We start from the raw sequence: 144,179 nt of genomic DNA on the forward strand, positions 1-144,179 counted from the left end.
TATTTTTTTGTTCATCATTAAGATTGAATTTGTCTGTGTTTGATTAAAAAATGTCCACATTATAAAAGGCGTCCATCTTATCGCTGTAATTTGGAATGTCTTTTACAATTTTCATTAACTGATTGTGTATTTTCAGATTAATGCGTGCTGCTCTGTCATGTAATTTTTTCCGTTGTATGTCATCTGCCCATAAATCCTCTACTGTGACATCTGGATCTTGTGTGTCTGGTACAAATGATGAGGGAGCAGCACTGTCCTCCTGTTTACCTGTTGATCTTCTATTAGCAGAAACCCTTTTTATGTCTTGTCGTAATTTGGACAATAACTCTGTCCGAGTATCAATCTGATCTTCCAATTGTTCAATATGTTCTGACAATATCAAACAATTTGGACAATCAAAGTAATCCCCGTCAGACTCTTGTGTGTCATTGTGTGTGTCGGTGTGATCAGTTTCTTGTGTGACAATGCATGTTTTATAAGTGTTGGGTTCCGTTTTCTCAAAGACTAAGCTATTATACACATGGACAAGCTGCATAACATTCTGAAGTTTCCTTTGTAATTTTCTTACTGAGAAAAACCTTTTGTCAATTTTAACATTTTCTGCCTCACATTGATTATACAAACTAGACCATAATTGGGCATCCGTATGATTATGAACAAACTTGAAATCTATGTTACTTTTCTTAGAATAATCATGTATAAAATCCATTTTTCTCACCTATGGAGAGTCTTTCCCATCAATGGATGGTCCTCTGTGATCCTCAGATCTCCGTCTGGATAGGACGCATGCAGCTCTGTACGATCCTCACCCGTCGTCTTTAGGTTCAGTCTGATCCTTGTGCCGTGAAATAGTGGAATTCCTGAGGAGGCTTGTACAACAAGTGTTTTTAGCAGAGTTCTAGTGCTCCCCCCTTGTACAATCGAGGAAGGAATGCCAGCCAAAATTAGCACAAAAGAGCAGTCTGGCTAAGGCTTGCCAAAATGAAGAAAAATATATCCCTTACTTACTTTCAAGTAAGTGCACGGTGAGGATAAAAAGTAAAAGCAATGTTGAATTGAGGATAAAATAAGTCTTGTTTAATAGTTCATTCAAAAAATGATTACAAAAATGAAGAAAAGTAAGTTCATAGCACACAAAATACAAATGTTAGTTTAAAAGAAGAAAAAGAAGCATTTTGGTTCTTACATATGGTCTTGAGCAGCTGTTCCGTGTGTGTGTTCGAGAATCTCAAGGGATATGAGATCTGACTGAACAGAGTTAGGTCAGCTTTATATACTATTTTGACCTATAAACTACAACCACATATGGTGGCTTGCCTCTATGTTCATAACTTCTTCCATATTAAGTGAACCCTAGTTATTTTAACAATATGCATACAGTTATTTATGCATTACCTTAGTCTGAGAAACTTAAACCTATGGAGAATCATCCATCATCTCAGAATAGTCACATATTGACAGTTCTGACAAGTGACCTATACATCTGACACGCAGGAACAAAAGTATGAACCAAGGAACTCAGAATAACTCAGTCATACTCTAAACTAAGCAGAGCCTGTTGGCTGGACTAGACTTTGTATGTCAGAATTTAATCTACCGTATTTTCCGCTTTGTAAGACGCACTTTTTTCCCCCCAAAATTTTGGGGGAAAACAGGGGTGCGTCTTACAAAGCGGACATGCCTTACCTAGGCTGTGATCGGGGGCGTCCGGCGGTTGCTGGCCGCTGCTGCGGGTGTGTCCGGTGCCGCGTTGTGTGCCCGTCGATGCCCGGGGCTCTGCCAACATTGTGCGACAGGCCAGAGCCCCGGCATTTCCTCAGTTCCCTGTGTGCCGGTAAAAAGATGGCCGCCGGCGCGTGCGCAGATGGGATCTCGGGACCCAGTTCTCGAGAGATGAGATTTGAAATCTCATCTCTCGAGAGGTGGGTCCCGAGATTCCACCTGCGCACGCGCCGGCAGCCATTTTCCCTGGGTTCCCTGTGTGCGCGCGGTGGTGCCTGCAAAAAAATGGCCGCCGCGCGTGCGCAGATGGGATCTCGGGATCCAGCTCTCGAGAGATGAGATTTCATATCTCATCTCTCGAGAACTGGTCCCGAGATCCCATCTGCGCACGCGCCGGCGGCCATTTTTTTTTTACCGGCACTTCAGCGCACATATACAGGGAACCGAGGAAATGCTGGGGCTCTGGTCTGTCGAACAATGTCGGCAGAGCCCCGGGCATCGATGGGCACACAATGCCGCACCGGAGCACCCGCAGCACCGGCTTCCAACCGCCGGACAAGTGGAGAAACCTGACACCAGCACAAGACTCTGCAGCAGCAACAGCACACATCGGAGCCCCCCCCTCATCCCTGAATGCGGCCTGCAGCATCACTCCACGCCTGCCTCCTCCAGCAGCGAGCCTGGGACCCCTCTACACCGCAGCCACCAACCCCGGTAAGCAATAAGATGCAAGGATTATAAGAGGCACCACCATTTTATTAAAAAATATTTTTTTCTTATTTTTCTCCTCAAAAATTGTGGTGCGTCTTATAATCCAGAGCGTCTTATAAAGCGAAAAATACGGTATATATTTTTTTTATCATAGAAATACTGATATTTTACAGTCCCTTTTAACTAATGCTGTTACTCACATAACTCTTCACATATTGCTACTGCATTGTCCTCATCACAGACACTACTTACTATCATATGACACCATTATTTACTCTCACAATGCCCTGCAGCTACCCCTATTAACCCTTGTGTATGCCAACCATACCTGCTAATGGCTCTGATATCATTTTATGTCTCCATTCTGGCTAGAGCTCCCATAAGGTCATCTCATTAGCTGCAAAGTTAGTTAGCAAAAGTTTTTCCAAGATGGCAGCTCAGTCCGACATGGCTGTTCAATATATTTAGTACTGATCATTCTCGTACAATGAGTGCTTTTATTGTAACATGGCCAAACATGAGGACTGACAAGGGGTTTTCCTAGTAGTGGTCAACACCTTTAAGAATATACAATTCTGAGTTAAAATATTTCCAAAATTTTGAACATGAAAAAAGTTTCTCCCCGCATGACTTCCCTGATGTTTATTAAGAGTTGATTTCGGTAGAAAAATTTCCCACATTAAGAACATGATTCAGGTTTCTCCCCTGTGTGAGTTTTTTGGTGACTTAGAAGAGATGATTTCTTCACAAAACATTTCCCACATTCTGAACAGGAAAAAGGCTTCTCCCCTGTGTGAGTTCTTTGGTGCTTAATCAAATCTGATTTCTTTGTAAAACATTTCCCACATTCTGAACAGGAAAAAGGCTTCTCCCCTGTGTGAGTTCTTTGGTGCTTAAACAAATCTGATTTCCAGTTAAAACATTTCCCACATTCTGAACAGGAAAAAGGCTTCTCCCTGTGTGAGTTCGCTGATGTGTAACAAGAGTTGATTTCTCAGTAAAACTTTTCACACATTCTGAACAGGAAAAAGGTTTCTCCCCTGTGTGAGTTCTGTTGGTGCTTAACCAAATCTGATTTCTGGATAAAACATTTCCAACATTCTGAACAGGAAAAACGCTTCTCTCCTGTGTGAGTTCTTTTGTGCCTAACCAAATCTGATTTCTGGATAAAACATTTCCAACATTCTGAACAGGAAAAACGCTTCTCTCCTGTGTGAGTTCTATGGTGATTAACCAAATCTGATTTCTGGATAAAACATTACCAACATTCTGAACAGGAAAAAGGCTTCTCCCCTGTGTGAGTTCTTTGGTGATTAATAAGCAGTGATTTACGGGTAAAACATTTCCCACATTCTGAACAGGAAAAACGCTTCTCTCCTGTGTGAGTTCTTTTGTGCCTAACCAAATCTGATTTCTGGATAAAACATTTCCAACATTCTGAACAGGAAAAACGCTTCTCTCCTGTGTGAGTTCTATGGTGATTAACCAAATCTGATTTCTGGATAAAACATTTCCAACATTCTGAACAGGAAAAAGGCTTCTCCCCTGTGTGAGTTCTTTGGTGATTAATAAGCAGTGATTTACGGGTAAAACATTTCCCACATTCTGAACAGGAAAAACGCTTCTCTCCTGTGTGAGTTCTTTTGTGCCTAACCAAATCTGATTTCTGGATAAAACATTTCCAACATTCTGAACAGGAAAAACGCTTCTCTCCTGTGTGAGTTCTATGGTGATTAACCAAATCTGATTTCTGGATAAAACATTTCCAACATTCTGAACAGGAAAAAGGCTTCTCCCCTGTGTGAGTTCTTTGGTGATTAATAAGCAGTGATTTACGGGTAAAACATTTCCCACATTCTGAACAGGAAAAACGCTTCTCTCCTGTGTGAGTTCTTTTGTGCCTAACCAAATCTGATTTCTGGATAAAACATTTCCAACATTCTGAACAGGAAAAACGCTTCTCTCCTGTGTGAGTTCTATGGTGATTAACCAAATCTGATTTCTGGATAAAACATTTCCAACATTCTGAACAGGAAAAAGGCTTCTCCCCTGTGTGAGTTCTTTGGTGATTAATAAGCAGTGATTTACGGGTAAAACATTTCCCACATTCTGAACATGAAAAAGGCTTCTCTCCTGTGTGAGTTCTTTGGTGCCTAACCAAATTTGATTTCTCGTTAAAACATTTCCCACATTCTGAACATGAATATCGTTTCTCTGTTGTGTGAACTCTCTCATGTGTAACAAGATGTGAATTCTGAGTAAAACATTTCCCACATTCTGAACAGGAAAATCTATTCTCTGTTATGTGAATTTTTTCTTGTTTAAGAAAAGTCTTTTTATAAAAACGATTTGCATATTCTGAATATGATAATGGCTCCTTTCTTTTAATAATTAATAATTTTTTATTTATATATATAGCGCCAACATATTCCGCAGCACTTTACAATTAAGCGGGGACATGTACAGACAATAAATTCAATACAAGTTAAGACAATTCAAACAGTGACATTAGGAGTGAGGTCCCTGCTCGCAAGCTTACAATCTACAAGGAAATGGGGGGACACAGTAGGTGAAAAATGCTTGTTAATTCAGGTCTGGCAATTATAATAGGGATTTTCATATAAAGCTGCATGATCCGGTCATCAGCCCGTGTGTTTAAGTGCAATAGACAAGTATCAAGTGCAGTTATCATGTGCATGAAGGGTGTGGAGACAGATGAATAGTAGGGTGCAGATTCAGAATAATATTTGGAAGAAGGGAACAGGGCAAAGTTAGCTTGCTGGGTAGTTGATGTGGTAGGCTTGTTTGAAGAGATGGGTTTTCAAAGCGCGCTTGAATAGGTCAGGGCTAGGTATCAGTCTGATTGCCTGGGGAAGTGCATTCCAGAGAGCTGGAGCAGCACGAGAGAAGTCTTGGAGGCGGAGGTGCGAGGTTCGGATTACGGGGGATGTTAGTCTTAGGTCATTTGTAGAACGGAGGGCACGTGTAGGGCGATAGACAGAGATGAGAGAGGAGATATAAGGCGGTGCAGAACAGTGGAGAGCTTTGTGGGTGAGAGAGATGAGTTTATACTGGACCCTGTAGCGAATAGGTAGCCAGTGTAATAACTGGCACAAGATGGAGGCATCGGTGAAGCGGCTGGACAGAAATATGACCCTGGCTGCCGCATTCAAGATGGATTGGAGAGGAGAAAGTTTGGTAAGAGAGAGACCGATCAGAAGAGAGTTGCAGTAGTCCAGGCGAGAATGAATAAGAGCGACAGTAAGAGTCTTAGCAGTTTCAAAGGTGAGAAAAGGTCGGATTCTGGAGATGTTTTTAAGATGCAGGTGACAAGAGCGACTGAGTGATCGGATGTACGGAGTAAAGGAAAGTTCAGTGTCGAATATGACCCCAAGACAGCGGGCATGCTGCTTGGGAGTTATGGTTGAACCCTCCAGGGTTATTTCGATGTTAGGTAGAGTGAGGTTAGTAGAGGGGAGAAACACAAGAAGTTCAGTTTTAGAGAGATTTAGTTTCAGATAGAGGGAGGACATGATGCTAGAGACAGCAGACAGACAATCCTTGGTATTTTGAATTAGGGTAGGGGTGATGTCAGGGGAAGAAGTGTATAATTGTGATTGCTATAAGTGTGTGCTAGAAGTGTGAAGATTAATTTAAGAATTAAAACCAGAAGGATGTATACAGACTGTGCCCTGCTACCTGCCACCATCGCACTCTAACAAGCATCTCTATTCTTCCGACAGGTATGTCCATCCACCCAGCTCTCCTGCTCTCCTGCTGTCTGTCTATGAAGGACACACAGTGCGTCACCCAGCTTTGCACATAGACTTGCCTCTGCACCTAGCATTCACATGGTATGTCCATCCACCCAGCTCTCCTGCTCTCCTGCTGTCTGTCTATGAAGGACACACAGTGCGTCACCCAGCTTTGCACATAGACTTGCCTCTGCACCTAGCATTCACATGGTATGTCCATCCACCCAGCTCTCCTGCTCTCCTGCTGTCTGTCTATGAAGGACACACAGTGCATCACCCAGCTTTGCACATAGACTTGCCTCTGCACCTAGCATTCACATGGTATGTCCATCCACCCAGCTCTCCTGCTCTCCTGCTGTCTGTCTATGAAGGACACACAGTGCGTCACCCAGCTTTGCACATAGACTTGCCTCTGCACCTAGCATTCACATGGTATGTCCATCCACCCAGCTCTCCTGCTCTCCTGCTGTCTGTCTATGAAGGACACACAGTGCGTCACCCAGCTTTGCACATAGACTTGCCTCTGCACCTAGCATTCACATGGTATGCCTTTCAGCTAACCCCAGTGTTATTTATGACCTTGTTTACTCTGGCTTGATCATATACATCTGGTCCACTCTTAATTGTCTGGCCAAGATGAGCAGAGACCACTCCTCTCTGCTTCACACCTGACTGCACTTAGTTGTACATATATTGCAGAGTACAAGTCTGCATAGACTTCAGTCTGCATTGTGATTGCTATAAGTGTGTGCTAGAAGTGTGAAGATTAATTTAAGAATTAAAACCAGAATTGGAACTGAAGGGAACTGGACACAGTCACTGTAAACAATGTTTCTGTTTGTTTTCACTTTCACCCCAATAATCCTTCACTTTCTGCTAATTCCCCTAATCCCTACTCCTAGTAAGGAACTGTTCATCTCTTCTTCAATCCTCCCCATCCACCTCACCTCCGCCTCAAAACTGTTCCTTAACATACAATCCTCTGTCTCCAAACACAGACAGCCCCCTCATGCCCTCTCCTGCTCCCACCTGCTAACACTTTCTCTGCTCCTTCTCACTGCTGGTGATATCTCTCCAAATCCTGGTCCTCCTCACCACATTCCCACAGTCATTTCTACCTCCCATCCACGCTCTATCACAACCTTCCGTAACCTCTCCAACCTTATACCCATTCACCCAGCACCCGCTTCCCCAGTCCCACTAACAGGAGCTCTGTGGAACGCTCGCTCTGTCTGCAACAAGCTTTCCTACATCCATGATCTTTTTGTTACTACCAAACTCTCCTTCCTCGCCATCACCGAAACCTGGCTCACCCCTTCTGACACAGCCTCTCCTGCTGCACTTTCGTATGGCGGCTTCCACCTTTCTCACACCCCCCGCCCCAGCAGCAAACATGGTGGAGGAGTTGGTTTTCTCCTGTCAGATACCTGCTCCTTCACCCCAATCCCACTGCCACCCTCTGTTACCCTCCCTTCCTTTGAGGTGCACTCTGTGCGCATCTACTCCCCCTCCAACCTCCAACTGGCTGTCATCTACCGCCCCCCAGGGCCAGCCACCACCTTCTTTGACCACTTCACCACCTGGTTACTTCATTTCCTTTCCGCGGACATCCCTACTATCATCATGGGCGACTTCAACATCCCCATTGACACTTCCCTCTCAGCTGCCACTAAACTTCTATCTCTCACTTCCTCCTTCGGCCTCACTCAATGGTCTTCTACAGCCACCCACAAAGATGGCCACACACTGGACCTCATCTTCACCCGCCTCTGCTCCCTATCTAACCTCTCTAACTCACCTCTTCCTCTCTCTGACCACAACCTGCTCACATTCTCTTCCCTCTTCACTCCATGTCTACAATCCCCACCCCACAAACTTTCACACCCTCGCAGGAATCTTAAACACCTTGACCTACACTCATTCTCCGAATCCCTCCTCCCTCTTACAGATATAAGTTCCTTACACAACGCGGATGACGCTGCCGCTCTATATAACACCACAATAGCTGTAGCTTTGGAATCCGCTGCCCCACTTACACATACCAAAACTCGCAAAATCAACAGACAGCCCTGGCACACCAGCCTGACCAAAGAGCTGAGGCGAGCTTCCAGGGCTGCTGAGCGCAGATGGAAAAGATCCCACTCCAACGAGCATTTCATCGCATTCAAACAGTCCCTCACTACTTTCAAGACCACACTCGCCACAGCTAAACAAACCTACTTCTCATCTCTCATATCCTCCCTGTCTCACAACCCTAAACAGTTATTCAACACCTTCAATTCTCTCCTCCGCCCCCCAGCACCTCCTCCCTCCCCACTCATCTCAGCTGAAGACTTTGCCTCATTTTTCAAGCAGAAAATTGATAACATCAGGGACAGTTTTGGTCAACAACCCCCAGAGCCCTTCCTCCCGACTTCCCAGCCCTCCACCTTCAAAACCAACTTCTCCACCATTACAGAAGATCGACTCTCCACTCTACTCTCAAGATCACATCTCACCACCTGTGCACTCGACCCGATCCCATCCCACTTCATCCCAAACCTCACCACAGTCTTCATCCCAACCCTAACCCATCTCTTCAACCTATCACTAACAACTGGTGTTTTCCCCTCAAGCTTTAAACATGCCTCCATCACACCTATCCTCAAAAAGCCCTCTCTTGACCCATCCTCTGTATCTAGCTATCGCCCTATATCACTTCTCCCATACGCCTCCAAGCTACTGGAACAACACGTCTACCTTGAACTGTCCTCCCATCTCTCTTCTTGCTCCCTCTTCGACCGCTTACAATCTGGCTTCCGGTCACACCACTCCACTGAAACTGCCCTTACTAAGGTCACCAATGACCTCTTAACTGCCAAGAGCAAGCGACACTACTCTGTCCTCCTCCTCCTGGACCTGTCGGCTGCCTTTGACACAGTGGACCATTCCCTATTATTACAGACCCTCTCATCCCTTGGCATCACAGACTTGGCCCTCTCCTGGATCTCATCATACCTAACAGACCGGACATTCAGCGTCTCCCACTCACACACCACCTCCTCACCTCGCCCCCTATCTGTCGGAGTCCCACAAGGTTCAGTCCTAGGGCCCCTGCTGTTCTCTATTTACACCTTTGGCCTGGGACAGCTCATAGAATCTCATGGCTTTCAGTATCATCTTTATGCTGATGACACACAGATCTACATCTCTGGACCAGATATCACCTCCCTACTAACCAGAATCCCTCAATGTCTGTCCACTATTTCATCCTTCTTCTCCACTAGATATCTGAAACTCAACATGGACAAAACAGAATTCATCATCTTTCCCCCATCTCACGTGACCCCCCCTACGAACCTATCAATTACAGTAAATGACTGCCCACTCTCCCCAGTCCCACAAGCTCGCTGCCTCGGAGTAATCCTTGATGCTGATCTCTCCTTCAAACCACATATCCAAACCCTTTCCACTTCCTGCCGACTTCAACTCAAAAATATTTCACGCATCCGTTCATTCCTCACCCAAGAATCTGCAAAAACCCTAGTCCATGCCCTCATCATCTCTCGCCTTGACTACTGCAACCTCATGCTCTGCGGCCTCCCCTCAAACACTCTCGCACCCCTCCAATCTATTCTAAACTCTGCTGCCCGACTAATCCACCTGTCCCCCCGCTATTCCCCAGCTTCTCCCCTCTGTCAATCCCTTCACTGGCTCCCAATTGCCCAGAGACTCCATTACAAAACCCTAACCATGACATACAAAGCCATCCACAACTTGTCTCCTCCATACATCTGTGACCTCGTCTCCCGGTACTTTCCTGCACGCAACCTCCGATCCTCACAAGATCTCCTTCTCTACTCCCCTCTTATCTCCTCTTCCCACAATCGCATACAAGATTTCTCTCGCGCATCACCCCTACTCTGGAACTCTCTACCACAACATATCAGACTCTCACCTACCATCGAAACCTTCAAAAAGAGCCTGAAGACCCACCTCTTCCGACAAGCCTATAACCTGCAGTAACCACCGATCGACCAAACCGCTGCACGACCAGCTCTACCCTCGCCTACTGTATTATCACCCATCCCTTGAAGATTGTGAGCCCTCGCGGGCAGGGTCCTCTCTCCTCCTGTACCAGTTATGACTTGTATTGTTTAAGATTATTGTACTTGTTTTTATGTATACCCCCCTCACATGTAAAGCGCCATGGAATAAATGGCGCTATAACAATAAATAATAATAATAATAATAATAATAATAATTGGGTGTCATCAGCATAGAGATGATACTGGAACCCAAATTTGCTGATTGTTTGTCCAATAGGGGCAGTGTATAAAGAGAAGAGGAGGGGGCCTAGGACTGAGCCCTGCGGGACCCCGATAGTAAGGGGACGAGAAGAGGAAGAGGAGCCGGAAAAAGATACAGTGAAGGAGCGGTCAGAGAGGTAGGAGGAGAACCAGGAGAGGGCTGTGTCCTTGAGGCCTATAGAGCGGAGCATAGTGAGGAGGAGCTGGTGATCCACAGTGTCAAATGCGGCAGAGAGATCCAGGAGAATCAGCAGGGAGCAATGACCTTTCGATTTAGCTGTTATTAAATCATTAGAGACTTTAGTGAGGGCAGTTTCAGTAGAGTGTAAAGAGCGGAAACCAGATTGTAAGGGGTCGAGAAGAGAGTTATCCGAGAGATAGCGGATTAGACGGGAGTGGACCAGGCGTTCCAGGAGTTTAGAGATGAAGGAAAGGTTAGAGACAGGTCTATAGTTAGCAGTGCAGTTCTGGTCCAGGGATGGCTTTTTAAGTAAAGGGGTTATGATGGCATGTTTAAATGAGGAGGGAAATATACCTGAAGAAAGAGAGAGGTTAAATATTTTAGTCAGGTGAGTGGTGACCACTGGTGAGAGAGACTGCAGGAGCTGTGAAGGAATAGGGTCACTGTTGCAGGTTGTAGGCCGAGCAGAAGCGAGGAGCTTGGAAACTTCTTCTTCTGAAACAGGCTCAAAGATGTCTAGTGAGCTTGAGGTGCGGCAGGGAAGGGGATCCAGGCACTGAGGAGATAGGGCTGAGATATCCTGATGGATGTGGTTGATTTTTTCTAGGAAATAAGTGGCCAGATCCTCACCGCTGAGGTTGGTGATGGGGGCCTGTACTTTAGGTTTCAGGAGGGAGTTTAAGGTTTCAAAAAGACGTCTTGGGTTGTTGGATAGTGAGGTGATGAGGGTGGTGAAGTAGGATTGTTTGGCCAGATGAAGGGCAGAGTTATAGGTTTTGAGCATGAACTTATAGTGGATGAAGTCTTCTGCTAAGAGAGATTTTCTCCACTGCCGCTCTGCACACCTTGAGCAGCGCTGAAGAAAGCGTGTTTGCGTTGTGTGCCAGGGCTGCCGTTGTCTGTGTCGGGTCTTTCTGCGTATAGAAGGTGCTGCTTCATCTAGGGCATTCTTCAGTGTATTATTGAAGTGTGACAATGCTATGTCTGGACAGGAGAGGGTGGAGATGGGGGCTAAAGATGTGTGGAGATTGTCCCTAAGCTGTTGGGTATTAATGGTACGTGTATTCCGATAAGTGTGGTAAGTGGGGGTGTTCCGGGTGAGGAGACAATTCTTGACAGAGAAGGAAAGAAGGTTGTGGTCCGAGAGCGGGAGGGGTGAATTAGTAAAGTCGTGCAGCGAGCTGGGACGGGAGAAAACCAGGTCCAGAGTATTCCCGTCCTCATGTGTAGGAGAATTAGTAAACTGTGAGAGGCCGAATGAAGAAGTTAGAGAAAGAAGATGAGAGGCAGACTGGGAGAGCGGATCATTGATGGGGATGTTAAAGTCTCCCATGATGAGGGTGGGGATGTCACAGGATAGAAAGTGAGTAAGCCAGGTGGTGAAGTGGTCTAGAAACTGGCGGGAGGAGCCTGGAGGGCGATAAACGACCGCCACTCGTAAGGAGAAGGGCTTAAAGAGTCTGATGGCGTGGACTTCAAAGGAAGGAAATGTAAGTGAGGGAACCGGGGGGATGACCTGGAAAGCACATTGTGATGAAAGGAGCAAACCAACACCTCCACCCTGTCTGTTCTCAGGTCTGGGGGTATGTGAAAATTTTAGCCCACCAAACGAGAGAGCGGCAGCAGCGGTGGTGTCTGAATGCTGGATCCAGGTTTCTGTAATAGCCAGAAGGTTAAGGGAATTAGAGAGAAAAAGATTGTGAATGTAAGTCAGTTTGTTACACACAGACCGTGCATTCCAGAGAGCACATTGGAAAGTGAGAGGAGAAGGCATGCACTGAATGTTAATAAGATTAGCAGGGTTTCTATATAAAGATGGAGGAGAGTAACGTATGCTGGTGGAGGGAGGCCCAGGGTTGGGGGAGATGTCACCTGCAACTATTAAAAGGAGAAAAAACAGAAAAAGCAGGTGGTGGGATGATTTGTATGAACGTTTTGAGTGCTGCATGGAGGTTTTGGATGGTTTGGTGTGGGTAAGAAATGTCAATAGAGCCTCAGAGTTATACATGGGAGAGGGGAAAAGAGAGGGGTGGATATGCAGAGAGTGCACAGAATGTGTAAAAGGGCAGGCGAGTTGTTAGAAAGCAGAGGTGAAGACAAAAAAGCAGCAGGTTGATATGATCAATGCAAATGTAGTACGACTGACCAAGAAGCATGGGTGCATGAAAAACTTATGCACCTTACCTGTCTCCTGCCCTGTCCAACTGCATTGTCTAACTGCAAAACACTTGATCCCGTTGCACTTAATATCTGTTGCACGCGTGAGCCCGCACGCGTGCTATCCCAACCAGAGCTAAATATATATGAAATGAAATGTCTGCTAGCTTCAGCCACCAAAAGGCCACAATCAGTAATTAACCAATTAGCACAAGGCCAGAGCAGGCATTACTATGCAGGGTAAATAACTAACGCTGGACAAGGCCATCAAACAGAGAAAGGGAAAAAACCTTTCTACACTTCAAAGCAGAAACCAAATAGTTAAAAAAAAAAAAATAAAGACCCACCACAGGAGTGATGGAATGAAATACCATAAAAATATCTGGCAATATATGATGCAGTTCACACTTGTCAGACAGCATACATGGATGATGGAATGAAATACCTGTGTGAAGAAGAGAAGAGAGGAACATCAGCTTCAATGCATTGTCTAACTGCAAAACACTTGATCCCGTTGCACTTAATATCTGTTGCACACGTGCTATCCCAACCAGAGCTAAATATATATTCTTTTAGAATCAATTAATTTTTTAATGCTTATATTGTGACTTTGATTTTCCTTAGTAGTTGGTAATGAACCAAAAGATGGGACCTGGTTCAATGTATCAGATGACAGATCTTGGCTATGAAGGGATGATGGTATATCTGGAGTAATGGCATTAACTTCAGTTGTATCCTGTGATATCTCAAGATCATCAGATTTAAAAATTGAAGATGTCAGCTGTCCCTCTGATCTCCTGGTACAGTCATCTGCTAAAAATAAAACCAATTAATAATTTTGAATAAAATATCCTCAAATTTTATACTTTTGAAGATTTCTACTTAAGCTGTCCATAAAAAATACAGGAAAGATGTATATCTTTGTACCGTGTTAGCCAGTAGATAGAAAAATATTCAGAATTCAATAAAACATCCAGACTCCTTATCTATGAACTGGTCCAATATTTATGTTTCTCCCTCTCCCATAATCATTTGTGCTTCACGTCACTTGTCTCATCTATTGCATTTTTTATGTGCCGTATTGTTCATAAATATGTGACTCTTCAGATTTTGTATTAGTCTATGCCTGATGAAGAGACCTGAGTAGTCTCGAAAGCTTGCAATGTGTTACCATCTTTTCAGTTAGCCATTAAAAGGTATCAACCACTGAGGACTCTCAATTCAGAATATTCATAAAAAATACAAGCTTTTTAAAAATATTGAATTATTCACCAAGACAATGAGAGTTCACAGTCTAAATGAAAGCCTCATAGCATGAACCAGCGCATCATGGTGTTCAATGGTTTGTTCATTTTGCTTCCCAAACATGGAATAAAAAGCCAACAAACAATGTTATATAGGTGAAAACTATACCAATAAAGCTTCTATTTATCTCACGGAAACACAAGACACCACTAAGGTCCATCATCTGTCAGAGGAAAACCAAAAGGTTTCCACAATGTTTGTGGCTCAACAGCTCTTGAAAAGCAACATGGCTTCCATAAACCAATCCAGCAACATCCGCTCTCCCAAAGTCAAATATCCACTCACTTCTGAGCCTTGTAGTGCACCCAAACCATATTTAGCATCCATATATTGGGCATTACTATAGTGAGAAGAACCCACTTAATTTACGGTGTGTGTTTCCTGGAGCACAATCTGGGCATTATGTGTTGGATAATAAAATGGCAAATGTGCAATTTTCATGTTGCAACATCCAGTGCGAGCTAATTTCCGTAAAGTGTCACTACTCCCATAGAATAATTCACTGAGGGTTATAATTTCCATAATGGAGCCACTTTATGGGGATTTCTACTGCTTTAGTTTCCTGTAATTTTGTTATATTAGGGCATCTGCAGATGGTGTGTCCCCTCTCCACTGGAATCTGCTCCTGCGATGTTTGGTTCCATCACCAAGCAGCGCCTTATTTATGGTGCAGGCGTTGCTGGTAATAGAAGAGACGTCGAAACCAGAAGCTCTGGGTGGCGCTGGCTCTGTCCAGCCGCTAAGATTAGGGTGCCTGAGACCAGTAGTTTCATCCAGCCTGGCAGTATGGGTTTGTGTGCTGTCCAGCAATCTGGTAGCAATCTGCTACCTGCTTAAGCCAATTAGAAAGCACCAAACCCTCCTAAAGCTTGAAGCCTATTCCCGGAATCTGCCAGATACAGCCTTGTTCTCCTCTGGTTCAGTCCTCTGTGCTCAGCTGGTGTATTTGTTTCCTGGTGTAATCCCAGCCCACTTACTGACTACACTTGTGTCTTCTGATTTTGTACTTTCTCTGCCCTCCTGGTTATGACCCAGCTACCTGACTATTCTTCTTGCCATCTCACTCCACAGAATAGCGGGTAACACCATGGCCCAAGCCTAGGGGTCTCTGTGTAAGTCCAGATCCATGTAGAGGGGTTAAAGGATGATGAGCAAGGCAATCATGGGATCTGGAAAATAGAGTAGATAGAGCCAAGCCTTCTCACGGTGGCCATCTTTGGATCTGCCAGGTGATCACTAACAGTGCTCCCAATACATCGTGTCTGCAAACTATTCCATCAAGATCTGTGTACGAATAGCTAAATGGCGCTCATTCCTTTCTTAACCCTACCATGTACCCAGAAAGTAGTGTACAACCATATATAGGGGATTGTTGGATTCAGGAGACATTGGAGAATAATTTGTAAGGTCCATTTGTTTCCTATTATCGTGGTGAAAACTCTCTGGGTAATTAGAGTATGGGGCTCGGTGGCTCTTGGCAATCTAAACTATTGTAAGGGCCAATATTTTCTGTCAGATGAGTTTTAAGAGGAAATAAACATGTTACCGTATTTTTTGGATTATAAGACGCTCCGGGTTATAAGACGCACCCCAAATTTTGAGGAGAAAAATAGGAAAAAAAAATTTTTTTAATAAAATGGTGGTGCTTTTTATAATCCATGCATCTTATTGCTGTGGTGAAGCAGGGTCCCAGGGTTGCTGCTGGAGGAGGCAGGAGTGGGGTGATGCTGCTGGCCTCTGGGTGGGATGAGGGGGTGCTGCGATGTGCAGTGCGCCGCTGCGTGTGTTTGGTGCTGCTAGGGTGCCTGGCGCTGCTGCCCGGAGTGGACGCTGCTGCTGCCCGGGGTGACCACCGCTGCTGCCGCCCAGGATGTCAACCGCTGCAGGGGGGATCTGCCGACATTTCGTGAAAGACCAGAACCCGCCGCATGTCCGTGAACATGGCCGCCGGGGGGTGGCGCATGCACAGATGGAGATCTCTGTATCAAGATCTCGGGAGATGAGATTTCAGCCCTGAAATTATATCTCAGGGTTCTAGGAAGCCAACAGCATCGTTACCCTCCGCTTTCTCTTACAGGCCCAGCATAAGATTTTTCTTCAAGTGATTTTCTATCTTGTCAGCACATTCTACGTACGCTGTCATTTGGCTTTATAGTTACAGATCTGGGCAGGCAACGGTCAGCATTTTGAGGTAGATGGATCCTTCAGGTTGTAAGTTCTATAGAAAAAGGGCTTTCAATGCCCAAACTCATTTGAACAGTTTTGGATAGAGGAGAATAGCACTGCAGCCTTGCAGCGCTGGAATCCTAGGTTCGAATCCCACCAAGGACAACATCTGCAAGGAGTTTGTATGTTCTCCCCATGTTTGAGTGGGTTTCCTCCCACATTCCAAAGACATACTAATAAGGAATTTAGAGTGTGAGCCCCATCGGGGACAGTGATGATAATGTGTGCAAAATTGTAAAGCGCTGCGGAATATGTTAGCGCTATATAAAAATAAAATTATTATTATTAATGTTGTGGTCTAGAGGCAAAATGGTGACCATGGTAATACGGCTGGACTACACCACCGATAAAGCAGCCACAGCCGGTGACTGAGAGGAATCTGTGACTTCTCTGCATTCAGTGGTTACTACTCACCTGGGTAGTCATATGTGGGAATCTCCTCTTTACACCACTCATCATCTCTCACATATGTCTCTGTAGTATTAATATGGGTCAGATCTTCACCCTGAAACAAATATTGTAAAAGTCACAGACAGATGGAGAAGTCCCATCTATGATCAACTCTAATCCTGCCATCTCCATCACTCTCATTACACAAGTTGTTGGAATATGTTTAGTGCAACAACTCTGTTACAGTCTATGAGTGTTTAGTTGCTAGATTTGTATGCTGTTTATAAAGTTTAAAAAAAAAACCTCCCAGAGACAGGAAGAGCATGTGACTGTACTTCCTGTTTTCCTGCTGTGTCTGTGTAAGAGAAAAGCAGCCTGTTGTAGATGCTGCAGATAGAGACACGCAAATGATTTATTCCTGATCTATTAAGCTTATCATATATTGTTCCTGAAAAAACAAGTTCTGTTGTCACAAGCTTAACTGTAACACAGCAGCTATAGCCCAAAGAAAAAGCAGCACGGAGCAATAGAGAAGATGTCCACTAGCAGCAATCCTGTCAAGTTCTCAGTGCCAAGCCTCACTAACAAGAACTACCAGTCCTGGAAATTCAAGGTGAAGATGCTCATAAGAGAAGGTACATGGAAATACACTCAGGATCAAGTGCCTCATCCATTACCAGATGATTGGCTAGAGAAGGATGAGAAAGATCAGAAAGCACAAAGCACGATCTCCCTCAGTGTAGATGATAATCAGATTGTGCAAGTGTGCAACTGCAGAAGAGATGTGGGATGAGTTACAGAAAGTGCATGAAAGATCAAATCTCAGCAATAAGCTTTATCTCATGAGAAAGCTGTATCAGTCTAAGCTAAATGATGGAAAGAATATGCAGGACTATATAAGAAACACCCTAGAGATTGTGGACCGTTGTGGTGCTAATATGAAATATGGATATCTTATAGCCTACATATTGTAATATATTGTTTATATGCTTTGATATAGTGTGGTCATTAGACCAAGGGTAGAAAGTATTGCAAATATGAAATATGGTTGCTTGAATCCAAACACTATATTGCAATACTAGGGTGTAATCTGGACTTTTGATACTGAGACACAAAGCGTTTGCTCTGTGTCAATACCGTAAGACAAGGAATTGCACTGTGGTCTTTGAAGCTCTGTGTTTCAAAGATTCCTTATCCTGATTTGCACACAAGTGATATTTGCTTTGAGTGAATACCTTCACTTGGGGGTGGTTGATGGAAAGAAGCTTTCCAACTAATTCTGTGTGGTATTCTAATATAAGAGTTGTGTGGTATATTCTTACATATAAGCTAGGACAATAGGAATAACAACTGTATAGATAATGAATATTTATGCTGCTTGAACAAGGAAGTCTTGTGCTCAATAATAGTCAATATTGGGTGGTGCATGACATCCATAATCGAGGAACGATTGTGATACATATCTTGACATGACTGAGTGTGTGTCTGAATTACATAGGTATCCAGTTTTCAGAATAGGTGATTATGGAAGTCATGCCACCATCTTAGAGCATTATGCTATGAGCATGAAGAGTTAACTTTGCAACAAGCAACATATGTTGAACTTTGCAACTTTGACAAGTTGACCAGAGGCAAACAGAGTCTAGGTTGACATACTATTGGCAAACAAATCTCTGGTTGGTGCAAACACACTAAGAGGCTATAGCAAACAGACCTTGAAGTCTTGTGCAGTTTCCAGATTCTGATGACTCAGCATACTGCACAGAGGGAATGTGGGAATATTGTGTATAAAAAGGTGGACCTGTGTCAGTGAGGTAGGGACATTTTCCAGAAGCTATCGTGGGTGCACGGTTTCTGTGATGACAAGATTTTCCTTCTCACTGACACTGTGGGGTCCCTCCAGTGGAGAAGTGATGTTGCAATGCTACCTGGTAATGTATTGATGCTTATTTCTCTATGTAAACAAGACAGGGTAATATTATATCTGCCATTCCATTAATTTGGTGTTTTATAATCATTGTATAATAAAATCGTGTTATATCCAAGTAGTAGCCTTCTTTAAAGCCGTATCCGAACCTTATTGCTAAACAGTTGGCAATACAACCGTCTCAGGGGTATTGGAGAAGAAATTAAAGATTTTCATGCTGCTGCACTTCTAATAAGTGGTCTTCCAGAGAGTTATGACACACTCGTGACTGCACTAGATGCACGGCCAGATGATGAGCTGACACTAGAGTATGTTAAAGGCAAACTTGTGCATGAATTCAAGAGAAAAACACAGCATGTAAGCAGCAGTAATGAATCCAGAGCAGAAACAGCATTAAAGACACAGGATTTCCCTACATATAAGAGCAATCTAAGAGAAACTTGTGAATGTTTTGTCTGTAAAAAGCCCGGCCACCTTAAAGCAGACTGCAGAATTTGGAAAGAAAGAATGAGTCAGCTTAAAAAGCAGAACAGTCATCAAAGGGTTAAAACAGCTGTAAAAGAAGATTCTGCATGTCCTGAAGTTGTATTTAATGCCAGAAAAAGCTCATCTGCAAAGTGTATATGGTGTATAGATTCTGGTTCAAGCAGCAATATGACAAATAATAAGGATTTCTTCACTGACCTTAATGAAAGCAAGTCAGAAAAGGTCATCTTAGCTAATGGTCACTACATAACTTCAGAAGGAGTATATGGCTACCTCCACTGTCCAGTTTCCTCAGCACAAAGCAGAAAGATCCCAATAAAACCAGGGGAAGAGTCTTGAGGAGATCATTTGCATATTCCCAGTGCCTTCTGGGATAAGTGAAGAGTCTCCGCGAGCTCAACGATCACTGGGTTTTGGCCGTTGCAGCTGAAAAGAGGAAATCGGAAAACCAGGGGAAGAGTCTTGAGGAGATCATTTGCATATTCCCAGTGCCTTCTGGGATAAGTGAAGAGTCTCCGCGAGCTCAACGATCACTGGGTTTTGGCCGTTGCAGCTGAAAAGAGGAAATCGGAAAACTAGGGGAAGAGTCTTGAGGAGATCATTTGCATATTCCCAGTGCCTTCTGGGATAAGTGAAGAGTCTCCGCGAGCTCAACGATCACTGGGTTTTGGCCGTTGCAGCTGAAAAGAGGAAATCGGAAAACCAGGAGAAGAGTCTTGAGGAGATCATTTGCATATTCCCAGTGCCTTCTGGGATAAGTGAAGAGTCTCCGCGAGCTCAACGATCACTGGGTTTTGGCCGTTGCAGCTGAAAAGAGGAAATCGGAAAACCAGGGGAAGAGTCTTGAGGAGATCATTTGCATATTCCCAGTGCCTTCTGGGATAAGTGAAGAGTCTCCGCGAGCTCAACGATCACTGGGTTTTGGCCGTTGCAGCTGAAAAGAGGAAATCGGAAAACCAGGGGAAGAGTCTTGAGGAGATCATTTGCATATTCCCAGTGCCTTCTGGGATAAGTGAAGAGTCTCCGCGAGCTCAGCGATCACTGGGTTTTGGCCGTTGCAGCTGAAAAGAGGAAATCGGAAAACCAGGGGAAGAGTCTTGAGGAGATCATTTGCATATTCCCAGTGCCTTCTGGGATAAGTGAAGAGTCTCCGCGAGCTCAGCGATCACTGGGTTTTGGCCGTTGCAGCTGAAAAGAGGAAATCGGAAAAACCGCGCGCCGAAATTTGGCTCATCTTTCATCGTTTTTAAGAAATCTCAAGATGGAAGAGGCCAGGAGCCATTTGGTGAGCTGCATTTCGTGCTACATGTTCACAGATTTACCAGTGGAAAAGCCAAACTTCACATGCCACAAATGCAAGCTTGTGTCCCTGTTGGAGGAAAAGTTGCAAAATCTCGAAGAGAGGTTAGCTACGTTGAAGATCATTAAGGAAGGTGAAGAGTTCTTGGACAGAGCAGAATTATCTCTTCATGTTACAGAAAGAGAAGAAATTCGAAGTGCACCTGAAGAAACAGAGGAATGGAGACATGTGACCCGGAGAAGCAGGAGGATCAGGAGGCAGTCAGCACCCATACTGCTCAGGAACCAGTACCAGGCTCTCACGCAGGAAAACGATGAAGAAATACATCAGGATAAGACTTTGCCAACAAACAGCAACCTTGTACGCCCTCAGAGTCCTCCTGGATGGAGAAAGAAAAATGTTGTGAAGAAGAAACGGAGAGTGGTGGTCATGGGGGATTCCCTGCTGAGAGGAACAGAGGCCGCTATCTGCAGACCGGATATAACTACAAGAGAAATGTGCTGTCTTCCAGGTGCAAAAATTAAAGATGTGTCTGACAGGATATCAGGACTCTTCAGACCTACAGATGACTACCCATTCCTGCTACTACATGTGGGGACAAATGACACCGCAAGAAACGACCTGGAAATCATCTGCAGAGACTTTGAAGACTTAGGCAAGAAAGTGAAAGAACTGGGAGCGCAGGTGGTCTTCTCTTCCATCCTCCCAGTGGATGGCCATGGAACAAGGAGGTGGAATAAGATTCTGCAGGTGAACAACTGGCTACGTCGATGGTGCCGTCAGCAACGATTTGGATTTCTGGATCACGGAGTGAACTACTTATACGATGGACTACTTGCTAGAGATGGGGTGCACCTTACGAAGACTGGAAAGCATGTATTTGGAAGTCGCCTTGCTACACTTGTAAGGAGAGCTTTAAACTAGAACAACATGGGAAGGGAAGCAAAAGACCAGAAAAAGCCATACACCTGACAAATGCTATTGAGAACTCTGCTATTAGAAGTGGAAAGGAAGAACAAAGACGAAAGAATCTAATTAATAAAAATATTGGAGAAAGAGAAACCAATCACAAACTAAAATGTTTCTATACTAATGCACAAAGCATGGGCAACAAACAAGGAGAATTGGAACTACTAACACAGGAAAAGAAATATGATGTCATTGGAATCACTGAAACTTGGTGGGACAATACACATGATTGGAATACAAGACTAGAAGGATACAACTTATTTGCAAGAAACAGACTTGATAAACGAGGAGGGGGTGTCGCATTGTATGTTCGAAACGCGTATATCTGCACAGAGATTGAAGCTTCAGAGACTGGGAGTTCTGTGGAAACTGTTTGGGTAAGAATACAAGGACAGAACAATGGAAAGGACACCATTGTAGGCATTTACTACAGGCCGCCTGTGCAAGCCGAAGATATAGATGAACTCTTTATGCATCAGATGGCCAAGTTCTCCAAAAAATATGACATAGTTGTCATGGGAGATTTCAACTATCCAGACATTTGTTGGGAATCTCTCTCAGGCAAAACTAACAGGTCAAGGAAATTCTTATCCTCTCTTGCTGACAACTTTATCTTCCAAAAGGTAAGGGAGAAAACAAGGGGAACTGCTACCTTGGATCTAATCCTTATAAACAGGGAGGAAATGGTTGAGGAGGTAAAAGTGGCTGGGACCCTAGGAGGTAGCGACCATGCTATTTTAGAATTTTGGATTACTAGAGGTGGAAGACCTGTGAAGACTCAGACATCAAGGTTAGATTTCAGAAAGGCAGATTTTAAGGGATTCAGAAAGAGAATTGGATGGATCCAATGGCTGGATATCCTTAAAGACAAAAATGTCCAGGAAGGATGGGAAATCTTGAAAAATGAAATTCTCAAAGCACAGTTGTTAACAATTCCGAAAAGAGGGAAGAATAGGAAGCATTTAAGGAAACCAGGATGGATGAACACAGAACTTAAGCACATGCTAAAAAGGAAGAAAAAAATGTTTATAAAATGGAAAGAGGGAGGCATATCTAAAGAAGAATATAATGCTGTCTGCAGAACCTGCAGGGCACAAATCAGATTATCTAAAGCTGAAAATGAACTGAGGCTTGCAAGAGATGTCAAAAGCAATAATAAAGGATTTTGGGGATATGTCAAAAGTAAAAGAAAAGTCAAAGATGCTATAGGATTTTTACAGGATGAAAATGATGAAATGGTAAGACAGGATGTTGAGAAGGCTGAACTTTTAAATTCCTATTTTGCATCTGTTTTCTCTCAGAAAGGAAATGCAACATCAACTGTTATTCACTGTCCTATTAAGGGAATAGAAGAATCCAGGATATCTATAAACAGAAAGATAGTGAGGAAACACTTAGCTAACCTAAATGAATTCAAGTCTCCAGGTCCAGATGAATTACACCCCAGAGTACTGAAGGAGATAGCAGAAGAAATTTTTGAACCCCTCTCCATAATCTTTGAAAATTCTTGGAGAACAGGAGAAGTGCCAGAAGACTGGAGAAGAGCAAATGTTGTTCCTATCTTCAAAAAGGGGAAGAAGGTGGACCCAGGCAACTATAGGCCGGTGAGTCTGACTTCTATACCAGGAAAGATCTTTGAACAAATTATTAAACAACATGTATGTCAATACCTGGATAAGAATGAAGTGATTAAACAGAGTCAGCATGGGTTTCTAACTAATAAGTCATGTCAGACTAACTTAATTTCCTTCTATGACGGTATCACTGATTGGGTGGATCAAGGAAATGCTGTAGATATAGTATATCTTGACTTCAGCAAAGCATTTGACAAAGTCTCTCATACAATCCTTATTGAAAAAATGACTAAGTATGGAATGGTCAAGGCAACTGTTAGGTGGATTCATAACTGGCTTAGTGATCGGACCCAAAGAGTGGTCGTAAATGGCTGCACATCCAGTTGGAAGAATGTCTCAAGTGGGGTACCACAGGGCTCTGTCCTGGGCCCTGTATTGTTCAACATCTTTATCAACGATTTAGATGAAGGAATTGAGGGTAAACTGATTAAATTTGCTGATGACACAAAGCTAGGAGGGATAGCTAATACTAGAGAAGAGAGAGAGAGGATTCAAAAAGATTTAAATAAACTGGAGAAGTGGGCAGCAACTAACAGAATGGTTTTTAACAGGGAGAAATGCAAAGTACTACATCTGGGCAATAAAAATGAAAAAAGCATATATAGAATGGGAGGAATAGGGCTAAGTGGCAGCACATGTGAAAAAGACTTTGGTATACTAATAGATCACAGACTGAATATGAGTCAACAGTGTGATGCAGCAGCAAAAAAGGCAAATGCAATTCTAGGATGTATTAACAGAAGCATACAGTCTAGATCACGTGAAGTCATTATTTCCCTCTACTCCTCTTTGGTCAGACCTCATCTGGAATATTGTGTCCAGTTTTGGGCACCACATTTTAAAAAAGACATCAACAAACTGGAGCAAGTTCAGAAAAGAGCGACCAGAATGGTGACCGGTCTGCAAACCCTAACTTATGAGGAAAGGTTGCAGGATTTGGGAATGTTTAGTTTGCAAAAGAGAAGACTGAGAGGAGACTTAATAGCTGTCTACAAATATCTAAAGGGCTGTCACATTGTAGAAGGATCAACTTTATTCTCATTTGCACAAGGAAAGACTAGAAGCAATGGGATGAAACTGAATGGGAAGAGACACAGATTAGATATTAGAAAAAACTTTTTGACAGTTAGAGTGATCAATGAGTGGAACAGGCTGCCACGAGAAGTGGTGAGTTCTCCTTCAATGGAAGTCTTCAAACAGAGGCTGGACAGACATCTGACTGGGATGATTTAGCGAATCCTGCTTTGAGCAGGGGGTTGGACCAGATGGCCCAGGAGGTCCCTTCCAACTCTACGATTCTATGATTCTATGATTCTATGATTCAATAAAGCTGCTGCAGCGCAGTAGCATGCAACCTCCACTAGGGGGTGCTGGCGATGAAAAAAAGGTTGAACTCACAGCGTACCACCACAGTGCAGCAATGCAGGTGCCACTAGGTGGTGAAAGAGTGGTCATAGAAGCCAGGTCAGTAATGGACAGGGAACGCAGTACCAGAGGAAAAAGCAATACACATGGTCTTATACAAGCCAGAGAAGTTGGAGGTGGTCGGGAGCAGAGATGCCAGAGACATGAGACAGTCAAACAGGTCAGAGAACAAGCCGGGTCAAATACCAAGGGGTCACAGCACAGGGAGCAAACACTAAGACGAGCGGTGTAACAGGAGTGGGCAGACACGGGAACTCAGTAAACAGGCAGAGAACAAATCAGGGTGTAACGGGGTCAGCCACTCAAGCCAGGGGCAAGAACTATAACTGACGCTGCCTGCAGGCAGCAGTGGACTGAAATAGCCCAACAGATCCCAAAACGAGGCAGAGAAAGTTAACCCCCTCATGAACAGGCCGGGGAGAGAATAACAAGAAACAAACCAAAACCTGGATCATGACAAAAGGATGTTTTCTATGTTCCCAGCCTTGAAAGCAATCTTCTGTCAGTAAAGAAGCTCACGCAAAAGGGGAATCTTGTTACTTTTAGAGATAACAATCAGCACAAAAAGAGAAAGTCCAGTATAGCGTGCCAGTATAAAAATATATAACCTTTATTAAACTCAATCCGAGTAATTCATACACATGTAATAGAAAGTTATTCCCAGTAAAAAATTCAAAGTCACTACTTTACCATAATAGGGGAGTTAACCCCATAAGCCCGATCTACCACCTATGTAACCAGTGCATATGTATAATCCTTAATTTGTAGCCACTTAGATCTCTAATACCCGGTACCGGCCGTGTCCCACTCAGGCAGTAAATGAGAAAAAATAAACAGAATAGCACTTACACTGATGATGGTCTGCTGTGTGTGGTCTACTCAAGCACCCCAACGCACGTTTTGTCCCTTCGTCAGGAGGCGAGCGCTAGGGGGAAGGGGTGGGTGCAATAAATAGGACAAGTGGCCAATGGCAAGTGTGTTCTTTTCTGTGAGGGATTTGTCTCTTTTACTATGGGTGGGTGGGGGTGATCTTTTTGGGTTTATGATTGTTTCGTATATTTTAACCAATTGGTCTTGGGATTTGCCTATGATTTATTCCTTTTGTACCATATTCTAGGTTCCATTTATTAACTGTGGTTGGGTAGCCTTTTGGCTCTCTCGGCATGTGATCCACTTCTGGATATGGTCTGACCTATATGGGACAAGATTTATTCTAATAAGCAAAAGAGGATCAAAATCAGTAAGGACTACGCAGTCATCATAAACATTCTGTGGCCTAGTCAGCTGTTCTTTTCCTTATGGAACGCAGTCTGACATGTGGGGTCACAGGATGGGATTTTCTTATCAATTGTGGGGTTATTCATAGTTTATCATGTGTTATGTGTGCTATTGGTGATATGCACTAGTTTATACACTAATTGTGAGATATTAGTATGGTATGCACTGGACACCTTATGTCACTATATGCACTTTATTTCTACATATATAACTTTACTATAAATGTATGTTTACTCAATATAATCTTGTTTTATGTAAAATTATGCTGTTAAATGGGATAATTACTGCATTGTTAGCACATTATTTTTACTTTATCATTTATTTAGGGTATACTATTATGTTTCATACCGGGCACTTTACACTTACATCTTATTTACTTTACTTGAGCAGTAAAAATATTGCATTAATGATGCATCACTACTAGTATATGTCATTATGCACTTTTTTTGGTTATTCTTTACATTAATATATATGATCTCACATTATTTACTGATGAAACTCCTCACTTCCTGCTATGCCGTGTGCAAAGCCGTCACATTCACTGACGCTATGGAAAGCGGGCATTGGGGGCAAGGCGCATGCGCAATCTCCATGACGGCCCATGTTGTGCTTATGTTCCACGGCCGCAATCCATGACGTCTGATGGATGAGTGATGTTGGGAGCGCACGCGCAGTGAAGTACTGGAAGTGACCCCGACATGACACGGAACCCCTCATAGATCTGAGAGCACGCATGCCATTAGCCGCTTGTCCTATTTAAGGCACCCACTCCTTCCCCCTAGCGTTCACCTCCTGATGAAGAGATGAAATGCACGTTGGGGAGCTTGGGGAGACCACGCACAGCAGACCACCACCAATGTAAGTGCTAATCCATTTACTTTTTCTCATTTACTGCCTGAGTGGGACACGGCCGGTACCGGGTATTGGAGATCTAAGTGGCTACAAATTAAGGATTATACATATGCACTGGTTACATAGGTGGTAGATTGGGCTTATGGGGTTAACTCCCCTATTATGGTTAAGAAGTGACCTTGAATATTTTACTGGGAATACAGTATATACAGTATGCTCACATACATATACAGCTTATATATATACACAATATCGTGCACACATGCAGTATACAAATATAATATACATACACATACTATATACTGTATTTACATGTATATATATATTATATATAAACTCACATGCACCACAGATATACACAATCATACTATATTATATATATATGCACACACATACTATATACACATATACAGGCACACACACTATATATTGCACATGTACACACACAGATACACATATACATGTATACTTACCACATTCTGTGGTTTCACTTGTACAGATCCATTCCCAGGACAGTGCTTTACGAGCAGCCATGATGAGGACTCAGGAGGAGATGACAAAGACACACAGGGCTGCAGGCATCTTCCTGGCCCTGCTCTGATCTCTGCTGTGCTGTAATCGTCCCATCCCCCCTCACTCTCAACTTCTAACCTGACTGTAGGGAGAAAGAGAGAGGGGGGCTGGAGGGGGGTTTGGGAGAGACGCTCCAGGACTACAGAGGATGCACAGCGTTATTGACTGCTGTAAATCCTCTACTATAGAGCAAAATTGGGATTTATATCATTGTAACAGGTTGTTGTATTGTTTACTGTTTTTTCTTTTTTTATTGTTTTTCTCACAGTGTTTGTATATGAAAAACAAAATGTTGGTAATTCTTTGTTTTGTTCAATAAAATTTATCCGATTGAAAAAAAAGAAAGGCGGTAAAGTGGTTAATAGATGAAACAATAGAAAATACCAAGATCACATGAGAAGGTGTTCGTATGAATTCACAGATAAATGTGGTCGCTCATTGACAAGGAGGTTATATCCATGTATGCAAGGGACATATGTATCCAAAATAAAAGGGGCACCCGGGCCAGAAATTCATAACCCCTCTGACATAGCTGAGGCATGTTGTTGCTATTATAGCTCGCTCTATAATATCCATGGATAATACCACGACATGCCACCTAATATTCTGGAAAGAAAAACTGACAAATATATTATGGACGCTGCTCTTCCTTCCTTACAGACCCCTGAGCAGGAGAAACTAGACAAAGCTGTCACTGAGAAAGAGATCGGAGAGGCCATTACATCATTCCCTATCGGGAAGAGCCCTGGGCCGGATGGAGGCAATAATAGATTTTATAAGATGTTTGCACCCCAGTTATTACCATTTTAGGAAAAGTGTTCAGTAATATCTCAGAAGACTCCCTCTCTGCCCGTTAATTACTTGAGGCTGACATAACATTGTTTCTGAAAGCCTGGAGTAGAACCAAATGTCGGCCCTAATTTTCATCCAATATCACTAATTACTGTAGAGGTGAAAATATTCTCTACAGTGATTACAGCCCGGCTCTCCCACTACCTGCCCCCAATTGTTACCAACCATCAGGTTGGCTTTATTAAGGACAGAGAAGCTTGTGAGAAAACATTGTTATTAATGTCACATGCGGAAACCCCGGGGATCCCAATGTGCCTTGTTTCTGCCGACACTGAAGAAGCGTTGGACACAGAGCCCGGACTTTCTTGAAGGTCACCCTACGACATATTGATATCATCTATCATTCTCTCCTTATACACTGACCCTAAACTGATAATTAGGGGAGACGGCCTTCTATCTGACACATCATCTATTAATAATGGGACGGGGCGAGGGCGCCCCTCATCACTTCTCCTATACACACCGGTGATGGAGCATTTAGTGGTGGCATTACGTATAAATCCCGATATTAGTGGGTTACTATAGGCTCACGGCTCTATACACTCGCTCTATACACAGGTGACTTGTGGCTCTATGTTTCACCCCAATGATCTCATTTCCCTCTGTAATAAAGGAATTCGGAGAATTCGGCCATGGAAGGAATTTTATAGTCAACTCCTCTAAATCAGAAGCCATGAACATAACGCTGACCTGACAAAACTAATTTCTAACTTTCCCTGTAAGTGGCAGAAAGGCGCAATTAACCCCTTCATGCTGCGGGACATTTTCGTTCTTTTGTTTCTGTTTTTTCCTTCCCTTCTTCCCAGAGCCATAACTCTTTATCTCTCTGGCCACATAGACATATGAGGCTTGATGTTTGCGGGGCGAGTTGTACTTTTCAATGACTCCCTTAATTTTACCACATAGTGCACTCGAAAATAAGGAAAAAATTCCAAGTGCGGTGAAATTGTGAAAAAAACAATTCTGACATTGTTTTTTGTGAATTGTTTTTGTACATTTTGTGGTATAATTGACCATGTAATATGATTCTCCTCATCACTATGATTACGGCAACACCAAACATCTCCAGTTTTTATTATTCTTTTAGTGGAGAAAAAAATATCTGAGGTTTGGAAAGAAACATTTTTGGAGCAGTTCCTCCATTTCCCGAGACCCGTAACATTGTTATTTTCCTCCGGTGGAGCTGTATGATGGATTATTTTCTGCAGGACGAGATAACGTTTTTATTAGTACAATTGTGATCGCTCGTTACAGCATTTTTTGTGGAATTGTGCCATCCATAAATACGTAATTTTGGCAATTCTCACATTTTTTCTATTTCCGGTGTTTACTGATCGGGTTAATTGTTTTTATGTTTTTTACAGAGGGGTAAAAGACACACAGGCAGTGCTGTACAAAAACAACAGATAATGTAACAAAAAAGAACAGCGAGCACTGAAGGAGATAAAAACTGCCAAGATCCTGTTATTAGAGAAGCCGATAAAGGCAATAATGTAGTGTTAGTAGCAATGGAGAATATAGTAAGGAGCAGAAAGACAGCGATCAGAGAGCAGCACAGAGAAGAACAAGCGCTGATCCCACAAATAACGAGAAGGAACAACGAAGATCTTCTCTGAGATTTCACATAGAGAAGGGACGATTGTCTAAGGAATATCAGAGAAACTCTTCCCTGAATTTCCACACAAGCCGCATTGGTATTATATTCCTAAAGTCCACAAAGACGCAGCGCCCCCACCAGGCCGCCCGATAGTGTGCGGGGTCGGATCAGTAACAGAATCTTTATCTACATTTATAGACCGGTGTGTGAGACCATTACTGAGAATAGCACCTGCTCACATCAAGGACACCGGAGATTTATAGAGAACTGTGTACGGTATAGATAGGCAGGAGGGTTATAAATTGGCTTTGATCGACGTCGGGAGCTTGTACGCACGAATTCCACAAATCACAGGACTGGAAGCAATAAAATATCTATGGAAAACACTGCTGAAACAGATGACTATATCATCCTGGAAAGCCTGAATGTTATATTGTCCCATAAGGCCTTCTCTTTTGGGGGCAGCTGGTCCACCCAGATGATGGGGACAGCGATGGGGGCGCCGGATGCTGCAGTTTCACTAATTTGTTCTTGCCAGACTTTGAAAATACATATATTTATAGTGTAAAAGCCCCCCCTGACACCGCCGTGCGGACCACCGGTACATGGATGATGTGTTTCTGGTGTGGGCTGGGACAGAAAGGGGTTAATGATTTCATTACATATTTAACGAGGAGAATAAGGTTAATATGAGATTTATTCACAATTTGCACAGAATAACTTAGATTTCTCAGATGTGAATATTATCTGCCATGGTCTCTATGAATTCACCCTTATTTCTACTGGTGAAATTTTCCCGATCAAAACTCCCATGTCATGTTCCACCAGTTATGTTACACACGTGATTATATGCTCATACCAGAAATTATATGTGGGAAGGACGACCCAACCTCTCCACAAAAGGCTGAACTCACACCGTTCCAATACTCCATAGGGTTTTCTCCAACATGGGCTTTCACGTCACTGCACCATCAAACACCAGAAAGATTCCACACAACTGAGAATATTCCCCACAGAGGAGATTCCCCCACAGGGTCAGAATCGCATTGGACAACTACATCGGGAAGAAATGTTCTGGATTTATAAACTAAACTCCCTTACTCCAAATGGCCTCAGTGAGATTACAGATGTTACAGAGGCTCCTGCTGCACCAGCCTGGGATAAGTCAGATCATCGCCGGATCACCGAACACCTCCTGTGACCCGGCTCCACCAGCGCTGCCGATCCCCGCCCCGGGTTTACTGAATTCAGACTGTGGGACAGACCCCCATTTGACACATTAACTTTTGCCCCATTATCCTTCTGAAAATTTGTGGTGCGTCTTATAGTCCAGTGCGGCTTATAGTCCAAACCAATGAAGGGACTGCTGGGACCGTAACGTGGTCCATCTGAGACCCCAATGCAGAAGCCTAATGTCCTGACAACTGGACCTGCTGGACCACAAATTGTCATTTCTCCAGGTTACCAAATAAAAAGTTATCACGTAGAACCTGGAGAACCTGTCTGACATGCTCAGCATGCTCCTCCAGAGGACGCAAGTAACTCACTATATCATCCAGGAAAATTACCACAAATCTACCAATCAGTGAGAAAAAATATAATTACTGACATTGTCACAGACTGCCGGAGCATTGATTACCCGAATGGCGGCATCAGGTTGGGTTTTCTTACAACGAATATTGGATTTATGCTGGGGCCCCCTGTCCCTGACAGCCGGTGTCGTTTCCCCTACAGAGGCTAATCCACAAGGGCACTGAGGTGCGAGACTCGGGCGAGTTTCTCCCAAGTGTGACCCCGGCCTCAGCCGGACTCTGGAAGGGGGGAAATAACCGGGATTTGGGCATTTTAGCTCCTGGTGTGGAGTCGATAGCACAATCATATGCCGCCATATAGTAGACGGCCGGTAACTGGTGAGAATTCCCTCCTGTGTGGGGTCTATTTCCCTCCAGAGAAATCACACGTTACATTCCACACATAACACTGTGTAGAGAAGGCGGCGCGGGGTAATTGTGCTAGTAGTGAGGGGCGAATAATGGCGGGAATGTCACTGACTGAGGAGAAGCCTCCATGGAGCGTCTTCACTCCGGAGATCATGTGACCCCTGACTCCTCCCCTCCAGTGACCTCATCACAGGTCCTGTGCACAGAGCAGCCATATATGTGGAGTGCGGCTCTGCAGGTTAGTGATGGGCAGTCCGGCTCTTCTGGCTCCTTTCCCCACTTTTCTCCCTCCTGTCCCTTCACTATAAAGCCTGAGCCTCATTATACAGCTGTACAGGGGTCTAGTGAAGGCTTTTTAGCCCTTTCCTCAGACTGTAGCTCCTGGGAACAGGCCCTCACTCCTGTCCCTTCACTATAAAGCCTGGGCCTCATTATACAGCTGTACAGGGGTCTAGTGAAGGCTTTTTAGCCCTTTCCTCAGACTGTAGCTCCTGGGAACAGGCCCTCACTCCTGTCCCTTTGTAGGGTTCGAGCAGGCTCACAGGATGCAGTGACGAGACACGAGACTGAATGTGGGGTGAAATATACTTTTATAAGTTTAAAGCCGCAAGGGCTAAACTGCTTCGATGAAACAAAAGGGGAAACACCTATTTGTCCTCGCAGGGACTCGTAAAACAAACATTCAAAACAAAAAGGGTCCTTATACTCTATAATACACTTAGCCTCCCGGGCGTCGCTCGAGTCCACGAACACTCAGGGATTGCAGATGTGGCTGCCTTGTAATCCAAGATTTCACGGAAGGACTTGGGCTCGTCCGGCCCTGAAGAAACCAAAACGGTGGGGCGCAGCAGGCCCTGAAGGAACCGGAACGATGGGGCGCAGCAGGCCCTGAAGAAACTGGTCGGTGGGGCGCAACGGGCCCTAAAGAAACCAGTACGATGGGGCGCAGCAGGCCCTGAAGAAACTGGTCGGTGGGGCGCAACGGGCCCTAAAGAAACCAGTACGATGGGGCGCAACAGGCCCTGAAGAAACTGAACGGTGGGGCGCAATGGGCCCTGAAGAAGCTGGAATGGTGGGGCGCAATAGGCCCTGAAGAAACTGTTCGGGGGGATAAATCTCCCAGGCGTCCGTTTAAAGGCGCTCGTCCCCCAGCCAGGTCATGACGCAGTCCAAAAAACATAAAATCTTAACAAACTCTGCTCAGTGTCCCCTCAGTAAGCGGGACAGGGGCTCTGCGGCCGCCTATAGCGAGGTGGCGTCCCCTGATGTCGGTAATGACGGGGTCGCAGCTGTGGGAGAAGACAGGGGGGCAGTGTCCTGGCCACTATACCGGATTGCTGTCTCGTCGCAGCGGTTGCCTGAGATCCCGGTCCTGTCACAGCACGGAGGGAATCAGCGGGCATCAATTTATCTGTATGTATCCGGGGAGGGACTCCCGGGAAGAGTCTCTTATGCGCCGCTCTTCGGACAGTCTCAAATTTTCCTTTGACAGTCTCCTGCCTGTCTCTCTTCCCCACACCGTCAGTTGCCACAGTCCTCCCCCTGCCACACGGCTCTCTCTCTCCTGTCAGGCTCTCTTCCAACTGCCACCTCAGCGCGTCCCCTGCTCCTTTTACCCTCGCCCCGCCCCCTGTTGCCCTGACAACTTCAGTCGCATGTCTCCCTTTGTAATCCCCCTGATGTGGTTTCTTCAACAACCCTGATGGCGGTCCCCCTGGTTCCAGCCCAATCACTGTATGGGGGTCCTCCTCCCCACATTCCCCCACCCTGTAAGCTCGCCAGTCCTCGGGCGAGGGTGTTAGTCTATTGAGATTGGTCTGTAAAGGTGTCAATATTTGTTGCCATACGAACTGGTCTTGTTCATACCGTTCGGGGGGTTTGCCGGCTGTTGACCGCTCGGAGCGTCTAAGTTTGACTGGGGTGGAATCTTCTGGGGTGGTGGACGTCGGTGAGCTGCAAGATGCCGGTGGGTTAATTGTGTCAACTGGCTCATTATTGGGTGGAGGGCTCTTGGGAACTGGAGGGAAATCCTCGTCGTCTGAGTCCCAGCATATGGACTCCGGTTCGGATGTCTTCGGGACGGGTTCCAGTTGCTTCGGGTCGGAAGAAATACACAGGCGTAACATATTACGATGCACAATGCGTGTGGGCAGTGTTTCATCCTGCTCGGGCTGTATTTCGTACACAGGTCCTTCTGAATGGATACGGCGTAGTACCCGATAAGGACTCTCTTCCCAACGTGACTCCAGTTTATTCTGGGGGCGTTGATCTAGTACAAGCACACGGTCCCCGCTTTGGAGATGGGGAGGGGAGGTTGTATTCTTCCCGGGGTGTTCCCAGTCTTGAAGTTTGGTATGTACAATTCGGTGAAGAGTTTGCAACCTGTGGCGATGATTTCGGACCCAAGACGACACTCCGGTCCAGGGCCGAGGCTCTTCGGGGTCCAACTCTACCTCCGTGATCCCTTTACCCTCTCGTCCGAACAGCAGGAAATAAGGAGTATAGCCCGTTACTCGATGTACCTGATTATTATAAACCCACACTAATTCAGAAACATATTCAGGCCAACGAGCTTTCTTGTCACTCTCCAGAGTGCGTAGCATTTGAATCAATGTCCGATTAAATCGCTCACAAGCCCCATTCCCTTGCGGGTGATATGGTGTGGTCCGGGATTTATCAATCCCATAAAGATGATGTAGTTCCTCCATAACTTTCCCCAAAAAACATGCTCCCTGGTCGGAATGTATGCGTTGAGGACAGCCGTACACTTGTATAAAGTTTCTGCAAATTGCGGAGGCGGCTGACTCCGCGGTCTGGTCTCGAGTAGGGGTGACCACAGCGAATTTAGTGAAATGATCCACCATGACGAGGCAGTGTTCGTATCCCTGGAATGCGGGACCAATGTGCAGATAATCCACCGTCAAGAGCTCCAAGGGTTCTGAAGTCACAATCGTCTGTGTTGCGGCCCTCTGAGCAGGCGGTTTGGCCAATTCACATAAGCGGCAAGTACGACAAACTTCGTCCACAACAGCCGACAAGCGTGGGTGATAAACTTTCTGTTGTAACCATTGCAACGTCTTTTTGACTCCAAAGTGGGCCCCTTTTTCGTGAGCCTCTCGAGCCAGTTCGTGTAGTTGAGCTCCGGGCGTAACCACCTGCCAAACAGTCGTTGAGGTTGTTTGCGAAGTGATCTTACGGTACAGTAATCCCCTTCGGATAATCAGTCTCTCCCATTGTCGCAGCATCAGCGACAGGTCTTGGGTCAAAGCTTGTCGTTGAGTGTCAGTGGGTAATTGACCAGCAGCGACCCATTTCCGGAGAAGTCCAACTTCTTCATCTTCTTGTTGCTGTTGTATCCACTTATTACGAGATTGTTCCAGGATGCCCCTGTGGGCCTCTGAGGAAGATACTTTTGCATCAACATTGGTGAGCACGGCAGCGGTAAGAGCGAACGGTATTTCCTCTCCTTCTAATTCTTCGTCTCGATTCTGTCCAGGAGTTGTATGTCGAATCCTAGAGAGAGCATCTGCATGAACATTCTCGGCCCCTCTTTTGTAAATAATCTTGTAATTGTACTTCGCCATTCGGGCCACCCATCGCTGCTCCAAAGCCCCCAACTTGGCGTTTTCCAAATGAGCCAGTGGGTTATTGTCAGTTCGCACTACCACCTCGGAGCCCGCTAGGTACTCTGCGAATCTCTCCGTCATAGCCCACACCACTGCGAGGAGCTCGAGCTTAAAAGAGCTGTAATTGTCAGGGTTACGCTCGGAGTCATGGAGTGAACGGCTTCCATATGCGATCACCCTTTCCCGGCCATCCTGAACTTGTGACAACACAGCTCCTAGCCCGTGAAGACTCCCGTCAGTGTGCAGGATGAACGGCTGAGAAAAATCCGCATAAGCCAACACTGGGGCATCCGAGAGTGCAGCCTTGAGATCTCGGAAGGCCTCTTCCTGAGGGTGTTGCCACTGGATTTTCCGCCCATTGGCCCCAGCGGGAGCCCCCTTCAGCAGGTCATGTAGGGCTCGAGCTCGACATGCAAAATTCTTTACGAAACGACGGTAATATCCAGCTAACCCCAGAAAAGCCCGCACGTCTTTCACCGTCTCGGGGGTAGGCCATTCCTGGATAGCAGCAATCTTCTCCCGGGATGGCCTCACACCTTCTGCCGAAACGACATGACCCAGATACTCAATCTGAGAGCGAAATAGGTGACATTTCTGAGGCTTCACCTTCAACCCGTACTTTTGCAGCCGGCTGAGTACCTGTCCCAACCGCTTCAGGTGATCCTCGAAGGAGGCGGCATAGACGATGATGTCGTCCAGGTAGATCAACGTGGCCTCAAAATTGAGATCCCCTAGACATCGCTCCATCAATCGCTGAAATGTCCCGGGGGCGTTGGCCAGCCCGAATGGCATTCGATTAAACTCAAACAGTCCCATGGGCACTATGAACGCCGTCTTAGCTCTGTCCTCTTCTGACATAGGCACCTGCCAGTACCCACTGGCCAAGTCCAGGGTCGAAAAATATGTTGCTTTACCCAATGCAGACAGAGATTCTTCTATGCGGGGCAGTGGGTATGAGTCTTTAATAGTGCAAGCATTCAATTTACGATAATCCACACAGAATCGTAGTGTACCATCTTTCTTCCGAACCAACACGATGGGGGCCGCCCAAGGGCTTTGACTTTCCCGTATCACCCCTTTTTGTAGCATCTGAGCCAGCAAAGTTTTCACCTCCTGATAGAGTTGTGGCGGGATCTGTCGATATCGTTCTCGGATAGGGGCCGCTCCTGCTGTGGGGATCTCATGAGTGATGGCGGTGGTACACCCAAAGTCGTCCTCATGACTAGCAAATACTTCATGGTACTGTCCCAGCAATGCTTTTACTTGTGAAAGTTGGGCCGCAGTTAGTCCAGAAAGCTCGGCCCGCATCTGCTCCAAAATATTTCGGCCCTTCTCTTGTGTCGAGACTTCGTGGGCCTGTAGGGTTCGTATTGTTACCTCCCCGGGATCCTCGGGGTGTACTCGTAATTGAACCGCAGCAGCGGGCAGCACTTCTTCTAGAGGCTTTACTAGTTTGGCAAGTACAGTCCGTGCTTTCAGAATGATATCTCGGTCTTCAAGGTTAACGCAGCGGACCAGGGCGGTTCCTTTTCGCACCGTAGCGAGGGAACGGGCCACCAGTATGCCAGGAGGTAAGTGCTCTGAGTGACACGGCTCCACCTGCACCTCTACGCCTTCCAAAGGTATCGGGGCCCGAATTGGCAGGGCCACCACTGTCTGTCCAGGAGGCAGCACAAGCAGGGGTGCCGCTGTCGCGATGACCTTGCCCAGAGCCTCACCCTCCTGGCAGTCCCGATGCACCCGCGCACCTCGCACCAGCTGCTGGAATACCTGTCCCTGAGCTGTGCGAGAACCCCACTGCTTCAGTGTCCTTTGTGTGGGATCATTAAGCAACAGGTTACCAAACTCTTTTAAAATATTCATGCCTAGGGTGACGGGGTGTCGTTGATCAGCTTCTCCTTGAGTCAGCACCACCCCTCTGCGGCCGAGGGGTTTACCGCACAACGTCACCTGCACCCACACTACCCCGGCAACCGGAACCGGCAGTTGGTTGGCGGCTACTAGTCTAATCATGGGCCCCCACTGAGGCCTTGCTGCCTCCGGAAAGTTTTGTTGAAAGTACGCTGCGGGCATAGTGGTTACTTGTGACCCCGTGTCTACCAGACACCGGACGGCCCGGCCCTCTACTTCTGCCCAAACTTCAGGACACTTTGCTACCAAATCTTTGGGACTTCCACCACCCCTAGTTGTGGTTTTCGGCTCCGAGCGGCGTCCCCCCAGCCCGGAGCCCTTTAGTTTTAATGGCCGCCGGGGTGGGTATCTCCCACGCCGCGGACACTCTCGGGCGAAGTGGCCTGGTTCTCCACACTCATAACACCGGGCCGGTAGAGATTGACCACCTCGCGGAGAGCGTGACCCCCAGGGGCCGGGATTAGCACTGGGTCGTCCAGTCTCCGGTTCGGTTCTTCTCTTTACTTCAGCCAACTCGCTCTTTATATTTTTCAATTCACGCTTCATCTCCTCCACCCATTGAGGTTCCTCAACTGTGTTCGAGGAGGCCTCCACACCTCGGACCTTCCCCACGGGGACCGCCATCCCCTGCTCTTGCTCCTGAACCCGTGCCTGACTTCCCACTTCTGAAAAGTCGATTTGGGGATTCATTCTGATCCGTTCCCTTAAAGCCTGCTTTATCAGTGGATCTCGCAGTCCAGTCACCAGTAGGTCACGTAGGGTTATGTCAACAGGTCCTACCCCTACCCCATCTTTTCTTTCAATAGCCGTATGCAACTCTTGGAGTACATTCATATACTGAGTAATCGTCTCCCCCTCTGCCTGCATCCGGCTAAACAGTCGGGTCCTTAACTCTCCCACATTAGTGGGATCCCCGTGGGTCTGTTCCACTATCTGCAACACCTTTTCAAAAGTGTTGCGGTGCCCCGGGGGTTTCAACATCACTGACCTCCGCACCTCCCCGTCTAGGGCCATGAGTGCCACTTCAGCTTCCAGGTCAGGGGTCATTGGGTGCATCCGAAAAAGCCCCCTCATCCGCTCTGTCCAGCTCCATAGCATAGTATTTGAGCCAGAGAATCTAGGCAGGTTGTTCAACATGGCCCCCAATGAGATGCTGGTACGGGGACCCTCATTATTTACAGAGCTTACAGCTCCCCCATGTTCGGGGCCACCACTGTCCGCGCTCGGAGACTGCATCCTGCCGACTACGCCAAATGTAGGGTTCGAGCAGGCTCACAGGATGCAGTGACGAGACACGAGACTGAATGTGGGGTGAAATATACTTTTATAAGTTTAAAGCCGCAAGGGCTAAACTGCTTCGATGAAACAAAAGGGGAAACACCTATTTGTCCTCGCAGGGACTCGTAAAACAAACATTCAAAACAAAAAGGGTCCTTATACTCTATAATACACTTAGCCTCCCGGGCGTCGCTCGAGTCCACGAACACTCAGGGATTGCAGATGTGGCTGCCTTGTAATCCAAGATTTCACGGAAGGACTTGGGCTCGTCCGGCCCTGAAGAAACCAAAACGGTGGGGCGCAGCAGGCCCTGAAGGAACCGGAACGATGGGGCGCAGCAGGCCCTGAAGAAACTGGTCGGTGGGGCGCAACGGGCCCTAAAGAAACCAGTACGATGGGGCGCAGCAGGCCCTGAAGAAACTGGTCGGTGGGGCGCAACGGGCCCTAAAGAAACCAGTACGATGGGGCGCAACAGGCCCTGAAGAAACTGAACGGTGGGGCGCAATGGGCCCTGAAGAAGCTGGAATGGTGGGGCGCAATAGGCCCTGAAGAAACTGTTCGGGGGGATAAATCTCCCAGGCGTCCGTTTAAAGGCGCTCGTCCCCCAGCCAGGTCATGACGCAGTCCAAAAAACATAAAATCTTAACAAACTCTGCTCAGTGTCCCCTCAGTAAGCGGGACAGGGGCTCTGCGGCCGCCTATAGCGAGGTGGCGTCCCCTGATGTCGGTAATGACGGGGTCGCAGCTGTGGGAGAAGACAGGGGGGCAGTGTCCTGGCCACTATACCGGATTGCTGTCTCGTCGCAGCGGTTGCCTGAGATCCCGGTCCTGTCACAGCACGGAGGGAATCAGCGGGCATCAATTTATCTGTATGTATCCGGGGAGGGACTCCCGGGAAGAGTCTCTTATGCGCCGCTCTTCGGACAGTCTCAAATTTTCCTTTGACAGTCTCCTGCCTGTCTCTCTTCCCCACACCGTCAGTTGCCACAGTCCTCCCCCTGCCACACGGCTCTCTCTCTCCTGTCAGGCTCTCTTCCAACTGCCACCTCAGCGCGTCCCCTGCTCCTTTTACCCTCGCCCCGCCCCCTGTTGCCCTGACAACTTCAGTCGCATGTCTCCCTTTGTAATCCCCCTGATGTGGTTTCTTCAACAACCCTGATGGCGGTCCCCCTGGTTCCAGCCCAATCACTGTATGGGGGTCCTCCTCCCCACACCTTCACTATAAAGCCTGGGCCTCATTATACAGCTGTACAGGGGTCTAGTGAAGGCTTTTTAGCCCTTTCCTCAGTCTGTAGCTCCTGGGAACAGGCCCTTACTCCTGTCCCTTCACTATAAAGCCTGGGCCTCATTATACAGCTGTACAGGGGTCTAGTGAAGGCTTTTTAGCCCTTTCCTCAGACTGTAGCTCCTGGGCACAGGTCCTCACTCCTGTCCCTTCACTATAAAGCCTGGGCCTCATTATACAGCTGTACAGGGGTCTAGTGAAGGCTTTTTAGCCCTTTCCTCAGACTGTAGCTCCTGGGAACAGGCCCTCACTCCTGTCCCTTCACTATAAAGCCCGGGCCTCATTATACAGCTGTACAGGGGTCTAGTGAAGGCTTTTTAGCCCTTTCCTCAGACTGTAGCTCCTGGGCACAGGCCCTCACTCCTGTCCCTTCACTATAAAGCCTGGACCTCATTATACAGCTGTACAGGGGTCTAGTGAAGGCTTTTTAGCCCTTTCCTCAGACTGTAGCTCCTGGGAACAGGCCCTCACTCCAGTCCCTTCACTATAAAGCCTGGGCCTCATTATACAGCTGTACAGGGGTCTAGTGAAGGCTTTTTAGCCCTTTCCTCAGACTGTAGCTCCTGGGAACAGGCCCTCACTCCTGTCCCCTCACTATAAAGCCTGGACCTCATTATACAGCTGTACAGGGATCTAGTGAAGGCTTTTTAGCCCTTTCCTCAGACTGTAGCTCCTGGGAACAGGCCCTCACTCCTGTCCCTTCACTATAAAGCCAGGGCCTCATTATACAGCTGTACAGGGGTCTAGTGAAGGCTTTTTAGCCCTTTCCTCAGACTGTAGCTCCTGGGCACAGGCCCTCACTCCTGTCCCTTCACTATAAAGCCTGGGCCTCATTATACAGCTGTACAGGGGTCTAGTGAAGGCTTTTTAACCCTTTCCTCAGACTGTAGCTCCTGGGCACAGACCCTCACTCCTGTCCCTTCACTATAAAGCCTGGCCTCATTATACAGCTGTACAGGGGTCTAGTGAAGGCTTTTTAGCCCTTTCCTCAGACTGTAACTCCTGGGAACAGACCCTCACTCCTGTCCCTTCACTATAAAGCCTGGCCTCATTATACAGCTGTACAGGGGTCTAGTGAAGGCTTTTTAGCCCTTTCCTCAGACTGTAGCTCCTGGGCACAGGCCCTCACTCCTGTCCCTTCACTATAAAGCCTGGGCCTCATTATACAGCTGTACAGGGGTCTAGTGAAGGCTTTTTAACCCTTTCCTCAGACTGTAGCTCCTGGGAACAGACCCTCACTCCTGTCCCTTCACTATAAAGCCTGGCCTCATTATACAGCTGTACAGGGGTCTAGTGAAGGCTTTTTAGCCCTTTCCTCAGACTGTAGCTCCTGGTCACCATGTGATCTCACCATAACCCTAACAAGCTAATTAAGGTGTGAAATCTTGGTCAAAATTATCTCAGTACACAAATCTCCCAGGGTGCCCAAAGTTTTGCATCGCCCCTTTTTCCTTTTTGCATTTATGAAATTGTAAAAAAGTCTATATATATATATATATATATATATATATTTTTTATTATTGTTGCCTAAAATACAAAGGCCATGTGTGATCTTAGAGGTTCGGCCTTTTAGAGATCATTTCATCTTCATCTTACTACTGATCACAATAACGGTCATTTTGACCAGGGGCGCCCACACTTTTACATGCCGCTGTCAGTGCTTCATCCCGCTGGTGCTCAATATTTAATAGGGTCTTACTATTAAACTTAATGAAAAGTTCGGTGAATGTTTTTGAGCTGTTATTACTAGAGATGAGCGAATATCGTCGGAGAAGTTGTTATTGGCTAATATCACTTACCGAATAGCTGCATCGGGACCCCGGATCCCTGGAGCGCTCCCGATAATCAGCTGCATGTGTCGCCCTCCATGCAGGTGCTGTGACTATCACACAGCGCGACACACGCAGCTGATTATCGGGAGCGCTCCAGCACACTGAGTCCTGCACACACTGAGGCCCCTGATCATGTGACCCCTGACTCCTCCCCTCCTGTGACCTCATCACAGGTCCTGTGTGCACAGAGCAGTCATATAAGTGGCGGACACTCCTGGATCTTTTGCTTTCTGGGCCGATTCCTCCTGTGAGTCCTATTAACCCTTTCGCTCCCTGTATTCTCCTTTCTGACAGGACAATATCTGAATCCGGATAGTGTGACAGGAATTTAAGCAATGTGGAAGGAAAAAATGACAATTTTATTTTTTTTTCCTCACCAAAATGTGACTTTACCCCAAAATTAGCAGCGTAACAAATCCTTATTTCCCCACTGTAGTTTGTAGACTCCATATACAGATCCGTTAAGTGTGAAAAGAGCTGAATTCCCCACTTAAGTTATTGCATTTTGGAAATTGCCCCCACTGGGAATTTATCTCCAGGTAAAGGCACAATTGTGTCTCCATGGGGGTTGTGATCACAGCCCAACATCGTGTGGCCTCCAAAGAAATGCCACCCCGCACCATTACTGACCACTGCCAAACCGGTCATGCTGAAGGATGTGGCAGGCAGCAGATCGCTCTCCACGGCGTCTCCAGACTCTGTCACGGCTGTCACATGTGCTCAGTGTGAACCTGCTTCCATCTGTGAAGAGCACAGGGCGCCAGTGGTGAATTTGCCAATCCTGGTGTTTTGTGGCAAATGCCAAGTGTCCTGTACGGTGTTGGGCTGTGAGCACAACCCCCATCTGTGGACGTCGGGCCCTCAGACCATCCTCATGGAGTCAGTTTCTAACCGTTTGTGCAGACACATGAACATTTGTGGCCTGCTGAAGATCATTTTGCAGGGCTCTGGCAGTGCTCCTCCTGTTCCTCCTTGCACAAAGGGGGAGGTAGTGGCCCTGCTGCTGGGTTGTTGCCCTTATACGGCCCCCTCCACATGTCCTGATGTACTGGCCTGTCTCCTGGTAGCACCACCAGCCTCTGGACACTACACTGTCAGACACAGTAAACCTTCTTGCTACAGCTCGCATTGATGTGCCATCCTGGATGAGCTGCACTACCTGAGCCACTTGTGTGGGTTGTAGAAGTCCGTCTCATGCTACCACAAGTGTGAAAGCACAACCAACATTCAAAAGTAACCAAAACATCAGCCAAAAGCATTGGTACTGAGATGTGGTCTGTGGTCCCCACCTGCAGAACCACTCCTTTATTGAGGGTGTCTTGATAATTGCCAATAATTTCCGTCTGTTGTCTATTCCATTTGCACAACAGCATGTGAAATTGATGGTCAATCAGTGTTGCTTCCTAAGTGGACAGTTTGATTTCACAGAAGTTTGATTTACTTGGAGTTATATTCTGTTGTTTAAGTGTTCCCTTTATTTTTTTGAACAGTGTATATAGATAGATAGATTTTTTTTTCTTTGCGTTGGAGGGTCCAATTCCAGCTATTGCTGTGGGATCTGTGATTTCTATCTACTCCACTGTGTACAGGACAATAGAGTATAATAAAGTAGTTATGGATGTGACGTAACTAACATTGTGCAGTGACTCTGCTTTCCATATAGTGACAGATATTTCTTGTTGCTGAAACTGTGATTTTTTTTCCACTTTAAACCTTTTTTAAACCCCTCTGATCAGTGCGATCATACAACATACAAGCCTCTGATGGCTCCGGTGATGCCCTGTACTACTGTAGTGCCGTGTATCATCACTGCCTGTCAGTGTAATACTAACGGCCCCACACACATGAGATCAGAGTTGGCTGAACGGTCATTTGGCAGACGGCGATCTCTCCCGACTCCCCCATACACACAAATATTCCAGCTTTCCTGTGGTCTGTATGAGAGAGTCGCCTCCAGACTCCTCTAGAGGAGGATTATCTACAGGAAGAACACACGGATTATCCTCTGAAATTCAGGATGCCAGATCCTTCTCTGCCCTGACATCATCTGTCGGGAGGCCCCCAAATACATTATATGGTCGGCCAAACCCCCCAAAATCAGTACTTTCATGGAACTTTAGTCTACTGTGTATGGGGGAGTTATAAGGTAACTTATTGGACGTTGCCTCTGGCCTGGCCTAATAGACCTTCATACATTGCAGCCCAGACCCCATTATTAGGCATGTAAGTATCGTAGTAACTAGGCCGCCCCATACTATCGAGTACTTGGAGGCGGGGGGCATTCAGCCAAACTCTGTCACACCTTCTTAGATGCCATGTTTGCTTTTCACAGCAGCAAGTGGTTAAACTGTCAGGGTTTTTGTTGCAGCCTCATCTGTGCCGTCCCTGCGGTGTACATCTATGTTCTGGGGACCAAAAAGATTCATTTATTTTTAATAAATGTTTAACATGTTAAAAATTATAAAATGTGTCTTCTGCTTTTTGTATATTTTTTTCTTCTTACAAGAATTGTTGGAGCCAATTTTCTTTAGAAACATTTTAATATCGGCTTTTTCTGGAGTTTTTCTCGTAATATAGGAAAGCCTAAGGCCAGAAATAATCCCCATAAATCACTGTACATGGAGACTTTGGCATCAGATCATTTCTGTCCATTGTGTTTGTGGAAACAAAAAATCTTTTCTAAAAGCCTCAAACTTCTGTGTGTGACTCAGAGCTGAGATCTAACGTGAGAGAAGATTCCAGTGCGGGGAAGACGGGAAACCTTCATATAGACGGCCGGTGGGGATGGAGGCAGTGACCGACTCTGGCCAAATCTGTCTCTAGAGCCGCAGTAGAAGATGAAGATGTCGTCCTCATCATGAAGGAGTTATTTCTCATGTCGCGTGTAATGAATATCTCCTGCAGTATTGCTAATGCCGATTCCAGTGTCGGTAATGAGACGAGAATTAGCGTTATGGAAGATGAGTCTATGAGGAACGTGTTCAGCTGCCGACTCCGAGGAGGAAACTGCTTGTTGTCTGTGGCCTAAATATATAGGTTTTATTAGTAGATGTCAGGGGAGAAAACTAAACCCTGTAAGATAATAAATCTCCTCCTATGTTTCCCTTATTCTCTCCAGTAATTGTATTATTACACAGGATTCTTATGATGTTACATCGGCTCATCTTCTTCTCATTCAGGTCTCTACAATATCGGATCCTCTCAGTGAAGATCTTCTACATAAGAACATTTTCCTGATTTACCCATCAAGGATGGATATGGACAGAGACAAGATGGCGGAGAGGATATTACACCTCACCCTAGAGATCCTCTTCCATCTCACTGGAGAGGTGAGAGATTCTGATGACGTCACATTACATCATTCTTATCTATGGGAATAACAGATGGACAGAACTGGAGAGGTGAGGACTCTGGAAATGTCTGTAGTGAGATTTATTAATGTGTCTCTCTATAACCAGGATTACACAGTGGTGAAGAAGACCTCTAGTGATCGCTGTCAGGACCCTGTGTCTGAGGGATGGGGAAGACCCCTGAGCCCAATCACGGGGCCTCCACCTCACCCCCTGATCCATGAGGACATCAATGACCAGAAGATCCTAGGACTCATCTACAAGATGATTGAGCTGCTGACTGGAGAGGTGACACTGCTGGGAATGCTGGGACATTATGCAGTAACATTATGAAGGGATCGGGGGATGACGGTATCATTGTATGTGTCAGGTTCCTATAAGGTGTCAGGATGTCGCTGTCTATTTCTCCATGGAGGAGTGGGAGTATTTAGAAGGACACAGAGATCTGTACAAGGACGTCATAATGGAGGTTCCCCAGCCCCTCACATCTCCAGGTAATAGACAGGACTAAATACACACGGCCTATAATTATCTGTATGTAGAGAATGAATTCAGTCCCTGTATGTGTTTCCTCCAGATCTATCCAGTAAGAGGACAACACCAGAGAGATGTCCCCGTCCTCTTCTTCCACAGGACTGTAACCAAGAAGATCCCAGTGCTCCTCAGGATCATCAGGTAGATGGAGAGAAGGTGTCAGGAGATCTCCCCTATGATGTGTAGACGGCTGTGAAGGTCTTGTGCTCAGTCTTGTGTTATCCACCAGTATTATATTTTTTATACTTGTGTAATGAGAACGGTGGAGATGGCAGGATTAGAGCTGATCATAGATGGGACTTCTCCATCTGTCTGTGACTTTTACAATATTTGTTTCAGGGTGAAGATCTGACCCATATTAATACTACAGAGACATATGTGAGAGATGATGAGTGGTGTAAAGAGGAGATTCCCACATATGACTACCCAGGTGAGTAGTAACCACTGAATGCAGAGAAGTCACAGATTCCTCTCAGTCACCGGCTGTGGCTGCTTTATCGGTGGTGTAGTCCGGCCGTATTACCATGATCACCATTTTGCCTCTAGACCACAACATTCTCCTCCACCCAAAACTGTTCAAATGACTTTGGGCATTGAAAGCCCTTTTCTATAGAACTTACAACCTGGAGGATCCACCTACCCCCTGGGATTAATAACAAGAATCCCATGTGAAATTCTAAAATGCCTATGGATGATACCAAAACAATTTGTTCACCCTAGGCACAAGCCACATCAGCTCCTATAAACATGGAAACACCGGAGAAAAAAGGGAGCAAAACGACGACTGCAAAAATATTAATAATTTTTATTAACTATCGTACAAAGAAGTGCCCAAAATCATGATGAGGTGCCAATATAAAGCAGATGAACACATACCTGACCATCCCCTCATCCATCCAAGATGGAAATAATGTCCTGATATATGTATTTTAGACATCATGCCCAAGTGGAAGCCCAAAATATAATACCGCCCTACAAAAATCAATGGCCATATGGCCCAGATTACTTCAAGTAAATCCCCTGAGCAAAGCTCAAAAAGTAAGGAGGAGAGACATATAATGTCCTTAGGGTGCAATGAATCTGGACATAAACAAGGGCGACCACCAGTGAAAGACAGAAATAAATGTCAGATCAAAATCTTACCAGAGGATGCAGGAGGAAGAGGGGAAGTGTCTGGCAGTGACCCCTGACGCACGTTTCGTGGCGCAGAAAGGCCGCTTTATCAAGGAGATAGTAACCATATCTCCACAGGACCTTCATATACTCTGTGACCGCAGTCACGAGACCGAGATCAACCAATCATCGTGGCCTCATTGGCGCATGCGCTCTGAGGTCGGAAAGCACCGCTGCACAGAACAGGCGTCATGCTGAACACAGGACACAGGTCAAAAGACCAAGGCGCCCGTGTACAACATAAAGACGCCCATCTGTCAGCAGCACAATTACCACCGCAGAGAGATGCGCACAGCCGCCCATAATTGTATCCCATATATAGGGTAAATGGAAATTCCAAAAATCCATACCGGGAAGATGAATGATTTTTAAAGGGGTTATGACCATACAAAAGAATCATCACATACATACATGGATATACATCACATATAGCCCAGGCGATAAAGAGTCTCATATATTAAATACATCAAATGCATAAAACGGATATATGGTCATGACACATACAACTATAAAGGCCACTAGATCCGATTCACATGTTTGATATAATATGCTCATAATTATATCCCATACATGGGAAGAACCGTAAGGTCCATGCACACAATAATCCTAATCGGGTCATGACCGTAAAAAAAGTCATCACATATATATAAATGTACATCGTATATGACATAAACAGTGAAAAAATCTCACATACTAAGTACATAAAATACATAGAATACAATATATGGTCATGATTCCCACAACTGTAGAGACTGCTGGATGCGGTTCACATAGATATGGTACAGGGTGAGGGTCCAAGGAGATATATGGTGTCCTCAAGGTCACTAAATATAAATTATTGACATACAAGAAAAGATTAGTGAAAATAAAGAGTAAAAATTAAAAACAATATAAAAACAACACACTGCCAGAAAAAAGGAGGGAGTGTGATATAGACCTGTGGAGGAAAAAGGACAGGAGGAATTCTCATTACCTATATATTATATGCCTATAAATATACCCAGATTTCCATATGCAATATACTATAAAGAGAATAATGCAAATCATCCCATTGGGAATCCATTAACAAAAAAGAAAATAATATCCGGGACCAATTGATGCATAATTGTTAAATCCCCAAAGACTTTAGGAATGGGGCGAAGCTCAAAACTTCATTGAGTCCATTAGGGGTCATGGTGTCCAGTTGAATGAACCACCTGAGTTCCGTCTGTGATAAAAAATGTTTGTTGTCACCACCCCTAATCCCCATATAAAACGCATCCATCCCTCTAGTTCTCTTCTCATCAGATGGGACAAGGGAATTCCAGATTAGACAGAGAATTTCCTGTGGAACTTCAAACGTGATTTACTATGCCACGTGCCCTTGTCCCAAAATATATGTGGGTCTGACAACAAGAGAACTCAGGATTCGAGTGCGGGAGCATGTGCGGGACATTGGCGCGGCCAAGAGAGTGTCCGATATTGGGGATCTGAAAACCATTCCCCAACATTATAGATCATGTCATAATAGCGATGCGACCTTATTGAAGATTAGAGGGATTGATGCGCTTCATATGGTTTATATGGCTTCATACTCTAATTACACCAGAGAGGTTTCACCACTAGTTACTCATTTATTACTGATGGAGACTGTGGAGTTTGATCATTTCAGTAGTTCCTAATCAGGCCCCATTATTAATATCTGACGTGTGTCACTTTATGTGGTGGTAAGTTTGGAATTCTTCACAAAGGATAATAGAAAACAAATGGATCTTAGAAATTATTTTCCAGCTTCGCACTATACCCTACATACGATTTTACACTACTGTCTGGGCACACGGCAGTGTTCAGAAGGGAAGGAGCGCCATTTAGCTATTTGAATGCAGATCTAGCTGGAATAGTTTGCAGACACAATGTATTGGGAGCACTGTTCATGGTCACCTGGCAGCTCAAAAGATGTCCACCATGAACATGCTTGGCTCTATCTTCTCTGCTTTCCATATCCCAAGGATTGCCTTGCTCATCGCCCTTTAACACCCTTACATGGAATCTGGACTTACACTGGGACCCCTAGGCTTGGACCATGGTGTTACCTGCTATTCTGTGGTGTTAGATGGCAAGAGGAATAGTCAGTTATCTGGGTCAGAACCAGAAGGACAGAACACAGAATCAGAAGACACAAGAGTAGTCAGTAAACGGGCCACGGTCACAGCAGGAAACAAATACACAAGCCGCAAGCTGAGCACAGAGGACTGAACCAGAGGAGAACAGCGCTGTATCTGGCAGATTCCGGCCATGTGCTTTGCGCTTTAGTAGGGTGTGGTACTTTCCAATTGGCTGAAGTAGGGAGCAGATTACTCCAGCTGGACAGCAGGAACAGATCCCAAATGAGATTGGACACACCATATGCAGAAGCCCTAATATAACTAAATGACAGAAACCAGAATAGTCGAAATCCCCATACAGTGATTCCATGTTATTAATTAATTCACTGAGGGTTATAATCCTTAGGAGGAGTGAATATTTTGACTCCACAGCCACTTTCTGGAAATTAACACGCAGTGGATGTTGGAGAGTGAAAATTACACATTTGCCATTTTATTACCCAGCACATAGTGCCCAGATTGTGCTCCAGGAGACACACACCACAAATTAAGTGGGTTCTTCTCACTATAATATTGCTAAATACAGGGATCCTAAATGTTGTTTGCGCACACTGCAAGACTCCGAAGTGAGAGCGGATTTTGCTGGATTGGTTTATGGAACCTTGTTGCTTTTCAACAGCCTTTGAGCCACTAATAGTGCGGGAACCTCTGTTATTCCATTGACAGATGATGGACCTGAGTGAGGTCTTGTTTTTTGTGAGATGAGAATTGGTATTATTTTCGTCTACATAACATTGATTGCATTCTTTATATTTGATATTTGGGAGGCAAAATGTACAAACAGTTGAACACCACACACTACTGGTTCATCCAACAAGGTTTTCTATTAGACTGTGAACTGTCATTGTCTTGGTAAATAATTAAAGTTTTTTACATAGCTTGCCATTTTTATGGAAACGTTCAAAAATATAAAAAACTCAAGGATATTTTATTTAAAAAAGTTTTTTTATCTTAGCAGATGACTGTACCAGGAGATCAGAGGGACAGCTGACATCTTCAGTTTTTAAATCTGATGATCTTGAGATCTTACAAGACACAACTGAAGTGATTGCTGTTTCTCCAGATATATCATTTATTCACAGCAAAGATCTGTCATCTGATCCTATGAAACAGGTCCCATCTTCTGATTCATTACTGACTACTAAGGAAAATCAAAGTCACAAAAGAGGCATTAAAAAACAAACTGCTCCTAAAGCAAAGAAGTCATTTTCATGTTCAGAATGTGGGAAATATTTTGCATGGAAATCACATTTTGTTACTCACCAGAGAATTCACACAGGGGAGAAGCCTTTTTCCTGTTCAGAATGTGGGAGATATTTTGCACAGAAATCACATTTTGTTATCCACCAGAGAACTCACACAGGGGAGAAGCCTTTTTCCTGTTCAGAATGTGGGAAATATTTTGCACAGAAATCACATTTTGTTATCCACCAGAGAACTCACACAGGGGAGAAGCCTTTTTCCTGTTTAGAATGTGGGAAATGTTTTAATAATAAATCTGATTGTGTTAAGCACCAGAGAATCCACACAGGAGAGAAGCCTTTTTCCTGTTCAGAATGTGGGAAATGTTTTAATCTGAAATCGGTTCTTGATAGACACCAGAGAGCACACACAGGGGAGATGCCCTTTTCCTTTTCCTGTTCAGAATGTGGGAAATGTTTTGAACATAAATCAAATTTTGTTACCCACCAGAGAACTCACACAGGGGAGAAGCCTTTTTCCTGTTTAGAATGTGGAAAATGTTTTAGCACTAAATCCGATTGTGTTAATCATCAGAGAATCCACACAGGGGAGAAGCCTTTTTCCTGTTCAGAATGTGGGAAATGTTTTAACACTAAATCAGATTTTGTTAAGCACCAGAGAATCCACACAGGGGAGAAGCCTTTTTCATGTCTAGACTGTGGGAAATGTTTTGGACAGAAATCACATTTTCTTACCCACAAGAGAACTCACACAGGGGAGAAGCCTTTCTCATGTTCAGAATGTGGGAAATGTTTTATGAATAAATCAGATTGTGTTAAGCACCAGAGAACTCACACAGGGGAGAAGCCTTTTTCCTGTTCAGAATGTGGGAAATGTTTTAATCTGAAATCGGTTCTTGATAGACACCAGAGAGCACACACAGGGGAGATGCCCTTTTCCTTTTCCTGTTCAGAATGTGGGAAATGTTTTGAACATAAATCAAATTTTGTTACCCACCAGAGAACTCACACAGGGGAAAAGCCTTTTTCCTGTTTAGAATGTGGAAAATGTTTTAGCACTAAATCCGATTGTGTTAATCATCAGAGAATCCACACAGGGGAGAAGCCTTTTTCCTGTTCAGAATGTGGGAAATGTTTTAACACTAAATCAGATTTTGTTAAGCACCAGAGAATCCACACAGGGGAGAAGCCTTTTTCATGTCTAGACTGTGGGAAATGTTTTGGACAGAAATCACATTTTCTTACCCACAAGAGAACTCACACAGGGGAGAAGCCTTTCTCATGTTCAGAATGTGGGAAATGTTTTATGAATAAATCAGATTGTGTTAAGCACCAGAGAACTCACACAGGGGAGAAGCCTTTTTCCTGTTCAGAATGTGGGAAATGTTTTAACATTAAATCCAATTGTGTTAAGCACCAGAGAACTCACACAGGAGAGAAGCCTTTTTTATGTTCAGAATGTGGGAAATGTTTTAACACTAAATCAGAATGTGTTAAGCACCAGAGAATCCACACAGGGGAGAAGCCTTTTTTATGTTCATAATGTTATAATGTTGGAATAGTTTTAACCAAAATTGAATCTTCTTAAATGGGTTATCTCTTGTCATTCCGCATGTTTGCTGACGAAAGGATAAAACTAAACCTTATTGCAAATGTAAAACTATAACCATAATTCACCCCCTGAAGATTAGTCAGAAAGTGACTAATAGAAAAAACATATACCCCACATCTCAGTATATAGGGTGAGGTGACATATACACACTCACTCTCATTTCTAGGGGTTTCATCGTCCTCACCAAAGGCAACTCATTAAGAGACTATTTAATATTGACCTATATTCAAGAGAGACTAAATGAGAAAAAAAAACCTAAAATCATGTATCATGTTATCCGAAACAGAAAACTAGCCACATATTCGCAGATCCCAAACACCAAATTGTATACTTCGGAAGTTTATAAGCCCGTCCCGTGTCAAGAATAGATAGTATGAATTTGAATTTACCAAACGGTTGCAATGAAATAAAGAGTGAAAAATTTAAAGGGGTCTGAATACTTTCTGTACCTACTGTATCAGTAAAAATAACTCCTCTTTATTAGGTTAAGTATAAAAGAATTGCACCATTTTCCGATACCCGTCACGTCTCCATTTTTCATGATCTCGGGATGGGTGAAGGCTTATTTTTTGTTTGCCGAGATGACGTTATTAATGGAGACCATTTTGGTGCAGATACGATCTTTTGGTCGTCCTTTATTGCATTGTACTGTAATGTTGCAGTGACCAAAAAAAGTGATTCTGGTGTTTTGACCATTTTCTCGTTACGCCATTTAGCGATCGGGTTAATTCTTTTTTATATTGATAGATTGGGCGATTCTGAACGCGGCTATAACAAATATATGTATGTTTGATTTTTTTATTGTTTTATTTTGAAAAGGAGCGAAAGGGGGGTGATTTGAACTTTTATATTGTTTTTTATATTTTTAAAAACATTTCTTTTTTTACTTTTGGCATTGTGAAGACATACAGCATTGTATCTTAAATAACCAGACAGCTATTTTTTCGCAAATGAAGAATAATAGAATGTTATCTGTATGTTGGCTTTAAATTTAAGTGTTGATTTCTAGTTGGTCAAGAAAACAGACTTGTTTGTGTAAGCAGGTAATATTGACTTTTATTGTGCGCTTATCCTTGATCCCTAGTGATGATTGATTGCTGATATGCTAATTATACATTGTGTTATGGAGCCAGTTTGTTGACTTCTAAAGCAGAGAGGGAAAAACTATGCAAATAGTTTAAATAATCAAGTAATGCTATAATAATCTCATCTCCATTCTTATCCTTTATGTAAATACTGAATGATGGACACTTGTTAAGTGTAAAAATGGGTTACATGCCTCTGTATAAAGAGACTGAGAGAGAGAAACAGCCAGAGAGATTCTGCCAAGACATCTTTACATCCAAAGGACAAGAGACAGGACAGCAGCCACAACATCATCACAAGGGACACAGATCTATCATTCTATAGAAAACAACCTAGGGGGTTTCAGCCTCGGTTGGAAGAATACAGATCTGCTCCACTGACCATCACTGAACCATGGATATGTTTGGAGAAGCCAGATTGTGATCTTTGGAGCAACTGGCCTTGTATGGACTGTCATCTTCCTATGTTTGTCGCTACCTCCTCTCTGTGAGTGTGCCACAGCTGGGTAGTGACCCTGGAAGATCTGAAGTCACAGCAGCTATTATCCCAGTGGGTCAGTGGAAGGGTGAGACTCTGTAATGTGCCCCATCTTGTGTACTGTGCTGGGACTGTTCTATGTGTTATCTGCCTGTTCTGTGGTACAATAAAGCATTGCCACACTGTCTTACCCTCACCCTGTGTTGTCTGAGTAGCGTTTTGCCCATGTTAAACGGAGAGCGGGAGTTCGACAGGATGATCCCTAGTTCATGTGGTTTTGTCTAGCGGGCGGTGCTCATAGCATTCCAGCAGTGACAAGCATAGAGGTCTGCTGGAGACCTCTGGTTATCATGCCAACCCATCGGTGACCCATGATCATGTGGTGGGGTCACCGATGGGCAGGATTTTTGATGCGCTTCTGTAAGTGCGCATTAAATGTCGCTGTCAGAGGCTGTTAGGGGCAAATGGCAGCTGTTCAAAACAGCTGACATGTGCCAGAAAAGATGTGAGCTCACCGCCGGAGCCCACATCAAAGGGAGGAAGTACATTTACACCTGATGTTGGAAAGGAGTTAAAGGGGATTGTTTTTACAGAGACAGAAGTAGTAATCAATCAGGCTGCCACGAGAAGTGGTGAGTTCTCCTTCAATGGAAGTCTTCAAACAGAGGCTGGACAGACATCTGACTGGGATGATTTAGCGAATCCTGCTTTGAGCAGGGGGTTGGACCAGATGGCCCAGGAGGTCCCTTCCAACTCTACGATTCTATGATTCTATGTATACATACAAATAATTACAAAAATACACAGCTTCTAATGGTAAATAGTATAGAGTTACCACAAGAAAATATAATTTGTGTAAACCATGTATAGATATAAAAATTCAGGCAAATGTCAAATGTTGTAGCGCCATCTAGTGGCTATGTGCAAAAGTGCCATCATAGAGTAACATGTATCCTAAGAGAGCGTCACTATCAAGGTGGGGATGAGATAAGTGCACCGTATTTATTGAGTGTAAGATAAATCCATACATAGATCTATGTAACCGGATTGTAGATCTATCACTGGATATCAGTGTATAAGGGGAATAGATCCTGTGCACTTATAGATGAATAGCTTATATAATGAGAGGACACAGAGCAAAGGGTATAAATAGTGAGAGAATAAAGAGCTGACAGCGCATTACATCCCTGGAGTACAGATAGGAGATATAAAGTGCAGCCAGTGCTATATGGGATATCCCAGGAATACAGTACAGCCCATATAGTGTAAAGGAGGAACCATCCTAACAAGAGATGGAGATTACAGATCCTACAGACGACATGCCGGGAGTGTACAGAGAAAGATGGCAGATTCACCACTATTCCCTCTTACGGGTGAATCTTCGCTTCAGCTCCTGAAAGGAAGAAACAGCCTCTGGAGACCAATTCAGCACATCAGCACCCTTCTTAGTCAAATCAGTCAATGGCTTGGCAATACCAGAAAAATTAGCTATAAATTTCCGATAAAAATTAGCAAAACCCAAAAACTTCTGGAGCGCCTTCAAAGAGGTGGGCTGAACCCAATCCTAAATGGCCTGTACCTTGGCCGGGTCCATTTCAATAGTTGACGGAGACAAAATAAATCACAAAAATGAAATCCTCTGTACCCCAAAAAGGCATTTCGATCCCTTGACATACAGGGAATTCTCCCTCAAAATCCGGAACACAGTCCGAACATGTTCCACATGAGAGTCCCAATTCTTGGAGAAGATCAAAATATCATCCAGATAGATAATCAAAAATTTATCCACAAAGTCTCGGAATATATTGTTCATGAAGCACTGGAAGACAGAAGGGGCATTAGTGAGCCCAAAAGGCATCACCAGGTACTCAAAATGTCCCTCCGGAGTATTAAACGCCATCTTCCATTCATTCCCATGCTTAATGCGAATAAGATTATACGCCCCCCTGAGGTCAAGCTTGGTAAACCAGCAAGCACCTTTAACTCTGGAGAATAGATCAGAAATCAGGGGTAACGGATACTGATATTTAACAGTAATTTTGTTGAGGGCACGATAGTCAATACAAGGCCTTAATGAACCATCCTTTTTAGCCACGAAAAAAAACCCAGCACCTAAGGGTGAAGAGGATGGTCTAATATGACCCTTCTCCAACGACTCCTTAATATAGGATCGCATAGCCTCGTGCTCGGGTACAGATAAATTGAAAAGCCGACCCTTGGGGAATTTACACCCCGGGTTCAGCTCAATTGCACAGTCATAACTCCTATGAGGAGGCAAAGACGCAGACTCATTCTCACTAAATACATCACAAAAGTCAGCCAAATAGTCAGGAACATCATGCGACTGGGGAGAGGTGGAGAAAACAGGAGCATCACTAAGGGCACACCGACAACCCCAACTCACCACAGACAAAGATTTCCAATCCAGAACAGGATTATGGATTTGCAACCAGGGAAACCCCAGAACAATGGTATCATGCAAATTATGCAACACCAAAAATCTGCAATTTTCTTGATGGTCTAGGGCGACCCGCATTACCACCTGGGTCCAAAACTGAGGTTTATTCTTTGCCAAAGGAGTAGCATCAATACCCCTTAAAGGTATAGGCGTCTGCAGAGGTGTTTAGCAAAATCCAAGTCCATCAGGTTCAGAGCTGCTCCCGAATCCACAAAAGCCTTGGCGGAAAATGTGGACAGGGAGCAGATCAGAGTAATTGCCAGAAGAAACTTAGGTTGAACACCACCCACAGAAAACGTGTGTGCACAACGTTTTTCTCGTTTAGGGCAGACAGAAATAATATGCGAGGCATCTCCACAAAAAAAACACAGCTTATTACGCCTTCTGAACTACTGACGTTGCGCCCTAGACAAAACTCTATCACATTGCATAGGTTCAGACATTTGTTCAAAAGGTGGCAACATCTCTCGTGTAGTTTTGCGTTCACGTAAACGCCGATCCACCTGAATGGCTAATGATGTAGAATCGTCAAGACCTGAGGGAACAGGAAATCCCACCATAGTATCTTTTACAGTTTCTGACAAACCCTTCCGAAAGAGGGCTGCCAAGGCACAATCATTCCAGGTAGTAAGGACCGCCCACTTTCGGAATTTTTGACAGTACAACTCTGCCGAATCCCGACCCTGGCTTAATGCCAACAGGGTCTTTTCAGCCTGATCAATAGCATTAGGTTCATCATACAACAACCCCAAGGCTTGAAAAAATGCGTTCACATTATTCAGAATAGGATCATCAGGTTTCAAAGAAAACGCCCAATCCTGGGCATCGCCGCGCAGCAAAGAGATGACAATTTTAACCTGCTGCGCGGAGTTCCCCGACGAGTTAGGCTTCAAGGCAAAAAATAATTTACAATTATTCTTGAAATTCAAGAATTTAGACCGATCCCCAAAAAACACATCAGGAGCGTGAATCTTTGGTTCAGCAGCATGTGAATGAGCAAGATAGGCGGAAATTCCCCGCACTTCAGCAGCGAGCTGCTCCACACGATCAGACAATTGCTTCATCTCCATTGAGAGAAAAATTCTCCCTATGGCCTCAGAGATATAGAGGAAAAAATATGCGCAAAAAAAAAAAATTCTGACCCCCTTTTTTTTTTTTACAATTCTCTCCTGCTATTGAGTACCCTAGGATCTGCGGTATGGCTGGTGATTCTGTTATGATGAGTCACCGAAGGAGGAAAAAACAAAATACTAGCTAAGTCCAGAAAAACCAGAGAGGTTGGCAGCTATCGGATTGCGGCCCCTGAACCTATCCACAACAACTAGCAGAAGCCATGGAGGGTTCCTACGGTGCCCTAGACCCCTCGATCACAGCCAGAGAACTACATAGCCTAAAGACAGAAAGGGGAAAAACTAAACTGCCCCAGAGCAGACCCCAAAACAATAGGCAGCCCCCAACATATAATGACGGTGAAGCAAGATGAAAACACTTACACAGATAGAAAGATAGGTTGAGCAAATGATGGGGCCCAAGCTAACTAAAAAGGACAGGATAGGAAAGCCGCTGTCTGCCATCCGCAAAAACCCTATCCAAAATGTGCCAACCGACTGATAGGAAAAACAGGCCCTGAAGTCGCTTTGCTTCAAAAGACTATATCAGCACTCAGGTATATACTGAAGACAGAGCAAAAGATCAACAGATCAGAGACAAAAATGGAATTCAGCTCACCCCCGGCCGGGGATGGCAGAACTCCCAAAAAAACAAGGCAAAACAAAAACAAAACTGAAGTGTACAAAGCAGACCAGAAAAACTTAGCTTTGAGACACAGGAATCAGACTGGTCTCCAAGAATCCAGCAGGATCACCAGCAAGGCAGAAGGGCGTCGGCTGCCTTATATCCAGTCCTCAATTCCAGCCACCCAGTCATCATCTAGCTGCCCAGGTGTTTGGTAATCAGCCTCACTACCTTCCTTCACCAGAGGAGGGAGTTCATCAGACCTCAACGGTGAAGGGAAAAATGAACTCACAACAGCATCTACTTCCGGGGCCGCTCATTAACTTCCGGGTTATTCACTCCACTGCTTGGCAATTTTCAGCCGGCGTTTGTAGTGTTCGCGCGGTGATGTCAGGGTTCACCCCAGGCTGAGCCATGAACTGTGGTGAACCCTGACATCATCGCATGAACACTGCCTGAAAAAGCCGAAGACCGCCGAGTGCATTGGTACCCAGTTTAAGTGATCAAACAATAATTTAATGTCCACAATCGTAGTAAACAAAACGTTTTGTTCTTACATCAGTTACAGATTAAAGAACACTTATTAGGTCAGGTGGACTAATACATTTGGCTGAAGATCAGTAGATCTAATAATCTTCAACCAAATATATTGGTTTATTTACTCAAGCTAAATGTCAATCTCCTCTCCATATTGGGGCAAGCTATACAGTTACAACAAGGAAAAAATCCCTTTTATTACCCTCCGTGCCAAAGTAGTTAGGTGTGTTGTCTAAGTTACTTGTGACACATAAGAAACGTCTGTGTGCCGAATGTATTACAAAGATCCTAAAGAAGGAGCAGACCTCATTCATGGCTGACATGAGGTCTATAATTGGGGAAGACGCGCTAAGCACAGTTTCCAGTCCAGTTCTCCCTCAGACAGTACAGGTCATGTCCCATCATAAGAGAGCCAGGTGGGAAACGGAAGTATCATCAGAGAAAGATGAAGGTTCTTATGATCGGTACCAATATCTGGAGGGTGGAGAGGAAATGCCTCAGGTTCTCCCAGAGGAAAGGAATAAAGATTATTTTTCATCCGACGATACAGAACGAGTACAATGAAAACTGAGGAAGCACAAATGGCTCACTCAATACAGGATGAAATGTTTAGGGGCTGTGAACCCAGAGAAACAGAGTCTTTCCAGCTAACAAACACATTAGAGCCATGATAATGGAAGAGTGGGAAGATGAAAAAATAGCTAAAAACGAGACCCTCCTACTACTTACAGCGATTCTAATAAATACTTTCCATTGAGTTCTCCTTCAATGGAAGTCTTCAAACAGAGGCTGGACAGACATCTGACTGGGATGATTTAGCGAATCCTGCTTTGAGCAGGGGGTTGGACCAGATGGCCCAGGAGGTCCCTTCCAACTCTATGATTCTAAGGGGGGCTTATCATATCAGAGGTACACTGAGGAGACGTTATCTAGCCATATTACGGCCTATCACTCAGCCCGCCTTGCCGCCAAGGTTGGCACCCTAACATTGCGATATGGCGGCCACGCTCACTGCCGGCTTACACTCAATGACCTAAATACGCCCTACATATATAGTGGTACGGAAAGTATTCAGACCCCTTTACATTTTTCACTCTTTGTTTCATTGCAGCCATTTGGTAAATTCAGACAATTTCATTTTTTTCTCATTAATGTTCACGCTGCACCTCATCTTGACTGAAATGTAGACATTTTTGCTAATTTATTAAAAAAGAAAAACTGAACTATCACATGGTCATAAGTATTCAGACCCTTTGCTCAGACACTCGTATGTAAGTCTCATGCTGTCCATTTCCCTGTGATCCTCCTTGAGATGGTTCTACTCCTTCATTGGGGTCCAGCTGTGTCTTTTTTTTAATCGTTGTTTTTATTGAATGCAAAAAAATGTTCCTACATATATCCATGCAGATAATGTTTGAGGCATATGTAACAAAACCTCCTCATTAGAGATCACATTGGTACACAGAACAATAGATCAAGACAAACCTGAAAAACCGGGGAAGGGAAAAAAGGGAGAAGGAAGCGGGGGGCATGTCAAACACAAGCATAATGTTTACCCATCAGACATCCAGCACGTGTGTCTAATCTTAAGTTCAGGACCCACTGACACCAAAGTACACCCCAAACACCCCGAAGTGTCTCTCTGCAGCGGTTCACCCAGAGACATCAGTGGACAGGTGTCTCCCCCAGTAGTAGTTGCTCCTGGTACCAGACTGTCGGCTGAGAACAGATCTTAATATCGCTGTGGATGTGCTGTGGGAGCAGAGAGATGAAGCTTTCCCAAGTTTCAAAAAAGGCCTGCACCCTTCCCTCTTTATGTAAAGAGGCCTCAACCCAGTCCATTTGAAGCAAGAACGACAGCTTCTCTAGAAAGATATTGAAAGGAGGGGCATGGTCGTGGATCCATGTCTGTAAAACGGCCCTAATACTGGCAGCCGCCACCAAATGCAGTAGTTTACAGGCCCCTGGAGAACAGGTGAAATTATCTGGTTTTAGGTATCCAAATATGGCCCATAAGGGTTCACCAGGAACAAAGTTTGTCAGATGTGTGGCAGTGTATTGCCGTATTCTTTCCCAAAATAGTCTAATGACCGGGCATGCCCACAAGCAATGAAACAGCTTGGCTTCTGGGGAATGGTATGTAAAACATTTAGAAGTTGTGTACAACCCCATTCTATGACCTTTTGTGGAGTCAGGTAAGAGCCGTGACAGATTTTCAATCTCATTTCTAGGAAACGGGCTGGATGGAGGAATTTGTAGGCTGGGTCTAGAGCTTTCAGAATAGTGTCACAGGACATGCTGGGGTCTTCAGTCTGCCATTTTGTTACTGGAAATTGGAGTTGTTCATAATCCAGAGCTGCATGGATGAATTTGTAATTAGTGGCTATTTGGCCAGATGGAGAATTAGATTTCGTGAACCATCTAAGCACGGATGGTCTCCATTCATATTCAGAAAGATGTGCTAACACTTTTGTTCCATAGCTTTTACCTTGCAAGTATTGGAAGGGAGGGAATATGGCAGTGGGATATTTACATTTCAACTCCTCTATTAAAGTGTATCCGTCGTTCCTCGGGGTGGACTAAGTGCTTAGTAGTTGTTATACCTTAGGAGTACCACTGGTAGAAGACAGGGTGAGAGTGCCCGTCCTGAAAGTGGGGGTTACCAATAAGTGGAAGAAGAAGAGACATCCAGGCAGAGAGCTGGAAATGTTAACGTAGTTTCCGCCATACCCTCCATGTAGACATTAAAAGGGGGTTAGCTCTCACGAGTGTAAGATATGATGTCTTTCATGCTCCCCTTCCCTCTGATTGTCTTCCAGTTCTAAATGTTTACAGACGTGTTTTATGATAATTGCCTGTGGTACTGCTACATGTATAACTATGTATTACTGCTCATTGCTTATGGTATTGCCACTTGAATGTGTTACCATTGTATAGAAAACTGTATATATTGACTTGCATTCCTGTATTATAATGCTTACATATTATGTGTTCTTTGTATATGTACAGTCAGGGATAGGTAGTGTATCCTTCTTGGGATATTAGAGAAGGACACTCTTACTATATAGCTTCCCCTATAGACCAGGTAGTTGTAATTATGTTGCGGACCACTAGAGGGGGTATACTAGTGGGGCCTGATAGGAGGTTCTTAGACGGTTATTTGTAGGAGGGGCTGCTGAGAGTTAAGGTTAGTGATGAAGAGTGGTTTAGTCAGATGGGGCCAGGGTGCCCAAGTGTCCACATGGGCTATAGGGCCAGACAGCTCGGCAGTCACATAAAATTAAGTCATTATTGTCCACGTTACCCACGGCCACTGCATGCCTAAGCAGTGGGTCAGAATCGGAAAAGGAAGATGTGGCATTTTACCGCCTGTGCCAATGCTTTTAGGGCAGAAGTTGGCTGGACTAAGGAGATGAAAGGAGTTGGAGCTTCGACAAGATCAGTACAGACAGGCCGGATGCTTCACTAGGGGTCACCAAACGTAGTGATTGATGAATTCATGTCTGGGGTGAAACAGGCTGAAAGAAATGTCATTATAGTGAGGTCAGGCCTGGAAGGAACTGGGAAGCAGTCTAGTACGGTCCAGTCCGGGCGTTTACTGCACAGAAGTGACAACAAGCAAGGGAAAGATCAGGAAGCAAGAAAATGTTATGATGTACCAACTGTGAATGTAACGTGCAAAATTCTAAGTAGAGAAAGTGTTAAAGTTGTCTCGGACTGTGTCTCCATTGATGGGGGTCGCCTAGAAGAGAGACTGCTATGGCCTGGGAAGTGCCTGGGTGAACCTGAATCTGGAGATGCAGGTATGCCGAGAATAGTATTGTTTCATGTAGGGGAAGGACTGGACACAGCTGTCACCGGAATACAGGTCACGACTACAGTCCTGTCCCTCCCTTATACTTCAGTCAGCAATTCCGTATAAGGGAGATGTAGAAGGGTAGGGAGAGCCAGTGCCGGGGTAAGACCGCTCCAGGTCATATTGGGCATAATAAGACATTCCTCTCAGCCAGTCCACCACCACCCGGTACAGGGATGCTAAGGTATAGTGTCAAATGTCAGGGAAATTTATCCCCCCGTTTCACCGCAATCATTGGAGTATTTTGAAGGCTATACAGGGCATTTTTCCCTCCCAGATGAATGAGTGATACAGATAGTTAATTGGGATAGTATGGAAGAGGTATAGGAGACGTGGGAATTCCGTCATCTAAATTAAGTTGGCTCTGCCTAGATATGACAAGTTAAAATCTTTCCATTTCACTAAGGTAGATTCTACGTTTTTAAGATATGTATTAATATTAGTTTTCTATAATTTAGCTGGGTGTTTTGTCACCTGTATTCCCAAGTATTTTAGTGAGCCATTAGTAAATTGACACGGGAACCTTAATGCCCGCAAAGGTTTGAAAGGTTTGAAATGCGAATGTTTGCCACGCTGCTGCATCCCTGAGTAAATCCTGTCTTAGCCTCACATAGGCCATGTAGCAGCATCTGCAGTCAGTTCGCCAGGATCCTCACCAAGAGTTTATAGTCGTGGTTGAGGAGAGCTGCTCCATAAAGGCTGATGGCCCCATAAGATGCTCCATAGAATAATATGCCCCATATGCTGCTCCATAAAGGTTGATGGCCCCAATAGATGCTCCATAGAATAATATGCTGCCCCATAAAGGTTGATGGCCCATAAGATGCTCCATAGAATAATATGCCCCATATGCTGCTCCATAAAGGTTGATGGCCCCATAAGATGCTCTATAGATATATATGCCCCATATAATGTTGCATAAATGTTGATGGCCCCATAAGATGCCCTATAAGATGCTCCATAGATATATATGCACCATATGCTGCTGTGATTAAACAAAATGACATACTCACCTCTCACCGCTGGGGGCCAGATGACGGTGTCATGAGCAGGTGCGGATACTGGCATGCTATGGGGGCCAGGTGCTAGTGTCGCCACTTGCTCAGGGCCCCGACACCTGTGATATTCACCTGCGGTACCACGTGACGGCTGAACACAGGAAGATCTGCGGCACCGGAAACCATCTGAGAAGCAGGTAAGTGCAGAGACCGGGCCAGGAGGGGGTGAGGATGATCTGACAGCCGCCGGCTCCTGTGCTCCCCCTCCCCCGCCTACCCCCTGAGACAATGACTCGAGAATAAGCTGAGAGGGGCACTTTCAGCCTAAAAAAAATGAGCTGAAAATTTCAGCTTATAAGCGAGTATATACGGTAAATAAATTTAACTCACTACCTGATTTGACATTTCCATGAAAAAAATCACTGATAATATAAAATCATTGGAAGACAATATATATTCAAGACTAAAGACACTACGGACTATAAAAACAATCAAGTATATAATTGAAATAAATCTTCTTTTCATGGTTCCTCTAAAAAATCCATCTTGAGAAATGATGTGAACGCTTCCAAGCCTGGTTATAAACGCAATAAAACCGTCTATTTTTCTTCATCTGAATACCGTAGCTCGGATTATGATACTGGCCATTCTTCACATAGTATGACTGTGGATACATGTGACCCTCGTAATTTTTCCACTGTTGCAACAAAAAACGCAATGTGTGTAGGAGAGAAGGACGGAGACAGAGAAAACCGTCCATGGAGACGCTATCCTACAAGGCACAGGAAAACAACTTAGTAAAAGCCATTGATAATTTTTCTAATGTCCTGATTCTGACCCTGTGGTTTTATCTAAAGCACAAATGGAAGTTTTACCAAAAGGACTGAATTCTGTACAGAGCAAAAAGTTCAACTTATTCCAGACCATCAAAGATGTTAATAAACTTACGAGGTTGTTAACCGTCAAAAGACACTTTTTCTCTGTGGATCAGCAATGTAATTGGCCAACATTTGAACCCGCTTCATCACCTATGACTACCGCATTATTTTCACTTGAGGAACAGAAAGCCATTTGTACATTATCATCTCTTCAGGATCCAAAATGCAATCCATGTTCTGTTCAAGACAATGACATTTTTGTTTCTTAGAATTCGACTTATTACCTTTTACAATCAAGGGTTCCTTCTCTTGATGTTTTCCAATCATTGGTTGAAAAAGAACTGAAAGCACTTGATGCCGAAATTGACATAAATCATGTTAATAATTTGTCTATTAATCTAATGCTGTCGAGGAATTGCAGTGCAACTCCAACATTGTGATGCGTCAATCTGACAAAGGGGGTTGTAGTGTGGAAAAGCCACACGTGGCGGCATCATAAATTCTAAAGTCAGCAAATGCCTATTACCAGATCATGAGATTATTCCTGGTTTTCATGGTTTACCCAAGACTCAAAAATGTCTTTCCACCACCTTTACGTCCTATCATTTCTAGAATTGGATCTTTACATGAGAATTTGAGTTCTTGGGTGGACGATCATTTAAGCCCTCTTGTGTCCAGAATCCCGGGGATTTCCAGGATACCTTGTCGGTCTTGCAGGTTTTTGAGCATTTTCATTGGCAAGAGGATTTTCAATTTTTTACATGTGACGTTGTTATCCTATATTCTTCTGTTCCCCACAATTTGGCTGTACGTGCGATTATTCACCATTTAGATTGTTACAGCAATGATTCTGATCGTCTTAAGTCATTTATCATTGATTCTCTTACATATTTGTTAAAACATAATTTTTTCCTATTTAACAATGATTTTTTTTTGTTGCAGGTCCTTGGTGCCCCAATGGGCTCAAAATTCTCCCCAACATTAGCTTTTCTCTATATGGCTTGGTGGGAGGAATTATATTTATTTTCTGATTCCAATCCTTTTTGTATAAATCTTGCTTTTTCTGGTAGGTATGTGGATGATTTACTGCTCATTTGGCGAGGTTCCCATCTGATTTGTCTTCCCTTCATAAGTATCTGAATTCTAATATTTTGAATCTTTCTTTTACTGTCAGTAATATAAATACCCAAATCCGCCTCTTGGACATTTTTCTTATGGGCGATCCCACCCTCCATTGTATTCACACCACTATCCATAGGGAGGAGAATTCTGGTAATTCTCTGTCACTTTCTTCATCTTCTCATCCCCATCATACAACTAAGGTGATCCCTTACGGTGAATGTAACGGAGCGGAGCGTATATGCTGTGATCAGTGTTTGTTCTATAAGGAGAGTGAAATTATCAGTAAACGTCTACTTCACAGGGGTTATAGTAACCTGAACATCAAGCGTGCATTTAATAACGGCTTCCAATAAACCCAGCGCATTAGAACCGACTAAAACATCATCCGTTATTCATTTTCATTCCGACTCTATTATCACCTTTTCCGCGCCTTACAGCCCCAATATAATCGAATAATATCTATAATTAAGAAATATTTACCAGTATCAGGAGGACAAATTGCGGCATATTATCAGTACAGGCTGCGGTCCGTGGCCAGACGGGGTTGCAGTTTAGCTAACGCTCTTTCCCCTAGACTATTAAAGCCAATGTCTACTCCTAAATCTTGGTCGTCCATTTCTGGTTTCTATAAGTGTGCCGGTTGTAGGTGTAATGTTTGCACGCATGCGATAGACAGAAAAAAGGTTTTTCAATCATCAGACGGTAAATCGTACGACATCACCTCATTTATCAATTGTGACCCCCAATCCGTACTTTATTGTATTTGCTGTACATTGTTTGGGATAAATTACATCGGATGTAACACACGGAAAATAAAAACAAACGTATTGCCGAGCACTTGACCAATCTTCCCAATAAGAATGTGGCTTATTCGGGGGCTGCCAAGCACTTTGTTAATGTTCACAGAGGAGATGGTTCTAATTGTACCTTTTATGCGTTTGCGAAGGTTTATAATCCGACCAGAGGAGGCAATAAACACAAACTTCTGACTATACGTGAAGCATATTGGATCTTAAAGCTTGACACTAAACACCCCAGAGGCATGAATTTGAGAAACTATTTGTTTATATTAGTTTTCCTGCCTTCTTATTTTATGTTTTCTTTTCATGGCTGTACAATTATCATGTTAATAATTTTTATATCATCAGTTTTTGTTATTTAAGACAGGATCAGTGTTGGGTCCATTGACTATTGTATTGTGTCTTTCCAATCCCAGGTTCATTCGCTCACAACTAGGGATGAGCGAGTATACTCCTTAGGATTCGGTACTCGGCAAGTAATGAGATACTCGTGGTACTCGAATCCTAGCAAGTAAGTTTCACTGCTCACCTCGCAATATTCGGATCTCCCACCTGGCATGCGCTAACCAATCACAATAAAGCCGCCGCCTTCTTTATTGTGGCATTACTGTGATTGGCGGGCCGCGCAGCATCACTGTATCGCTGGAGCCCCTGGAGAGCGGTCATTATTAATGGGATTACAGCAGAAAGGTCAGTATACAGTAGGTTACTTTATTATTTTTATTTTTTTTACAGGTGATAATAATATAATAATAAATTTTATTTCTATAGCACCGACATATTCCGCAGCACTTTACATTTCAGAGGGGACTTGTATAGACAATAGACATTACAGCATAACAATAATCACATAGATCATAACATACCAAGAGGAGTGAGGGCCCTGCTCGCAAGCTTACAGTCTATGAGGAAAGAGGGAGATACGAAAGGTGGGTGGTAACAGTTGCCCTGATTGTATGGACCAGCCATAATGTTAAGTGTGTAACAGTACAGACACAGAGGGCTAATGGATGCATAAAGCATGTGGGAACATGATGCGAGGAACCTGGCCATGGTAAAAACTTTTGACTGGGCCACACAGGGATAGATTAGGTTAATGCATTGAGGCGGTAGTCCAGTCTGAATAAATGCTTTTTCACAGCACACTTAAAATTGTAGGGATTGGGGACTAATCGTATTGACCTGGGAAGTGCATTCCAAAGAATTGGCGCAGCACGTGTATAGACTTGGAGACGGGAGTGGGAGGTTCTGATTATTGAGGATGCTAACCTCAGGTCATCAGCAGAACGGAGGGCGTGGGATGGGTGGTATACTGAAGCAAGGGAGGAGATGTAGGGTGGTGCTGAGCCATGGAGGGCTTTGTGGGTGAGGGTAATAAGTTTATACTGAATTCTGGACTGGATGGGTAGCCAGTGTAATGACTGGCACAAGGTAGAGGCATCGGTGTAATGATTGGCGAGGAATATGATCCTGGCTGCAGCATTCAGGACAGATTGGAGCGGGGAGAGTTTGGTAAGAGGAAGACAGATTAGAAGAGAGTTACAATAGTCGAGACGAGAATGAATAATAGAAACAGTAAGAGTTTTTGCGGAATCAAAAGTAAGAAAAGGTCGAATTCTAGAAATATTTTTGAGGTACAGATAACAAGAGCGAGCCAGTGATCGGATGTGGGGGGCAAAGGAAAGCTCGGAGTCAAGTATGACCCCATGACAGCGGGCATGCTGCTGGGGAGTAATAGTGGAATCACACGGAAATGGCAATGTCAGGTATAGGTACATTAGTAGCGGGAGGAAACACAAGGAGTTCAGTCTTTGACAGGTTCAGGTGATCAATGGCTTTGGGGAATTAGGTGTGTGCACTGAGTATGTACTCTATGTTATGTGCTGTATGTTATGTGTATGTACTGTATGTTATGTGTTGTATGTTCTGTATGTCTTTTTCTTTTTACACATTCACCCCATTAGCCGGATGATGGGAATACTACTTTCCCATCATCCACTAATGCTGTCACTGTAGCGGGCATAGCCAGATGGGACAAGTAGTCCCATCGGACGATGCCTGCACAGCCCGCACAAGCCCCGCACACACACACACAGCCCCAAAAACCCGCGTACACATTCTCCACGCACACATAGTCTCCGCCCACACACATTCTCTGCCCATTACTCGCATTTCCAATAGACTTACATTGGAGTCGCTACTCGTTACGAGTACCCGAGTGCTAGGAGCTACTCGTAATGAGTACAGCGAGTCCGAGTATTTCACTACTCGCTCATCCCTATTCACAACTGGTGCATAATTAATGTCATTATTATTCACATGATTTTGATTGGTTTTCTGTTGTATATGATGCTTATGTCAGTTTGTTTTTCTATATCCTATGAGTAAGGGCTCTTGTAACGTGCCAGAAACGCCTTAGGTGTTTGAGGTTTTTAAACCGGTTTCACATGCTGCTATAAAGTTTTTCTTCTATTTTTACATAGGTGGTGTGCCGAATCCATTCCTCGTTTTTTTGTTACGAGGTATATAGTTTGAAGTCTGGGGTCTGCCAATATGTGGATAGTTTTCTCTTTCGGATAACATGATACATGATTTTAGTTTTTTTTTGTCTAGTTTCGCTTGAATATAGGACAATATTAACTAGTCTCCTGATGAGTCGCCTTCGGTGAGGACGATGAAACCCATAGAAATGAGAGGCTTGGAGAGTGAGTGTGTAAACGTCACCTCACTCTATATACTGAGATGTGGTGTACATTTTTTTTCTATTAGTCACCTACTGACTAACCTTCAGGGGGTGAATTATGGGTATAGTTTTATATCTGGAATTAATAAAGTTTAGTTTTATCATTTTGTCAGCAAACATGAGGAATGACAACAGACAACCCATTTAAGAAAATTCAGTTTTGGCTAAAATTATTCCAACATTATGAACATAAAAAAGACTTCTCCCCTATGTGACGTCTCTGATATTTATTAACAGTTGATTTCCAAGTAAAATATTTCCCACATTAAGAAAATGAAAAAGGCTTCGTCCCTGTGTGACTGCTCTGATGTCTAACAAGAAGCGCTTTCAGGTTAAAACATTCCCCACATTGTGAACAGGAAAACGGCTTCTCCCCTGTGTGTGTTCTCTGGTGACTAACAAAATTCCCTTTATGGTTAAAATATTTCCCACATTCTGAACAGTTAAAAAGCTCCCCTGTGTGGGTTCTTTGATGGCTACAAAGATCTATTTTCCATTTAAAACATTTCCCACATTCTGAACATGAAAAAGGCTTCTCCCCTGTGTGAGTTCTATGGTGATTAACCAAATGTGATTTATGGCTAAAACATTTCCCGCATTCTGAACATGAAAAAGGCTTCTCCCCCGTGTGAGTTCTCTGGTGTTTAACAAAATGTGATTTCTGGATAAAACATTTCCCACATTCTGAACATGAAAAAGGCTTCTCCCCTGTGTGAGTTCTCTGGTGATTAACCAAATGTGAATTATGGCTAAAACATTTCCCACATTCTGAACATGAAAAAGGCTTCTCCCCTGTGTGAGTTCTCTGGTGTCTAACAAAATGTGATTTATTTGCAAAATATTTTCCACATTCTGAACAGGAAAAAGGCTTCACCCCTGTGTGAGTTCTCTGGTGTGTAACAAGATTCCCTTTATGGGTAAAACATGTCCCACATTCTGAACAGGCAAAAGGCTTCTCCCCTGTGTGAGTTCTATGGTGATTAACAAGATGTGATTTCTTGTTAAAACATTTCCCACATTCCGAACATGAAAATGGCTTCTTTGCTTTAGGAGCAGTTTGTTTTTTAATGCCTCTTTTGTGACATTGATTTTCCTTAGTAGTCAATAATGAATTAGAAGATGGGACCTGTTTCATAGGATCAGATGACAGATCTTTGCTGTGAATGGATGATGGTATATCTGGAGTAATAGCAATCACTTCAGTTGTAACTTGTAGGATCTCAAGATCATCAGATTTAAAAACTGAAGATGTCAGCTGTCCCTCTGATCTCCTGGTACAGTCATCTGCTAAGATAAAAAACAATTATTTTTATAAAATATCATTGAGTTTTATATTTTTGAACGTTTCTACTTAAACTGTCCATAAAAATGGCAAGCTATGTAAAAAAAAAAATTAATTATTTGCCAAGACAATGACAGTTCACAGTCTAATAGAAAACCTTGTTGGATGACCCAGTAGTGTGCGGTGTTCAACTGTTTGTTCATTCTGCCTCCCAAATATTGCATATAAAGAAACCAATCAATGTTATGTAGGCGAAAATAATACCAATTCTCATCTCTCAAAAAACAAGTCCCCACTCAGGTCCATCATCTGTCAATGGAAAACAGAGGTTCCCACACTATTAGTGGCTCAATTGAAAACCAACAAGGTTTCTATAAACCAATCCAGCAAAATCCGCTCTCACTTCGGAGTCTTGCAGTGTGCGCAAACAACATTTAGGATCCCTGTATTTAGCAATATTATAGTGAGAAGAACCCACTTAATTTGCGGTGTCTCCTGGAGCACAATCTGGGCACTATGTGCTGGGTAATAAAATGGCAAATGTGTAATTTTCACTCTCCAACATCCACTGCGTGTTAATTTCTGGAAAGTGGCTGTGGAGTCAAAATATTCACTCCTCCTACACACGTGGTCAAAATTGTTGGTGCCCCTCGTTTAATGACAGATAAACCCACAATGGTCACAGAAATAACTTGAATCTGACAAAAGTAATAATAAATCAAAACTCTATGAAAATGAACAAATGAAAGTCAGACATTGCTTTTCAACCATGATTCCATAGTATTATTTGAAAATTAAACCTCATGAAATAGGCCTGGACAGAAATGATGGTACCCTTAACTTATGCGCTTCCAGACTGTCAAAGGTAGATAAACGCTGGCGCTAGCAGGGCTTTGTGCAGTACCGACATTTGTCTATGGTGGGCGGTTTTATGCTCATCGGGCCCCCATGTATCTTATAACAAGGAGATTCCACCGCACAATGCATCCTGTGACCCTTGACCTCACTGAGACCTGATTGGTTCAGGTCCTCATGACGTCAGCATCACACCAGCCAATGAGACAAATCACTAGGAAAGTTTGTTGTAGCAGCGAACTTTCCCGGACGATCTGCCTCATAAAAACACTGTTTCTCCTCAGATCTCCTGTCAGTGAAAGATTAGAGGAGAAACAGTGTTACAAGTGCTGCTGGGAACAGCTGTGTCAGTCAGCGATTGTGCTAGAAAGTAAAAAAAACAGATAAGGCAGGTTAGGGTTAGGGTTACTGTTAGGCTAAAGTTAGGGTTAGGGTTTATTCTAAAGTAAGGGGTAGGGTAAAGAATTAGGCTTTTCTCAATTGTCTCCCCAATAATTTGGTCATGTCAGAGATTTCTATTTACAGAAAAAAAAAATAAAACGAATAAAATGGCCCATCAGTATTATAGTGCAGAGGAGGCTTATGCACTTTTATGTTCTGACAGTGAAGAAAGTGCAGTGTCAGATGGCGATGTGGATTTCGAGGGCTTTAGTAGCAGCGAAGTGATAGCTCAGAAATGAGCAGTGATTCCGGTCCATCCTCACACACTGTCATGATCCCAGTGCAAGTTTTGACCTGCACAGTTAGGGGTTAATGTCTTGAGCCCAGTGCAAGCTTTGACCTGCACGCCTGGGGTTAATTATTGTGGACTCTCTTTGGTTCAGGGAGAGCTTCTTATAGCCCTGAGAAACTCCAATCAGTTATACTTTTGCCTTTGGCCGAGTGTGTTGACCCCTGTGTGCCTGTTCGTTGTCTTCTAGCTTGCTTATATGGTTCTGACCCGGTTCTGTCCCCCGTTGTGCATTTGCCTGTTGATTCTGTACTGCGCTACCCTCTCTGTGTATGACTCCTTGCCTGTGACCTGACTATTCTTTGCTCGCCTCTCTTGTACTTTGCAGCTATCTCTGTGTATGACTCATTGGATACATCCTGACTCACCGTTCTGCCTATCCTCTGGTTTTGTAGTGCTATCTCGTGCTTTGACCCCAGCCTGTCTATGCCCCTTGGTAACTTTGTCCCGTAGTTACCCTGCTAGGAGTTTTCCTGCAGCTCCTAGCTCTCTGAGGTTTAGGCCACGCCCCCAGCAGTCACATGCTTTAGGTCCTGCTGGTCTGAAGCACGCACCTTCTCTGCTGCTGCCCGCTCCACAGGTATCGCTGAGCACAGTTTGTCTTACTCAGGACACGTGCACTGGTTCAGTGAGCAAGTGCAGTGCGGTGTTCCTGACACACACAAGGACCAGTACAACAAGAAGGACAAATAGCGCTTCTGGAGAAATGTCTCCAACTCAGAGAACAATGCCCAGTACTAGCGCTGTCCCTAGTGCTCGTGAATTGGCGCACACCAATGTCCAAGGGGCTTTGCCTCTTGATGTAGCATTTCTCAGATGGGAGGCTTCGGATTCGGCTACTCCATTCATCCCTAATTTTAATGCCATTCCTGGTATAAATGTGGAGGTGGAAAATTTTGGACTAATTATATTTATTAATTTGTTTCTGACAGATAGCTTGCTAGAGCATATTATCCGACAAATTTATGTGTGTCCCAATTCATCAGCCAGAATCCACCATCCTATTATGCTAGGTCACATTTATGGGACCAACCAATATCCTAGAAATGAAAACATTTTTAGGACTTACATTCGCTATGGGGCTTGTTAAAAAAAATGAGCATTCAGTCCCATTGGTCCAACTGCCCTGTTCAAGCCACCCCTATGTTATTTCCATTGATGAGTCCCTTGTAAAATTCAAAGGAAGACTGCACCTCAAGCAATTTATTCCTTCTAAGAGGGCAAGGTTCGGAATAAAGCTCTATAAAATGTGCGAGAGTTCAACCGGATACACATCAGCTTTTCGCATTTATGAGGGGAAAGACAGCCAACTAAACCCACCAGGATGCCCTACTTATCTGGGGACATCTGGAAAAATGGTTTTGAGCCTTTTTTTTTTTACATAAAGGCTACAATCTGTATGTTGACAACTACTACACCAACATACCTCTATTTAAAAATCTAGTTGAACATAACATAGGGGCTTGTGGGACCATTCACTAAAACCGTCAGGGGTTTCCACAGTCATTGGTCAAAGAAAATTTCCAAAAGGGGCAGTCAGGGGCTTTACACAATGGAAAGCTGCTTGCCCTTAAGTATAAGGATAAAAAAGATATTTTTATCCTGAGCTCGATCCACACAGATGCCACAAGGGCCACTGCAGACCAACAGGGATCCACTACTCCAAAACCTGGGTCTGTCATTGACTACAACAAATATATGGGGGTGTGGACCTTGCAGATCAGGTTCTACAGCCATACCAGGTATCAAGAAAATCATAGATCTGGTATAAAAAGTTAGTCATGTATTTGTTTCAGGTGGCCACATATAATTCTTTTGTGTTATACAAAAAAGCCGGAAATGCAGACACTTTCCTTGATTATCAGGAAAAGGTCACTGAAAATCTTGTTTTTGAAAATTTTGTCCCCACCAATCCTTTAGAATCTGAAGATGTCAGAAGACTCACTGAGCGACATTTTATTGCACTCACCCCAGTAACTGAAACAAGAAAGAACCCCCAGAGAAGATGTCGTGTATGTTCCAGGAGAGGAATGAGGCATGATCCCCGCTATTATTACCCACAATGCCCATCATTGCCAGCCTTATGCCTCCATGACGGCTTTACAATCTTACGCATCTCTATTCTCTTCATACAGGTAACCAGCTTTTCCAATCTCTGCTCTGAATCCACTCCTGTGTCTCCATTCAATGTCAGCAAGCAGTTAATCCTGAATGCTATCTCTGTGTTTTCAACTCTGCAAGCTTCTATATGGTATATAGTTTTTTTCAACTTACTCTGCTTGTCCCCTTATGTTGTGAGGTCAAGAAACTTTTCAAAGTACTTTAGGATCCATGTAGTGCTGGACATGTGTTTATTTGACCACAACATTTTATTGGGTCCTGGTGTCTCAATTTAGTGTGATTGATTAACGAGAAGAGAGAGAGCCCAAAAAAAAAAAAAAAAGTTCTAAGTCTTATCCTCCTATATATTCAGACATAGCTTGGGGATAGCATTTATGCACACTTTATCCAAGTACAGTTTATCAAAGTACTGGCAGTTATAACATGGCAGTTAGACAGGGCAGGAGACAGGTAAGACATTTATATACATCTACTCCCTGTACATTTGGAGTACAACAAATATATACCATATGCATTTGTGTAATTTTAATCCTGGCCGCTGCATTCACATACATCCACCGCCCTGGCATTAACTCTCTACACTCCATCCACATTGGCCCCTCGCTTCTTTCCTCTCCTATGTATAGCACTCATGCTCTTTTCACGTTGTTAAACTGCACAGATCCAGTCAGTCCCACCATTCAACATCAGAGACGCTCTCACAAATCACTTAACCATCTGCTCACTCTTTCTATCCTCCTTCTCCTAGTCGCAGGAGACATTGCTCCCAACCCTGGTCCCCCATGTTATAGAAAGTCAAACCTCCCGACTGCTACACTCAGAAACCCCTCTAATCTTATTATTATTCCCTGCTTGCCATCTGTCTCTCTTAATTGTGCACTTTGGAATTCTCGCTCAGTGTGTAACAAACTCTCCTTCATTCATGACTTCTTCCTTTCTAATTCTCTTAACCTCCTGGCTCTTACTGAAACCTGGATCCAGCGGTCAGACACTACCGCTGCTGCTGCTCTTTCATACGGGGGGCTTCACTTCTCTCATACCCCAAGATCAGACAATAGAGCTGGTGGAGGCGTTGGTCTGCTCCTATCACCAAAATATACCTTACAGTTTATCCCTCAAGTACCCTCACTTGTCTTCCCTTCTTTTGAGGTCCATGCCGTCAGACTCTACACCCCCTTCTCCATGCGAGTGGCGGTGGTGTATCGTCCTCCCGGCCCCTCCCATCAGTTCCTGGATCATTTTGCCACTTGGCTTCCACATTTTCTCTCCTGTGACATCCCTACCCTCATCATGGGTGATTTCAACATCCCCATTGCTCTTCCCCTCTCACCATCTGCTACTCACCTTTTATCTCTAACCTCCTCATTTGGCCTTTCGCAGCTTACTAATTCTCCAACGCATGAAGACGGAAACTCCCTCGACTTGGTCTTCTCTCGGCTTTGTGCAGTGGATGATTTTGCAAACTCCCCTCTCCCGCTCTCTGACCACAATCTTCTTTCATTCTCTATCAAGAACTGCCATGCTGCTCAGGTCACCCCCACTATCCATACTTATAGAAACATACAGGCCATTAACACCCAGAAACTTCTGAAGAACTTGCAGTCTTCATTGGCCCCTATCTCCTCCCTCCCCCCACCTGATTCTGCATTGAAGCATTACAATGAAACACTTCAAAGTGCCCTGGATGAATTTGCACCCCCTATAAATAGAACACCACAACGCAGACGGCGACAACCCTGGCACACGGTGCAAACACGTTTCCTGCAGCGGTGCTCCAGGTGCGCCGAACGTCTGTGGAGAAAATCCAATCTACACGAAGATTTCATCCATTTTAAGTTTATGCTTAGAACATACAACACTGCCCTTCACCTCTCCAAACAAACCTATTTCAACACCCTCATCACCTCACTGTCCAATAACCCGAAACGTCTCTTTGACACTTTTCATTCTCTACTCAATCCAAGAGTACAGGCCCCAACCACGGAGCTCCGAGCTGACGATCTGGCCAATTACTTCAAAGAAAAAATTGACCAGATCCGACAGGAAATTATCTCCCAATCACCTCATACCATGCACTGTCCTCCCTCCCCCACTGCATCGAACTCACTCTCTGATTTTGAACCAGTCACAGAAGAAGAAGTAAGCAGGCTCCTTGCATCTTCTCGCCCAACTACTTGCACCACTGACCCATTTCCGTCACAGCTCCTTCAGTCCCTTTCCCCTGCTGTCACCCCTCACCTAACTAAAATATTTAACCTCTCTCTCTCTTCTGGTATTTTTCCCTTCTCATTTAAGCATGCCATCATACATCCACTACTTAAAAAACCATCCCTCGACCAAAACTGTGCCGCTAACTATAGACCTGTCTCTAATCTTCCCTTCATCTCTAAACTCCTGGAACGCCTGGTCCACTCCCGTCTTATCCGCTATCTCTCAGAAAACTCTCTTCTCGACCCTCTCCAATCCGGTTTCCGCTCTTTACACTCCACTGAAACTGCCCTCACTAAAGTCTCTAATGATCTGCTAACAGCTAAATCAAATGGTCACTACTCCATGCTAATTCTCTTGGATCTCTCTGCAGCATTCGACACTGTGGATCATCAGCTCCTCCTCACTATGCTCCGTTCCATTGGCCTCAAGGATACCGTTCTCTCCTGGTTCTCCTCCTATCTCTCCGACCGCTCCTTTACTGTATCTTTTGCCAGTTCCTCCTCCTCTCATCTTCCCCTTACTGTTGGGGTCCCCCAAGGATCGGTTCTAGGTCCCCTCTTCTCCTTGTACACTGCCCCTATTGGTCAAACAATCAGTAGATTTGATTTCCAGTACCATCTCTATGCTGATGACACCCAATTATACGCTTCTTCTCCTGACATCACGCCAGCCTTTCTAGAAAACACCGGCGATTGTCTAAACGCTGTGTCTAATATCATGTCCTCACTATATCTGAAACTGAACCTGTCAAAGACTGAACTCCTGGTGTTTCCTCCCTCTACTAATGTACCTATACCCGACATTGCCATTTCTGTGTGTGGTTCCACTATTACTCCCCAGCAACAGGCCCGCTGTCTTGGGGTCATACTTGATTCCGAGCTTTCCTTTGCCCCCCACATTCGATCACTGGCTCGCTCTTGTCATCTGCACCTCAAAAACATTTCTAGAATTCGACCTTTTCTTACCTTTGACTCTGCAAAAACTCTTACTGTTTCTCTTATTCATTCTCGTCTCGACTATTGTAACTCTCTTCTAATCGGTCTCCCTCTTACCAAACTCTCCCCCCTCCAATCTGTCTTGAATGCTGCAGCCAGGATCATATTCCTCACCAATCGTTACACCGATGCCTCTACCTTGTGCCAGTCATTACACTGGCTACCCATCCACTCCAGAATTCAGTATAAACTTATTACCCTCACTCACAAAGCCCTCCATGGCTCAGCACCACCCTACATCTCCTCCCTTGTTTCAGTATACCACCCAACCCGCGCCCTCCGTTCTGCTGATGACCTGAGGTTAGTATCCTCAATAATCAGAACCTCCCACTCCCGTCTCCAAGACTTTACACGTGCCGCGCCAATTCTTTGGAATGCACTTCCCAGGTCAATACGATTAGTCCCCAATCCCCACAATTTTAAGCGTGTCCTGAAAACGCATTTATTCAGACTGGCCTATCACCTCAACACATTAACCTAATCTATCCCTGTGTGGCACAGCCAAAAGTTTTACCATAACCAGGTTCCCCGCATCATGTTCCCACATGCTTTATGCCTCCATTAGCCCTCTGTGTCTGTACTGTTACACACTTAACATTATGACTGGTCCATACAATCAGGGTAACTGTTACCACCCACCTTTCGTGTCTCCCTCTTTACTCATAGACTGTAAGCTTGCGAGCAGGGCCCTCACTCCTCTTGGTATTTGTTATAATCTACTGTATGTGATTATTGTTATGCTGTAATATCTATTGTCTGTACAAATCCCCTCTGAAATGTAAAGTGCTGTGGAATATGTCGGCGCTATAAAAACAAAATTTATTATTATTATTATTATCTTCCACACAGAACCACGTTTTTGAACTGTTTTGACATTCAAGCATTTGGATTATTTAGTGACAGACACATTTCAGTAGAGCTGACTTAACAATTTCCGGGGGTAGGTGGGGGGAGGTCTCCAGAGACACAAGCTGGGCACAATATATTGGGCACTACAATGACATTTCTGCAATTTTTGCTATAAAACTTCTACTACGAGTTTCTGGAAATCATCCATGTAGTGAAAATGGTCACAATATACACAGATGAATTCCCAGAGGGGTGTCATTTCCAAAATGGGGTCACTTCAGGGGGGATTCTGTTACTTAGCGGCTCTCCAAAGTGCCATAACAGCAGAATCCCCCCTGAAGTGATCCCATTTTGGAAATGACACCCCTCTGGGAATTCATCTATGGGTGTAGTGACCATTTACCTATCTACCTATTTTCCAATGTAATATCTGGGGTTAAAAAACATTTTAGTCGTATAAATGTACCATATTATTCGGAATATCAGACGCACTTTTTCCCAAATATTTTTTTTGGGAAATGGGGGTGTGTCTTATAGTAGGAATATACTTACAAATGATGCAGCGGCACTCTGTGCTGCGTGGAGGGCTCCGCCAGCATTTTGTCAAAGCCCAGAGGCCCCTGCAGCTCCATTGCTGCGATGTGGTGGTCTCCAGAAAAATGGCCGCTGTGGGCGGCTCATGCTCAGATTCAGATCTCGCCCCAAGATCTCGTTGCCGAGATCTGAATCTGAGCATGCACCGCCCCCAGTTGCCATTTTTCCAGAAGCCACCACATCGCAGCAATGGAGCTGCAGAGGCCTCCGGCTTTGACAAAATGGCGCCGCCGCCCCAGCACAGAGCGCTGCCACCATCCCAGGTAGAGCGCTGCTGCACCAGCATAGAGCGCTGCCGCCACCCCAGCACAGAGCACCGCTGCCGCACCAGCCTGGGATGGGATTTTCCGGAGGCCACTGCACCAGCATGGACCACCGAACAACCTCTGTGATCACTCTTGCACCTGTGCTGATCCCCCCGGTAAGCTGAATTCAGACTGTAAGACGGACCCCCATTTTGCACATTTTTTCCCCTATTTTCGTTTTGAAAATTTGGGGTGCATCTTATGGTCTGAAAACTACAGTAATTTTTTCTTCACTGCCCAATGGTATAATTTTCTATGGAACAGCTGTGGTGTCAGTATGCTCACTGCACCACTAGAAGAATTCATTCAGGGAAGTATTTGGTAAAATGCAGTCACTTTTGGGGCTTATGCTGTTCTGGCACCTCAGGGGCTCTGACAATGTGACATGTCACCCACAAACAATTCCAGCAAAATCTGCTCTCCAATATGGCGCTCCTTCCCTTCCGAGCTCTGCCATGCGCCAAAACAGTGGATTACCCCCACATATGAGGTGTCAGAATACTCAGGACAAATTGCAAAATAACTTTTTGGGTGCAATTTCTCCTGTTACCCTTTGGAAAAAACATTTGAGATCGAAAAGTTCATTTTTTGTCGAAAAAATATGATTTTTTATTTTCACAACTGTATGTAACTAACTTCTGTGAAGCACTTGGGGGTTCAAAGTGCCCATCACACATCTAGATAAGTTCCTTGGGGGGTTTAGTTTCCAAAATGGGGTCACTTCACTGTTTAGACACGTCATTGTCTCTGACAATGTGACATGTCACCCACAAATAATTCCAGCAAAATCTGCTCTCCAATATGGCGCTCCTTCCCTTTCAAGCTCTGCCATGCGCCCATACAGTGGTTTCCCTTTTTATTTCCACGGCTCTACATTATGAACTTCTGTAAAGCACCTGTGGGTTCAAGGTGCTCAATACACATCTGGATAAGTTCCCTAAGGGGTCTAGTTTCCAATATAGGGTCACTTGTTGGGAGTTTCCACTGTTTAGACACATCAGGGGCTCTGCAAATGCGACATGGCAACCGCTAATTATTCCAGCATATTTTACACTAAAAAAAAAATGAGAATTTGCAAAACAAAATGTATAGTCCATTTTCTCCTGTTACTCTTGTGAAAGTAAAAAAAAAATTAGGTGTAAAGGAAAATTTTTGTGAAAGAAAAGTAAATGTTTATTTTTTCCTTCCACATTCCATTCATTCCTGTGAAGCACCTGAAGGGTTAATAAACTTCTTGAATGTGGTTTTGAGCACCTTGAGGGGTGCAGTTTTTAGAATGGTGTCACTTTCGGGTATTTTCTGTGATATTGACCCCCCAAACTCACTTCAAATGTGAGGTCGTCCCTAAAAAAAATGGTTTTGTAAATTTTGCTGTAAAAGTGAGAAATCGCTGTTTAACTTTTAACCCTTATAACTTCCTAACAAAAAAAATTTGATATAGTTGATATAGAGGCTACTGCGCAGGCGCCGCCATCACCGGTGACATTTTACTGGATGTAATTTTTTTCTAAGCCTCACAATAGCCACAATATTATAGGCATTATCAGCAATAATATCAATGCTATTATATGCATTATGTAATAATGGGGGGCAGGTCAGTGAGGGATCAGCGACCTGTCATAATAATAATAATAATAAATTTTTTTATAGCGCCGACATATTCCGCAGCACTTTACATTTCAGAGGGGATTTGTACAGACAATAGACATTACAGCATAACAATAATCATACAGTAGATTATAACAAATAACAAGAGGAGTGAGGGCCCTGCTCGCAAGCTTACAGTCTATGAGGAAAGAGGTAGACACGAAAGGTGGGTGGTAACAGTTGCCCTGATTGTATGGACCAGCCATAATGTTAAGTGTGTAACAGTACAGACACAGAGGGCTAATGGATGCATAAAGCATGTGGGAACATGATGCTGGGAACCTGGTTATGGTAAAACTTTTGGCTCTGCCACACAGGGATAGATTAGGTTAATGTGTTGAGGCGATAGGCCAGTCTGAATAAATGCGTTTTCAGGACACGCTTAAAATTGTGGGGATTGGGGACTAATCGTATTGACCTGGGAAGTGCATTCCAAAGAATTGGCACGGCACGTGTAAAGTCTTGGAGACGGGAGTGGGAGGTTCTGACTATTGAGGATACTAACCTCAGGTCATCAGCAGAACGGAGGGCGCGGGTAGGGTGGTATACTGAAACAAGGGAGGAGATGTAGGGTGGTGCTGAGCCATGGAGGGCTTTGTGGGTGAGGGTAATAAGTTTATACTGAATTCTGGAGTGGATGGGTAGCCAGTGTAATGACTGGCACAAGGTAGAGGCATCGGTGTAACGATTGGTGAGGAATATGATCCTGGCTGCAGCATTCAAGACAGATTGGAGAGGGGAGAGTTTGGTAAGAGGGAGACCGATAAGAAGAGAGTTACAATAGTCGAGACGAGAATGAATAAGAGAAACAGTAAGAGTTTTTGCAGAGTCAAAAGTAAGAAAAGGTCGAATTCTAGAAATGTTTTTGAGGTGCAGATGACAAGAGCGAGCCAGTGATCGAATGTGGGGGGCAAAGGAAAGCTCGGAATCAAGTATGACCCCAAGACAGCGAGCCTGTTGCTGGGGAGTAATAGTGGAACCACAGACGGAAATGGCAATGTCGGGTGTAGGTACATTAGTAGCGGGAGGAAACACAAGGAGTTCAGTCTTTGACAGGTTCAGTTTCAGATATAGTGAGGACATGATATTAGACACAGCGTTTAGACAATCGCCAGTGTTTTCTAGAAAGGCTGGCGTGATGTCAGGAGAAGAAGCGTATAATTGGGTGTCATCAGCATAGAGATGGTACTGGAAACCAAATCTACTGATTGTTTGACCAATAGGGGCAGTGTACAAGGAGAAGAGGAGGGGGCCTAGAACCGATCCTTGAGGAACCCCAACAGTAAGGGGAAGGTGAGAGGAGGAGGAACCGGCAAAAGAAACAGTAAAGGAGCGGTCGGAGAGATAGGAGGAGAACCAGGAGAGAACGGTGTCCTTGAGGCCAATGGAATGGAGCATAGTGAGGAGGAGCTGATGATCCACAGTGTCGAATGCTGCAGAGAGATCCAAGAGAATTAGCATGGAGTAATGACCATTTGATTTAGCTGTTAGCAGATAATTAGAGACTTTAGTGAGGGCAGTTTCAGTGGAGTGTAAAGAGCGGAAACCGGATTGGAGAGGGTCGAGAACAGAGTTTTCTGAGAGATAGCGGATAAGACGGGAGTGGACCAGGCGTTCCAGGAGTTTAGAGATGAAGGGAAGATTAGAGACAGGTCTATAGTTAGCGGCACAGTTTTGGTCGAGGGATGGTTTTTTAAGTAGTGGATGTATGATGGCATGCTTAAATGAGGAGGGAAAAATACCAGAAGAGAGAGAGAGGTTAAATATTTTAGTTAGGTGAGGGGTGACAGCAGGGGAAAGGGACTGGAGGAGATGTGATGGAAATGGGTCACTGGTGCAAGTAGTTGGGCGAGAAGATGCAAGGAGCCTGCTTACTTCTTCTTCTGTGACTGGTTCAAAATCAGAGAGTGAGTTAGATGCAGTGGGGGAGGGAGGACAGTGCATGGTATGAGGGGATTTGGAGATAATTTCCTGTCGGATCTGGTCAATTTTTTCTTTGAAGTAATTGGCCAGATCGTCAGCTCGGAGCTCCGTGGTTGGGGCCTGTACTCTTGGATTGAGTAGAGAATGAAAAGTGTCAAAGAGACGTTTCGGGTTATTGGACAGTGAGATGATGAGGGTGTTGAAATAGGTTTGTTTGGAGAGGTGAAGGGCAGTGTTGTATGTTCTAAGCATAAACTTAAAATGGATGAAATCTTCGTGTAGATTGGATTTTCTCCACAGATGTTTGGCGCACCTGGAGCACCGCTGCAGGAAACGTGTTTGCACCATGTGCCAGGGTTGTCGCCGTCTGCGTTGTGGTGTTCTATTTATAGGGGGTGCAAATTCATCCAGGGCACTTTGAAGTGTTTCATTGTAATGCTTCAATGCAGAATCAGGACATGAGAGGAAGGAAATAGGGCCCAATGAAGACTGCAAGTTCTTCAGAAGTTTCTGGGTGTTAATGGCCTGTATGTTTCTATAAGTCTGGACAGTGGGGGTGACCTGAGCAGCCTGGCAGTTCTTTATAGAGAATGAAAGAAGATTGTGGTCAGAGAGCGGGAGAGGGGAGTTTGCAAAATCATCCACTGCACAAAGCCGAGAGAAGACCAAGTCGAGGGAGTTTCCGTCTTCATGCGTTGGAGAATTAGTAAGCTGCGAAAGGCCAAATGAGGAGGTTAGAGATAAAAGGTGAGTAGCAGATGGGGAGAGGGGAAGAGCAATGGGGATGTTGAAATCTCCCATGATGAGGGTATGAGATCTATTGTATTCTTATATAATATTTAATTGTATGTACCATAAGTGCCATTTATATGTATGATCTGGGGCATAGCTTGTTCCTTTTTTAGAACGTTTTTTCCTCCAGTAGATGGTATTTTATGATGGCGGGATTTCCTTATGATTTATACTTAATATTGCCTTTTTTGCATATTTGCATTATTGTCTTCCTTTCTGTATGGTTTTATATTACATGCCCTGCTCATGTCTTTGATTGGCTGTATATTATTACAACTACGTAATGGGGATTCTCTTTGGACTCCTTTTACTAGCAATCATGGATTCTTTTCTTATTATGATGTCCCTCTCCCTCCCTTTTGTATTTTGCCTGTGAGCAGCTTAACGACCTGTTCAGACCCCACCATCATGGCCGCTTGCAGTGTCTCCGAGAACATGGCGCTGATCCTGAGCGCATGCGCGGTGTGCCCGACATTGGTCGCGATGCTCCGGCCATCATATTGTGGGCCGCGCGCGCGTTGATGACGTCTAGCGGTGTTTTTCTCACCGCGCACACGCGCTGCTCACTGATGGTGGCGGGCCATCGCGCGGTTACTATGCGGCTACACTGGGCATGCGCCGTTATTGATTAGCTACACCTGGAACGCTGCATTTATATATGGGTGCTTGAGGATAGATAGGCACTTCCCCTTGAGAAAGCCGAGGCGAAACGCGCGTCGGGGTTGAGCGCGGTATCCTCCCTGCATTCATATTCCCCTATGGGTAAGTGGCATGAGCAATATGGATATTTGGTATGATCCCAGAATTGATCGATATATTCCTCTGAGCCAGCAATTGTTTATATAAATTTTAGCATCTTGCTATATACAGCACCCGGTCCTTTTTTAGGTATATAGAGACATTGTCTCTGGATAAGTTGCACAATACGTTTAGGTGCTTAGACTAAGCTTCATACTTGTAACATATGGTGCTCTGGCCTGCTGTCACTTTATATATAGGGATGCCTACCGTGCGCTACACTGGGATTATTCCTTGTATATCTACCTCTATTATGTGTTTATAAATGTCTGATTTTGTTTTAAGATGTGTTAATAAAGATTTATCATTTTTCTTATATTTCTATTGTGGTTTATGGCTACTCTATCTTTTTCTTTATTTGTATGCAATTGGGAGTACTCCACTATTACTTTATTAGTCCTTATTTTTGGTGGGGGAACTATGATTGTTTTCGAACTGGTTCCTGACCACGTTTTATAGTTATGAAGGTTTTGAATTTGTTTTCAATACTACACCAGCATACCTCTATTTAAAAGTCTGGTTGAACATAACATAGGGGCTTGTGAGACCATTCGCAAAAACTGTCAGGTGTTTCCACAATCATTGGTCAGCAAAAAGTTCCCAAAGGGGCAGTCAGGGGCTTTACACAATGGAGAGCTGCTTGCCCTTAAGTATAAGAAAAAAAAAGATATTTTTACCCTGAGCTCGATCCCCACAGATGCCACAAGGGCCACTGCAGACCAACGGGGATCCACTACTCCAAAACCTGTGTCTGTCATTGACTACAACAAATATATGGGGTGTGGACCTTGCAGATCAGGTTCTACAGCCATACCAGGTATCAAGAAAATCATATATCTGGTATAAAAAGTTAGTCATGTATTTGTTTCAGGTGGCCACATAGAATTCTTTTGTGTTATACAAAAAAGCCGGAAATGCAGATACTTTACTTGATTATCAGGAAAAGGTCACTGAAAATCTTGTTTTTGAAAATTCTGTCCCCGCCAATCCTTTAGAATGTGAAGATGTGAGAAGACTCACTGAGCGACATTTTATTGCACTCATCCCAGTAACTGAAACAAGAAAGAACCCCCAGAGAAGATGTCGTGTATGTTCCTAGAGAGGAATGAGGCATGATCCCCGCTATTATTACCCACAATGCCCATCATTGCCAGCCTTATGCCTCCATGACGGCTTTACAATCTTCCACACAGAACCACGTTTTTGAACTGTTTTGACATTCAAGCATTTGGATTATTTAGTGACAGACACATTTGAGTAGAGCTGACGTAACAATTTCCGGGGGTAGGTGGGGGGAGGTCTCCAGAGACACAAGCAGGGCACAATATATTGGGCACTACAATGATACTTTTGCAATTTTTGCTCTGAAACTTCTACTACGAGTTTCTGGAAATCATCCATGTAGTGAAAATGGTCACTATATCCATAGATGAATTCCCAGAGGGGTGTCATTTCCAAAATGGGGTCACTTCAGGGGGGATTGTATTGCTCTGGCACTTAGCGTCTCTACAAAGTGCCACAACAGCAGAATCCCCCCTGAAGTGACCCCATTTGGGAAATGACACCCCTCTGGGAATTCATCTATGGGTGTATGGACCATTTATCTATCTACCTATTTTCCAATGTAAAATCTGGGGCTTATACAACATCTTAGTGGTAAAAATGTACCATATTTTTATCACTATAAGACCCACTTTTTCCCAAAAAATATTTGTGGGAAATAGGGGTGAGTCTTATAGTCAGAATATACTTACAAATGCTGTGGTGGTGGCGCTCTGTGCTGCGTGGAGGGCTCCGCCGGCATTTTGTCAAAACCCGGAGACCCCCGCAGTTCCATTACTGTGATTCGGTGGTCTCTGGAAAAATGGCCGCTGTGGGCGGCGCATGCTCAGATTCAGATTTCGTCCCGAGATCTCGTTGCTGCTATCTCAATCTGAGCATGCGCCGCTCCCAGCTGCCGTTTTCCAGGAGGCCACCGCATCGCAGTAGAGTTGCAGGGGCCTCTGGCTTTGACAAAATGGCGGTGGACACCCCCACGCAGCAGAGTGCTGCCGCCGCCCCAAGCACAGAGCGCTGCCGCCGCCCCAGCACGGAGTGTTGCCGCCACCTCAGCACAGAGCGCTGCCGCTGCCCCAGGTAGAGTGCTGCCGCCCCAGCACAGAGCACCACTGCCACACCAGCTTGGGATGGGATTTTCCCGAGGCCACCGCACCAGCCTGGACCACCAAACAATGTCTGTGACCACTCTTGCACCTGTGGTGATCCCCCCCGATAAGATGAATTCGGACTGTAAGTCGGACCCCCATTTGGTATAATTTTTCCCCTATTTTCCTTTTAAAAATTTCGGGTGCGTCTTATAGTCTGAAAAATACAGTAATTATTTTTTCTTCACTGCCCAATGGTATAATTTTCTATGGAACAGCTGTGGTGTCAGTATGCTCACTGCACAACTAGAAGAATTCATTCAGGGAAGTATTTGGTAAAATGCAGTCACTTTTGGGGCTTATGCTGTTCTGGCACCTCAGGGGCTCTGACAATGTGACATGTCACCCGCAAACAATTCCAGCAAAATCTGCTCTCCAATATGGCGCTCCTTCCCTTCCAAGCTCTGCCATGCGTCCAAACAGTAGTATTCTCCCACATGTGGGGTATCGGCGTGCTCAGGAGAAATTGCACAACAAACTGTTATGGATCAATTTCTCCTGTTCCCCTTATGAAAATGCAAAATATGGAGCTAAAAAGATTTGAGAAAAATGTTATTTTTTTATTTCCATGGCTCTACGTTATAAACTTCTGTGAAGCACCTGTGGGTTCAAGGTGCTCAATACACATCTGGATAAGTTCCCTAAGGGATCTAGTTTCCAAAATGGTGACACTTGTTGGGGGTTTTCACTGTTTAGGCACATCAGGGGCTCTCCAAACGCGACATGGCAACCGCTAATTATTCCAACATATTTTACATTCAAAAAGTCAAATGCTGCGCCTTCCCTTCCGAGCCCTGCCGTGCACCCAAACAGTAGATTTCCCCCACATATGGGGTATCGGAACGCTCAGGAGAAATTGCAAAACAAAATGTATAGTCCATTTTCTCCTGCTACCCTTGTGAAAGTAAAAAAAATTAGGTATAAAGGAAAATTTTGTGAAAGAAAAGTAAATATTTATTTTTTCCTTCCACATTCCATTCATTCCTGTGAAGCCCCTGAAGGGTTAATAAACTTCTTGAATGTGGTTTTGAGCTCCTTGAGGGGTGCAGTTTTTACAATGGTGTCACTTTTGGGTATTTTCAGTCATATTGACCCCTCAAACTCACTTCAAATATTAGGTGCTCCCTAAAAAAATGGTTTTGTAAATTTTGATGTAAAAATGAGAAATCGCTGGTAAACTTTTAACCCTTATAACTTCCTAATGAAAAAAAATTGATATAGTTGATATAGAGGCTACTGTGCAGGCGACGCCATCGCCGGTGACATTGTGCTGGATGTAATTTTTTTCTAAGCCTCACAATAGCCACAATATTATAGGCATTATCACCAATAATATCAATGCTATTATATGCATTATGTAATAATGGGGGCAGGTCAGTGAGGGGTCAGCGACCTGTCATAAGCCAATACAGATGAATATGTAATCAGAGCACCACATAAAGCCCCGCCCACAGCCCCGCCCCAGAGCACGAGAATCTCATTAACTGAAAACTACAAATACAGATTAAACAGTAAACCAGAGTCGCCCTCATTTATGGTGGACCATTGGAGCTACTATGGATCCTGAGCAGAAGATTAGAGAATATAATATTGCTCCCCATTTCAGGAGAGATTGTGCAGGAATCTGAATTCCTTAGGATCAGAAACAATGTAATTGGTTGTAAGTTCTATAGAAAAGGGCTTTCACTGCCCAAAGTCATTTGCACAGTTTTGGGTGGAGGAGAATGTTGTGGTCTAGAGGCAAAATGGTGATCATGGTAATACGGCCGGACTACACCACCGATAAAGCAGCCACAGCCGGTGACTGAGAGGAATCTGTGACTTCTCTGCATTCAGTGGTTCCTACTCACCTGGGTAGTCATATGTGGGAATCTCCTCTTTACACCACTCATCATCTCTCACATATGTCTCTGTAGTATTAATATGGGTCAGATCTTCACCCTGAAACAAATATTGTAAAAGTCACAGACAGATGGAGAAGTCCCATCTATGATCAGCTCTAATCCTGCCATCTCCACCGTTCTCATTACACAAGTATAAAACATATAATACTGGTGGATAAAACAAGACTGAGCACAAGACCTTCACAGCCATCTACACATCATAGGGGAGATCTCCTGACACCTTCTCTCCATCTACCTGATGATCCTGAGGAGCACTGGGATCTTCTTGGTTACAGTCCTGTGGAAGAAGCGGACGGGGACATCTCTCTGGTGTTGTCCTCTTACTGGATAGATCTGGAGGAAACACATACAGGGACTGAATTCATTCTCTACATACAGATAATTATAGGCCGTGTGTATTTAGTCCTGTCTATTACCTGGTGATGTGAGGGGCTGGGGAACCTCCATTATGACGTTCTTGTACAGATCTCTGTGTCCTTCTAAATACTCCCACTCCTCCATGGAGAAATAGACAGCGACATCCTGACACCTTATAGGAACCTGACACATACAATGATACCGTCATCCCCCGATCCCTTCATAGTGTTACTGTATAATGTCCCAGCATTCCCAGCAGTGTCACCTCTCCAGTCAGCAGCTCCATCATCTTGTAGATGAGTTCTAGGATCTTCTGGTCATTGATGTCCTCATGGATCAGGGGGTGAGGTGGAGGCCCCGTGATTGGGCTCAGGGGTCTTCCCCATCCCTCAGACACAGGGTCCTGACAGCGATCACTAGAGGTCTTCTTCACCACTGTGTAATCCTGGTTATGGAGAGACACATTAATAAATCTCCCTACAGACATTTCCAGAGTCCTCACCTCTCCAGTTCTGTCCATCTGTTATTCCCATAGATAAGAATGATGTAATGTGACGTCATCAGAATCTCTCACCTCTCCAGTGAGACGGAAGAGGATCTCTAGGGTGAGGTGTAACATCCTCTCCGCCATCTTGTCTCTGTCCATATCCATCCTTGATGGGGAAATTAGGAAAATTCTCTTCTGTAGAAGATCTTCACTGAGAGGATCCGATATTGTAGAGACCTGAATGAGAAGAAGATGATCGGATGTAACATCATAAGAATCCGGTGTAATAATACAATTACTGGAGAGAATAAGGGAAACATATGAGGAGATTTATTATCTTACAGGGTTTAGTTTTCTTCCCTGACATCTACTAATAAAACCTATATATTTAGGCCACAGACAACAAGCAGTTTCCTCCTCGGAGTCGGCAGCTGAACACGTTCCTCATAGACTCATCTTCCATAACGCTAATTCTCGTCTCATTACCGGCACTGGAATCGGCATTAGCAATACTGCAGGAGATATTCATTACACGCGACATGAGAAATAACTCCTTCATGATGAGGACGACATCTTCATCTCCTACTGCGGCTCTAGAGACAGATGTGGCCAGAGTCGGTCACTGCCTCCGTCCCCACCGGCCGTCTATATGAAGGTTTCCCGTCTTCCCCGCACTGGAATCTTCTCTCCCGTTAGATCTCAGCTCTGAGTCACACAGAAGTTTGAGGCTTTTCTGGAAGAACAGGACAGGAGAGATCTGAGGCCGATGTCTCCATGTACAGGGTTTCCCCTCGGGATAAGAGGCTTTTCTATCCCTTTCCCCCAATTAGAGGGGACACCTGTGGATATCGGGGTCTTTACCGGCTGCAGTCCTGGGGGGATTTACTCAGTAACGTGGACGTTGGACAAACGTCACCATCAATTACCATCAGAGTGAAGGAACATCGCTCCTCTATTCAGCTCTATGGATCCAGGATGAAATCCACTGCGGCCCCTGCAAGAAAAGAGCGAAGTCTGGTGAGACCCCCGAGGCCGGAGATTTCTACAGCTGCTCTGTGCACAGGACCTGTGATGAGGTCACAGGGGGGGAGGAGTCAGGGGTCACATGATCAGGGGCCTCAGTGTGTGCAGGACTCTGCTGTGCTGGTTGTCATGGTGCTGGATGAGGGGAAGTTTCTGTGTGGGGTCAGGAGGGGTTTACAGGGGGGATGTAGCAGAGCCGTGTGTGTACGAGGTGTACGGAGCGGAGCCGCGTGTGTACGAGGTGTACGGAGCGGAGCCGTGTGTACGGGGTGTACGGAGCGGAGCCCTGTGTGTACGAGGTGTACGGAGCAGAGCCGTGTGTGTACGAGGTGTACGGAGCGGAGCCGCGTGTGTACGAGGTGTACGGAGCGGAGCCGTGTGTGTACGAGGTGTACGGAGCGGAGCCGTGTGTGTACGAGGTGTACGGAGCGGAGCCCTGTGTGTACGAGGTGTACGGAGCGGAGCCGTGTGTGTACGAGGTGTACGGAGCGGAGCCGTGTGTGTACGAGGTGTACGGAGCGGAGCCGTGTGTGTACGAGGTGTACGGAGCGGAGCCCTGTGTGTACGAGGTGTACGGAGCGGAGCCATGTGTGTACGAGGTGTACGGAGCGGAGCCCTGTGTGTATGAGGTGTACGGAGCGGAGCCGTGTGTGTACGAGGTGTACGGAGCGGAGCCGTGTGTGTACGAGGTGTACGGAGCGGAGCCCTGTGTGTACGAGGTGTACAGAGCGAAGCCCTGTGTGTACGAGGTGTACGGAGCGGAGCCGTGTGTGTACGAGGTGTACGGAGCGGAGCCGTGTGTGTACGGAACGGAGCCGCGTGTGTACGGGGTGTGCGGAGCGAAGCCGCGTGTGCACAAGGTGTACGGAGTGGAGCTGCGTGTGCACAAGGTGTACGGAGTGGAGCCGCGTGTGTATGAGGTGTACGGAGCGGAGCCGTGTGTGTGCGAGGTGTACGGAGCGGAGCCGTGTGTGTACGAGGTGTACGGAGCTGAGCCGCGTGTGTATGAGGTGTACGGAGCGGAGCCGTGTGTGTATGAGGTGTACGGAGCGGAGCCGTGTGTGTATGAGGTGTACGGAGCGGAGCCGTGTGTGTACGAGGTGTACAGAGCGGAGCCGTGTGTGTACGAGGTGTACGGAGCGGAGCCGTGTGTGTACGAGGTGTACGGAGCGGAGCCCTGTGTGTACGAGGTGTACGGAGCAGAGCCGTGTGTGTATGAGGTGTAAGGAGCGGAGCCGTGTGTGTATGAGGTGTACGGAGCGGAGCCGTGTGTGTACGAGGTGTACGGAGCAGAGCCGTGTGTGTAAGAGGTGTAAGGAGCGGAGCCGTGTGTGTACGAGGTGTACGGAGCGGAGCCGTGTGTGTACGAGGTGTACGGAGCGGAGCCGTGTGTGTACGAGGTGTACGGAGCGGAGCCGGGTGTATACGAGGTGTACGGAGCGGAGCCGCGTGTGCACGAGGTGTACGGAGCGGAGCCGCGTGTGTACGAGGTGTACGGAGCGGAGCCGCGTGTGTACGATGTGTACGGAGCGGAGCCGTGTGTGTATGAGGTGTAAGGAGCAGAGCCGTGTGTGTACGAGGTGTACGGAGCGGAGCCGTGTGTGTACGACGTGTACGGAGCGGAGCCGTGTGTGTATGAGGTGTACGGAGTGGAGCCGTGTGTGTACGAGGTGTACGGAGCGGAGCCGTGTGTGTACGGAACGGAGCCGCGTGTGTACGGGGTGTGCGGAGCGAAGCCGCGTGTGCACAAGGTGTACGGAGTGGAGCCGCGTGTGCACAAGGTGTACGGAGTGGAGCCGCGTATGTATGAGGTGTACGGAGCGGAGCCGTGTGTGTGCAAGGTGTACGGAGTGGAGCCGTGTGTGTACGAGGTGTACGGAGCTGAGCCGCGTGTGTATGAGGTGTACGGAGCGGAGCCGTGTGTGTATGAGGTGTACGGAGCGGAGCCGTGTGTGTACGAGGTGTACGGAGCGGAGCCGTGTGTGTACGAGGTGTACGGAGTGGAGCCGTGTGTGTACGAGATGTACCGAGCAGAGCTGTGTGTGTACGAGGTGTACTCCCAGCTTCGGTCGCAGACGCCTCTGTGTATGCTGTATACACCCGTATACCCCAGCTTCGGTCTCAGACCCGTGTGTACACTGTATACACCCATATACCCCCAGCTTCGGTTACAGACCCCTCTGTATGCTGTATACACCCGTATAACCCCAACTTCAGTTGCAGACCCCTCTGTATGCTGTATACACCTGTATTCCCCAGCTTCGGTCGCAGACCCCTAAGTGTGCTCTTTATACACCCGTATACCTCTAGCTTCGGTCGCAGACGCCTCTGTGCACACTGTATACACCCGTATACCCCCAGCTTCGGTCACAGACCCCATGTCTCTCACACTGTATACACCCGTATACCCCCAGCTTCAGTCTCAGAACCCTGTGTGTATGCTGCATACAACTGTATACCCCCAGCTTCTGTCACAGACCCCTCTGCGAACTCTGTATACACCCGTATGCCACCAACTTCGGTCGCAGACCACTCTGTACGCTGTATACACCTGTATACCCCCAGCTTCGGTCACAGACCCCTGTGTTCACTGTATACACCTGTAAATCCCCAGCTTGGGTCGCAGACTCCTGTGTACGCTGTATACACCTGTATACCCCCAGCTTTGGTCACAGACCCCCCTGTGTGCGCTGTATACACCCGTATACCCCCAGCTTCAGTCGCAGACCCCTCTGTGTACTCTGTATACACCCGTATACCCCCAGCTTTGGTCACAGATCCCCCTATGTACGCTGTATGCACCCGTATAGCCCCAGCTTCGGTCATAGACCCCTCCGTGTATGCTGTATACACCCGTATACCCCCAGCTTCAGTCACAGACCCCCCTGTGTACGCTGTATACACCCGTATATCCCCAGCTTCGGTCGTAGACTCCTGTATACGCTGTATACACCCCTTTACCCCCAGCTTCGGTCACAGACCCCGCATCTCTCACACTGTAGAACAGACGCCGGACACACACGGTAAAACTGCGGTCGTCGGTCTCTCATCTCTCGCACTTATACTGATAACATAAGATGGAGTCAGACGAACCCTCCTACAAAACGTGAGAACAAAGTCATTACTACAGGACTGTGTGAGAAAGGGATTTATTCTACAAGAAACGCTGGGGCCACAAATGAGAATAACATAATGTCGTTCATCTTCTCTTTCACCATAGATATTGGCAGTGAGGGCGACTTCCACTTTGCCGCAATGTGGATTTTAGTGGCCATACATAAGTAGTTTACTAGCTTCTGAAAGCTTTCTGGAAGCCGGGAAGGCCTGGTTCTCAGTAAAAGGGTAGAAGGTTCCAGATCAACCGGTCCACCATACATCTGTGCTATCAGACGCTTCACCTTCTCCCAAAGCCCAGAAACCACCATACAAGACCACCAAATATGTCTCATGTCACCAGATATTCCACAGCCCCTAAAACAGTCTCCCGAGATTTTAGGAAAAATGCTGTGAATTTTTTCCTGTACATAATAGACTCTGTGCAATAGTTTTAAGGAGGTCTCCACAAGGGAAGTCTGGTGATTACCTTCTGATATGGTGTCATAGCTACGATACCATTCATCAATTGTCTATTCAAACCCCAGATCCTCCTCCCACTGTAACATACTGTATACTTCAATTTTTTATCATTTTGTGGAGAATTTATAGCATAGTAGATCAATGAGATCGTTCCCCTGCCCAAAGGGTCATTTAGACATTAATTTTCAAAACTGGTTGCCCTGAGAGTAGTACCGCTCGGGAGGATCTGCTTTGCAAAGTGGAAGATCTGGTTCAGTCGCATTACCTCCCTAACTGGAGGGTCACATTTTTTAACAAATTCCTGTCTATCAAGTAAGATATTAAATGGGGAACACAAATGTTTAAGTATATGAATACCTTTCAGCTTCCACCAAGAAAAAATTTGTGGCTCAAGGCCTGGCGGGAACATGGGGTTTTGTAATATAGCTGTCAGGGGAGAAGGGCTTGATTGTAAGTTATATTTAAACCGGACTTTCCTCCAAAGAAGCAACGAGTGGACTGTAAAAGGAGCCACATTCATTAACCCCCGTGGAAGTCGGTCTGTGGTCCACATTAGGCCTGATAAAGAGAATGGTTTGGAGAGAAATGATTCCAGAATAACCCATCTCGGACTATTGGGATATGAACACGCACTTATTAATGGAGCAATCTGTGCCGACTTGTAATAAAGTGTAAAATTAGGGAGGGATAAACCCCCTTCTTTTCTGTGACGGAACATACGTTTTTGCACAATTCTGGGTTGTTTTCCGAGCCAAAGAAACTTAGACATCACAGAGTGTAACTGAGTGATCGTTCTGGCTGGTACCATAATTGGGAGGGACCTAAATAGATATAAGAAGCGAGGCAGTGACACCATTTTTAATGCATGTATTCTGCCGGGCCAGGGTAACTTTGAGGAAGCCCATCTATCCAGGTCCCTCTGGAAGTTTTGGATCAGTGGAGTGTAATTCCTCCTAAACAGAGGTGACCTGTTGGCTGTTAAGTTGATACCCAGATATGTTAGATAATGTTCTTTGTCTATAAACCCAAAATGGGAGGCTATATTAGTTTGCTCTTAGGAAAATTTACAAATAATGCTTCGGATTTATCAATGTTAATCTTTAACCCTGAAATCTTCTCAAATTTGTGAAGGAGAGAAAACAAGTGAGGGAGTGTAGTGTGGGGACTTATTAATGTTAGCAGGAGATCATCTGCAAAGAGGCTGACTTTATATTGGTCTCCCATATTCTCAGGGCCCAGGATATTCTGATCTCTCCTTATTGCTTCCGCAATGGGTTCCATTGTAAGTGCAAAAAGATCCGGAGATAGAGGACAGGCCTGCCTGGTACCCTCTGAATATTAATTGGAGGGGGATGTGGTGACGGGAGTTTTACATAAGCGATAGGGCTATCATATAACAATTGGAGGCACTTTATAAGTTTAGGGGAGAATCCGACTTCCGATAGAACCATAAAGAGATATGTCCAGGACGCCGAATCGAAAGCCCTCTCAGTATCTAATGCAAGCAGGAGAAGTCGCTTTCGCTGTAGGTTAGTTGTATGAATAATATTTAACGCTCTCCTAATATTATCTGGGGCCTGTCGCGCTGGTATAAAACCAACCTGATCCCGGTGGATGAGGTGAGGGAGGATTTTATTGATCCTGTTAGTCACAATGGATGTAAAGATTTTGAAGTCAATGTATAAGAGGGATATAGGTCTATAATTTGTGGTGAGATGATCTTTCTTAGGATTAGGGATTACGGTTACATGCGCCACGTAGAGCTCAGGGGGCAGCTGTGAGCCATTTAGTAGTGAATTACAGAGGTTTTTATATGTGGTGTCAGCACATCGCTGCATTTTTTATAATATATTGCTGTAAGACCATCCGGCCCCGGGGCCTTTCCTCTTTTTAGTTTTTTGGTTGTTGAAACTATTTCCTCCTCAGAGATGTGTAAATGGAGTTGTTGTGCCGCGGACTCAGTCAGGTTAGGTAGATGTAGTGTGTGAAGGAATGACTCCAGTAGTGAGGGGGGGGTGATTGTGGGGGCGAATACAAACTCTGGGGGTATTCATTATAAGTGCTATACATGACATCGGGGTGGGCTGAGATCTGACCCTTAGGGTCTTTTATAGAGGAGATTATATGCAGTGACTCTCTCATTCTGAGCTTACGAGCGGCATCTTATTAGGCTTATTGGCATGGTGATAAAACGCGGCTTTACTCCAAGTTAGCGCCTCTCCGTTCTGGTGGTGAGAATGGCGTCTAATTGTCATTTCATATCTTGTATTTGTGTAGATAAGTATAGGGGTGAAGAGCGCTGATTGGCCAATTCTCACTCCTGCAGTTTCTCCTCCAGTCTGGGCTGTAATTCAGACCTTTCTTCTTCCTGTCGGCCGATAACTTATCACAGAACCGGGAATAGATTTTCTGTGCGCGAGTCACATTGCTCCAAGTGAGGCCTCCTCCGCTGTGTGAGTTTAGGGGAAATTTGTTATATCTTCTCTTATAGCGGTTACATTAGAGATTTGGGCATTTTAGCTCCTGGTGTGGAGTCGATAGCACAATCATATGCCGCCATATAGTAGACGGCCGGTAACCGGTGAGAATTCCCTCCTGTGTGGGGTCTATTTCCCTCCAGAGAAATCACACGTTACATTCCACACATAACACTGTGTAGAGAAGGCGGCGCGGGGTAATTGTGCCAGTAGTGAGGGGCAAATAATGGCGGGAATGTCACTGACTGAGGAGAAGGCTCCATGGAGGTCTGCACTCCGGAGATCATGTGACCCCTGACTCCTCCCCTCCTGTGACCTCATCACAGGTCCTGTGCACAGAGCAGCCATATATGTGGAGTGCGGCTCTGCAGGTTAGTGATGGGAAGTCTGGCTCTTCTGGCTCCTTTCCCCACTTTTCTCCCTCCTGTCCCTTCACTATAAAGCCTGGGCCTCATTATACAGCTGTACAGGGGTCTAGTGAAGGCTTTTTAGCCCTTTCCTCAGACTGTAGCTCCTGGGAACAGGCCCTCACTCCTGTCCCCTCACTATAAAGCCTGGGCCTCATTATACAGCTGTACAGGGGTCTAGTGAAGGCTTTTTAGCCCTTTCCTCAGACTGTAGCTCCTGGGCACAGGCCCTCACTCCTGTCCCTTCACTATAAAGCCTGAGCCTCATTATACAGCTGTACAGGGGTCTAGTGAAGGCTTTTTAGTCCTTTCCTCAGACTGTAGCTCCTGGGCACAGGCCCTCACTCCTGTCCCTTCACTATAAAGCCAGGGCCTCATTATACAGCTGTACAGGGGTCTAGTGAAGGCTTTTTAGTCCTTTCCTCAGACTGTAGCTCCTGGGAACAGGCCCTCACTCCTGTCCCCTCACTATAAAGCCTGGGCCTCATTATACAGCTGTACAGGGGTCTAGTGAAGGCTTTTTAGCCCTTTCCACAGTCTGTAGCTCCTGGGATCAGGCCCTCACTCCTGTCCCCTCACTATAAAGCCTGGGCCTCATTATACAGCTGTACAGGGGTCTAGTGAAGGCTTTTTAGCCCTTTCCTCAGTCTGTAGCTCCTGGGATCAGGCCCACACTCCTGTCCCTTCACTATAAAGCCTGGGCCTCATTATACAGCTGTACAGGGGTCTAGTGAAGGCTTTTTAGCCCTTTCCTCAGACTGTAGCTCCTGGGAACAGGCCCTCACTCCTGTCCCTTCACTATAAAGTCTGGGCCTCATTATACAGCTGTACAGGAGTCTAGTGAAGGCTTTTTAGCCCTTTCCTCAGACTGTAGCTCCTGGGAACAGGCCCTCACTCCTGTCCCTTCACTATAAAGCCTGGGCCTCATTATACAGCTGTACAGGGGTCTAGTGAAGGCTTTTTAGCCCTTTCCTCAGTGTGTAGCTCCTGGGAACAGGCCCTCCCTCTTGTCCCTTCACTATAAAGCCTGGGCCTCATTATACAGCTGTACAGGGGTCTAGTGAAGGCTTTTTAGCCCTTTCTTCAGACTGTAGCTCCTGGGAACAGGCCCTCACTCCAGTCCCTTCACTATAAAGCCTGTGCCTCATTATACGGCTGTACAGGGGTCTAGTGAAGGCTTTTTAGCCCTTTCCTCAGACTGTAGCTCCTGGGCACAAGCCCTCACTCCTCTCCCTTCACTATAAATCCTGGGCCTCATTATATAGCTGTACAGGGGTCTAGTGAAGGCTTTTTAGCCCTTTCCTCAGACTGTAGCTCCTGGGAACAGGCCCTCACTCCTGTCCCCTCACTATAAAGCCTGGGCCTCATTATACAGCTGTACAGGGGTCTAGTGAAGGCTTTTTAGCCCTTTCCACAGTCTGTAGCTCCTGGGATCAGGCCCTCACTCCTGTCCCCTCACTATAAAGCCTGGGCCTCATTATACAGCTGTACAGGGGTCTAGTGAAGGCTTTTTAGCCCTTTCCTCAGTCTGTAGCTCCTGGGATCAGGCCCACACTCCTGTCCCTTCACTATAAAGCCTGGGCCTCATTATACAGCTGTACAGGGGTCTAGTGAAGGCTTTTTAGCCCTTTCCTCAGACTGTAGCTCCTGGGAACAGGCCCTCACTCCTGTCCCTTCACTATAAAGCCTGGGCCTCATTATACAGCTGTACAGGAGTCTAGTGAAGGCTTTTTAGCCCTTTCCTCAGACTGTAGCTCCTGGGAACAGGCCCTCACTCCTGTCCCTTCACTATAAAGCCTGGGCCTCATTATACATCTGTACAGGGGTCTAGTGAAGGCTTTTTAGCCCTTTCCTCAGTGTGTAGCTCCTGGGAACAGGCCCTCCCTCTTGTCCCTTCACTATAAAGCCTGGGCCTCATTATACAGCTGTACAGGGGTCTAGTGAAGGCTTTTTAGCCCTTTCTTCAGACTGTAGCTCCTGGGAACAGGCCCTCACTCCAGTCCCTTCACTATAAAGCCTGTGCCTCATTATACGGCTGTACAGGGGTCTAGTGAAGGCTTTTTAGCCCTTTCCTCAGACTGTAGCTCCTGGGCACAAGCCCTCACTCCTCTCCCTTCACTATAAATCCTGGGCCTCATTATATAGCTGTACAGGGGTCTAGTGAAGGCTTTTTAGCCCTTTCCTCAGACTGTAGCTCCTGGGATCAGGCTCTCACTCCTGTCCCTTCACTATAAAGCCTGGGCCTTATTATACAGCTGAACAGGGGTCTAGTGAAGGCTTTTTAGTCCTTTCCTCAGACTGTAGCTCCTGGAAAGAGGCCCTCACTCCTGTCCCTTCACGATAAAGCCTGGGCCTCATTATACAACTTTACAGGGGTCTAGTGAATGCTTTTTAGTCCTTTCCTCAGACTGTAGCTCCTGGAAACAGGCCCTCCTGTCCCTTTACTATAAAGCCTGGGCCTCATTATACAGCTGTACAGGCATCTAGTGAAGGCTTTTTAGCCCTTTCCTCAGACTGTAGCTCCTGGGAACAGGCCCTCACTCCTGTCCCTTCACTATAAAGCCTGGGCCTCATTATACAGCTGTACAGGGGTCTAGTGAAGGCTTTTTAGCCCTTCCCTCAGTGTGTAGCTCCTGGGAACAGGCCCTCACTCTTGTCCCTTCACTATAAAGCCTAGGCCTCATTATACAGCTGTACAGGGGTCTAGTGAAGGCTTTTTAGCCCTTCCTCAGACTGTAGCTCCTGGGAACAGGCCCTCACTCCTGTCCCTTCACTATAAAGCCTGGGCCTCATTATACAGCTGTAGAGGGGTCTAGTGAAGGCTTTTTAGCCCTTTCCTCAGACTGTAGCTCCTGGGAACAGACCCTCACTCCTGTCCCGTCACTATAAAGCCTGTGCCTCATTATACAGCTGTACAGGGGTCTAGTGAAGGCTTTTTAGCCCTTTCCTCAGACTGTAGCTCCTGGGAACAGGCCCTCACTCCTGTCCCTTCACTATAAAGCCTGGGCCTCATTATACAGCTGTACAGGGGTCTAGTGAAGGCTTTTTAGCCCTTTCCTCATACTGTAGCTCCTGGGGACAGGCCCTCACTCCTATCCCTTCACTATAAAGCCTGGGCCTCATTATACAGCTGTACAGGGGTCTAGTGAAGGCTTTTTAGCCCTTTCCTCAGACTGTAGCTCCTGGGAACAGGCCCTCACTCCTGTCCCCTCACTATAAAGCCTGTGCCTCATTATACAGCTGTACAGGGGTCTAGTGAAGGCTTTTTAGCCCTTTCCACAGTCTGTAGCTCCTGGGATCAGGCCCTCACTCCTGTCCCCTCACTATAAAGCCTGGGCCTCATTATACAGCTGTACAGGGGTCTAGTGAAGGCTTTTTAGCCCTTTCCTCAGTCTGTAGCTCCTGGGATCAGGCCCACACTCCTGTCCCTTCACTATAAAGCCTGGGCCTCATTATACAGCTGTACAGGGGTCTAGTGAAGGCTTTTTAGCCCTTTCCTCAGACTGTAGCTCCTGGGAACAGGCCCTCACTCCTGTCCCTTCACTATAAAGCCTGGGCCTCATTATACAGCTGTACAGGAGTCTAGTGAAGGCTTTTTAGCCCTTTCCTCAGACTGTAGCTCCTGGGAACAGGCCCTCACTCCTGTCCCTTCACTATAAAGCCTGGGCCTCATTATACAGCTGTACAGGGGTCTAGTGAAGGCTTTTTAGCCCTTTCCTCAGTGTGTAGCTCCTGGGAACAGGCCCTCCCTCTTGTCCCTTCACTATAAAGCCTAGGCCTCATTATACAGCTGTACAGGGGTCTAGTGAAGGCTTTTTAGCCCTTTCTTCAGACTGTAGCTCCTGGGAACAGTCCCTTACTCCAGTCCCTTCACTATAAAGCCTGTGCCTCATTATACGGCTGTACAGGGGTCTAGTGAAGGCTTTTTAGCCCTTTCCTCAGACTGTAGCTCCTGGGCACAAGCCCTCACTCCTCTCCCTTCACTATAAATCCTGGGCCTCATTATACAGCTGTACAGGGGTCTAGTGAAGGCTTTTTAGCCCTTTCCTCAGACTGTAGCTCCTGGGATCAGGCTCTCACTCCTGTCCCTTCACTATAAAGCCTGGGCCTTATTATACAGCTGTACAGGGGTCTAGTGAAGGCTTTTTAGCCCTTTCCTCAGACTGTAGCTCCTGGGAACAGGCCCTCACTCCTGTCCCTTCACTATAAAGCCTGGGCCTCATTATACAGCTGTACAGGGGTCTAGTGAAGGCTTTTTAGCCCTTCCCTCAGTGTGTAGCTCCTGGGAACAGGCCCTCACTCTTGTCCCTTCACTATAAAGCCTAGGCCTCATTATACAGCTGTACAGGGGTCTAGTGAAGGCTTTTTAGCCCTTCCTCAGACTGTAGCTCCTGGGAACAGGCCCTCACTCCTGTCCCTTCACTATAAAGCCTGGGCCTCATTATACAGCTGTAGAGGGGTCTAGTGAAGGCTTTTTAGCCCTTTCCTCAGACTGTAGCTCCTGGGAACAGACCCTCACTCCTGTCCCGTCACTATAAAGCCTGTGCCTCATTATACAGCTGTACAGGGGTCTAGTGAAGGCTTTTTAGCCCTTTCCTCAGACTGTAGCTCCTGGGAACAGGCCCTCACTCCTGTCCCTTCACTATAAAGCCTGGGCCTCATTATACAGCTGTACAGGGGTCTAGTGAAGGCTTTTTAGCCCTTTCCTCATACTGTAGCTCCTGGGGACAGGCCCTCACTCCTATCCCTTCACTATAAAGCCTGGGCCTCATTATACAGCTGTACAGGGGTCTAGTGAAGGCTTTTTAGCCCTTTCCTCAGACTGTAGCTCCTGGGAACAGGCCCTCACTCCTGTCCCCTCACTATAAAGCCTGTGCCTCATTATACAGCTGTACAGGGGTCTAGTGAAGGCTTTTTAGCCCTTTCCACAGTCTGTAGCTCCTGGGATCAGGCCCTCACTCCTGTCCCCTCACTATAAAGCCTGGGCCTCATTATACAGCTGTACAGGGGTCTAGTGAAGGCTTTTTAGCCCTTTCCTCAGTCTGTAGCTCCTGGGATCAGGCCCACACTCCTGTCCCTTCACTATAAAGCCTGGGCCTCATTATACAGCTGTACAGGGGTCTAGTGAAGGCTTTTTAGCCCTTTCCTCAGACTGTAGCTCCTGGGAACAGGCCCTCACTCCTGTCCCTTCACTATAAAGCCTGGGCCTCATTATACAGCTGTACAGGAGTCTAGTGAAGGCTTTTTAGCCCTTTCCTCAGACTGTAGCTCCTGGGAACAGGCCCTCACTCCTGTCCCTTCACTATAAAGCCTGGGCCTCATTATACAGCTGTACAGGGGTCTAGTGAAGGCTTTTTAGCCCTTTCCTCAGTGTGTAGCTCCTGGGAACAGGCCCTCCCTCTTGTCCCTTCACTATAAAGCCTAGGCCTCATTATACAGCTGTACAGGGGTCTAGTGAAGGCTTTTTAGCCCTTTCTTCAGACTGTAGCTCCTGGGAACAGTCCCTTACTCCAGTCCCTTCACTATAAAGCCTGTGCCTCATTATACGGCTGTACAGGGGTCTAGTGAAGGCTTTTTAGCCCTTTCCTCAGACTGTAGCTCCTGGGCACAAGCCCTCACTCCTCTCCCTTCACTATAAATCCTGGGCCTCATTATACAGCTGTACAGGGGTCTAGTGAAGGCTTTTTAGCCCTTTCCTCAGACTGTAGCTCCTGGGATCAGGCTCTCACTCCTGTCCCTTCACTATAAAGCCTGGGCCTTATTATACAGCTGTACAGGGGTCTAGTGAAGGCTTTTTAGTCCTTTCCTCAGACTGTAGCTCCTGGAAAGAGGCCCTCACTCCTGTCCCTTCACTATAAAGCCTGGGCCTCATTATACAGCTGTACAGGGGTCTAGTGAAGGCTTTTTAGTCCTTTCCTCAGACTGTAGCTCCTGGAAACAGGCCCTCACTCCTGTCCCTTTACTATAAAGCCTGGGCCTCATTATACAGCTGTACAGGCGTCTAGTGAAGGCTTTTTAGCCCTTTCCTCAGACTGTAGCTCCTGGGAACAGGCCCTCACTCCTGTCCCTTCACTATAAAGCCTGGGCCTCATTATACAGCTGTACAGGGGTCTAGTGAAGGCTTTTTAGCCCTTTCCTCAGACTGTAGCTCTTGGGATCAGGCTCTCACTCCTGTCCCTTCACTATAAAGCCTGGGCCTCATTATACAGCTGTACAGGGGTCTAATGAAGGCTTTTTAGTCCTTTCCTCAGACTGTAGCTCCTGGGAACAGGCCCTCACTCCTGTCCCTTCACTATAAAGCCTGGGCCTCATTATACAGCTGTACAGGGGTCTAGTGAAGGCTTTTTAGCCCTTCCCTCAGTGTGTAGCTCCTGGGAACAGGCCCTCACTCTTGTCCCTTCACTATAAAGCCTAGGCCTCATTATACAGCTGTACAGGGGTCTAGTGAAGGCTTTTTAGCCCTTCCTCAGACTGTAGCTCCTGGGAACAGGCCCTCACTCCTGTCCCTTCACTATAAAGCCTGGGCCTCATTATACAGCTGTACAGGGGTCTAGTGAAGGTTTTTTAGCCCTTTCCTCAGACTGTAGCTCCTGGGAACAGGCCCCCACTCCTGTCCCTTCACTATAAAGCCTGGACCTCATTATACAGCTGTACAGGGGTCTAGTGAAGGCTTTTTAGCCCTTTCCTCAGTCTGTAGCTCCTGGGAACAGGCCCTCACTCCTGTCCCTTCACTATAAAGCCTGGGCCTCATTATACAGCTGTACAGGGGTCTAGTGAAGGCTTTTTAGCCCTTTCCTCAGACTGTAGCTCCTGGGAACAGACCCTCACTCCTGTCCCGTCACTATAAAGCCTGTGCCTCATTATACAGCTGTACAGGGGTCTAGTGAAGGCTTTTTAGCCCTTTCCTCAGACTGTAGCTCCTGGGAACAGGCCCTCACTCCTGTCCCTTCACTATAAAGCCTGGGCCTCATTATACAGATGTACAGGGGTCTAGTGAAGGCTTTTTAGCCCTTTCCTCAGACTGTAGCTCCTGGTCACCATGTGATCTCACCATAACCCTAACAAGCGAATTAAGGTGTGAAATCTTGATCAAAATTATCTCAGTACACAAATCTCCAAGGGTGCCCAAAGTTTTGCATCGCCCTTTTTCCTTTTTGCAATTATGAAATTGTCAAAAAGTCTCTCTCTATATTTTTATTATTATTTTTGCCTAAAATACAAAGGCCATGTGTCATCTTAGAGGTTCGGCCTTTTAGAGATCATTTCATCTTCATCTTACTACTGCTCACAATAACGGTCATTTTGACCCGGGGCGCCCACACTTTTACATGCCGCTGTCAATGCTTCATCCCGCTGGTGCTCAATATTTAATAGGGTCTTACTATTAAACTTAATGAAAAGTTCGGTGAATGTTTTTGAGCTGTTATTACTAGAGATGAGCGAATATCGTCGGAGAAGTTGTTATTGGCTAATATCACTTACCGAATAGCTGCATCGGGACCCCGGATCCCTGGAGCGCTCCCGATAATCAGCTGCATGTGTCGCCCTCCATGCAGGTGCTGTGACTATCACACAGCGCGACACACGCAGCTGATTATCGGGAGCCCTCCAGCACACTGAGTCCTGCACACACTGAGGCCCCTGATCATGTGACCCCTGACTCCTCCCCTCCTGTGACCTCATCACAGGTCCTGTGCACAGAGCAGTCATATATGTGGCGGACACTCCTGGATCTTCTGCTTTCTGGGCTGGTTCCTCCTGTGAGTCCTATTAACCCTTTCGCTCCCTGTATTCTTCTTTCTGACAGGACAATATCTGAATTCGGATAGTGTGACAGGAATTTAAGCAATGTGGAAGGAAAAAATGACAATTTTACTTTTTTCCTCACAAAAATGTGACTTTAGCCCCAAAATTGTCAGCGTAACAAATCCTTATTTCCCCACTGTAGTTTGTAGACTCCATATACAGAGCCCTTAAGTGTGAAAAGAGCTGAATTCCCCACTTAAGTTATTGCATTTTGGAAATTGCCAGCACTGGGAATTTATCTCCAGGTAAAGGCACAATTGTGTCTCCATGGGGGTTGTGCTCACAGCCCAACATCGTGTGGCCTCCAAAGAAATGCCACCCCACACCATTACTGACCCACTACCAAACCGGTCATGCTGAAGGATGCTGCAGGCAGCAGATCGCTCTCCACGGCGTCTCCAGACTCTGTCACGTCTGTCACATGTGCTCAGTGTGAACCTGCTTCCATCTGTGAAGAGCACAGGGCGCCAGTGGTGAATTTGCCAATCCTGGTGTTCTGTGGCAAATGCCAAGCGTCCTGTACGGTGTTGGGCTGTGAGCACAACCCCCATCTGTGGGCGTCGGGCCCTCAGACCATCCTCATGGAGTCAGTTTCTAACCGTTTGTACAGACACATGCACATTTGTGGCCTGCTGAAGATCATTTTGCAGGGCTCTGGCAGTGCTCCTCCTGTTCCTCCTTGCATAAAGGTGGAGGTAGCGGTCCTGCTGCTGGGTTGGTGCCCTCCTACGGCCCCCTCCACATCTCCTGGTGTACTGGCCTATTCCTGGTAGCGCCTCCAGTCTCTGGACACTACGCTGACAGACACAGCAAACCTTCTTGCCACAGCTCGCATTGATGTGCCATCCTGGATGAGCTGCACTACCTGAGCCACTTGTGTGGGTTGTAGAGTCCGTCTCATGCTACCACGAGTGTGAAAGCACAACCAACATTCAAAAGTGACTAAAACATCATCCAGAAGCATTGGTACTGAGATGTGGTCTGTGGTCCCCACCTGCTGAACCACTCCTTTATTGAGGGTGTCTTGATAATTGCCAATAATTTCCATCTGTTCTCTATTCCATTTACACAACAGCATGTGAAATTGATTGTCAGTCAGTGTTGCTTCCTAAGTGAACAGTTTGATTTCACAGAAGTTTGATTTACTTGGAGTTATATTCTGTTATTTAAGTGTTCCCTTTATTTTTTTGAACTCTGTATATAGATAGATAGATTTTTTTTTCTTTACGTTGGAGGGTCCAATTCCAGCTATTGCTGTGGGATCTGTGATTTCTATCTACTCCACTGTGTACAGGATAATAGAGTATAATAAAGTAGTTATGGACGTGATGTAACTAACATTGTGCAGTGACTCTGCTTTCCATATAGTGATGGATATTTCTTGTTGATGAAACTGTGATATTTTTTCCACTTTAAACCTTTTTTAAACCCCTCTGATCAGTGCGATCATACAACATACAAGCCTCTGATGGCTCCGGTGATGCCCTGTACTACTGTAGTGCCGTGTATCATCACTGCCTGTCAGTGTAATACTAACGGCCCCATACACATGAGATCAGAGTTGGCTGAACGGTCATTTGGCAGACGGCGATCTCTCCTGACTCCCCCATACACACAAATATTCCAGCTTTCCTGTGGTCTGTATGAGAGAGTCGCCTCCAGACTCCTCTAGAGGAGGATTATCTACAGGAAGAACAGACAGATTATCCTCTGAAATTCAGGATGCCGGATCCTTCTCTGCCCTGACATCATCTGTCGGGAGGCCCCCAAATACATTATATGGTCGGCCAAACCCCCCGAAGTCAGTGCTTTCATGGAACTTTAGTCTAATGTGTATGGGGGCGTTATAAGGTAACTTATTGGACGCTGCCTCTGGCCCGGCCTAATAGACCTTCATACATTGCAGCCCAGACCCCATTATTAGGCATGTAAGTATCGCAGTAACTAGGCCGCCCCATACTATCGAGTATTTGGAGGCGGGGGGCATTCAGCCGAACTCTGTCACACCTTCTTAAGGGGGTTTTACACTAAGCAATATCGCTAGCAATATCGCTAAAACGTCACCGGTTTTGTGACGTTATAGCGATATTGCTAGCGATATCGCTATGTGTGATACTTACCAGCGACCGGCTCCCCCGCTGTCCATCGCTGATTGCGCGAGAATGTCCGGCTCCATTTCTCGTCGGGCGCTTCCTGCTGAGACTTCCTGCTGTGACGTCCAGCGACGCGTGGAGGCGGGCGGGAGGACGCAGGATCGCTGTATGTGAATGGTAAGTATCGTGCGCTGCGTCGCTGCTGCATCGCTGTGAGATCTTTCTGTATGAAAGCTCACTAGCAATCATTTAGCGATGCACCAGCGATCCTGACCGGGTCGGATCGCTGGTTGGATCGCTGGTGCATCGCTAAATGTAAAAGGGCCTTAAGATGCCATGTTTGCTTTTCAGGGTTTTTGTTGCAGCCTCATCTGTGCCGTCCCTGCGGTGTACATCTATGTTCTGGGGCCCAAAAAGATTAATTTCTTTTTAATAAATGTTTAACATGTTAAAAACTATAAAATGTGTTTTGCTTTTTACATATTTTTTTCTTCTTACAAGAATTGTTGGAGCCAATTTTCCTTAGAAACATTTAAATTTCGGCTTTTTCTGGAGTTTTTCTTGTAACATAGGAAAGCCTAAGGCCAGAAATAAACCCCATAAATCACTGTACATGGAGACTTTGGGATCAGATCATTTCTGTCCGCGTTGAATGTGGAAACAAAAAATCTTTTCTAAAAGCCTCAAACTTCTGTGTGTGACTCAGAGCTGAGATCTAACGGGATAGAAGATTCCAGTGCGGGGAAGACGGGAAACCTTCATATAGACGGCCGGTGGGGATGGAGGCAGTGACCGACTCTGGCCAAATCTGTCTCTAGAGCCGCAGTAGAAGATGAAGATGTCGTCCTCATCATGAAGGAGTTATTTCTCATGTCGCGTGTAATGAATATCTCCTGCAGTATTGCTAATGCCGATTCCAGTGTCGGTAATGAGACGAGAATTAACGTTATGGAAGATGAGTCTATGAGGAACATGTTCAGCTGCCGACTCCGAGGAGGAAACTGCTTGTTGTCTGTGGCCTAAATATATAGGTTTTATTAGTAGATGTCAGGGGAGAAAACTAAACCCTGTAAGATAATAAATCTCATATGTTTCCCTTATTATCTCCAGTACTTGTATTATTACACAGGATTCTTATGATGTTACATTGGATCATCTTCTTCTCATTCAGGTCTCTACAATATCGGATCCTCTCAGTGAAGATCTTCTACAAAAGAGAATTTTCCTGGTTTACCCATCAAGGATGTATATGGACAGAGACAAGATGGCGGAGAGGATATTACACCTCACCCTAGAGATCCTCCTCCGTCTCACTGGAGAGGTGAGAGATTCTGATGATGTCACATTACATCATTCTTATCTATGGGAATAACAGATGGACAGAACTGGAGAGGTGAGGACTCTGGAAATGTCTGTAGTGAGAGTTATTAATGTGTCTCTCCATTACCAGGATTACACAGTGGTGAAGAAGACCTCTAGTGATCGCTGTCAGGACCCTGTGTCTGAGGGATGGGGAAGACCCCTGAGCCAAATCACGGGGCCTCCACCTCACCCCCTGATCCATGAGGACATCAATGACCAGAAGATCCTAGAACTCATCTACAAGATGATTGAGCTGCTAACTGGAGAGGTGACATTACTGGGAATGCTGGGACATTATTACTATTTATTTATAAAGCACCATTGGTTCCATGGTGCTGTACATGAGAAGGGGTTACATAGAATTACAGATATCACCGACAGTAAACAAACTAACAATGACAGACTGATACAGAGGGGAGAGAGGACCCTGCCCTTTCGGGCTTACATGCTACAGGATGGTGGGGAAGGAGACAGTAGGTTGGGGGGTTGCAGCAGTTCCGGTGTTGGTTGAGGTGATATCTGCGGTAGTGGTTAAGAGGTAGTGGAGTCATTGCCGGCTGTAGGCTTTTTTGAAGAGGTGGGTTTTCAGGTTCCGTCTGAAGGATCCGAGTGTGGTTGATAGCCGGACGTGTTGGGGCAAAGAATTCCAGCGAATAGGGGCACTTCGGGAGAAGTCTTGGAGGCGGTTGGGTGAGGAGCGAATAAGTGTGGAGGAGAGAAGGAGGTCTTGGGAGGACCAGAGATTACGTGAGGGAAGGTATCAGAAGATTAGTTCAGAGACATATGGGGGAGACAGGTTATAGATGGCCTTGTAGGTCAGTATTAGTAAATTGAATTGGATACGCTGAGGGAATGGGAGCCAGTGAAGAGATTTGCAGAGGGGAGAAGCAGAGGAGTAGCGAGGAGAGAGATGAATTAGTCAGGCGGCAGAGTTAAGGATGGACTGGAGAGATGCAAGGGTGTTAGCAGGGAAACCACAGAAAAGGATGTTGCAATAGTCGAGGTGGGAGATGATGAGGGCATGCACAAGTAGTTTAGTAGATTGAGAGTTGAGGAAGGGACAGATTCTGGAAATATTTTTGAGCTGGAGGCGGCAGGAGGTGGAGAGAGCTTGGATGTGCGGTTTGAAGGACAGGGCAGAGTCAAGGGTTACTCCCAGGCAGTGGACCTCCGGTAGGGGGGAAAGCGTGATGTCAATTGTTATAGAAATGTCGGGTAAGGAAGATCTGTGAGATGGGGGAAAGATGATGAGTTCAGATTTGTCCACATTGAGTTTGAGGAAGCGAGAGGAGAAGAAGGAGGATATGGCTGATAGACACTCTGGGATTCTGGAGAGCAGAGAGGTGACGTCTGGGCCAGAGAGGTAGATCTGAGTATCATCGGCATAAAGGTGGTACTGGAATCCATGGGACTCCATGTTGCCCCAGGCCAAGTGTATAGATTGGGAAGAGTAGGGGTCCTAGAACAGAGCCTTGGGGGACTCCAACAGAGAGAGGGTGGGATGAGGAGGTAGTGTGGGAGTGGGAGACGCTGAATGTGCGGTTGGAAAGGTATGAGGAAATCCAGGATAGGGCGAGATCTTTGATGCCGAAGGAGGAGAGGATGTGTAGTAGGAGGCAGTGGTCAACTGTGTTGAAAGCAGAGGACAGGTCTAGAAGGAGGAGTATAGAGTGTTGTCCCATAGATTTGGCTGTAAGTAGGTAATTGGTAATTCTGGTCAGAGCTGTCTCAGTGGAATGATGGGGGCGGAAGCCAGATTGTAGATTGTCAAAGAGCAAGTTAGATGAGAGGAGGGAGGAAAGGTGAGCGTGGACATGCTGCTCCAGGAGTTTAGAAGCGAATGGGAGCAGCGATATTGGGCGATAGCTAGATGTGGCTATTGGGTCGAGGGTCGGCTTTTTAAGGATAGGCGTGATTGTGGCATGTTTGAAAGCAGAAGGGAAAGTACCAGAAGTAAATGATAGGTTGAAGAGGTGGTTTAGGGATGGAATAAGAGTGGTGGCGAGGTTGTGGAGGAGGTGAGATGGCATAGGATCAAGTGCACAAGTGGTGAGGCGTGATTTGGAGAGATGAGCAAGCTCCCCTTCAGTGATGTTATATAGGGAGGTTATGGGGTTTGGGCTTTGGTCTGGTGTGTAAAGGGGTTGTGGTGGTTGAGCAATAAAGACATGCCATGTTTGGGCCATCTTGTTTTTGAAGTGTGCGCAAAGTCCTCGGCAGAGATGAGGGAGGTTGGAGGGGGCAGTGGTGGGTGGAGGAGGGAGTTAAAAGTACTGAACAACTGTTTGGGGTTGTGGGATAAGGAAGATACAAGGGATGTAAAGTAGGCCTGTTTAGCAGAGGTGAGGGCAGATTTGAATGCAAGTGTTGCTTGTTTGAGTGCAGTGAAGTCGTCTTGCGAATGCGTTTTCTTCCAGCGCCGTTCTGCAATTCTGAATGCTTGCCGAAGCTTTTTAGTGGTGTTATTGTGCCAGGGTTGTCTATTGATTCGTCGCACTCTGTTATGCATGATAGGGGCGACCGAGTCGATGGCTGATGCAAGAGTGGCATTGTAGAAACTAGTGGCAGTGTCTGTGTCGTGGAGTGAAGATATGGAGGACAGTGGTAGAATAGAGTAAGAGAGTTTGTGAGTGTCTAGATGTGTGAGGTTTCTGCGGGGGTGCGCATGCTGCTGGACATGGGTGACAGGTGAGGAGGACAGGGATGAGAAAGTGCGTAGATGGTGGTCAGATAGAGGGGAGGTGGTGAAGTTAGAAAGACAGCAGAGGCGGGTGAAAACCAGGTCTAATGTATGTCCGTCTGTGTGGGTGGCTGAGGAGGACCACAGAGTAAGTCCAAAGGATGATGTAAGGGACAGGAGTTTGGAGGCTGCTGAATGGTGGTTGTCAATGGGGATGTTGAAGTCACCCATGATGATGGTGGGAATGTCAGCAGAGAGAAAGTGAAGGAACCAGGTGGAGAATTGGTCAATGAAGGCAGTGGTCGGACCTGGAGATCGGTATAGGACGGCCACTTGGAGGTTGGAGGGAGAGTAGATGCGGACAGAGTGGACTTCAAAAGAGGGGAGGATAAGGGAGGGTAGAGGTTGGATTGGGTTGAAGCTGCAATTGGAAGAAAGGAGAAGGCCCACTCCCCCGTCATGTCTGTTGCCAGGGCGAGGAGTGTAGGTGAAGTGGAGGCCGCCGTAACCTAGCACAGCAGGGGAGGCAGTGTCGGAGGGTGTCAGCCATGTTTCGGTGAGGCCAAGGAAGGAAAAATTACGAGAGGTAAAGAGGTCGTGAATCACATGGAGTTTATTGCAGATGGAGCTGGCATTCCAGAGTGATCCAAAGAGTGGGAGCAGGGTGGTGGGTGTCAAGGGCATGGATTTGAGGTGGGAAAGATTTCTAGTGTTTGTGTTGATTTGGGAACGATAGAAGGGGGTAATAATGGGAGGTATGGGCTGTGGGGGTCCAGGGTTGAGAGATATATCGCCAGCAGTGAGGAGAAGCAGAGAGAGGGAGAGCATGTGGGAGAAGGAGGGTGGGTGGCTTGTTTTGTATTTTATTAGGAGAGCTCTGAGGTCAAGGAGCAGGTCAGCAGAGGAGGTCAGGTGGGGAGGCAAGAGGGAAGGAGAGATTATTATTTGGTTAGCGTGTGATGGGGTTTGCGGATAGCGAAGGAGAGTGAGGAGTAGTGGAGCCAAAACTGTTAGTGCGTATGTCAGCATGGTGAGAGTAATATAAAAGGCAAAAGAAATTTAGTACATCTAAATGCAGCAGTTAGTCATACCTTCTGGTCACTTCAGGCTCATTTCAGATGTTATCCTTAGAAAACATCCTTGCAATGACAGACCGAGGTCAGACAGACCTCTTAGTCTGAATTTATACTAACTTAACAGCACATGAAAGGGCCCAGGTGTGATCAGAAAGGGAGGAGCAGCAGGGAGACTGGATGCAGACACAGGAGACGATTAATTAAAGTCACAAGAGGAAATGCAAAGGGAGATAGTATTGCAGCCAGAACACATACCAGTGATAGCAGACAGATACAGGGGTGATTGGGGTTCAGGAAAGCTGGGTGATGATGGTATTGCAGCCTGAACACATACCAGTGATAGCAGACAGATACAGGGGTGATTGGGGTTCAGGAACGATGGATGATGATGGTATTGCAGCCGGGATACATACCATTGATATCAGACAGATACAGGGGTGATGATGGTATTGCAGCCGGGATACATACCATTGATAGCAGACAGATACAGGGGTGATTGTGGTTCAGGAAAGATGGGTGATGATGGTATTGCAGCCAGAACACATACCTGTGGATGAAGCAGATCAATTGTCAGAGTGATAGTAATAGTGAAGCATAGTAATAATAATAATGAAGCATCTAGAGCAAGGGAGTCATTTTCAGGCATATTTCAGATGTTATCCTTAGAACGACATCCTTGGAATGACAGACCGACATTATACAGTAACACTATGAAGAGATCGGGGGGGATTGACGGTATCATTGTGTGTGTCAGGTTCCTATAAGGTGTCACGATGTCGCTGTCTATTTCTCCATGGAGGAGTGGGAGTATATAGAAGGACACAGAGATCTATACAAGGACGTCATAATGGAGGTTCCCCAGCCCCTCACATCTCCAGGTAATAGACAGGACTGAATACACACCGCATATAATATATGTAGAGAATGAATTCAGTCCCTGCATGTGTTTCCTCCAGATCTATCCAGTAAGAGGACAACACCAGAGAGATGTCCCCGTCCTCTTCTTCCACAGGACTGTAACCAAGAAGATCCCAGTGTTCCTCAGGATCATCAGGTAGGAGGAGAGAAGGTGTCAGGAGATCTCCCCTATGATGTGTAGACGGCTGTGAAGGTCTTGTGCTCAGTCTTGTTTTATCCACCAGTATTATATGTTTTATACTTGTGTGATGAGAACGGTAGAGATGGCAGGATTAGAGCTGACACCAGTGACCGGAGGTAAACTTTTTACCTCCAATCACAGCTGAGCGGTTATGCTGTGTTCTGACAACGTGGGAACCACGGCTCTGTGACCGGCGGGGATGATTTTACCGCCAATCAGAAGCGCTACACCGGTGTTTACCGCACCTTCACACAGCTTGGGAAACACCGGCTTTTGTGCTGTGCATGATCGGCTATATTCTGCTATTAAATCAGCAAAAGTGTTGTGCCTGCCATCTGATGTATATACTTCTCATCAAGTTCTTGTTAAGTGAAGGAAAGTCTATTTTTTAACTTTGGTCTCCCTCATTCATCTCCATACTATCTGGTCTGGGCCTACAACGACAGCATGTAATCTCCGGAGTCGGGAGATATGACTCTGCTATAATGTGTGTGTGTATATATATATATATATATATATATATATATATATATATAATTATACTATACTAGATGGTGGCCCGATTCTAACGCATCGTGTATTCTAGAATATGTATGTAGTTTATTTATGAAGATTTAAGAATAATGCAATGAATGTTCGGGCGGTGTAGAAAATTGCTTTGGAAAGGCTTCTGGAATCGACTTTGGGATTGCCCCTTGCAGACCTGGGGGGCTGGACCCTCATCTGACCTTGTTTTCCATGGGCACACCGCTGGTGAAGGTTCCCTCTCTGCCTGCTGCACGCGCCATCTTCTTGCTTTGTGGTGACGTCACCGCTACCCGATGTTCGGCCGGTGTGGAGATTTCCTTCTGAACAGTATCTGCGTCCTGCCTTATGCTTGCCCTTTGCCGAACGGGTTTTTTTCGCCCTCCTCTGCTCAAGTTAAGGCAGGGCACATCGTTGGTGAAGTTCCTGTGAAGGACTGCTGCGGCGCCATCTTCCTCCACCTTCAGTGTCGTCCCCGGGCGCGACCAATCAGCGACGCGGGATTTCCGTTACAGACAGAATTAGACGAATATATGTATATACTAAATGGTGGCCCAATTCTAACGCATCGGGTATTCTAGAATATGGCCAAATTCGCATGCTTTTTGCCGCAGAAAACATGCATTTTTCACACGCGGAATTCAAGCGCATACCAAACGATTTGAAGCATCGCTTGGAATGTGATTGACAGGTTGGTCACACTTGTGAAGCATAGTGTTTTTGACAATTGTGATCAACTTTTTACTATTGATTGAAACCACAATTTTTTGCAAGTATTTAAATAGGCACTCCAACACATGAATCCACACTTGCGGGTAAAAAAGAATATTACTCCTTCTTATCCAAAATGAAGCGAACCACAATTATATTACAAACATGTAACTTTATTAAACAAAATAAAGACATTTAAAATTGGCTACATATTCATTGTTTCCTGATAACCTACCCCAAAAGGGGAAAAAAACAGCAGACAATTATCTCTGTTTTGTTTAATAAAGTTACATGTTTTTAATATAATTGTGGTTCGCTTCATTTTGGATAAGAAGGAGTAATATTCTTTTTTGTCCACAAGTGTGGATTTTTACTATTGATGATGCCTATGCAGCATCAATAGTAAAAGATAGCATGTAAAAAAGAATAAAAAAAAATTAAAAAAAGGTTATTCTCACCTTCCGACGGTCCCCGGACTCTTTCTTTCCTCTCCACGCTCCCGGCATTTTCCGTTCCCAGTTATGCTTAGCGCGAATTACCGGAGATGACGTCACTCTCGTGAGAGCGCGATGCTTGCGAGATTGCGACGTCATCAGCGGTCTTTCTCGCAAAGCATTACTGGGAACGGAAGATGCCGGCTGTGTGGTTAGAGGCGGGAGAGCTCCGGGGGCCGTCGGAGGGTGAGTATATCACTATTTTTTGCTTTAATTCTATTTTTACAGGTTTATGGTACCCAGGGTCCAGAGGAGTCTCCCGACTCCTAGCGCCGCTGATCTCCCGACGGTAGCGGTGGCGTGTGTCCTTCAAATTCCGGACTGCGCCTGCGCACTGCGCCTGTCGCTGATTGGTTGCGGCCTGCCGGCCACGACCAATCAGCGACGCGGGATTTCCGTTACAGACAGACAGAGTTAGACGATTATATAAATAGATATATATATATTATGTATAGCTGACCCGTGGAAGCGCTGATAGGCCGTCATCAGAGTTTACTCACTCCTTTCTTCAGCCTCCCGGCCATGAAGTTTTAAACTTTTGCTACAAATAAACTACGGACTTTCAATATGGATCGGTGAGTGCTTCAGTCCTTACTTTCTTTGATGGTGAAATTATATATATAGATATATTCTGTATATATGTGTGTGTATGTGTATATATATATGTTTGGCAGAGTCATATCTCCCGACTCTGCAGATTGCTGCTCTCATTGTATTATTACACAGGATTCTTATGATGTTACATCGGATCATCTTCTTCTCATTCAGGTCTCTACAATATCGGATCCTCACAGTGAAGATCTTCTACAGAAGAGAATTTTCCTGATTTACCCATCAAGGATGGATATGGACAGAGACAAGATGGCGGAGAGGATGTTACACCTCACCCTAGAGGTCCTCTTCCGTCTCACTGGAGAGGTGAGAGATTCTGATGACGTCACATTACATCATTCTTATCTATGGGAATAACAGATGGACAGAACTGGAGAGGTGAGGACTCTGGGAATGTCTGTAGTGAGATTTATTAATGTGTCTCTCCATAACCAGGATTACACAGTGGTGAAGAAGACCTCTAGTGATCGCTGTCAGGACCCTGTGTCTGAGGGATGGGGAAGACCCCTGAGCCCAATCACGGGGCCTCCACCTCACCCCCTGATCCATGAGGACATCAATGACCAGAAGATCCTAGAACTCACCTACAAGATGACTGAGCTGCTGACTGGAGAGGTGACACTGCTGGGAATGCTGGGACATTATACAGTAACACTATGAAGGGATCGGGGGGATGACGGTATTATTGTATGTGTCAGGTTCCTATAAGGTGTCAGGATGTCGCTGTCTATTTCTCCATGGAGGAGTGGGAGTATTTAGAAGGACACAGAGATCTGTACAAGGACGTCATAATGGAGGTTCCCCAGCCCCTCACATCACCAGGTAATAGACAGGACTAAATACACACGGCCTATAATTATCTGTATGTAGAGAATGAATTCAGTCCCTGTATGTGTTTCCTCCAGATCTATCCAGTAAGAGGACAACACCAGAGAGATGTCCCCGTCCTCTTCTTCCACAGGACTGTAACCAAGAAGATCCCAGTGCTCCTCAGGATCATCAGGTAGATGTAGAGAAGGTGTCAGGAGATCTCCCCTATGATGTGTAGACGGTTGTGAAGGTCTTGTGCTCAGTCTTGTTTTATCCACCAGTATTATATGTTTTATACTTGTGTAATGAGAGCGGTGGAGATGGCAGGATTAGAGCTGATCATAGATGGGACTTCTCCATCTGTCAGTGACTTTTACAATATTTGTTTCAGGGTGAAGATCTGACCCATATTAATCCTACAGAGACATATGTGAGAGATGATGAGTGGTGTAAAGAGGAGATTCCCACATATGACTACCCAGGTGAGTAGTAACCACTGAATGCAGAGAAGTCACAGATTCCTCTCAGTCACCGGCTGTGGCTGCTTTATCGGTGGTGTAGTCCGGCCGTATTACCATGATCACCATTTTGCCTCTAGACCACAACATTCTCCTCCACCCAAAACTGTTCAAATGACTTTGGGCAGTGAAAGCCCTTTTCTATAGAACTTACAACCTGGAGGATCCACCTACCCCTTGGTATTAGTGTGAAGGTGATCCCTTAAAGCGAGATCTATATGATTGCTTGCACCTGACCCAATATAGGCCGAGTGCGCACTTAAAGAGTCACACCGAGCACAGAGTTAGATGTCTACTCCTTTCTCAGCAAAGGCTTGCACACAACTGAAGTTTATTCTCAAGACAAAGAGACAGGAGATGGGTGTCACACAATCTTCTGAGTAGCCAGTGTCAGTCTATGATAGGTCCATTTCAGCTTCACTTCCATATATGGTATCCAGTATCTCAGCTTCTGCATTCCAAGGATTCCTTCCAGGGTGTTGTCTGAAGACACAGACGCCATCTTGGTACACCATATCTGAACTGACTTATATAAGGTTAGCTGCGTTGTACAGTACCATGAAAGTGAATGTAAAATGAAAAACGCTGTGCACATGCTGCAGAAAAATCTGCGTGGAAACGCTGCGGGTTCATGTCAATTCTTTGTGCGGATCTGCAGCGTTTCTGCACCCACTGACTTGCATTAAGTCGGGCATATCCGGAGCAAAACCGCAGATCTAAAAAACATCTGCGTTTTTGCTGTGGATGAAACGCTGCAGATCGGGAGGGGGGGAAGAGTGGGGGCGGCGTGTCGGCGGAGACTGTGTGCTTGTGTATGTGTGTGGGCGGTGACTGTGTGCGTGTATGGGCCTGTGTGTGCGGGGGTCATCAGGCGGTCTGCCGGGCTGTGCGGAGGTCATTAGGCATATGTTGGGGCTGTGCGGGGGTCATTAGGCATATGTCGGGGCTGTGCGGGGGTCATTAGGCATATGTCGGGGCTGTGCGGGGGTCATCGGGCGGTCTGCTGGGCTGTGCGGGGGTCATTAGGCATATGCCGGGGCTGTGCGGGGGTCATCGGTCGGTCTGCCGGGCTGTGCGGGGGTCATTAGGCATATGTCGGGGCTGTGCGGGGGTCATCGGGCGGTCTGCGGGGCTGTGCGGGGGTCATTGGGCGGTCTGCGGGGCTGTGCGGGGGTCATTAGGCATATGTCGGGGCTGTGCGGGGGTCATCGGGCGGTCTGCTGGGCTGTGCATGGGTCATTAGGCATACGCCGTGGCTGTGCGGGGGTCATTGGGCGGTCTGCCGGGCTGTGCGGAGGTCATTAGGCATATGTTGGGGCTGTGCGGAGGTCATTAGGCATATGTCGGGGCTGTGCGGGGGTCATTAGGCATATGTCAGGGCTGTGCGGGGGTCATCGGGCGGTCTGCTGGGCTGTGCGGGGGTCATTAGGCATATGCCGGGGCTGTGCGGGGGTCATCGGTCGGTCTGCCGGGCTGTGCGGGGGTCATTAGGCATATGTCGGGGCTGTGCGGGGGTCATTGGGCGGTCTGCGGGGCTGTGCGGGGGTCATTGGGCGGTCTGCGGGGCTGTGCGGGGGTCATTAGGCATATGTCGGGGCTGTGCGGGGGTCATCGGGCGGTCTGCTGGGCTGTGCGTGGGTCATTAGGCATACGCCGTGGCTGTGCGGGGGTCATTGGGCGGTCTGCCGGGCTGTGCGGGGGTCATTAGGCATATGTCGGGGCTGTGCGGGGGTCATTGGGCAGTCTGCCGGGCTGTGCAGGGGTCATTAGGCATATGCCGGGGCTGTGCGGGGGTCATTGGGCGGTCTGCCGGGCTGTGCGGGGGTCATTAGGCATATGCCGGGGCTGTGCGAGGGTCATTGGGCGGTCTGCGGGGCTGTGCGGGGGTCATTAGGCATATGCCGGGCTGTGCGGGGGTCATTAGGCATATGCCGGGGCTGTGCGGGGGTCATTAGACATATGCCGGGGCTGTGCGGGGGTCATTAGGCATACGCCGTGGCTGTGCGGGGGTCATTGGGCGGTCTGCCGTGCTGTGCGGGGGTCATTAGGCATATGTCGGGGCTGTGCGGGGGTCATTGGGCGGTCTGCGGGGCTGTGTGTACTACAAGTCCCATCGGGCTATGCCTGCTACACTGTCAGTGCTTATACACTTAGATTGGAAGGAAGGATCATCCCCGCACTGCTGCAAGAAGAATTCCAGAAATTGTAGAGGTGTTAACGTGGTTTATTCTACGTGTTTCGGGGTTCAGGTGACCCCTTCATCAGGACATACCACAAATATTGTACCAAATCATTCTCAAACACTATCCGAAGCCAAGAAACAGCTAGAAAAGATTAAATTACAAATTAATCTAATTTAAAGATAAAACCACTGCTGCCCCGAAGACACTGAGAGGTAATAATAAATCTGGACCAAAGGAGCCAACTCTAATTCGGATCTGTCCAGTTCTCTCCCTCTTTCACTTCTTGAGTTATCCATTCATGATACCACTCCAAGCATGTTGGTACCTTCACTAACCACTATCTCATTAGGTCCTGACGACCCTGATACCTCCACTCCACCAGCCCCACCAATAATACTATTGTATTGGATCATTCAGATGCCTCTAAATCTGGGACGGTTCCTCTTTTACCCCGGGCAATAAAAAACTCCCAACTGAATCAATTTTTTGTACCCAATACCGTAAAAATAAAAAGCACTACAGAGGAACTAGGGGAGGGAGAAAAAGAGGAAAAATACCACCTTAACCCCTCCATTGCTAATGAATTAACTTCTAATATTTGTAATCTTTCTGACTACAAACTCTCTGAAAGTGCGGAATCCCTCCTATCTAGAGGATTGTCCTTCTGTCTCTCCAACAAACCTAAGGATTTTAGTTTATTTTTAGATTTACAAATTTTCATAAGGAAATTAAACCTTAAAAGACATTTCTTTATTAAGGAAAATAAATCCAACCCTCCAACCAACACAGAAAATACTGAAGAAACAGATGAATGGTTTCACCTGAACGTACCTGCTAAGTCTAAATTTTATCCTGTTGAGGACAAAAGCCACCATCTATCTATTATCTATCTATCTACCCTTCTATCTATCTCTCTATCTATCATCTATCTATCTATCTATCTATCCCATATCTATCTATCCTTCTATCTATCTATCTATCTATCTATCTATTATCTATCTATCTATCTATCTATCTATCTATCTATCTATCTATCTATCCCATATCTATCTATCTATTATCTATCTATCTATCTATCTATCTATCTATCTATCTATCTATCCTATCTATATCCCATATCTATCCTTCTATCTATCTTTCTATCTATTTCTCTATTTATTTATCCTTCTATCTCTCTATCTATTTATCTATCCTTCTATCTATTATCTATGTATCTGTGTGTAATGGAGTGTGAGTTGGACAAATGTAAATGAGGAGGTTGGACAGAAATGACATCACAAATCTTTTTTTTTGTTAAATAAGATATCTTTATTTAGCTTACAAAAACGCAGACAAATCTGCCTGAAAAACCGGAGCAAAAAGGCATCAAAGACGCTGTGGATTTTGTGCGGAAAAATCCGCGGCAAAATCTGCAACGTGTGCACACAGCCTAAATGTTGTTTGCGCACACTGCAAGACTCCGAAGTGAGAGCGGATTTTGCTGGATTGGTTTATAGAAACCTTGTTGCTTTTCAGCAGCCTTTGAGCCACTAATAGTGCGGGAACCTCTGTTTTTCCATTGACAGATGATGGACCTGAGTGGTGACTTGTTTTGGTGAGATGAGAATTGGTGTTATTTTCGCCTACATAACATTGATTGGTTTCTTTTTATTTGATACTAGATGTGTGCCCAATGCTATCGCATCGGGAGGGCAGTAACATCACGATGGGGGCAGCTTTGTGGTGCTGGGGGTGGCGGCCCACCCACTTCCATGCAGTCACAACTGGCAGGAAAGACCTGTGTTTTGCGATCTGTGCTGGAGATGGTGTGCGGCGCCACCAGAAGGTGGCTGCACCCAATCTCCAGCACAGGCCTCAAGTCACAGTTTTTCCTGGTGACTGTGACTGCATGGAAGTGGGTGGGCAAGCAGCGGTGGGATCCGGCGCATGTAGTCAGGCAGTGGGTCCAGGCAGGGGTCTGGCGGCGGCATCTCTCTCATTACTCCCCCCTCATTACACCCTCTCATTATACCCCCTTTATTACACCCCTCTCTTTATACCCCCTTGTTACACCCCTTTCACAGCCTCATGATCGCAGCGGCGACCTGGATCCGAGCGGTGGCCGGGATCCCAGTAGCGGTCAGGATCCCAGCGGCGGTCGGGATCGCAGTGGCAGCCTGGATCCAAGCGGCAGCTGGGATCCCAGGGGTGTTCGGGTTCGCAGCTGCGTCCTGGATCTGAGTGGCATCACTTATGTGTACCAAAATAGCGGTCGGCGTACGTCCGGTGCGGCGCAGTGGATAGTGAGATTCAGGGACATCCAGATGGAAGTTGACGACAGACAATTTAAGGCAATTATATATATACTAGATTAAGGCCCGATGCTATCGCATCGGGAGGATAGTGACACACCTCTTGCCATGTTAACCCTCAACACACACACCTCCTCAACACACACTCCTCTCACCTTTCACCATCTCCACTCACGTCCCCCCTCTTTCACTCCACATACAACCCTTTCTCTCACTCATCGCGGGATATCGCGATACTCAAGATGGCGTCGCCGCAAGAACATGTCACCAGCGTGGACAACGTCTGGATCCAGGATGGTGCCGGCGGAAGAAGATGTCGGGGATCATGGAGCAGCGGCGATGACGGCGTGAGTATGAGAGACGGAGTGAGAGAGGGTCATATGTGGAGTGAAAGAGGGGGGGATGTGAGTGGAGATGGTGAAAGGTGAGAGGAGTGTGTGTTGAGGAGGTGTGTGTTGAGATGGAGTGGTGTGTTGAGGGTTAACATGGCAAGAGGTGTGCTGTGACGTCACCAGTTACAACTGGACGGAAGTTGTTACAACCCGGAAGCTGCTTAGCGCATTTATTATTATAGAAGATTTGGGAGGCAGAATGAACAAACAGTTGAACACCGCACACTACTGGCTCATCCAACAAGGTTTTCAATTAGACTGTGAACTGTCATTATCTTGGTAAATAAAGTTTTTTACATTGCTTGCCATTTTTTAAGTAGAAGTGTTGAAAAATATAAAACTCAAGGATATTTTATTTAAAAAAATTGCTTTTTATGTTAGATGACTGTACCAGGAGATCAGAGGGACAGCTGACATCTTCAATTTTTAAATCTGATGATCTTGAGATCCTACAAGATACAACTGAAGTGATTGCTATTACTCCAGATATATCATCATCCATTCACAGCAAAGATCTGTCATCTGATCCTATGAAACAGGTCCCATCTTCTGATTCATTACTGACTACTAAGGAAAATCAAAGTCACAAAAGAGGCAATAAAAAACAAACTGCTCCTAAAGCAAAGAAGTCATTTTCATGTTCAGAATGTGGGAAATGTTTTACATGTAAATCAAATTTTGTTAGACACCAGAGAACTCACACAGGGGAGAAGCCTTTTTCATGTTCAGAATGTGGGAAATGTTTTAATCTTAAAGGGAATCTTGATGAACACCATAGAACTCACACAGGGGAGAAGCCTTTTTCATGTTCAGAATGTGGGAAATGTTTTATCAATAAATCAGTTTGTGTTAAGCACCAGAGAATCCACACAGGAGAGAAGCCTTTTTCCTGTTCAGAATGTGGGAAATGTTTTGCACATAAATCATATTTTGTTACCCACCAACGAACTCACACAGCGGAGAAGCCTTTTTCATGTTCAGAATGTGGGAAATGTTTTAATCATAAAGGGAATCTTGATGAACACCATAGAACTCACACAGGGGAGAAGCCTTTTTCCTGTTCAGAATGTGGGAAATGTTTTATCAATAAATCAGTTTGTGTTACCCACCAGAGAACTCACACAGGGGAGAAGCCTTTTTCCTGTTCAGAATGTGGGAAATGTTTTGCACAGAAATCATATTTTGTAACCCACCAAAGAACTCACACAGGAGAGAAGCCTTTTTCCTGTTCAGAATGTGGGAAATGTTTTAACACTAAATCAGATTGTGTTACGCACCAGAGAACTCACACAGGGGAGAAGCCTTTTTCCTGTTCAGAATGTGGGAAATGTTTTATCAATAAATCAGTTTGTGTTACCCACCAGAGAACTCACACAGGGGAGAAGCCTTTTTCCTGTTCAGAATGTGGGAAATGTTTTATCAGTAAATCAGCTTGTGTTAAGCACCAGAAAATCCACACAGGAGAGAAGCCTTTTTCATGTGTAGAATGTGGGAAATGTTTTAACAATAAATCAGATTGTGTTACGCACCAGAGAATCCACACAGGAGAGAAGCCTTTTTCATGTGTAGAATGTGGGAAATGTTTTAACAATAAATCAGATTGTGTTACGCACCAGAGAATCCACACAGGAGAGAAGCCTTTTTCATGTGTAGAATGTGGGAAATGTTTTAACAATAAATCATATTGTGTTACGCACCAGAGAATCCACACAGGAGAGAAGCCTTTTTCATGCTCAGAATGTGGGAAATGTTTTAGCAGGAAATCAAATTATGTTCAGCACCATAGAACTCACACAGGAGAGAAGCCTTTTTCATGTTTAGAATGTGGGAAATGTTTTAACCAGAAAAGGAGTCTTGATGAACACCATAGAACTCACACAGGAGAGAAGCCTTTTTCATGCTCAGAATGTGGGAAATGTTTTAGCAGGAAATCAAGTTATGTTCAGCACCAGAGAACCCACGCAGAGGAGAGGCCTTTTTCCTGTTAATGTGGGAAATTTATTAACCAGAAAGCGCTTCTTGATTGCCATCAGAGCAGTCACACAGAGGAGAAGCCATTTTCATTTTCTTAATGTGGGAAATGTTTTACTTGGAAATCAACTGTTAATAAACATCAGAGATGTCACATAGGGGAGAAGCCTTTTTTATATTCATAATGTTGGAATAGTTTTAACCAAAATTGAATCTTCTTAAATGGGTTGTCTCTTGTCATTCCTCATGTTTGCTGACAAAAGGATAAAACTAAACCTTATGAATTCCAAATGTAAAACTATACCCATAATTCACCCCCTGAAGATTAGTCAGAAGGTGACTAATAGAAAAAACATATACCCCACATCTCAGTATATAGGGTGAGGTGACGTATACACACTCACTCTCCAAGCCTCTCATTTCTATGGGTTTCATCGTCCTCACCAAAGGCGACTCATCAAGAGACTATTTAATATTGACCTATATTCAAGCGAGACTAAACGAAAAAAAAAACTATAATCATGTATCATATTATCCGAAACAGTCAGAAAACTAGCCCCATATTGGCAGATCCCAGACCTCAAACTATATACTGTGTAAGTTTATAAGCCCCTCCAGTGTCAGGAATAGATAGTATGACTTTGAATTTACCAAATGGCTGCAATGAAACAAAGAGTGAAAAATTTAAAGGGGTCTGAATACTTTCCATACCCACTGTATCAGTAAAAATAACTCCTCTTTATTAGGTAAAGTATAAAAGAATTGTGCCATTTTCCGATACCCATCGCTTCTCCATTTCTCATGATCTCGGGTTGGGTGAAGGCTTATTTTTCGTGCCAAGCTGACTTTTTTAATGGATGCCATTTTGGTGCAGATACGATCTTTTGGTCTTTCCTTTACTGAATTTTAATGTTGTGGTGACCAAGAAAAGTAATTCTGGCGTTTTGACATTTTTTCTCGTTACGCCATTTAGCGATCGGGTTAATTCTTTTTTATAGTGATAGATCGGGCGATTCTGAACGCGGCTATAACAAATATGTGTATGTTTGATTTTTTTAATTGTTTTATTTTGAAAGGGGCGAAAGGGGGGTGATTTGAACTTTTATATTTTTTTAATATTTTTAAAAACTTTTTTACTTTTGGCATTGTGAAGACTTACAGCATTGTATCTTAATTAACCAGATGACTATTTTTAGCAAACGAAGAATAATAGAATGTTATCTGTATGTTGGCTTTAAATTTAAGTGTTGATTTCTAGTTGGACAAGAAAACAGACTTTTCCTTGTGTAAGCCGATAATATTGACTTTTATCGTTCCCTTATCCTTGATCACTAGTGATGTTTGCTGATATGCTAATTATACATTGTGTTATGGAGCCAGTTTGTTGACTTATAAAGCAGAGAGGGAAAAACTATGCAAATAGCTTAAATAATCAAGTAATGCTACTTGATCTCATCTCCATTCTTACCCTTTATGTAAATACTGAATGAGGGACACTTTTTAAGTCTAAAAATAGGTTACATGCCTCTGTATAAAGAGACTGAGAGAGAGAAACAGCCAGAGAGATTCTGCCAAGACATCCATACATCCAAAGGACAAGAGACAGGACAGCAGCCATATTATCACAAGGGACATGGATCTATCATTCTATAATAAACAACCTAGGGGTTTTCAGCCTCGGTTGGAAGAAAACAGATCTGCTCCATTGACCATCACTGAACCATGGATACGTTCGGAGAAGCCAGATTGTGGTCTTTGGATCAACTGGCCTTGCACCTTGCATAGTCTCAATGGACTGTCATATTCCTACACCTGTCATTACCTCCTCTCTGTGTGTGTGCCACAGGTGGAGTAGCGACCCTGGAAGATCTGAAGTCACAGCTGCCATTATCCCAGCGGGTCAGTGGAGGGTGAGACTCTGTAATGTGCCCCATCTTGGGTCCTGTGCTGGGACTGTTCTATGTGTTATCTGCCTGTTTTGTTGTACAATAAAGCATTGCCCACACTGTTTTACCCTCACCCTGTGTTGTCTGAGTAGCGTTTTGAACATGTTAAAAGGAGAGCAGGAGTTCATCGTGACGATCCCTGATCCATGTGGTTTTGGCTAGCGGGTGGCGCTCATAGCATTCCGGCAGTGACAAGCATAGAGGTCTGCTGGAGACCTCTGGTTATCATGCCAACCCATTGGTGACGAGGTCACCGATGGGTGGGATTTCCGGAAATCTTGCTGGAAGTGCCGCTGTCAGAGGCTCTTAGGGGCAAATGGCAGATGTTTAAAACAGCTGACGTGCCGTAAAAGATGTGAGCTCACCGCCGGAGCCCACATCAAAGGGAGGAAGTACATTTACACCCAATGTCAGAAAGGGGATTGTTTTTACAGAGACAGAAGTGGTAATCAATCATGTATACATACAAATAATTACAGAAATACACAGCTTCTAATGGTAAATAGTATAGAGTTACCACAAGAAAATATAATTTGTGTAAACCATGTGTAGATATAAAAATTCAGGCAAATGTCAAATGTAGCGCCATCTAGTGGCTATGTGCAGAAGTGCCATCATAGAGTAACATGTATCCTAAGACAGTGTCACTATCAGGCTGTGTGCCCACAGCATTTAAAACCTGACACAAAACTGGACTCCTTCCCAGAAAATGCGCGTTTTTGATGCAGTTTTTTCCGCATGTCTTCTGGACTCAGGAAATGGCTAAAAACGCGGACTTATGTGGAAAATAATGTGCATGCTGCGTTTTTAGCCGCTAAGCGTTTCCTATGCGGAAAAAAATGCATCAATTGGCACAAAAAGGTCAAAATGCATTAAAATGAATGGGATGCTTATTTTAAGTGTTTGTGAAGCGTCTGATCCGGCAACAACACTTCAAAAACGCAACGTGGGCACAGCCTAAAGGTGCAAATGAGATTAAGTGCACCATATTTATTGAGTACTAGCTGAAGAGCTCGGCGCTGCCCGAGCATAGTAACCAACTGTGGTTAGTTATAGCAAATTATAATGATTATATTACACATAAAAACCGTGCATCTAATCCCATCCTGTGTGATACTGACTGCTGAGCTGTGCATCTAATCCTATCCTGTGTGATACTGACTGCTGAGCTGTGTATCTAATCCTATCCTGTGTGATACTGACTGCTGAGCCGTGTATCTAATCCTATCCTGTGTGATACTGTGTGCTGAGCCGTGCATCTAATCCTATCCTGTGTGATACTGACTGCTGAGCCGTGCATCTAATCCTATCCTGTGTGATACTGACTGCTGAGCCGTGCATCTAATCCTATCTTGTGTGATACTGACTGCTGCTGAGCCGTGTATCTAATCCTATCCTGTGTGATACTGACTGCTGAGCTGTGTATCTAATCCTATCCTGTGTGATACTGACTGCTGAGCCGTGTATCTAATCCTATCCTGTGTGATACTGTGTGCTGAGCCGTGCATCTAATCCTATCCTGTGTGATACTGACTGCTGAGCCGTGCATCTAATCCTATCCTGTGTGATACTGACTGCTGAGCCGTGCATCTAATCCTATCCTGTGTGATACTGACTGCTGAGCCGTGCATCTAATCCTATCTTGTGTGATACTGACTGCTGCTGAGCCGTGTATCTAATCCTATCCTGTGTGATACTGACTGCTGAGCCATGTGTCTAATCCTATCCTGTGTGATACTGACTGCTGAGCCGTGTATCTAATCCTATCCTGTGTGATACTGACTGCTGAGCCGTGCATCTAATCCTATCCTTTGTGATACTGACTGCTGAGCCGTGCATCTAATCCTATCCTGTGTGATACTGACTGCTGAGCTGTGTATCTAATCCTCTCCTTTGTGATACTGCCTGCTGAGCCGTGTATTTAATCCTATCCTGTGTGATACTGACTGCTGAGCCGTGTATCTAATCCTATCCTGTGTGATACTGACTGCTGAGCCATGTGTCTAATCCTATCCTGTGTGATACTGACTGCTGAGCCGTGTATCTAATCCTATCCTGTGTGATACTGACTGCTGAGCCGTGCATCTAATCCTATCCTGTGTGATACTGACTGCTGAGCCGTGCATCTAATCCTATCCTGTGTGATACTGACTGCTGAGCTGTGTATCTAATCCTCTCCTTTGTGATACTGCCTGCTGAGCCGTGTATTTAATCCTATCCTGTGTGATACTGACTGCTGAGCCGTGTATCTAATCCTATCCTGTGTGATACTGACTGCTGAGCCGTGTATCTAATCCTATCCTGTGTGATACTGCCTGCTGAGCAGTGTATCTAATCCTATCCTGTGTGATACTGACTGCTGAGCCGTGCATCTAATCCTATCCTGTGTGATACTGACTGCTCAGCTGTGCATCTAATCCTATCCTGTGTGATCCTGACTACTCAGCTGTGTATCTAATCCTATCCTGTGTGATACTGACTGCTGAGCTGTGTATCTAATCCTATCCTGTGTGATACTGTGTGCTGAGCCGTGTATCTAATCCTCTCCTGTGTGATACTGCCTGCTGAGCCGTGTATCTAATCCTATCCTGTGTGATACTGACTGCTGAGCTGTGTATCTAATCCTATCCTGTGTGATACTGACTGCTGAGCTGCGTATCTAATCCTATCCTGTGTGATACTGTGTGCTGAGCCGTGTATCTAATCCTATCCTGTGTGATACTGACTGCTGAGCCGTGTATCTAATCCTATCCTGTGTGATACTGACTGCTGAACCGTGTATCTAATCCTCTCCTGTGTGATACTGACTGCTGAGCTGTGTATCTAATCCTATCCTGTGTGATACTGTGTGCTGAGCCGTGTATCTAATCCTCTCCTGTGTGATACTGACTGCTGAGCTGTGTATCTAATCACATCCTCTGTGATACTGACTGCTGAGCTGTGTATCTAATCCCATCCTGTGTGATACTGACTGCTGAGCTGTGTATCTAATCCTATCCTGTGTGATACTGACTGCTGAGCTGTGTATCTAATCCCATCCTGTGTGATACTGACTGCTGAGCTGTGTATCTAATCCCATCCTGTGTGATACTGACTGCTGAGCTGTGTATCTAATCCTCTCCTGTGTGATACTGTGTGCTGAGCCGTGCATCTAATCCTATCCTGTGTGATACTGTCTGCTGAGCCGTGTATCTAATCCTATCCTGTGTGATACTGACTGCTGAGCCGTGTATCTAATCCTATCCTGTGTGATACTGACTGCTGAGCTGTGTATCTAATCCTCTCCTGTGTGATACTGACTGCTGAGCCATGTATCTAATCCTCTCCAGTGTGATACTGATTGCTGAGCCGTGTATCTAATGCTATCCTGTGTGATACTGACTTCTGAGCTGTGTATCTAATCCTCTCCTGTGTGATACTGACTGCTGAGCCGTGTATCTAATCCGATCCTTTGTGATACTGACTGCTGAGCCGTGCATCTAATCCTATCCTGTGTGATACTGACTGCTGAGCCGTGTATCTAATCCTATCCTGTGTGATACTAACTGCTGAGCTGCATATCTAATCCTATCCTGTGTGATACTGTCTGCTGAGCCGTGTATCTAATCCTATACTGTGTGATACTGTCTGCTGAGCCGTGTATCTAATCCTATCCTGTGTGATACTGACTGCTGAGCCATGTATCTAATCCTATCCTGTGTGATACTGACTGCTGAGCTGTGTATCTAATCCTATCCTGTGTGATACTGACTGCTGAGCTGCGTATCTAATCCTATCCTGTGTAATGCTGTCTGCTGAGCCGTGTATCTATTCCTATCCTGTGTGATACTGACTGCTGAGCTGTGTATCTAATCCTATCCTGTGTGATACTGACTGCTGAGCTGTGTATCTAATCGTATCCTATGTGATACTGACTGCTGAGCCGTGTATCTAATCCTATCCTGTGTGATACTGACTGCTGAGCCGTGTATCTAATCCTATCCTGTGTGATACTGACTGCTGAGCCGTGTATCTAATCCTATCCTGTGTGATGCTGAGCTGTGTATCTAATCCTATCCTGTGTGATACTGACTGCTGAGCCGTGTATCTAATCCTATCCTGTGTGATGCTGACTGCTGAGCTGTGTATCTAATCCTATCCTGTGTCATGCTGACTGCTGAGCCATGTATCTAATCCTCTCCTGTGTGATACTGACTGCTGAGCTGTGTAACTAATCGTATCCTATGTGATACTGACTGCTGAGCCGTGTATATAATCCTATCCTGTGTGATACTGTCTGCTGAGTCGTGTATCTAATCCTATCATGTGTGATACTTACTGCTGAGCTGTGTATCTAATCCTCTCCTGTGTGATACTGACTGCTGAGCCATGTATCTAATCCTCTCCTGTGTGATACTGACTGCTGAGCCATGTGTCTAATCCTATCATGTGTGTTACTGACTGCTCAGCCGTGTATCTAATCCTCTCCTGTGTGATACTGACTGCTGAGCCGTGTATCTAATCCTATCCTGTGTGATACTGACTGCTTAGCTGTGTATGTAATCCTCTCCTGTGTGATACTTACTGTTGAGCTGTGTATCTAATCCTCTCCTTTGTGATACTGACTGCTGAGCCATGTGTCTAATCCTCTCCTGTGTGATACTGACTGCTGAGCTCTGTATCTAATCCTATCCTGTGTGATACTGACTGCTGAGCTGTGTATCTAATCCCATCCTGTGTTATACTAACTGCTGAGCTGTGTATCTAATCCTATCCTGTGTGATACTGACTGCTGAGCTGTGTATCTAATCGTATCCTATGTGATACTGACTGCTGAGCCGTGTGTCTAATCCTATCATGTGTGTTACTGACTGCTCAGCCGTGTATCTAATCCTCTCCTGTGTGATACTGACTGCTGAGCTGTATATCTAATCGTATCCTATGTGATACTGACTGCTGAGCCATGTGTCTAATCCTATCATGTGTGTTACTGACTGCTCAGCCGTGTATCTAATCCTATCCTGTGTGATACTGACTGCTGAGCTCTGTATCTAATCCTATCCTGTGTGATGCTGAGCTGTGTATCTAATCCTATCCTGTGTGATACTGACTGCTGAGCCGTGTATCTAATCCTATCCTGTGTGATGCTGACTGCTGAGCTGTGTATCTAATCCTATCCTGTGTGATGCTGACTGCTGAGCCGTGTATCTAATCCTCTCCTGTGTGATACTGACTGCTGAGCTGTGTAACTAATCGTATCCTATGTGATACTGACTGCTGAGCCGTGTATCTAATCCTATCCTGTGTGATACTGTCTGCTGAGTCGTGTATCTAATCCTATCATGTGTGATACTTACAGCTGAGCTGTGTATCTAATCCCATCCTGTGTGATACTGACTGCTGAGCTGTGTATCTAATCCCATCCTGTGTGATACTGTCTGCTGAGCCGTGTATCTAATCCAATCCTGTGTGATACTGACTGCTGAACTGTGTATCTAATCCTATCCTGTGTGATACTGACTGATGAGCTGCGTATCTAATCCTATCCTGTGTGATACTGACTGCTGAGCCGTGTATCTAATCCTATCCTGTGTGATACTGACTGCTAAGCTGCGTATCTAATCCTATCCTGTGTGATACTGATTGCTGAGCCGTGTATCTATTCCTATCCTGTGTGATACTGACTGCTGAGCTGTGTATCTAATCGTATCCTATGTGATACTGACTGCTGAGCTGTGTATCTAATCCTATCCTGTGTGATACTGACTGCTGAGCTGTGTATCTAATCCTATCCTGTGTGATACTGACTGCTGAGCTGTGTATCTAATCCAATCCTGCGTGATACTGACTGCTGAGCTGTGTATCTAATCATATCCTGTGTGATACTGACTGCTGAGCTGTGTATCTAATCATATCCTGTGTGATACTGACTGCTGAGCCGTGTATCTAATCCTATCCTGTGTGATACTGACTGCTGAGCCGTGTATCTAATCCTATCCTGTGTGATACTGACTGCTGAGCTGTGTATCTAATCCAATCCTGCGTGATACTGACTGCTGAGCTGTGTATCTAATCATATCCTGTGTGATACTGACTGCTGAGCTGTGTATCTAATCCTATCCTGTGTGACACTGACTGCTGAGCCGTGTATCTAATCCTATCCTGTGTGATACTGACTGCTGAGCTGTGTAACTAATCGTATCCTATGTGATACTGACTGCTGAGCCGTGTATCTAATCCTATCCTGTGTGATACTGTCTGCTGAGTTGTGAATCTAATCCTATCCTGTGTGATACTGACTGCTGAGCCGAGTATCTAATCCTATCCTGTGTGATACTGACTGCTGAGCTGTGTATCTAATCCTATCCTGTGTGATACTGACTGCTCAGCCGTTTATCTAATCCTCTCCTGTGTGATACTGACTGCTGAGCCGTGTATCTAATCCTATCCTGTGTGATACTGACTGCTGAGCTGTGTATCTAATCCTCTCCTGTGTGATACTTACTGCTGAGCTGTGTATCTAATCCTATCCTTTGTGATACTGACTGCTGAGCCATGTGTCTAATCCTCTCCTGTGTGATACTGACTGCTGAGCTCTGTATCTAATCCTATCCTGTGTGATACTGACTGCTGAGCTGTGTATCTAATCCTATCCTGTGTTATACTGACTGCTGAGCTGTGTATCTAAAACTATCCTGTGTGATACTGACTGCTGAGCTGTGTATCTAACCGTATCCTATGTGATACTGACTGCTGAGCCATGTGTCTAATCCTATCATGTGTGTTACTGACTGCTCAGCCGTGTATCTAATCCTCTCCTGTGTGATACTGACTGCTGAGCTGTGTATCTAATCGTATCCTATGTGATACTGACTGCTGAGCCATGTGTCTAATCCTATCATGTGTGTTACTGACTGCTCAGCCGTGTATCTAATCCTCTCCTGTGTGATACTCACTGCTGAGCCTTGTATCTAATCCTATCCTGTGTGATACTGACTGCTGAGCTGTGTATCTAATCCTCTCCTGTGTGATACTGACTGCTGAGCCGTGTATCTATTCCTATCCTGTTTGATACTGACTGCTGACCTGTGTATCTAATCGTATCCTATGTGATACTGACTGCTGAGCCGTGTATCTAATCCTATCCTGTGTGATCCTGACTGCTGAGCCGTGTATCTAATCCTATCCTGTTTGATACTGACTGCTGAGCCATGTATCTAATCCTCTCCTGTGTGATACTGACTGCTGAGCCATGTATCTAATCCTCTCCTGTGTGATACTGACTGCTGAGCCATGTGTCTAATCCTATCATGTGTGTTACTGACTGCTCAGCCGTGTATCTAATCCTCTCCTGTGTGATACTGACTGCTGAGCCGTGTATCTAATCCTATCCTGTGTGATACTGACTGCTGAGCTGTGTATGTAATCCTCTCCTGTGTGATACTTACTGTTGAGCTGTGTATCTAATCCTATCCTTTGTGATACTGACTGCTGAGTCATGTGTCTAATCCTCTCCTGTGTGATACTGACTGCTGAGCTCTGTATCTAATCCTATCCTGTGTGATACTGACTGCTGAGCTGTGTATCTAATCCCATCCTGTGTTATACTAACTGCTGAGCTGTGTATCTAATCCTATCCTGTGTGATACTGACTGCTGAGCTGTGTATCTAATCGCATCCTACGTGATACTGACTGCTGAGCCGTGTGTCTAATCCTATCATGTGTGTTACTGACTGCACAGCCGTGTATCTAATCCTCTCCTGTGTGATACTGACTGCTGAGCTGTGTATCTAATCGTATCCTATGTGATACTGACTGCTGAGCCATGTGTCTAATCCTATCATGTGTGTTACTGACTGCTCAGCCGTGTATCTAATCCTATCCTGTGTGATACTGACTGCTGAGCCGTGTGTCTAATTCTCTCCTGTGTGATACTGACTGCTGAGCTCTGTATCTAATCCTATCCTGTGTGATACTGACTGCTGAGCTGTGTATCTAATCCTATCCTGTATGATATTGTCTGCTGAGCCGTGTGTCTAATCCTATCCTGTGTGATACTGACTGCTGAGATGTGTATCTAATCCCATCCTGTGTGATACTGACTGCTGAGCCATGTATCTAATCCTCTCCTGTGTGATACTGACTGCTGAGCCGTGTATCTAATCCTATCCTGTGTGATACTGACTGCTGAGCTGTGTATCTAATCCTCTCCTGTGTAGTACTGACTGCTGAGCCGTATATCTAATTCTATCCTTTGTGATACTGACTGCTGAGCCGTGTGTCTAATCCTATCCTGTGTGATACTGACTGCTGAGCCGTGTATCTAATCCTATCCTGTGTGATACTGACTGCTGAGCCGTGTATCTTATCCTATCCTGTGTGATAGTTACTGCTGAGCTGTGTATCTAATCCTATCCTGTGTGATACTGACTGCTGAGCTGTGTATCTAATCCTCTCCTGTGTGATACTGACTGCTGAGCCGTGTGTCTAATCCTATTCTGTGTGATACTGACTGCTGAGCTGTGTATCTAATCCTATCCTGTGTGATACTGACTGCTGAGCCGTGTATCTAATCCTATCCTGTGTGATATTGACTGCTGAGCCGTGTATCTAATCCTATCCTGTGTGATAGTGACTGCTGAGCTGTGTATCTAATCCTCTCCTGTGTGATACTGACTGCTGAGCCGTGTGTCTAATCCTATCCTGTGTGATACTGACTGCTGAGCTGTGTATCTAATCCAATCCTGCGTGATACTGACTGCTGATCTGTGTATCTAATCATATCCTGTGTGATACTGACTGCTGAGCCGTGTATCTAATCCTATCCTGTGTGATACTGACTGCTGAGCCGTGTATCTAATCCTATCCTGTGTGATAGTGACTGCTGAGCTGTGTATCTAATCCAATCCTGCGTGATACTGACAGCTGAGCTGTGTATCTAATCATATCCTGTGTGATACTGACTGCTGAGCTGTGTATCTAATCCTATCCTGTGTGACACTGACTGCTGAGCCGTGTATCTAATCCTATCCTGTGTGATACTGACTGCTGAGCTGTGTATCTAATCCTGTCCTGTGTGATTCTGACTGCTGAGCTGTGTATCTAATCCTCTCCTGTGTGATACTGACTGCTGAGCTGTGTAACTAATCGTATCCTATGTGATACTGACTGATGAGCCGTGTATCTAATCCTATCCTGTGTGATACTGTCTGCTGAGTTGTGAATCTAATCCTATCCTGTGTGATACTGACTGCTGAGCCGTGTATGTAATCCTATCCTGTGTGATACTGACTGCTGAGCTGTGTATCTAATCCTATCCTGTGTGATACTGACTGCTCAGCCGTTTATCTAATCCTCTCCTGTGTGATACTGACTGCTGAGCTGTGTATCTAATCCTATCCTGTGTGATACTGACTGCTGAGCTGTGTATCTAATCCTCTCCTGTGTGATACTTACTGCTGAGCTGTGTATCTAATCCTATCCTTTGTGATACTGACTGCTGAGCCATGTGTCTAATCCTCTCCTGTGTGATACTGACTGCTGAGCTCTGTATCTAAACCTATCCTGTGTGATACTGACTGCTGAGCTGTGTATCTAATCCTATCCTGTGTTATACTGACTGCTGAGCTGTGTATCTAATCCTATCTTGTGTGATACTGACTGCTGAGCTGTGTATCTAATCGTATCCTATGTGATACTGACTGCTGAGCCGTGTGTCTAATCCTCTCCTGTGTGATAGTGACTTCTGAGCTGTGTATCTAATCGTATCCTATGTGATACTGACTGCTGAGCCATGTGTCTAATCCTATCATGTGTGTTACTGACTGCTCAGCCGTGTATCTAATCCTCTCCTGTGTGATACTGACTGCTGAGCTGCTTATCTAATCCTATCCTGTGTAATGCTGTCTGCTGAGCCGTGTATCTATTCCTATCCTGTGTGATACTGACTGCTGAGCCGTGTATCTAATCCTATCCTGTGTGATACTGACTGCTGAGCCATGTATCTAATCCTCTCCTGTGTGATACTGACTGCTGAGCCATGTATCTAATCCTTTCCTGTGTGATACTGTCTGCTGAGCCGTGTATCTATTCCTATCCTGTGTGATACTGACTTCTCAGCCGTGTATCTATTCCTATCCTGTATGATACTGACTGCTGAACCGTGTATCTAATCCTATCCTGTGTGATACTGACTGCTGAGCCGTGTGTCTAATCCTATCCTGTGTGATACTGACTGCTCAGCTGTGTATCTAATCCTATCCTGTATGATACTGTCTGCTGAGCCGTGTGTCTAATCCTATCCTGTGTGATACTGACTGCTGATCTGTGTATCTAATCCTATCCTGTGTGATACTGACTGCTGAGATGTGTATCTAATCCCATCCTGTGTGATACTGACTGCTGAGCCATGTATCTAATCCTCTCCTGTGTGATACTGTCTGCTGAGCCGTGTGTCTAATCCTATCCTGTGTGATACTGTCTGCTCAGCTGTGTATCTAATCCCATCCTGTGTGATACTGTCTGCTGAGCCATGTATCTAACCCTATCCTGTGTGATACTGACTGCTGAGCTGTGTATCTAATCCTCTCCTGTGTGATAGTGACTGCTGAGCTGTGTATCTAATCCTCTCCTGTGTGATACTGACTGCTGAGCCGTGTGTCTAATCCTATCCTGTGTGATACTGTCTGCTGAGCTGTGTATCTAATCCTATCCTGTGTGATACTGACTGCTGAGCTGTGTATCTAATCCTATCCTATGTGATACTGACTGCTGAGCCGTGTATCTAATCCTATCCTGTGTGATACTGACTGCTGAGCCGTGTATCTAATCCTATCCTGTGTGATAGTGACTGCTGAGCTGTGTATCTAATCCTATCCTGAGTGATACTGACTGCTGAGCCGTGTATCTAATCCTATCCTGTGTGATACTGACTGCTGAGCTGTGTATCTAATCCTCTCCTGTGTGATACTGTCTGCTGAGCTGTGTATCTAATGGTATCCTATGTGATACTGACTGCTGAGCCGTGTATCTAATCCTATCCTGTGTGATACTGACTGCTGAGCCGTGTATCTAATCCTATCCTGTGTGATACTGACTACTGAGCTGTGTATCTAATCCAATCCTGCGTGATACTGACTGCTGAGCTGTGTATCTAATCATATCCTGTGTGATACTGACTGCTGAGCTGTGTATCTAATCATATCCTGTGTGATACTGACTGCTGAGCCGTGTATCTAATCCTATCCTGTTTGATACTGACTGCTGAGCTGTGTATCTAATCCAATCCTGCGTGATACTGACTGCTGAGCTGTGTATCTAATCATATCCTGTTTGATACTGACTGCTGAGCTGTGTATCTAATCATATCCTGTGTGATACTGACTGCTGAGCCGTGTATCTAATCCTATCCTGTGTGATACTGACTGCTGAGCCGTGTATCTAATCCTATCCTGTGTGATACTGACTTCTGAGCTGTGTATCTAATCCAATCCTGCATGATACTGACTGCTGAGCTGTGTATCTAATCATATCCTGTGTGATACTGACTGCTGAGCTGTGTATCTAATCCTATCCTGTGTGACACTGACTGCTGAGCCGTGTATCTAATCCTATCCTGTGTGATACTGACTGCTGAGCTGTGTATCTAATCCTGTCCTGTGTGATACTGACTGCTGAGCTCTGTATCTAATCCTCTCCTGTGTGATACTGACTGCTGAGCTGTGTAACTAATCGTATCCTATGTGATACTGACTGCTGAGCCGTGTATCTAATCCTATCCTGTGTGATACTGTCTGCTGAGTTGTGAATCTAATCCTATCCTGTGTGATACTGACTGCTGAGCCGTGTATCTAATCCTATCCTGTGTGATACTGACTGCTGAGCTGTGTATCTAATCCTATCCTGTGTGATACTGACTGCTCAGCCGTTTATCTAATCCTCTCCTGTGTGATACTGACTGCTGAGCCGTGTATCTAATCCTATCCTGTGTGATACTGACTGCTGAGCTGTGTATCTAATCCTCTCCTGTGTGATACTTACTTCTGAGCTGTGTATCTAATCCTATCCTTTGTGATACTGACTGCTGAGCCATGTGTCTAATCCTCTCCTGTGTGATACTGCTGAGCCATGTATCTAATCCTGTCCTGTGTGATACTGACTGCTGAGCCGTGTATCTAATCCTATCCTGTGTGATACTGACTGCTGAGCTGTGTATCTAATCCTATCCTGTGTTATACTGACTGCTGAGCTGTGTATCTAATCCTATCCTGTGTGATACTGACTGCTGAGCTGTGTATCTAACCGTATCCTATGTGATACTGACTGCTGAGCCATGTGTCTAATCCTATCATGTGGGTTACTGACTGCTCAGCCGTGTATCTAATCCTCTCCTGTGTGATACTGACTGCTGAGCTGTGTATCTAATCGTATCCTATGTGATACTGACTGCTGAGCCATGTGTCTAATCCTATCATGTGTGTTACTGACTGCTCAGCCGTGTATCTAATCCTTTCCTGTGTGATACTGACTGCTGAGCCGTGTATCTAATCCTATCCTGTGTGATACTGACTGCTGAGCTGTGTATCTAATCCTCTCCTGTGTGATACTGACTGCTGAGCCATGTATCTAATCCTATCCTGTGTGATACTGACTGCTGAGCTGTGTATCTAATCCTCTCCTGTGTGATACTGACTGCTGAGCCATGTATCTAATCCTATCCTGTGTGATACTGACTGCTGAGCCATGTATCTAATCCTCTCCTGTGTGATACTGCTGAGCCATGTATCTAATCCTGTCCTGTGTGATACTGACTGCTGAGCCGTGTATCTAATCCTATCCTGTGTGATACTGACTGCTGAGCTGTGTATCTAATCCTCTCCTGTGTGATACTGACTGCTGAGCCGTGTATGTACTCCTATCCTTTGTGATACTGACTACTGAGCCGTGTATCTAATCCTATCCTGTGTGATACTGACTGCTGAACCATGTATCTAATCCTATCCTGTGTGATACTGACTGCTGAGCTCTGTATCTAATCCTCTCCTGTGTGATACTGACTGCTGAGCCGTGTATCTAAACCTATCCTGTGTGATACTGACTGCTGAGCTGTGTATCTAATCCTATCCTGTGTGATACTGTCTGCTGAGCGGTGTATCTAATCCTATCCTGTGTGATACTGACTGCTGAGCCGTGTGTCTAATCCTCTCCTGTGTGATACTGACTGCTGAGCTCTGTATCTAATCATATCCTGTGTGATACTGACTGCTGAGCTGTGTATCTAATCCTATCCTGTATGATATTGTCTGCTGAGCCGTGTGTCTAATCCTATCCTGTGTGATACTGACTGCTGAGATGTGTATCTAATCCCATCCTGTGTGATACTGACTGCTGAGCCATGTATCTAATCCTCTCCTGTGTGATACTGACTGCTGAGCCGTGTATCTAATCCTATCCTGTGTGATACTGACTGCTGAGCTGTGTATCTAATCCTCTCCTGTGTAATACTGACTGCTGAGCCGTGTATCTAATTCTATCCTTTGTGATACTGACTGCTGAGCCGTGTGTCTAATCCTATCCTGTGTGATACTGACTGCTGAGCCGTGTATCTAATCCTATCCTGTGTGATACTGACTGCTGAGCCGTGTATCTTATCCTATCCTGTGTGATAGTTACTGCTGAGCTGTGTATCTAATCCTATCCTGTGTGATACTGACTGCTGAGCTGTGTATCTAATCCTCTCCTGTGTGATACTGACTGCTGAGACGTGTGTCTAATCCTATTCTGTGTGATACTGACTGCTGAGCTGTGTATCTAATCCTATCCTGTGTGATACTGACTGCTGAGCCGTGTATCTAATCCTATCCTGTGTGATACTGACTGCTGAGCCGTGTATCTAATCCTATCCTGTGTGATAGTGACTGCTGAGCTGTGTATCTAATCCTCTCCTGTGTGATACTGACTGCTGAGCTGTGTATCTAATCCAATCCTGCGTGATACTGACTGCTGAGCTGTGTATCTAATCATATCCTGTGTGATACTGACTGCTGAGCCGTGTATCTAATCCTATCCTGTGTGATACTGACTGCTGAGCCGTGTATCTAATCCTATCCTGTGTGATACTGACTGCTGAGCTGTGTATCTAATCCAATCCTGCGTGATACTGACTGCTGAGCTGTGTATCTAATCATATCCTGTGTGATACTGACTGCTGAGCTGTGTATCTAATCCTATCCTGTGTGACACTGACTGCTGAGCCGTGTATCTAATCCTATCCTGTGTGATACTGACTGCTGAGCTGTGTATCTAATCCTGTCCTGTGTGATTCTGACTGCTGAGCTGTGTATCTAATCCTCTCCTGTGTGATACTGACTGCTGAGCTGTGTAACTAATCGTATCCTATGTGATACTGACTGATGAGCCGTGTATCTAATCCTATCCTGTGTGATACTGTCTGCTGAGTTGTGAATCTAATCCTATCCTGTGTGATACTGACTGCTGAGCCGTGTATCTAATCCTATCCTGTGTGATACTGACTGCTGAGCTGTGTATCTAATCCTATCCTGTGTGATACTGACTGCTCAGCCGTTTATCTAATCCTCTCCTGTGTGATACTGACTGCTGAGCCGTGTATCTAATCCTATCCTGTGTGATACTGACTGCTGAGCTGTGTATCTAATCCTCTCCTGTGTGATACTTACTGCTGAGCTGTGTATCTAATCCTATCCTTTGTGATACTGACTGCTGAGCCATGTGTCTAATCCTCTCCTGTGTGATACTGACTGCTGAGCTCTGTATCTAATCCTATCCTGTGTGATACTGACTGCTGAGCTGTGTATCTAATCCTATCCTGTGTTATACTGACTGCTGAGCTGTGTATCTAATCCTATCCTGTGTGATACTGACTGCTGAGCTGTGTATCTAATTGTATCCTATGTGATACTGACTGCTGAGCCGTGTGTCTAATCCTATCATGTGTGTTACTGACTGCTCAGCCGTGTATCTAATCCTCTTCTGTGTGATACTGACTGCTGAGCTGTGTATCTAATCGTATCCTATGTGATACTGACTGCTGAGCCATGTGTCTAATCCTATCATGTGTGTTACTGACTGCTCAGCCGTGTATCTAATCCTCTCCTGTGTGATACTGACTGCTGAGCCGTGTATCTAATCCTATCCTGTGTGATACTGACTGCTGAGCTGTGTATCTAATCCTCTCCTGTGTGATACTGACTGCTGAGCCATGTATCTAATCCTATCCTGTGTGATACTGACTGCTGAGCTGTGTATCTAATCCTCTCCTGTGTGATACTGACTGCTGAGCCATGTATCTAATCCTATCCTGTGTGATACTGACTGCTGAGCCATGTATCTAATCCTCTCCTGTGTGATACTGCTGAGCCATGTATCTAATCCTGTCCTGTGTGATACTGACTGCTGAGCCGTGTATCTAATCCTATCCTTTGTGATACTGACTGCTGAGCTGTGTATCTATTCCTCTCCTGTGTGATACTGACTGCTGAGCCGTGTATCTAATCCTATCCTTTGTGATACTGACTGCTGAGCCGTGTATCTAATCCTATCCTGTGTGATACTGACTGCTGAACCATGTGTCTAATCCTATTCTGTGTGATACTGACTGCTGAGCTGCGTATCTAATCCTATCCTGTGTGATACTGTCTGCTGAGCCGTGTATCTAATCCTATCCTGTGTGATACTGTCTGCTGAGCCGTGTATCTAATCCTATCCTGTGTGATACTGACTGGTGAGCTGTGTATCTAATCCCATCCTGTGTGATACTGTCTGCTGAGCCATGTATCTAATCCTATCCTGTGTGATACTGACTGCTGAGCTGTGTATCTAATCCTATCCTGTGTGATACTGACTGCTGAGCTGCTTATCTAATCCTATCCTGTGTAATGCTGTCTGCTGAGCCGTGTATCTATTCCTATCCTGTGTGATACTGACTGCTGAGCTGTGTATCTAATCCTATCCTGTGTGATACTGACTGCTGCTGAGCCGTGTATCTATTCCTATCCTGTTTGATACTGACTGCTGACCTGTGTATCTAATCGTATCCTATGTGATACTGACTGTTGAGCCGTGTATCTAATCCTATCCTGTGTGATACTGACTGCTGAGCCGTGTATCTAATCCTATCCTGTGTGATACTGACTGCTGAGCCATGTATCTAATCCTCTCCTGTGTGATACTGACTGCTGAGCCATGTATCTAATCCTCTCCTGTGTGATACTGACTGCTGAGCCATGTGTCTAATCCTATCATGTGTGTTACTGACTGCTCAGCCGTGTATCTAATCCTCTCCTGTGTGATACTGACTGCTGAGCCGTGTATCTAATCCTATCCTGTGTGATACTGACTGCTGAGCTGTGTATGTAATCCTCTCCTGTGTGATACTTACTGTTGAGCTGTGTATCTAATCCTCTCCTTTGTGATACTGACTGCTGAGTCATGTGTCTAATCCTCTCCTGTGTGATACTGACTGCTGAGCTCTGTATCTAATCCTATCCTGTGTGATACTGACTGCTGAGCTGTGTATCTAATCCCATCCTGTGTTATACTGACTGCTGAGCTGTGTATCTAATCCTATCCTTTGTGATACTGACTGCTGAGCTGTGTATCTAATCGTATCCTATGTGATACTGACTGCTGAGCCGTGTGTCTAATCCTATCATGTGTGTTAGTGACTGCTCAGCCGTGTATCTAATCCTCTCCTGTGTGATACTGACTGCTGAGCTGCGTATCTAATCGTATCCTATGTGATACTGACTGCTGAGCCATGTGTCTAATCCTATCATGTGTGTTACTGACTGCTCAGCCGTGTATCTTATCCTCTCCTGTGTGATACTGACTGCTGAGCCGTGTATCTAATCCTATCCTGTGTGATACTGACTGCTGAGCTGTGTATCTAATCCTATCCTGTGTGATACTGTCTGCTGAGCGGTGTATCTAATCCTATCCTGTGTGATACTGACTGCTGAGCCATGTGTCTAATCCTCTCCTGTGTGATACTGACTGCTGAGCTCTGTATCTAATCCTATCCTGTGTGATACTGACTGCTGAGCTGTGTATCTAATCCTATCCTGTATGATACTGTCTGCTGAGCCGTGTGTCTAATCCTATCCTGTGTGATACTGACTGCTGAGCTGTGTATCTAATCCTATCCTGTGTGATACTGACTGCTGAGCTGTGTATCTAATCCTATCCTGTGTGATACTGACTGCTGAGATGTGTATCTAATCCCATCCTGTGTGATACTGACTGCTGAGCCATGTATCTAATCCTCTCCTGTGTGATACTGACTGCTGAGCCGTGTATCTAATCCTATCCTGTGTGATACTGACTGCTGAGCTGTGTATCTAATCCTCTCCTGTGTAATACTGACTGCTGAGCCGTGTATCTAATTCTATCCTTTGTGATACTGACTGCTGAGCCGTGTTTCTAATCCTATCCTGTGTGATACTGACTGCTGAGCTGTGTATCTAATCCTATCCTGTGTGATACTGACTGCTGAGCCGTGTATCTTATCCTATCCTGTGTGATAGTGACTGCTGAGCTGTGTATCTAATCCTATCCTGTGTGATACTGACTGCTGAGCTGTGTATCTAATCCTCTCCTGTGTGATACTGACTGCTGAGCCGTGTGTCTAATCCTATTCTGTGTGATACTGACTGCTGAGCTGTGTATCTAATCCTATTCTGTGTGATACTGACTGCTGAGCCGTGTATCTAATCCTATCCTGTGTGATACTGACTGCTGAGCCGTGTATCTAATCCTATCCTGTGTGATAGTGACTGCTGAGCTGTGTATCTAATTCTCCCCTGTGTGATACTGACTGCTGAGCCGTGTGTCTAATCCTATCCTGTGTGATACTGACTGCTGAGCCTTGTATCTAATCCTATCCTGTGTGATACTGACTGCTGAGCTGTGTATCTAATCCTCTCCTGTGTGATACTGACTGCTGAGCTCTGTATCTAATTCTCTCCTGTGTGATACTGACTGCTGAGCTGTGTATCTAATCCTCTCCTGTGTGATACTGACTGCTGAGCCGTGTGTCTAATCCTATCCTGTGTGATACTGACTGCTGAGCTGTGTATCTAATCCTGTCCTATGTGATACTGACAGCTGAGCCGTGTATCTAATCCTATCCTGTGTGATACTGACTGCTGAGCCGTGTATCTAATCCTATCCTGTGTGATAGTGACTGCTGAGCTGTGTATCTAATCCTATCCTGAGTGATACTGACTGCTGAGCCGTGTATCTAATCCTATCCTGTGTGATACTGACTGCTGAGCTGTGTATCTAATCCTCTCCTGTGTGATACTGACTGCTGAGCCGTGTATCTAATCCTATCCTGTGTGATACTGACTGCTGAGCTGTGTATCTAATCCTCTCCTGTGTGATACTGTCTGCTGAGCTGTGTATCTTATCCTCTCCTGTGTGATACTGTCTGCAGAGCCGTGTATCTATTCCTATCCTGTGTGATACTGACTGCTCAGCCGTGTATCTATTCCTATCCTGTATGATACTGACTGCTGAACCGTGTATCTAATCCTATCCTGTGTGATACTGACTGCTGAGCCGTGTGTCTAATCCTATCCTGTGTGATACTGACTGCTCAGCTGTGTATCTAATCCTATCCTGTATGATACTGTCTGCTGAGCCGTGTGTCTAATCCTATCCTGTGTGATACTGACTGCTGATCTGTGTATCTAATCCTATCCTGTGTGATACTGACTGCTGAGATGTGTATCTAATCCCATCCTGTGTGATACTGACTGCTGAGCCATGTATCTAATCCTCTCCTGTGTGATACTGTCTGCTGAGCCGTGTGTCTAATCCTATCCTGTGTGATACTGTCTGCTGAGCTGTGTATCTAATCCCATCCTGTGTGACACTGTCTGCTGAGCCATGTATCTAACCCTATCCTGTGTGATACTGACTGCTGAGCTGTGTATCTAATCCTCTCCTGTGTGATAGTGACTGCTGAGCTGTGTATCTAATCCTCTCCTGTGTGATACTGACTGCTGAGCCGTGTGTCTAATCCTATCCTGTGTGATACTGACTGCTGAGCTGTGTATCTAATCCTATCCTGTGTGATACTGACTGCTGAGCCGTGTATCTAATCCTATCCTGTGTGATACTGACTGCTGAGCCGTATATCTAATCCTATCCTGTGTGATAGTGACTGCTGATCTGTGTATCTAATCCTGTCCTGTGTGATACTGACTGCTGAGCCGTGTATCTAATCCTATCCTGTGTGATACTGACTGCTGAGCTGTGTATCTAATCCTCTCCTGTGTGATACTGTCTGCTGAGCCGTGTATCTATTCCTATCCTGTGTGATACTGACTGCTCAGCCGTGTATCTATTCCCATCCTGTATGATACTGACTGCTGAGCCGTGTATCTAATCCTATCCTGTGTGATACTGACTGCTGAGCCATGTGTCTAATCCTATGCTGTGTGATACTGACTGCTCAGCTGTGTATCTAATCCTATCCTGTGTGATACTGACTGCTGAGCTGTGTATCTAATCCTATCCTGTGTGATACTGACTGCTGAGCTGTGTATCTAATCCTATCCTGTGTGATACTGACTGCTGAGCTGTGTATCTAATCCTCTCCTGTGTGATACTGACTGCTGAGCCGTGTATCTAATCCTCTCCTGTGTGATACTGACTGCTGAGCCGTGTATCTAATCCTCTCCTGTGTGATACTGACTGCTGAGCCGTGTATCTAATCCTATCCTGTGTGATACTGTCTGCTGAGTCGTGTATCTAATCCTCTCCTGTGTGATACTGACTGCTGAGCTGTGTATCTAATCCTATCCTGTATGATACTGACTGCTGAGCTGTGTATCTAATCCTCTCC

The 144,179-nt window shown here is 45.4% G+C and overlaps 2 protein-coding genes and 1 pseudogene across 2 annotated transcripts in view; 2 read left to right on the forward strand and 1 right to left on the reverse strand.

The window, feature by feature from the left end:
* Positions 1-3,112: 3,112 nt before the first annotated feature.
* LOC141060278 (uncharacterized) lies at positions 3,113-82,946 on the reverse strand (annotated as a pseudogene).
* LOC141060213 (uncharacterized) lies at positions 49,542-52,166 on the forward strand. Its single transcript, XM_073556454.1, has one exon. It carries the CDS (start codon positions 49,807-49,809, stop codon positions 51,445-51,447), a length of 1,641 nt encoding a protein of 546 aa, XP_073412555.1. The 5' UTR covers positions 49,542-49,806; the 3' UTR covers positions 51,448-52,166.
* A 37,069-nt stretch (positions 82,947-120,015) lies between the features above and the next one.
* The window catches only part of LOC141060279 (uncharacterized), a 52,731-nt gene continuing 28,567 nt past the window's right edge, over positions 120,016-144,179 (forward strand). The window contains 1 exon segment of the mRNA XM_073556496.1: positions 120,016-122,355. Coding sequence (XP_073412597.1) covers positions 120,769-122,355 — 1,587 coding nt within the window. The 5' untranslated portion in view covers positions 120,016-120,768.

The sequence above is a fragment of the Dendrobates tinctorius genome, unplaced genomic scaffold, assembly GCF_039654945.1.
Source record: "Dendrobates tinctorius isolate UK_male_01 unplaced genomic scaffold, ASM3965494v1 ptg000233l, whole genome shotgun sequence".
Lineage (NCBI taxonomy): Eukaryota > Metazoa > Chordata > Amphibia > Anura > Dendrobatidae > Dendrobates > Dendrobates tinctorius.

What these genes read in the sequence shown, in the direction of transcription:
- LOC141060213 (XM_073556454.1), top strand. Translation starts at nt 49,807, where the DNA reads ATGAAACAGGTCCCATCTTCTGATTCATTACTGACTACTAAGGAAAAT.